Genomic DNA, 104,960 nt, shown 5'->3' with positions numbered 1-104,960 from the left:
TATTTTAATTATGGGAAAATAAAGGTAATTTACTATATGACTTGGTGTTAATTTAAAGGAAACACTAATATGGAGCTTGAAGCTGACCGAAATAGCTAAAGTAGAATTGTGTAATTTTTTTGTTATATACAGCCGCAACAGTATTTGGACACTTAAGATATACTTACAATTGTATGAATTTCAGCATCAACCAAGTGGCTTTAATTTTAAAGAAAACTTCCTGACCACATATTAAACCATATACCAAAAACATTAAAAATGGGTGTGTTCATAATAATAATAATAGTTGATATACTGGCTAAGTAGACAAAAATATCTAGAAGGTCTTTAAATTCAAGACAACCTAAGGAGTATTTTTATGTACGAGTATGAGTACTTTATAAAATTATTTGTCTAAATTCTAAAGATGTTATTTCTAGAGTGATTTCTACACTTTTCCTCCTGATAAGAGTAAATATTTATTTTCCTTAAATACTTATTATAAAGAATACTTCTTTACATCTGGACAAAACTGAAAACACACACACACACACACACACACACACACACACACACACACACCCCCACACACACACACACATCACCATCCTAAAGCATTTTAGTGAGTACATATCTTATTGAGTGTTGTGACAAATACACTGACAGTCAAAAAAAAAAAATCTTAAATATTACATTCAGCTGCCTTTAGATTTGACAATGTGGTTTTGACAATTCATGTGTGAAAATGATTCTTCATGCTCCCAGAATATGGAATATGCCTGTACCATCAGGGAAGAAAAACTCATTTTAAACTAAAAAAAATAAAATAAAATTAAACTTAGTTTTTCAAACTAATTTTAATACTTGCTTGATGTAGGCTAATAATTTGACCCTCACACAACACAAGCTGGGCTGCTTTTGCATGCACTGTTATTTTTCCTGTAGGTTTGCCTTTGATACTCCTGTCTCCATAACAAAGACTTGTGTATGAAGATTGCTTCATTTTGATCTAATTTCTGGTTTGCCCATTATTCCACAATCACACTACTTAAGATTACTCAAGCTACTGTTTGCAGTGTGCCCTAACGGTTGCTTAGATAAGCTTAGTAGAAACAAAAGTGACAATGAGGATAACAGGATGGATACACCAGTCTTGATGCACATTATGTTGAAATGTATAGGGTTTTGCAGAGAAACGCTTGTGAAAAGCAGGCAATCTGGAGTGATTTAAGTCCAAACTCTCAGGCCTTAGCAAGTAGGGGTGATTGTGTCAACAATCAGTGTCAACTGACTGCAAATTTTCAGGGTGTTGGAAAAGTCAAGCAAAGATTACTATTAATCTTGCAGCCTTGATTGGGATCACTAGGTGGCAGCATAATTGTTGATTACAGAATCCTCACTTCAAAACAGGGTGGGTATGTAAGAGTGAAAATAGTCTGTGCATAAACACTAGGAAATAGCATAAATAAATAAGTGCAAAAACCATGGATAAGTCTCCAATCAACAGGTGAATAAAAATACAACATTATAGTAGATTACAGTTGCCTTCTCATAAGAAGATTCTTAATACATCTGTTATTGTGTGTGTTAATAATCTTAAATGCAAATAAATAGTTTTAATTCTCATTGTATCTGTACATATTGGAACATCTGTTTTGTATACACTTTGCATTAAAGATTATTTGACAACTTACTGAGTGATAATGGTTTCAGCTACATAAGCAAGATTTCTTTGTTTCAGCATGGATCGATTGGATGCCCATGGGGCTGACATAATGTAACTCGGGTATAACTGTGAGAACAGTTCAGTCATCCAGTTCCTTGGAAAATAGTTCAAAATTGTCAGTATTTGTAGTGGAACATAGGATAAGTGAATAACTACATTCATTTGATTCATTTAAACACTTTTATTCAACTTGTAAGTGAGGCAGGGTAACTGTGTTTGAATTAATTGTCCAACATTTATGAAAAAGTTCTGATGTTTAAAAGATAAGAGATTTGGGTGTGCGCTATCTGTCTCTATCATTTGGATAAGTGTGCTTGAAAGCTCTTAATGGTAAAGGTTTTTTTGTGCCTTCCTTCATCATACAGTGTTCAAGAATTAAAAAAAAAGATGACCCATGCTTCAGTAGAAATGACTAGAAGATTATGTGCAAATTAAGCTAATGAGGATAAATATTCAGTGGGTAGGCTATTGCAAATTGAGATGTAGCAATTGAAAGTGAAAGCAGTGCAAAAAGTGAGTGGTGCAACACTGAGGTATTCAAAGCCTTGGCAGATTTGAGTACTTGAGGAAATAAATATGACTGTGAGCAGTGAGTCTGTTGAGAAAGGAGAGCTGCATGTATACCTGAGAATGACGAGCAGCAGAGGGACCATCATGATTATTAATCCCAATCACGTCCCCTCACAGGGCTGCTCTGTGACAGACGTCTGCCACTGAACAGCCTCTTCTGCTTGGCAAGTTTCTCATCTCCGTGGTCTTAGAGGTGTTCAGCTGGAGATGATTTGACCTACACCAGTTCACGAAATCCTCCTCAAGGCACATATCCTTCTTCCTACTTCTGTCCATTACTGATACACTTCACAATGACAATGTCATCAAAGAACTTCTGCATGTTCACTCTAAGCTGTACTTTAAGTAAGAAGTAGAGAGGAAGGGGGAAAGTACAGTCCTCTGAGAAGTCCTCTGTCTTTTATCCTGAAATATTATGGTCTCCCGGTAGCATAACCTTTAATACAGGTCAAATCAAAGAATTTGATTCTCACAGCACCTTTTCCTTTGTTTTGGTGGGAGTAGGCCTGATGAAGCAGGTATGGGATAGCATTGTCAATACCATCCTTCTCCCTGCAGGGGAACCAGAGCAGATCTGAGGTCTGAAGAGATTGAGAATCAGTCACTCAAAGGTTTTCATAATGTGAGAAGTCAACGCCACTGGCCTGAAATCATTAGCAGCTTTTCTTAGGGACATGGATGAAAATAAAATGTATTTTTCAGTGGTCAGGAACCTTTCCTTCCTGCAAACTCACGTTAAAAATGTGCTGAAAGGGCTCACCTGGTTCTTTAGGACAGCTCTCAGCATTCTTGGGAAGACCTTATCCGGGCCAACTGCTTTGCTGGAATAGTGCCCTTCTCAGTCATTTGCCCTGATCAGCAGTACTGGTGAGGGGAGGAGGGGGCATGGTGCATGCTGTGAGGGATAGAGACTGTGTGTGAGCAAAGCAGGTGTGACAAAAGTTAACAGGAGGTGCTCATATTCTCCAGCACACTCAATAAAACCTACAGCTGTTTTACTTATAGAACTGCACAAATCATTATCTAACTCTACTGATCATTTTCAAGCAGAGTTTTTACTACTCTTTATAGAAGTTTATTTTATGTAGAAATGATTTTAAAAGCATCTTTGCTTATGACATTTTTGTTTTGTAAGTAAAACAGCTGTTGGGTTTTACTGAGTATACTGGAGAATGAGAGTTTTTCTGGTAATGTTTTTCTTCCTATTTATTTGCATATGACTATGCCTAGAGCACAGAGCTTCACATCTCTATTTAAAACACGCTGCTGCTTTCCACACTTATTCAAGTGGATAATGTTAGTACAGTAAGTAAACTGAAGGCTTTTAATCAGAACACATTTTGCATTAACTCCACACCTTCTACATTGGAAAAAGAAGAAAATGATTGTGTATTTGTATGAATTCAGTAGTGTTATGGATAATTAGCATTTGCTGTTATTGATTTTATTGTAAACAGGAGAGACACACACACAAAGTGCAGGATTGTTTAAAGTGCAAGGTCAACTCTTTGACAGTTTTCAACCAGCTCTTTTCTCTACTGCATCTGTGTAATAAAATCAATGGGCAGTTGTGGAATTAAAAATTTAATTGTATGCATAGTTTTATTCATCCTTCCAGCAATACGGTATTGAACTGTTAATAGCCTATATGTTGCCTTAAAAATTAAGTTAATAGTTTATAGCATACTATTGACAAGTATGATATACTTTCATGTCTATTTTGTTGAAGTTGTGTTGTTATTAATTTTGTCCTAAAAAATAAAAATCGATGGTCTTGAGCTACTCTTGCTGATGTGTCAAATTGTTGCCTGGAACCTCACTAATACGCTGAAAAGAAAAATCCATCTTGCTCTCAGAGTAATATTTCCACAAGCTCTGTTTTTATACTAAGATCTGCATGTGTGCAGTAGGAGATGTTATTACTGCTTCCGATCTCATGCAGGCAACATACCAAAGAAAATACCTAAAGGCATTCAAGCATAAACACAAAGTGCAAAAATTGTTTAAAGTCATAAGATACCTTTCATAGAGGGGAAAAAAAACACTGATTTGCACCCTGTAATTGTATACATTATGGCTGAATTAATAAGGGATTAAAACGGTAAAAGATATTAAAACAGAAGCATCTATTTTGCATAATAAAAACAGCTTATATGTCCACCTACGTGAGAAGTACACTAGGTTAATACTTTCAGGAACGATTACTCTCTGTGACTCTGTCACAACTCTTAGCAGTCCTCTTTCTCTATCCATATTCTCTTATAGCCCATCTGTTTAATGTCTTTATGTTTCTCTCTTGCTCTTATCTTCCATGAATACAGTTTGTTTTGTGAAAAAGTATGGAAACCATTTTCAAAACATTCTGTGATAAACTAACTGCCATGTATGCAGTTATATAGTATGTGTCAGTTTTTTTTACATACACACATATAAATCACACCACTCTCGGATGGCTTTAGGGTAAAAAAAATCTCCTCTAATTTCCTTCCCTGAGTTTCTGTCTGTAAATTGGTAAATACTGCCATGTGACGCAGACATTAAGGCGGTCTGCCTTTAAACCTGAAATGTGCAAGCATTTTCCAAATTTTTTTCCTTTCTTTAACCTTTTTCATCCTTTTAAACCTGCAGATTTCTGTGCATTCAAGCAGTTTTAGTGTGTGGAGTGTGTAGATAGAAGTCAGAAGTATTTTATACATTACCATCACTGTAAGTAGAACTGTGATTTGAGGTCATGGCACATCACACAAGGGCTCTCTACTCTCAGTCTGCTTTTAAGTGAATGTAGGTGGTTGTGAGTGCTTAGGTACAAAAACAACTTTCAAGTTATAAACTGAGTGTAACTAATTTCCTACTCAACAAACAGCTGCATTCAAACCTCATATCAGGCGCACAGCTGATAAATATTCTATAAAATGCCATCTGAAAATCAATGACGTAAAAAAAAAGTAGGAATCAAAGCTTCATATCAAAGATTCTGCAACCATACATCGAGTCTTGCCAATTTACTATCATCAGTTCTTTATCATTTCACCTTTTCTTTTGCTTCCTTCCTCTATACCCCATCAGTCTCTCCCCCGCTTCTCTTGCCACTTCTGTGTCCCCTGGATCTGTAGAATTACATCTCATACCCTCCCACTCTTCCCTTCTTCTCTCTCCCTCCCTTCCTCTCTTATACCTTCTGCCAAGACTTACTGCTGTATGCTACCTGCAGCACAAACTCTCACACAACACACTCTGCTTGAGCCATGGCCCGGGTGCACATAGTTCTGCTTGGCCTGCTCCCCATCGTCCTCATCCTAACTGGTGAGTGCCTTATTCAAAGTTTATTCATATAGCACCTGAGCATTTAAAATGTTTGTGTGTGTGTGTGTGTATATATGAACATTTAAAATGTTTATAAAGAGGTCAATATTTATATAATTATTAGATGATAATCAAAAAATATATTCATAGCATAAATAAGACTAATAATAAAATAAATGCAGTCAGAAATGTACTTTTAAACATTTTTAAAAAGGTACTGCTTGAACGTAATTCTTGCAAGGCAAGTATTTTCTTTTTCCTTTGCCCCTAATGTCTTATTCCAGAGACTTCTAAATATGATGGAGTGCATGCTCTCACTTTGAAGTGTGCACAGGTCTTAGATTATTAAGTAGACGATTAAACAGTGTATTAAATATGAAGAATCTACAATAAACAGTAGTTAGTGAGATGGTGTAAAAACATGACTATCCTAATTATTTAATTAATTAAGTTGGTGGTTGCTACATTTGCTCATTTTGATTAAAAGCTTTTTCTTTCAAATCTCATTTAAACATGCAACATGTACAGTAAAATATGGGTTTATAGTGCACATTTGTAGAGAACCCTATAAAGGTTTTAAAATAGTTGCCTGAAATTCTGCTGATGGCTGATTTCCATTTTCTCCACAAAAACTAAGATCAATATTTTTACTAAACTCTTCTCTTATTAAAACTATTTCCGTCCCTCCTCCCTCCTGCTAGTGCTGCCTGAGGTAGAAAGTGCAGCAATGAAGGATGGAAAAGAAAAAGACGCTGAAAGTCAGGGTGAGTTCAGCACACACACACACACACACACACACACACACACAAATATTTGTCCTACTATTTAACCACTTATTTATATATTTAAAAACAAAACTTGTTAAATTATTAAAATTAACTTTTAAAACATTTTCCTTGTGGTAACAAGTTGAATGTCTGTCCCTACCAATATATACTATATGGTCACCTAACCATCAAACCCAATTGTGGGTCTTCCTCAAACTGCTGCTACAAATTTAAAAGCATGTTATGTTGTATAATATAGCATCAAGATTTTATTTTACTAGAACCAAAAAGCTCAGACATTACAATGCCCCCGTGTACAAGGCATACTCCATGAAGACATGATTTGCCAAGATTGGAATGGAAGAACTTGAGTTTTCTAATATTACTGCCACTGAACACTGTTGGAGTGAACTGAGGGACTCCAGATCTTCTCGCCCAACATCCGTCTCAGACCTCACTACTGCTCTTGCAGCTGAATGAAAACAATGGAGGAGGAGCCCAAACGCTGCATGACATTATCATATAAAAGCACTATAGTGACAATGTCCCGAAATGCCCCAAAATACATAATCAGGACAGCATTGTTTTTGAAAATTAGAATGACTTTTATAAAATGATTTGGAGAAGTCCCGGCTGAGGAAGGGGACGAACCCAACAGATTCCTGCACACAGCGCATGTATCTCATGTCTCTTGTACACAAGGCATTTGTGTGTCTTATCTGTTTTTCCAGTACTACTGACATCAGCAAGAAGTAAATGACAAGTATGAATTAGGAACTGTATAATAATAATTAATATATATATATATATATATATATATAGGGGTCCAGCATTATATTATCAACTTTTCAATACTATCCAAAACCATCTGCTGGAAACACTCCACAGCTACGCTCCAAAATCTAGTGGAAAGCCTTCCCAGAAGAGTGGCGGTTATTATACAAGCACTGGGAGATAAATCCTGAATGTAATATTCAACAAATAAAAACTGTATGGTATGTGATTGTTCAGGGGTCCACAGAATTCTGGTAAAATAGTGTATTAAAACATTAACAGAGGAAAAGAAAAAAAAGAGCTCTCAAGAAAAAAAAAAACTGCATGTGATCTGTTTAATCTTTCTTTAATCATTCTATCCTGTAGGACCTAAGAAGGTTTTTGTTCCACCATCAGATGCATCAAACTTTTTCAAGCGCCGAAGCCGCAGGTCCCCAAAATTATACGCAGAGTATGTAGGTGAGTTTCATTGTGATCTGTCCCTTCTTAACCAAGACGTGTCAGATGTATAACATATTTTTAAGCATTAAATCACAGGGGTGATTCCTTTACTTATTTATATGAAATAGATACAATAGCTGGAGGCTACTGATCTTAAGTGAGGGAAGCATTTAAGGTAACTTTATTAATCAGTTGGGAGGTATGACGGGTAGAGAACACTTGTAGTGTCAAAGTGTGGGAATGGTTGTGAGTATTGCAAAAGAAAGAGGAAAGTTGGCCAAGAGGATCACCAGGACAGTGTGGAATTGCTTAGCCATGAGGAGCAAGGTAGCCGGCACACACACACACATGCACATATGTATACACACGCACACACGTATAAACACACGCACACACTTTTTATTTTCAAGCTAGTATGTGGGTGTGTGTGAGGATGCTGCAGAATGCAGACTGGAGAAAAAGAAGCAGCTGGAGCTGAGAGTGGAATGTGCGAATACAGGACAGAGAGAAAATAGAAGCCAGATTAATACTGTCCTTAATGATCGGGCCAGATTTTAAAGTTCTCTTTGTATTCTGGCAGCTGTCAGAATGAAGCAGTCCCATCTCCCACTCATCCGAAAAAGCAAAGATAAAAAATAAATTTAATCTTTGTGTGTGTGCAAAAAAAAAAGAAAGAAAAAAAAGACACTCCTACAGAAGGCCAAACCGTTCCTTTACTGCCTCAAACATACGCATCTCCCCTATTTTACAAATTGTAAATTAGCTGAATTAATAACACTAATATTTTTTGCTAACTGATCCAGCTTCTGGCTACCTACGAGTTACCTACCTACAAGCCTCTGATTTGTAGTTAAGCTACAATGGATCAATTTTCACCCATATTTTTTTTTTCAAAACTAGCAAGTAAATGTTTTTTATTACATTTATTTTATTTTAAAATGATTAAAGTGACCTAACCAAAACTTTAAGTGAAACCTAGTGAATTTCCTCAAACATAATTGTCTACAACCAAGCATTAAGAACAGAAAAGAATCTCCAATTTAAAAAGCTTCTAAGAAGACATGCAGATGTCCAGCATAGCCATGGAGTTTTGAGGGCATGGTTTTCAAAGTAACACTAAAAGCTTGGGATTATCTGTTGTAATTTTGTGTTGTAAAAAGTTTTATATAAACTTAACCTAAATCACTGACTAAACCAGGGGTGTCCGAAGTCAAACCTAAGCCCATGGCTTCTTTCTCAGAATGTATAGTTCCTCATCCTTATTTGGGTGGTATCAGTTAGAAGTATCAGGAATTGATTTGAATGATATTTAGTCTTGTCTACAAACATAAAATTTTAACATTGAGATGGTGCGATTTCAAAAGAGGATAAATTAAAAGAATATTAAAATCAAGAATACCTTTACATTGAAAGCCATAGCAAACATGTATGCCTGTTATGTCACAAAACTGTTGTGGTAGTAAAGGAATTTTAACTTCATGCAAGTAATGGTAACAACTTCATTCCAAACTTCTAAAATGTTAGCGGTAAGCTAAGTGCTTATCCTACTATTGACATCACTTCCATTAAAGTTGCAGCAATTTTCTTGTGCACCATATTAAACAGTAATTTCTAACCAAAATAATTAATTCTGTTGGTCAACATGTGGTAAGATTAAGATCATTATAATAATTACCACTAACCAAAAAGGGGCCGGCACAATGAATCATTTTGCTTCAACCAGTGCATTGTTTTGAAATGTAAAATACTGGCATTATCAAATGGAATCAGAAGCAGCTTTTAACCTAAGCAAACATGGCACAGAACACTACTAGAGGTATTAAATGGCAATGCTTCCAACCACTAAGCACTGGAAACCTTTCAGAAATTCCTAAAAAAGTAAACAAAAATGATCACATCAATTACCCTGAAAAATTAAAGTGTCACAACTATAGCTGTCAGATTATACCCTGCTTCAGTTATGCAACCAAGTGTAAATTTACATTGGAGCTCTAAAATAATGTATTGGTGTCTGGCCCTCAAGTACTTGTTGTGACTTGGGAACTACACCCAAAAGGTTCACTTACTTCACTGAGTATTGCATACACCTTACTCCAGTTATGTGTAAAATTAAGTGCCATTTATATGTATGTGGTATTTTTACATATGAGCTGTATTGAGTGTATCAAAGTGGATGCTGTGTGTAGCCAAGTGACTAGAAAATGCCTGAACTGAATGCCGTGCTTGGCTTCAGGTTGCCCACAGTAGGCAAATCAACCCAAATGGACATTTGTGTATAATTCTACAATTCTTTATTCAATTAATGAGCCATAGTAATTGTTCTGTTTGTTATAATAGTTTATGGAGGCAATTTAGACTGTGCCATTTCAGTTTACCTTCAACTCATCAGCCACTTAAAAAAAAACATCAAATCAAATTAAAGTCAGCTTCAGTGTTTACCTAACAAGTCAAAATAATGCTTTCTTTCCCTGCAGCGGAGCATAAGTTGCAGTTGGCTGCCTCTGAGCGCAGGAGGGAGTACTATGATGAACAGAGCGATGAGTACGAGAACCATCTGGAGGAAACCCGAAATGGTGAGACGTGGCTCTTGCTCTGATTAGTTTGGCTCCAAAGTCCTAAGGAAAAAAAAAAATCCCACAGGCCCATTAATAAGCTTCTGCTGTCTAGAGGAGTAATCAGCATCTGATGAGTGAAATAGCACACTAAACCACACAATCAGAACCTGCTGTTTTACACATGGCAGTGTAGAACTTGAAAAGTAACACAAGCTGCAATACCAAAGCTTATAGTAAAATAAATAAACATACAAATGTAGTTGTCCCTTTGGAATTACAAGGGTTTTTAAAAGTTACTCAGATTTCCTTATTCTGTAAAAACATAAACATAATGGGTGTTTTTATTGCTATCCATTTTTGGGAAAAAAAATGCACTGGTTTGTTCTATATACTGCAAAAACTTGAAAATAGAATATAAATGAAAAAAATTGGTAATGTCTTTATAATCAGCCACAAATAAAGGAAACCAAGAACTACAATTAGTCCATGGTAAAAAAATTGAATAAGTGAACTCTTGATGTATGAAATGAGATTGGATGCGAGTAATTTTCAAAAATATCAGGATGCCTACTCACCTGAGTACAATATGAAAAATGTGCTGGAGGTAATCCATTCAAAGCTTTTAATGTCACAGAGTTTATGGAACGTGGAGGTCATTAGGTAGCCAATCTAGATTGCAAAAACATGCCTCTGAAAAGCATACTGAATGAGGCATTCTGGTATAGTTAAATCATGCACCAGGTCTTGTAAATGCATTAAATAATAACATTCAATTTACAAACCAGTTTTAGTCAAGTTACATTATATCTAGAACATAACAACCTGTCAATGAAGTCATGTCTTGTACCATTTCTTACGATTTTCAGAGCAATTTGAAAGAAACCGGGAGAATACAGAGCAATGGAGGGAGTATCACTACGATGGGCTCTACCCACAGTACCCACATCACCGCCCTTATTACTGAGTGTCTTATATAATCTTGCATGCCTGAGTGGCACACAGAACTATAGCAACAATCACAGGGCTGGGTGCCTTTGTTTCTGTTTCTTAAAATGTATTTAATCTGCACTTTATATTTATCTTGTAAGTGCAATCAAAATTCAAAACATGTTGAATATACAGTATAATGCTTGTAGTCTGATCTAATTATATTCTCTCCTAATTTACATCAGTTACTTATTTTATTTGTAGAAATTTTCTAGCATTTTGTATCATTTATATGGTTATAATAAAAGTACACCTTAGATAAGAATCTTGAATACCATTTTGCTAAATAGATTTTTCTAAGATCAAGTAGTACATCATTTTAAAAGGGTATGGTTTACACATTTAACATTTTAATACTATATCTTGTCTAGGAGAAAACCAATAAATACTACAAAATGTGTATTCATATGTGTTGTATCACTAAACCTTTGAACCAAAATATAAAAATATAAAGTACAACAATAAAAACACTATTTAAAAAAAGGAGTCTTTTCATTCTCCATTATTTTCTTTTATCAGTTTTGCACTTACATCACTCACCAGATATTACATTTCTGCAAAGGCAGCAGTACTTAATCATCAGGGATTAATGCTGCAAATAAAAGACAAAGTTTGGAAACAAAAATATTATCCCATATAAGCTTTCCATACTTCTTAAGGCTTGAAAAGTGTCAGAGTATTCTTCCATGCTTTCCATTCCTGAATAGGAACTGTCCTACTTTCTCCAGCAAAAGCCAGATCTTGGCTTCAATCCGCACTTGCATAAAAAAATAAAAAATAAAAAAAAGACTACTGCACTTTAAGACTTAGCAAATAAATAAATAGTAGTCTTACTCCTTAAAAGGTTGACTTAAACCTCAAAAAGTAAATGAATAAACCGAAAAAAAAAAAAAGTATTTAAAGCATGAGGAGCTTACTTGATGCAACATTGTACCAGACAGCAGACCTGCTGGGAGCAGAATCAAGCCTTAAAGCATTCCAGAGTTGAAAGCCCAGACAATGAAATGGACCATTTTGCTGACAGATTTACTGAAGTGCAGCACTTCTGCCCATCATTCCCTAACAACCACCTGGATGACAGGAGAAAAAAAAAAAACTAATTGCTTCTGATCACTTAAGCTGAGACATGCACTGACGGTAAAAGCTCACTTGGACACAGAAGAAATACTCTGGCTGTCATGGTTCGTCCACACCAATGCAAAAATCAATCTTCTTGATTGTGAGGGTTATAATGGTAATAGAAAAAGAATTACAGAAACTTACTTGAGGACTCAAGCTAGTTTAATTTAAGCACTATATCACATTAACACATAATTAAAAAGTAAACTCAGAAAAAGCTTTAAAAAATATATCATATTATAAAATACATAAGACACACACACACACACACACACACACACACACACACACACACAAAGGCCAAGACATATGGTGGTTGGTATTATCCAACTTTATCCAAATTAGAGCTGCATATCTATCGCAATAATTTACATTAGTACTGCATTCACGCCTTATGTGCTGATATGAAAAGCTCTAAATTAACAGCCTTTCAGTCTCGGCCAGGCTCAGGGAAAAATGAGAGGCTTCTAGTTTCATCACTGTCATAAAAAGACTCCCTGAGTAGTGTGTGAGAGGAGGAGGGCTGGGGGACTGAGGCAGATAGCAGGAAACAAAGACTACTGGCTTTATTTCAGACTGTTGAGGAATTTGGAGTGTTCTTCACCACGCGGCAGCAGCAGCTCGCCTCCAATTTTGGGTCCATTCTTTTCCTAAAGAAACAAAAAACAGATAATAAAGAAACAATTCAACTTGAAGAGACTAGGCTCATAATTGGCTGATCTTGGGCTCCGCCTTATTATGCTGACCCTTTAAAGGCTGTTTTGTGACTGTTGCTATTCAGCATAGCATCAGTCAGGTTTTAGAGCTCTTTAGATTTCACAGTGTGACTCTTAGACATATTTTAAATTTAAGCTCTACAATACGAGTTAAAAAATGCATAATACAGCTGGATTGTTTTTGGGATGTAGTAGAAAAGCTTCAGATTTTTAGATCACAATGAAGTGGGTCTAATAATTAAAAAAAAATAATGATAATATTCTGTCCAATCCACTCATCCATCTAGGAACCTTTGTAATCCAACTAGGAACCATGGAGGCAAATGGTGACCATTTTATTTAGTTCAACTTAACATTACATTTATTACACATTCACATCAACACAATAAATTTGGGAATGCCGGTTAGCACATGTGTGTGTGTGTGTGTGTGGGGGGGGGTACTCTACTCATTTAGAGTAATTAAAACTATTGGGTAGAATGGTAATTGCACATCTGCCATTATATTGCAAATAGACAGTAGCAGCAATAGAATAACATCTATAATAATAATAATAATCTGCATGCCTTTGGACTGTGGGAAGTAACTGGAGTACCTAGAGAAAACCCATTAAGCATCGGGAAACCATGCAAACTCCACGCACACAGACCCGACACGGTAATCGACCCCTGGAACCTGGAGGTTTAAAGCGGCTGTGCTAACCATTAAGCCACTGCGCTATGAGCATATTATGCTATTGTAAAAGAATACTATTGTAAAACTTATCTTTGAAACTTCTTACTGAATTGAAATGGGTGTTGATGTAAACTGTTAAGCACATTTCTCATCTAATTTCACCACATTCCCATGTACTGAGATCATCTTGACAAGGCATCCTTTTTTAAAATTCCACCTAAAGCCTTTTTGTTTCCCAAAACTGATCGTTCTATTTAACTCTGTTACCAAACAGCAACAAAGAAAATTAGCAAAATAGCAATAAACCGGTGGAGCTTAAGATCAGTCACTTTAAACAAAACAAAAAACATTTTTCCTAAACAAGGAGGCATTACTGGTTTCCATCAAAAGTATTAAGAATTTCATGGTACCTTCAACATGCCGTCTCTCTCCCATTTAAACACACCACAGTTGCTGAAATAGAGGATACAAATGTCATTAAAAAAAAAGAAATTATATATAAAACATAAAAAGTATATATATCAAGTTGCAGCTTCTTCTACTGTTTACCTGCAGGCTGTAGTGGGAAAGCGGCTCAGGCTGATCTTCCTCTGGCCACAAGGGCATTTAAAGAAACGTTTAATGGCATCATGCCAGTGGTAATCGTGTTTCTCCTCTACACAGCGCTCAGCTGGTTTGAAGTGTGTGTACTTACACTGCAGAACAGAAAGGCTCATTAATGTATTATTCCCTCACAATCTTAACCTCATCATTCTCAATTTCATGTATGCATTTATCCAGTCAGACACTTCTGTGGCAGCAGCACGGTGCATAAAAGCATACAGTTACAGGTCAAGTGCTTTAGTTATTATTCACAAGAAAGAAAAAAAATCTAAGCCTATTATGGACATGGACTTGCCCAAACTGAAAAGGTAAAGACTCGAAAAGCTCATGATCATGACAGACATTGGCTGACAGAAATAAAACCTAACATGGTCTTCTGCTATTATAGCTTGTCCACCTTAAGGTTTTAATGTTTTATGCAAGTCAAGATGCATTTATGATCATCATTCTTGTAACAAGTAATTACACAAGTTATTATATTCGTCCTGGAAGTTCAAACCAATGTGTTCATTTTCCTTTGACCTCTCTTATCTGAATTTCCATTCTGTGTGACCTCTAAAAACTCGTGTGAAAAGGGCAGGAGATTTCCCAATTATTCTATGAAAAACAACCATGTCACAGAGACCACACTTCTTTTTATGTTACGTTTGGTGTCAACATTAACTGATGCTCTTGAACGATCTGCAAGATTTCATAAAGTGTGCTGCTGCCACATAATAAACAAGTGGTCCATAAGTGTATAAATTTATATAACTGTATGTATAACTTTATATAATACTTTTTATTGTTTTGCTTTAGGTTCACTCTGGATCTTTATTGTTAGACTGTAATAGCTGTGACTTATTAGATAAGATAAAAATTTATTGTCACAGCACATGTATGGTACAAGGCAACGAAACACAGTTAACATCTAACCAGAAGTGCATATTGTCCCTGTGCAAAATAGTTTGCATACTGTATGTAAACAGTGAAGGAGTTATATACAATGGATGCAAATGATTATAGGTAGGTGCAATGAAGAAAGATATTTTACACCATGGTTATGATATTCATGATTTGAGAAGGTTATATACATGTTTGCAAATTGTTATGGAGAGTGTAATGAGGGAGGTTATTATACATATGTGCAACAGTTATGAATAGTGCAATCTTGAGTGCTGACAGTTAATGCACAGTAGTAAGTTATGAGCAGCAATTATGGGTAGTGCATTTCTATTTATAGTGCCTGTATCGTAGCACGTTATAAGCAGTGCACAGTATGCAATATAGAAATGCTGAGTTGGAAGTCACATAAAAATTCTCATCTGTCGCATTTTACAGATGTTGAGAGTAGTGATTAGGTTGAAAACCACTAGAGAATTTGTTTAGTCAGAAAATGTTCCCTCGTCCACACTTAACATTTTACCCGATGAAAGAATTATGGTTAACATGTGCCCCTCTGATGGGCTTTAATCATCATTATGTTGGCTTTGTGTACACAGACTTTGACTAAGCAGCCATAGCAGTGTAATGATGCAGGACCAATGATTCAGAAGTATTTGATGAGAATTAGCAAGAGCCAGGCAGATAAATATGCACTGAGCCACAGACTTTTAATCGCTCTAGAGAGTTTTTTCAAGTTAACAAACAGTTTAGAAAGTATTCAACAGTTCTAGAACGGTTGCCTGATAATAGGGTCAAAGACTGTTACTCCTAAGAGACAGAAATAATATACAACTCACAGTTTTACAGGTGACTGCTCGACATTTCATTTCTCTTATGCTTTTCATCTTCTCTTCCAACTTCTCTTTTTGTACCAGTGGTTCAAAGTAATCCTGCATGGCCTTCTCTTCCACCTAACCACAGATAAATGAAAAACAGATAAATAATTAAAAAAAGGAACAAAGCTTCAAATGTGTTGAATTACCTAGTTTAAAAAAAAGGAAAGAAAAAAAAGATATACATTTCCTATGCTTTACAAGATGCACATAGCTTCAGCTCACTTTCACACAATAAAAACATTATTAATAATAATATTCTTAAATTTTAATTCCCTTATTTAGTCATGGCAGTTCCCAGGAGGAAGCCTAAGACACTTAGAGGAGAGCATAATTTGCCCAAATCTGCCCACAATTGCTTATGGACACCCATGAATAGTTAGTTAGTGCTGTTGTGATTTATAGAGCAGAGAGAGTATGTGCTGATCGATGTATATTCGTTATTTCTATGGCTATTCAAGAGACCTATAAATAAGACTACAGATTTAATGATTAATATCCATAAACCAAAATATACATATTTTTTTAAATCAAGATTAAGACATTGGTGTCATGTCTACCAAGCTTGCCAAGTCCTGCACTTAGAAGTTTGTGATAAACAGCATCAGAAGCTTGCCATAAATTCAGACTTAAAATAATATAAAATAAGCTTTTCTTGTCTGTCTTTATTTTAAGTATAGCCATCTACTTGTAAAGCAAATTACTAACAGACTTAACGGTAACTATTCCACACACATGCACACACCCACCTCGCCCATAATCCAGGAGTTGGCAGACTTGGCGTTCAGAATGCGCTGAAACTCCTCAGACTGGATATAATCTAGCTGCTCACGCCTCTTCTTCTGAGCTGGCTCCTCTGCTTCCTGTTCTGCTCTATTTTCCCCTGAAATCAAAAAGGGACATTAAGTTCAGTGCGAGCTTAGGATTTAGCTGTATACTGTACAAGGCAAAGGGGTCATACTGTCAACTGAGGACCAGACCTTCAGGTGAGACTAGGCTGCGCTCCACTCGGGCTGTGATGTCACTGGTGCTGGGTCGCTTGCGTTTCACAGCATTAGGGTCATCTTTAACAAGGGCCACTCCTTTTGCGTGAAGCTTCTTGACTGCAGCCAACTGTAGGAGGAGACAAACAGGAACTAGTCAACAGTACTGACTCTATTAACGACCCTGCCCGTTTTTTAAGACAAAACAAATAAAACAAAAACAAATATATAACTGCAAATGATTAAAAATAAAATTTGTGATTGATAAAGGCTATGTAGATACATATGTCACTCAATCAGCTGCCAAAGTGAAGTGGATAAAACTGACAACCAGCACCATCCCGATATTTTCCCAGATTTAAGCATGGCAAAATACTTCTCTTCTTCTAAACTACATACTGTATAAGCTTTACAATACCACTTTAAACAAGCAAATATGCTGAATCAAAATAAAACTGTAAAGTAAAACCAGTAAAAAAACAACAACAACATTTTGTTTCTCCCATCATCTTGCCTGGCTAATCTTGCTTTTTGTGATTAAGGAAACACATACTTTTGCAGCGGAGATGCTTTTTTTGCATGGAGGAGGTGAAATATCCAGAAGAATATCCTCTCCCTCTGTGAAGCCTCGTCCTAAGGTGGGTATAGGAGGGGTGGACAGGGCAGGTTTAGGTGGCGAGAAGCCTTTGGGAACCTCTGATGCTGCTTTAGGTAACGCCCCATTTATGGAAGGTCTAACTGGAATCACAGCACCTCCTGTGTTTTGCAGCACCCTGAGGAAAACGTACAAAGTCAGTTCAATAATTTAACACATTTCATTTGCTCCATTGTTAATTTTTTTAAATACACACAAGCACACACCTCTTCTGGATTTCCTCTGCCCTCTTCTGCCTGGCCTGAAACCTTTGCTGGTGAAGTGCTTTCTGTTGCTTGAGCAGCTCAGCAGCAGAAATGGACTGTACCGATGATCCGGCAAGGTCTGCGTTAAACACAAAGCAGAAAAGAGCCGTGAGCACTAACATTAACCCACTCACAAGACATGATGTATTTAAGTAATAACACTTGTGCTGGAAAGAGATGTGTCCCACAGGCAACTGTTTTTGGTTAGTGCACAGAATCAAAACGCTTAAATGCTGCTCTGGTAGAGCAGGGAGAGGGGGGTGAGTCATACACACACAGGGTTCTCATTCTTTAAACTGAATCGTTTTCCAGAGTATTTTCCATGACTTATATACATCACAGTGTGGAAATCTCATAATGACACACATCTGCTGACATACTTACAAATACACTTCCTACTGACCTCTTAATTATCATTTAACCACAAATGCTACTGAAACAGTAGAAGTAAACCAACTTACTGACTAAGAGACCAGGGACTGGTTAGGTTAAAACGTCTTAATCCATTCAAAAGCTTTAAATGGGTGCCTAGGCACACTGCTGCGTGCTTGGATATAGATGTGTGAGACATCAGATGAGAAGACAAAATGCTAAATAACTGCAGTAACTTAATATCCTAGCGTAACACTTAACTTTTCAAGTTCTTGCTACAGTAATACTTTAAGGTCATTCTTTTTTTCTTAGTGTCTACGTGTTTTCAATGACCTGGAACCTGTTAATAAAAGATCAGGTTTTGCGAGAATGTGCTGTCTGATTTATTTATTTTTTTTAAACTACATAATTATAGACGATTTTTCTTAATTGGTTTTGTAAAACAAATGAAGTCAAGTACCTTTTGTCTTAGGTTGCCCTAGATGCCTTTTTATATTTAGAGCTCCTGGTGTAGGCATGGTCATTAGGCTTCGGAAGTCATCCGAACATCCTGTCACCTCACCTGAATTAATGGCTAGAAATGACAAAGAAAATCAACACAAACAAGCATGTCATCACTTAATCATTTAACTGATATAAAGATTTGTTGTTATTATTATTGTTATTATAGTAATAACATCGCTGTTGATTTTCATAAATAATTAGATACTGCCTGTAGCTCATCTGTAAAATGGACGTAGGTAAAAACCATACCCTGTTTAGTTAATCAGCTACTATTCTCAGTTTCACAGCTACTGTTTGACAGTCTTGAGTGTAATGGTCATAAACTTACCAAGGTTCTTGTTAGGGATCGAAGCCAAAACTGCCTGAATTGAAGGCTGTTTTTTAGGCTGTGGGGCAGTCCTTCAGACAAAAGATGTTAAAGTGGTTTTAGAAAACTGACCCCGTTCAAATAATTTCCTTTCTAAGAGAAGAATAACTTACGTTGATGGTGCACATGCAAGAGATGACAGACCACCGTAGTGAAAGTCACTTTGGCACAGACGTTCTCGTAAACTTCCTCTGCCTCTTCCTTTACGAGGGGCAGTGCCAGAGTAACTGGACTGGAGATCAGCCCTCTTTGAGCTCATTTTCTTGTACTGTGCTTTAACGTGGTACTGACAGTACTGGCATTCATACTATTGACAGAGAGATGAAAATAAACACAAATCCAACAGAAATGAAAACATGGGTTTCGTAAAAGAGGTAGTCTCACCAAGTTAACTAGCTGTGTGCAGGAATCTCCGTTTTTCTTTTTGGCCTTGCAAGTACCAAAATCCATGGCTTCTCCCAGAATCAGGACCTTCTGTGGATGGTCAACTGTGAGGCAAAGCTGTAGAAAGAAATTTGACTGCATCAGGTCTGAATATAAAAACAAGTTTAAAAAAAAAAGCATCTCGATGTAATGGAAAACATCAGACTATTTATTGAGTTTGTCCAATTTATTGCAGATATTTAAACAGCACATACATATTGCGTATTTTACAACAGTTAGTTCCGACTGAGTAACCTCATTGGATGAGAGGCATTCCATGAGTAGTAATAACAGAGCATAACAACACTGGAACATCCAACTACACGCATTACTCTGCATCACAGGTGTTCTAGATATCATTAATTACACTAATTGCCAGTCACTAACTAAGTTCCTGCTTGAGCATGAAAGTAGGTCAGTACCATCTGCCATAATGAGGAGAGATCTGATAATGTTAGCTTATCTTGAACAACACCTTGCCTACTTAGTAGTTGCTTCAAAGTCGTTCCAAATTGTCCCTGAACCGTCCATGCTGTTTTGTTTTAAAACAAGACAGAATTGAAAATCCCCCTGTAACCCCTAAACAAGAGCAATACTTGATGTGTGGTACAAGGGATTGCAAAAAGCACACTAACATCCCATTTACCATTATTTGTGATTCAACACCAGAAGTTAGCTGATTTCCTAAAGTGAAATAAGAGAAAATATAAAGTAAGTCTTAGTTTTAAAAAAGTTGAACCCAAGTTATGTCTAGTTATAGATATCTCCGGCATTCAGACTGCACCCGTGTGCCTACAACTGCATAAGCTGACTTTTCAACAGCGTTCGTATGAACTATAAGCTTCCTTTCCATTCAGTATAGACAGACTGAAAATACTTTATCAATTCCAAAGGGAAACTGTAACGTTATAGCAGCCACTGCAAACCAGAAAAAAAGCAGCTCCTAAAGATGAAGAAATGGTTTCCTGAGATAATTGGGGAGAAAATTTTTTCTACCAATTTTAAATTCTCCCAGCTTTTCCATGTTAATAACTTAATAGTATTCTTGTTTTCAGGGAGCCTGTTATTTTCCTCACAAGGGCCATGTTTATTATTATTATAACTAATACCACAAACAGAAGCGATCCTTATTAATAACTGATAAACCAGTAACACTAGATTAGGTGTAAATAAATAGTATCAGGACCACGTGAAAAGATGCAGTATAGATTCCTCTCTACAGTTTACCAGCTGGTGTCTCCACCTAGTGCTCAACATGGTGGAAAATCTTTAAATAAAAATAATAATCACTCAGTGCTTCATCAGCTAAATTAAAAAGCATAAACTGCATTTAATGCAATAAATGATGCATGTTATCTTGTACACAAACTCTTTAAATTTTATGGTAGTAAAAGGATGATATCTCACCTCACTGGAGCCATCTTTGTTCTTCATTTGATTAGGGTTGAGTATACCAATCACTGTTCCAGTGTCAGTCTTCCACAGGTCTGTGTGAACAGTCCCAAAGAGGAACAGTGATACTGTCACATCAAGGTCATGAAGGTCATTCAGCTTCCAGATACTAAAGGTTTTCCCCTACAAAAAACAAAACAAATCGGATTAAAACATTTGTTCAGCCGTTAAATCTATAAATGGGTAATTTAACTGCTTGCCAAATGTCAATATATATGAATGCGGAATGCTGAACCTGGTCAGATTAGTTTTTTTTCTGCTTACATTATTCTTGCTTTGTGGGGTGATTTTATTTATCACAACAGCGAACGTGACCCAGTCACTGTTCTCTAAATTTTCTCGAGCCAGTCGATCAGGCAACTGTGAAAGCCGGATCATTCTGCGGTTTGACATTTTGTGTTCGATTTCGACAGAAGACAGCCGAGGTCTCCTAAAACGGAAGAACAAGGGGTGAAGACCATGACACACCTCTAATAAGAGTAAAAACCAATCAAATCAATGGCAACGTATGACACAATGTCAGTTCTTAATCACTATCATTTAGCAATTAGTTCTTCAAGTAAATATTTTTATATTAGCTTTACAAACAGACTAACACATTTTAACAAAATGACATCAAGTCAATGTCAGATCAGGTAAATAGATTTTCCATCTAATGCAAAATTTATAAAAGACAAAATACACACCTAAGCCTGAGACCTGAGAATTTCTCCACAGTGACATCCTGAGTGACAGATGCTCGGGGTGTAGTCTGTTTTGCAACGGGAGGGGCCACATCAGCACTCTTGCTTGCTGGTGGTGACTTCATTGTGTTGTGGACTGTACTGCTACTTCTCACTGGTTGCGAAATCTTGTCACCCACACCCTGACCCAAAAAATTCTTGTTTTCTGAAGAAACTGTAAAAAAAAAATGTCATCAGCTTTACTTCACTTACTATGTATTATCTTTAGTTTTTACTAATCTTAAGGCAAAAGATAATATTAACAGAAATCATATTCGGAAAAGTCTTACATAAGTACATTATAAATGTCTACCTGCTTTGAGCTGGTGTGCGGCCCTCTGCTTGTTCAGCATTTTCCCAAACAGCTCTGCAGCTGAAGATTTGGGTGAGGAAATCACTGCAGTTGATTTCTGGGGTGTACTGCTGCTCTGATTTGCTTTGATTTGTCTGCTGCTCTGCTGAGGTGAAGTCAGAGTCTTGCTGCCCTTCTGGGCTCCTGGTGAACTATTGATGCTTGTTTGCCTTTGTGAGGAAACGTTATCATCTGTATGTTTGGTTCGGGAGACTTGATCCGCACACCTTTGTGACACCTCCAGCTGCTGCTGTAGCTTTTGCATCTTCTCTTGCATGCTTCTTAACTCAGCTGTTGTTAAAAATGGCATCATCAATGCAACACATGTATGGCATAATACAATTAAGACATATAGAGAGACATTTGTATCTGATTTTCTGCTGCTACAAAAAAAATATACACTTATCAGCCACTTTATTGGGTACTGTTCAACTGCAAGTTAACACAAATTTCTAATCAGCCAGTCACATGGCAGCATACTGACCATGTCCATCCCTTTATGACCAAAGGATAAAGTGCCATGTCTCAAAGCTAAAACATTGAACATGACAATCAGTTCACTGTGCTCATAGCGACTTTACAGTTACCACACCTCAATTACAGCACTTTTGGTATGTCAAGGAACTGGAGATTTTCATCATGGATGTACAGCTGACAAACCTGCAGCAAGTGTGTGATGTAATCATGTCAGTATGGACCAAAATATTTAAGGAATGTTTCCAGCAACTTGTTGCAACACCTAAGTATAGTTTGTATTTACGATCCACTGGACACTAAAATGCACTAATTTCAGAACGCAGCACGCAAGACTGAAAGATGTTCTCTGAAGGTTGTGAGATGTTAACTAGTCATGGGGATAATTAAAAATGAAACAAAAATTTCTGTGGCTGCCTCTCAAGGTAGCATTCCATCATGCACAGAGCATACTATGTGTATTCTACTACATTTTATAATACCTTACGTAGTAGGGCTGGGAATATCAAACAAGCTAACAACATGATATTAGCACGATACCTTGGGGCCCATTCGATTTATCTTTGCAATTCGAAATAAAAAATTTTCTGATTTCGTTACAATTCTAAATTTCAAACTTTGCAAATGATTCACCTCTACCACACGAGATGCTGTACTGGCGGCCAAGGTGTGAATAGTTTAGAGCATGCCAGCTGTACAATTATAGAGAGACAGTGACATTTAGCCACCGTAAACAACGAAATAAAAATTTAATAAAAAAAAACAAACACAAAAAAAAAACTAAAATTTAATCCTCGAGTCAACGTGGCAATCACTCAGGTATTGTCTGCTAAATCAGCCAATGTTGAAAAAGACAGTGCAAGTCACCAAATAACTGCTGAAGATTCCTTGGCCATGTTGTTAGAAACAAGTTCATTTTAGCCACAGATATAATTTTATGTAAACATTTAACTCCTGAAATTCATAAAAAGATAGAAATGAGCTTTTCAGGAAACAAAGGTTTTGATTCCAGTCCCTGTGAAGTATGTCTCCTACTTAAAGAACTTCATTAAAGACATATAGGACAGTAACAGCACGGTCCACTTCATACAATGCTTTTTTTTTTTTTATCTAGTAATTACCCTATATACTGTATTAGACCAAGTGGGACGCAATAGCCACGTCCAGAAATGTAACTCATTTTACCTTCCAAGTCCTCTTTGGATCTGTTGTGCTCCTTTTCTGCATCTGTGCTGGACTTCTCCAACGTCAAATCCTCCTCCTCCTCCGGCTCAACATAACCTTCACCGTCTTCAACATCGTCTTCATCAAACAGATCATCCAGGTTATCTTCTCTTTCATTGGAAGAGGAATTTTCTGGATCATCACCCTGACTCTCCTCAAATAAGGAAAGCAGCATGTCCAGGTTTTTGTCCTCAGCTTTTGTCAGAAAGACAGCTAGAATTACAGTCTGGTCATTTATGCATGTTATAACAGTTATGTATTAAAGAAAGCATTCGTATTTGTCCTGTACAACATGGATACAGTGGAAACAATAACAACAGAGAAGGAAAAAAGAGTAAGAAATGCAAGTATTAATGGACACAGCAGCATCACTGGTTATAAGTCGTGCATTTCAGAACCGTTAACCCTTAAATTGTTAAAGATACGTGCTAAGATGATTTATTATCCAAACATACAATAAGCAACTCACCAGTCATTACACCAAACTTCTGTACCAGTCACTAAAGAACGGCTTTGCTTTCTTGCTTTTTTTCAGCAGCTAGTCAGGGGTTTAGTTAACTACAGTAAACAGACTAACCAGTAAATACTAGTTAGGGTAACTAAGACAAACCTGTACAATATAATATATAACAATAATATAAGCTGACATCGATTATATAAACATCTTTCTACACTTCATAGCAAAAATACCTTTCCTAATGTACATATTCACTAAATATATACATATTTATTTCCTAAAAGTATTAAATACAAAGCAGAGAAGTTAGAAAACTCTCTACTCAGCGCTATTCTTTAGTGGCGCCAAAACATTAAAAATACAAGGACCCCTAGCGTATAGAGAGTGCCAGAAGTTTCGCCTGATTAAAAAAATAAATAAAAATAAAAAACAGCGCTATCTCATGTCTTATCGCTCAAAGCACCATATCACAACTTTAACAAAATTCTCTTAATACATCTGTTTCTGTATTAGACATTATATATCTATAATTCTAATTCAGTTATAGAAATACAATGCTCAGGCGAATACCCAGAGCATGCGCTGACCTTTATATCATCGCAACCAAGAAGTACCCCCTGTTAGATGTTGTGTAGATCATTGAAAAACGCCTTTATGGGGCATGTGACTGATTGCAAAAACAGAAGAGAAGGAACATGTATTCCACATAAGCCTGAGCACATATTCACACTTTTCTTTTTTTTTTCGTAAAAGCATCATTTTTATTTAAGATAGCATGGATATACAAATTTGTTTTGGTTTTCCAGATTCTAGACTTAATCCAACTGTTAAAATAGGTGTTTTAATATAGAACTACTTTGTTAGACCACATTAATCACATACGAACACAAACATTTTTTATTTGTACATAAGAACTTAAAGAATTATAAACAATTTTCTTACAATAAGTGCTTATAGTGTAGTGTACCTGCTGTCATAGTTAGATTAGTAATATTTTCTAGCGTAAATCCGACTCTGATTGTCCCTGAGTACAAGTACAGTATAACCATTCCTGATGCATTAAATAATAATAAAGACTCACATAATTGGGGTAATTACTAAAGACAACGTAAATTATCATATTATGCTATTACACAAACTTATATCAGTCAATTTAATCATAAAATAATCCTCTTTATCTAACAACACAGGTTTCTCATTTTCAAAAATAAATAACATCCTTTGATAATAACAGCTGGAGTGCTATACACTGTGTACATTTTATTACAAAACTACTGTACATGTTTCTTTATGAGGTATAGGTCCATGATGAGGCTGTATGAGTAGGCTGGACTCTAGCATGGCATAAAAATCACCCTTTATATTCAGAACAGAGTTATGAGTTTTCCATGTGGCACAAATTGCTTTCTAAATTATTAAATAACTGTTCCGACAGTTTGATTTTACAGATCTATACCTTCTGTTATGTAATAGTAGGAAAGTTTGCATTCATGAGGTAAAAATTACACAAAGATTTTTGGCATGTTGACCTCTAAACATGATCTAAAAAGATCTTGAGGACTTTTTAAGAATGGTCAGATATGGCAAGCACAATGGGCAAATCTGCGCCTAGATTGTGCCAATAATAAAACCGAGCTGATCCAAAAGCTGTTCAAAAGGCTATGAAGGAGGTGGGAGGCAATTATGAAGCCAAGCGTTTGTCTTACGAGTCAATTAATTAATGTAAGACACATTTTTCTTTTTGTTGTTTTCATAATTTAGACATTTTGGTTAATAGACAAATTTCCATTGAATCTGATACATGTTTAGCTACTATTAAAATTCAAAGGCATGCAAACTTTTGCACTGAGCTTTATTAGTCCCTGTATTGAATCCACAACTCGTGGAGTAAAAGGCCATACAACTACATCTACAAGCTCACATCATTGGACCACTGTGGTTGTATATTAGTGTACAACCAGAGCAAGTAAATCTGTTAATCCATTAGCAGGTTAATCTGTTAATCCTGTTGTTGAAGTCCTGAAGACGGGGCATTACATAGGCTACTTCACATCCAGCTATGCCACGATCTCCAGCCTGTAGTTCAATGTTCAATACATATCCTTATAAATTTCCTGAAGCAGTGGATGAAGAGAAGTGTCCTGTGTTTCTTTTATGTCCTGGACCAACCGAGCATGCTCCGTTACGAGCTGCCGGAGATCAGCTAGTTTCTGCAGAAGTTTGGGGAACAGTAAGATGTCGTCGGCGTGGTTGGTCTGCAGGTGGAGCCGCAGAGCATGAATGATACTTTCCTGAATACGTTCGACATGTGACACGTTTCCCAACCCTGGTCGGTCTAAAAGAGTTGGGGGTGGGGGAAGTGGATATTGTGGGTAACAAAAAAAATAAAAAAAAAATAAAAATAAAAATAGAGTAACAAAAACACACACTGCATGCAATTTTTCTAAACAAATCAATAACCACATATAAAGTGTATAGCATATGCCATGTTAAACAGGGATCATGTAAAAGAAACAGTGAACATGTAAAAGGCTGTAGTTAAATTCTCAGGTCGTACAGAACCCTGTGGGCAGCAGCTGGAGGAAACACTCTTAGAAGCTGTGGATATTTTTGCTGAAGGAGGAAAAATCACCAAAGACACTCTGAGCCTGACTATTATTATGTAACCTTGTTTAAACACCCACTCAGTATTGAAGATGAAAAAAGCAGAGAAGGAAAGCCCTCACACACAGCTATTACTTGCAAGATATGTCAAGAAGATATGTATCATATGTACAATAAGCAAGCAAAATAAAACATTTTGACAGAACATCTGCCAGCACTACAAATTTATAAAAGTAACTGTTTTTTAAACTAGATTCCACATTTCTGAGCCACTTAAAAACAGTAGTCTGGGGTTCACTTTGAGTAATCTCAGGCTCTGCCACGCCTAGAGAGGTGGTCTTGTTTGTTATGGTATGTCATTTTACTATATAGCAAAAAAACACAGGTTGTTACCAGTAGATGAGAAATAACTACAGTTCAAAAAATAGATTATTTTTGTAAATAAGTAAGCAGCTTAAATATGTTAAATATATATCAATAGAATAATTTGTAATAAATATTACTAAAAAACTAAATAATGTTTAACTGTATGCCATGGAAGGGCTTCAGATGGTGACTGAAATGGTTGCCAATGTGCCCAATGTTTTTAATTTGCGACTAGTTTTATTCACACAGACAACCGTCCCCCACAAAAAAAGCAAGCATCATTAATCCTGTAATATACTCTTTCTCCTCAGCTGTGGCATGAGAGTACAGGAGCACGTGTGATAGTACAATGGAGATGCGTTCATTAACTAGAGCGCTCCAGAACTTAAGACAGTTCATCAGACCGTTCGATTGTCATACTCTCGCGAACACATTGCAAGCGCTGTTTTTGAACTCTCATGCTCTGTCCACAGTGAATGTAATTGGATGCATGTGCCAACAAGCAGTTGGTGAAGTAAACTGCAAAACAACAGAAGAGATTAATTTAACACCTAATTTGGTAGAATGTTCTCATCTGTGTTAATTTGATTTGAATGACATTACCAATTTCTTTTTTCTTTTCTTATTTTCAGTACTGTAGCTTTTGAAGCCCAACAAATGATGTGCTAACTAATAGGCGTAACACAACTTAGCTGGCTAGCTAGCCAAAGTTTAGTAACATTAGTCAAGTAACATCAACAACTGACAAGAAAACATTAAATGGCCAAAAAAAAAATTTCTCTGTGATGAAAAATATTAAATTTTGGTACCTAAAATTATGTTGGGCTCCTAAATATTTTGGGTTGAGCTAAAGGCTCCTAAAGATTTATGACTAATTTGGGCACCCCAGGCCAATTGACATTTCATTACTTAAGAAAATACTACATTGCCAGTAAAGTGTTAACATTTTTAGTAAATATTTATGCTTAAGTACTTCAGTATTCAACATAAATATCATAAATTTAATGAGCGTAATAATTATGGGGAAAAAACTAATTGCAAACATAACGGCTTGAAAACACTTTGTGGGTTCTGTCTATTTTTGATAAATAAATGTTTTATTTAATTTTTATTTAATCAATATATTTGTATATTCCTGGGTCATCTCTTATATACAGCATGTTTAAGATCTACCCAGATATAAAAACAAAAACATGTCACGGAACTTGTGAGATTGAGCTCATATTTTGATACACCGTAATGTAGTAGTTTGTGGTGGATTTTGTGATACTGTATACTTTGTATCATTGACTATTTGTAAAAGCCTGCATCTTTTCAGCTTCAGGTAATTAGGTTTTTTACACTTACTTCCAGAATTTGCCAATATTTACTGGAAATAATTCCTTCATCTAGCTGTGCATTGTATTAAGTGCCACTGGATACCGCACATCCCCAAAGCATTATGGATCTATCCTCATGCTTAACAGTTGCCCAGGTGTTCCTCCTTTTTTTTCCCTCAAACATACCTGGGACAAATAAGTTAAGTTTAGTCAGCAGCATTATTTTTTTGTTTTTGCCCTCGTTAAAGCCTTTTTCTTATCTACATATTGTTTTGCATACATCAGTCATTTACTTTTGATAATGAGATTGCAGGTAATGTTTCTTTCTGATTACTCTTCTATGCAAATCAGTGTTGTGTAAGCGACTGTGGAGAGCAGAACAAAGCATTGCGAGTCCTATGTCAGTGAAATCTTTCTGCAGGCCCATAGTGTTATATGGGGATTTTGCTTTGTATTTCTTGCCAGGATATGGGTCATACTTTTTTTCTTGGTCCTCTTGCCTTGATTTCTACAGTTCCCCTTGGAACTGCAATTCCTTAATGGTACAGTACTTCAGACAGTGGAAATTGTGAGCTGGAAATGCTTTGATATCTTTTGATAGCTTTCTTCTGCTTTGTAGGCATAAATTAACCTAAAGGAACCCAAGGTTGCTGATCACAAAGTTTAAAGAGTAATTTCTTTTTTTGTCTGGAATTATCTTTTAATTTTATCAAATGTAAAGTAACTTATTTTTTTATGCTAAACTTCATAATATTTGCTGTAGAGATTGTGCTTGCTGCTCTTCACTATACGCACAAAAGTCAAAAACTTTTCTCGGCCCAATTGTATATACTGTATCCAGATTTTCTCACACATATCACATCAAATTATCAATTGTGTCCAATCACTATTATAATTTGAAAGGGATTTGTTTGTGCAAACTCAATCATGAAAATGCTGTAGAACAGATGAACAGACTATGAACAGAATTATCATTTCACCACATATAAAGCGCTCACTCCGAGACTTACCTCCACAGCAGATAATAGCAGCCACAAACAGTGCCAGGTCACTGTCGTCCAGCTCCAGAGCATTGAACCGCATGGCGAACTGAAACTTGGACTCTATCATAACACTGAAAGGCTTGCGAAGGCTCTTAAGGAACTCACGGGTAATAAAACCGCGGCCCCGTGCCACCAGCATCCCGTCCTTGTTCATGCATGAGGCTAGCAGGGCAAAGAAAGCTTCATGCACGCCGTACTTCAACAGTGTCACCTGGTCATTGATGTCGAGGCTTGGGAAGCCAGGCACAGCCTTGGCAAACTCTGTAAGCTGCGTGACCGTTTCAACTGAGACATACTGACAGCAGTGGAAGAGACGATCCTCAGCCTCCTGCCCCTGAACAATAAGTGCAAAATCCTTCATTCCCTCGCTCAGCATCTGGGTGACCAGAGCAGGCTGTGCCTGCTGTAGTGTGTCCAAGTCATGAATGACAAAAGGCTGGTGAAAGCATTGCAGGGGTGAAAAAAAACATGAAAGGGTAATCACTACTAGCAGTAATGTAACAGCTGGAGAATTAAGCAGCAACTATACAAGCTTAGGATGCAGGGATGCAAATATTATGTTTACCCTTATATTACTATAGCTGTTGAATAATTCATAATAGTTGCACAGTAATATGTTTTAAGATGAAAAAGTAAATAATGACCTAGAGGTTTAGAGAGTTTAAGTCACATAATAATGGAAAGCCTGTTGTCATATATCAAAACAGAAATTTTCTCTTTTTAAATTTAAACCTAACTTTATTTATATTTTAGGCAGCACTGTGTTGTAGTGGGTAGAATTGCTCTCGCACAACGACAAGCTCCCTCATTTAAAAAAGGGCCCATATTGACTAAACGTCTCAGAGTAAGAAATTGCTCCTAAGTGGACAAAAATTCTCAAAGGGACGCAGAGCAATTCATCAACATTCTTTAAATAGGAAATCACTCCTACCTCTACCAACATGTAGGAGAGCTCCGGAGGTGTCCATGCAAGGAAATGGTGTTCAGGCAGAGATGCGGACAGTTGAGAGACCTCGCACCTCATGTGAAGATTTATACATGCCATACAGTGTGAAATCAACGAAAAACAAGCTGCATTCATGGAGTTGTGGGCATTATTCACTTTTAAATAATTGTATTTATATATACATATTTATATACACAGCTGTTTTTTTTTTCTTTTTAAGATTCTCTGTTATAAGCAGTACTTCATTAACATGGCGCACCCCATTTTTTACCCTTCATGGGGGTACCTGCGCCAAACAGCAGGGGCCTTGATGGTTTCACAAATTGCCTTCCACTTACTTTTAGCCTTAGGGCAGAATTTTTGCGTTATGTATTTTACTGCCTCCTCCACACGTCCACGCATCTATACATTTGGCCTGTGTGCAAAAAGCTTTTACACAACTGCTGCTGATTTCATCATATTGCTTTTCCACAGTTTAAAACTACAAGAAAACTGTCAAAACACTCAGTATAATGTGTAGCCTACTATGTGACTCTCAGTGTCATAAAAATGACATCACACACTTTCCTTATCGCAGTCCTACTCCACGCTCAAAAAAGTGTAGGAAGCTTTCTAAATAACATTGATGTTGATGAACTTTGAGCCCAATTCCTAGGAGTGATTCTGAGATGCTTTGTCAATACTGGCCCTGAGTTCCGTTGAATTAGTAAGCTAGGTAGTTTCTTTTATCCTTTTTATTTTAAAAGCTGAACATGGAACAAAGGCTACAAAGTGGCTTAAGGTGCAATAAATATTAAATATATGACATTTTGATAAAGTATTGTATCTTATTACAGTTATTCATCCATGTACAAGTACTTAAACATATTGTTAAGAAGTAAAACAGAATTAGAAATACATTTACTTAAGTAAGTGAATGCAAGTCTGAACGGTTTGGCAGGAAAAAAATACTAAGCGAGACTGAATGTCTGCTCTGTTCCTGTTCAGTTTTCAAACAACAACAGGATGATAACTAGTAAAGTTCCAAAGACAGGATAAAGCAATTGTACAGCCAGTTTTTAGAATGCCACAAAAAGTTTGCTGCTTCAGTGTTTTTAGATCTTGTCTAATGTTACTAATTACAAATATTTTATAAGTGTCAATGGTTTTTATTGACAATTACGTTAAGTTTATGCAAACAGTCAATATTTGCAGTGTTGACCCAAACTTTGAATATTTTGTGTATTTGAGCCACTTAGGTGCTAAAATAATGGTACAAGATGCTCGATAATGTACTGGCTGTTACCGAACTTGTGTTCTTGAAAGGTAGGAAGACGTTACTATCAGAGGATGTTTTTGTACCATTCTTTATTCATGGCTGTGTTCTTAGGACAATCTTTGAGTGAGCTCACTTCCTTTGCTGAGAAGCAAGCCCACACATGAATGGTCTCAGGATGCATTACTGTTGGCATGACACACAGGATTTACTGTATGGTCGTGCTGTCAATAAAAACCTTTGACACTTGGGAAATGTTTGGTACCATAGTATACCATAGTAACATCTCACACAAAAAATCTAAAAACACTGAAGCAGTAGACTTTATAACAGAATTAATATTTGTGTCATTCTTGAAACCTTTGGCCATGGCTTTACTATTTACACACAGCGTTAGAACCATGAACTGGTGTAAATGGTTAAAACAACAAAAAACAATACAGTGGAACCTTGGATTGCGAACAACTTGGTATGCGAGTGTGTTGCAGGACGAGATCAATTTTAACTTGTTAAACAAGCAAGGTCTTGATTTTCAAGTACTGTAGTATGTATACACTTTGTTTGCTGAGTGTCACCTGATCACAACTGAGCCAATGGTTCTTCACGCTGTGGGGTGGTGGGTAATCATCACTCATACTCATATAGTCAATATCTGTGTATGCGTTTACTGTTTACTATAACATTGTGACCATGTGTTTGTGAGCATAAAGCCTTTTTAAAAATGTTGTGTCCAAGTGTAGTTACTGTTCTTTGGTAACTGTACTGCAACAACGGCCAAAGTTTAACAGATTGTAGCAGTGTGAAATATGATTCTGTTTAAATTCGCTTCAGGAAATTCGCTTTGATATACGAGTAATTTGTTATACAAGCACGCTTTATAATGCATTATGTTCGCAATCCAAGGTTTAACTCTAATGAGCAAATTAACAAACTTTTATTGATTACCGGCATGTTGGTCTTGCCAGTAAGAAAGCCTCGTGCTTTAGCCTTGTTCAGATAAAACTGTTTAAGATAGGACTCATGGATTTGGCTGGCCAGAGTCTTCCAATCATCCAGCTGTGCCTTGCTCTCCTCTTTCTCAGGGATTTGCAGCTCAGCTCTGAGCTTCTGCTTCTCTGACTGAGGCATCCTCCCGAAGCGAATCGCTATGACAAAGATAAACACTATAGATGTGATTTCCTCCAAGAAACACTAACTCACATAAACAAAGGTAAGTGCATACACACACACACACACACACACACACACACACACAAATTTAGACAGCATACACATATACAGCAACACAAGCACCCTTAGAGAAATGCACCATGTCACCGTTGCTTAGAATGGTACGAGTTGGAAACTAATTGAGTTCACATGAACCTGAATCAACTCGACTGAGGAAGTGAACACTAAGGAAAATCCCAAACCACTCAAGGGACCACACATGTCTGTATGTAAAATCTATATGCTCATGTACTGGTCAGGACAGACTAGATTCAATAATGTATGCATGAGGCTTTGTCATAAAATATTTTCCCACACAACCAGACTGCTTTGTCCTTGATGAGATGATGAGATCAAAGTCTTGTGGCTAAAGTGGCAAGTGTATCTCTCATCCAGGTGAAAAATGCTTAAAAAAAAAAAAACCTTTTGTTTTTCGCTGGCCCAAATTTAAGAGCCACAGCATTCTACATATCTACAGTACACAAAATCCAACTTAGAGAAATGCCAATGCCATGCTTATACTGCACATAACAATATCAAATGTATAAAATGTAAAAGAACAAAGGAAAAAATATAGTATTTAAAATATACTGTATAATTATTTTTAATAATATTTATTATGTTTATTTTATTTTAGCAAACAAAACTGATAGGGCATTTTGTTTATGTTTTAATGGAAAGTGATTCTGTGGGTGGGATTACACTGTGATTATCTACAAAGTGACTTGGGAAACTCAACAATATATAACAACCAATAAAGTAATCATGGCTATCTAATTAGTATAAAACATAAACCTATAAAAACATAATGCTCCCTTTAAAGTCGGAGCCAAGTGTGTACACAGAGCACTTACCGTTGTGGGACATGCCTACAGCGAGGCACTTGTGGAAACGACAGTACTGGCACTTGTTCCGGTTCTTTTTCTGGATTTTACAGTTGCGCACGCACTTGTCATACTCCAGCTTTAGGCGTATGGTCCTCCTGAAGAAACCCTGCAGGGGATTTATACAGGTTGGGCATTTAAAGTGTTAAGGATGGCTTTACTTCATTTGATTATATAATCTGAGAGTATAATCACAACACACACCATGTGTAATGAACTGGCATGATATCACATGTTAGATTGCTCTTGTGATAAGACATATTGTGCCATATGCGATTCAATGATTACAAGAGAATTGTCTTTATAAACACTCTCTCTTAGCAATAAATAAATTTCAAAGAAAAACGGAAGTGCTCGCCCACAAACTGCCATGTTTAATTTCAAAGTCCAGTCAATGATAGTTGATACAGTGATCACACTGCCAGTAAAAATTACTCACTGTAATTTCCAGAATTGTTATATTAAACCGTACAGCTCAATATACAAACTGCTTTGCCGCTTCACTCAGCTCCCCAAATTTTACTCACCTTTCACTTTTTAATCATCCTGTGTAAAATAATTGGAACAATAACTGGATGTCAGAAAAAATGGAAGTGATTACATGGAAATCAATCAAATATATAGGGGACTGATTGCCTCGTTACATGTCTGTTGTACATTACTTAGTATGTGTGTATGAAGCACGGCTAATGATCGCATAATAGAACTGGAACAGTTTTATGGACAATGGCCAGGACTTTACTTTAATGCTCTTGCCAACTGTGTCTAAGGTCAGACAATTGGGAAAGTTTGAAACAAGGTCAGGAAGAGAACAGTCAAACATATAAGAAATTAAAAATGTGCACGTAAAACCAACTGCACTTTAGCCTCTATTCTATTACTGTACCTAAAAGTTGTTTGAACATACAGGCTATGGTTTTTATGTATGTGTAAGTATGTGTGTAAGTCCAGTGACACTCACACCAGACAAATATTCACTATCACATATCTAGTCATGAGATCTACATTTTTAAATAATCCATTTCAGCTGCCTAGGTACCACGTCATGGTTAAAAAAACAGACACCTCTGCATCATAGCCATAAGTCAAAAACACGTGAAAGACCATGGGAACTATCATTCGTGCCACTGTACAGTGGACATCAGGCTATAAAGAGCTTGTCTACTACACAGTGATCATACCAGTAGCCAAACTAAGCTGTATACAGGGGTGTCAGCATGAACATTTCACACATACCAGTCCTTAAAGACCAGCCAAGAACACAGCGTCTGGAAAACCTTGACTGTTTGTTGTGCTTGTGACTTTTTCAGTTGTATCAATTTACCTTGTGCTATTCATGCTTATATAATAATAGTATAATATAATTATTATATAATATTTACCCAAGCCTGCTCCTTTTAATTATTTTGTTAACAATGCCAATATCAGAACAACAACTATGAAATCAAATCTTTCTGCAAGTGAAAGATTCTTTTTTTTTTAAAGCTAGCAATACCAAACCAGAAGACTAGAGATGGAGGAAATACAGGAAGTTGGAACATGTTACGGTCATTGCGAAGTTCGCCATCTGTAAGCCTATAGCACTGCACAGGGAATGTGCTGAGATTTGAAGTGAGACTTGTAAACCCTTGTGCCAAATCTATTCCTCTGAGATGAGGAGTAGATTTGTAAAAGAGTCCTTTTTTTGTGGAAGGGTCTTTTTCAAATAACGAGCATAAGATGCGCAAAAAATGAAAATAAATAAATTAATTAATTTATAATTCCAAGTCGAAGTATAAAGACATGCTGACTGCAATCTAGAGATATATGGGAGTTTGAAAACTGCTTTGCATGACAGTCCCGTGTGAATAAAGTTCTGTTAAATCTCAGCAACCTGGGTTTTGCTGACTCACTGTAATCAGAGTTTAATCAAGTGTTTAAAGAACAAAGTTATTCCATGGCCAAGTCTCTGTGACCTAAAATGTACATGGTATGCTTTCTTCTGGTCAGTCAGGTGACACTAGGCTTGCTGTAATATAACAACTGAGATGAGTTAATAACCAAATAGTTTTATTGAAACTGAGTTGTTTATGGTGAAGTTATATATTTATCATAAAACCAACAGTAAACAGAATTTGCATTTGTACATGAGACTGTATTTCAGAACATTTAAAGACTGATCCTTAGTTATAGTAATTAAGTGATTTAAATTAATGTGAGCTTGTGAATCAATACACAACTTTTAACCATTACTGTTGCTAAGCCCACAGATATCATAGTCATTTATGTTTAATTAATCAACCGTTAGTTTGGGTCCTCTAATCTGAATGGTCAAGTGGTGTTTAGAGAGTGCTTACATCTAGTATAATCACACATGGATGTTCCACTGTGTATATTCTGCTGCTCTTCTGTATTTGCCACATTAAATTAAAGTTCTAAGTTTTAAATGGTTCCTACAGTACAGTTAGTGACATGGCTAATATGTGTGACTCAATCTGTCAAAACACTGCTTTTTTGTGATTCCCTATTTTCTAAAAAAAAAACATATATACAGTATAGATTGTTTTTATGTATTAAACTGTATAAAAAGGAAAATCACAACAAGAAAAAAAATTCCTTTAGCTGTGTTTTCACAGATGGGTGACAAATACTATGTATTGTTAAATGAAGCTGAAAAAAAAGAACGCATGAAAATTTCACCAGCAGTGTACAAAACAATGCTAGCTAGTAAGTTAGCTCTTAGGATATAAAGTAAACAGGGATTCTTCCTAAATGTAACACGTCAGTTAAGCGATAGGAATTGTTTTTCTAACCACTGTAAAAAAAAAAAAAAATCCCTATACTGAATCACAGCCGTGCTGATCTTCAGTATATCTGCACACTTACACTTGCAATATTGCTGAATTACTTGAGGAAGTCAAAAATCATAATCATAAGTACATGCATGTGATTGCCCTACTGAAGAATTATTTAAGACGTGTTCTTCTAATAGAATCCTAACATAAGATTCATATTATCATATTAGAGTCATGCTGTTTAGAAACAAAGCGGCATGGTGGTGTAGTGGTTTGCACTGTCGCCTTGCACCTCCAGTGTCCAGGTTCGATTCCCGGCCAGGCTTGATTCTCGGCCAGGCTCGATTCCTGTCTCTGTGTACATGGAGTTTGCATGTTCTCCCTGTGCTTGGTGGGTTTCCTCCGGGTACTCCGGTTTCCTCCCACAGTCCAAAGATATGCAGATTAGGCTAATTGGCGTTACCAAATTGCTCGTAGTGTGTGAATCGATGTGTGTATATGTGTGAGTGCCCTGCGATGGATTGGCACTCTGTCCAGGGTGTACCCTGCCTCGTGCCCTAAGTTGGATAGGCTCCAGGTCCCCGTGACCCTGAATACAGGATAAAGCGGTATAGAAGATGAGTGAGTGAGTGAGTGTTTAGAAACATTTACTTTACGCTGCACTTACCTTACAAGAATAGACATGAGAGAAGACCTTAAGTTATATACAGTATTAACAGAATTGTTGCACACCACATACAGTATCTTGAAGGCTGTGTGTGTATGTGTGTGTGTGCGCAAATGGGTTGAGGGTGAATGAGCATGTTAGAGCATCTATTTTTAGGCTATATCTTGTTGTCTTGTTTGTTTATACAGTGGGGCAAAAAAAGTATTTAGTCAGCCACCAGTTGTGCAAGTTCTCCCACTTAAAAGGATGAAAGAGGCCTGTAATTTTGATCATAGGTATACCTCAACTATGAGAGACAAAATATTTTTAAAAAATCCAAAAAACTCACACCGTAGGATTTTAAAAGAATTTTGTTTCAAATTATGGTGGAAAATAAGTAATTGGTCAATAACAAAATTTCATCTCAGTACTTTGTTATAAACCCTTTGTAGGCAATATTAGAGGTAAAATGTTTTCACAAGTTTTTCCACACACTGTTGCTGGTATTTTGGCCCATTCCTCCATGCAAATCTCCTCTAGAGCAGTGATGTTTTGGGGCTGTCCCTAGACAACACAGACTTTCATTTCCCTCCAAAGATTTTCTATGGGTTAAGATCTAAAGACTAGCTAGGCCACTCCAGGACCTTGAAATGCTTCTTACTAAGCCACTCCCTCGTTGCCGGGCGGTGTGTTTGGAATCATTTTCATGCTGAAAGACCCAGCCCAGTTTAATATTCAATGCCCTTGCTGATTTTTTTACTCACCATGTATTGTGAGATCTTGAGGTTTTCACTCATTTTGAGGTTTCAAAATTGCAGAAAAACAGTCCCAAAGCATAATGTTTCCACCCCCATGCTTCACAGTAGGTACGGTGTTCTTTGGACGCAACTCGGCATTCTTTCTCCTCCAAACACTTCAAGTGTTTGGTGACAAACCACGACAAGTGGTTTCATCTGACCATATGACATTCTCAGAATCCTCTTTTGGATCATCCAAGTGCTTTCTAGCAAACTTTCGACGGGCCTGGACATGTACTGGCTTAAGCAGGGGGACACGTCTGGCACTGCAGGATTTGAGTCCCTGGCAGCGCAGTGTGTTACTGATGGTAGCCTTTGTTACTTTGGTCCCAGCTCTCTGCAGGTCATTCACAAGGTAGTTCCCCCCGTGTAGTTCTTAGATTTTTGCTTACAGTTCTTGTGATTACCCAGGGGATGAGATCTTGCGTGGAGCCCCAGATCGAGGGAGATTATCAGAGGTCTTGTATGTCTTCCATTTTCTAATAATTGATCCCACAGTTGATTTCTTCCCATCCTGGTGCAGGTCTACAATTTTGTTTCTGGTGTCTTTGACAGCTTTTTAGTCTTGGCCATAGTGGAGTTTGGAGTGTGACTGTTTGAGGTTGTGGACAGGTGTCTTTTATACTGATAATGAGTTCAAACAGATGCCATTAATACAGGTAACTAGTGGAGGACAGAGGAGCCTCTCAAAGAAGAAGTTACAGGTCTGTGAGAGCCAGAAATCTTGCTTGTTTGTAGGTGACAAAATACTTATTTTACAGAGGAATTTACTAATAAATTCATTAAAAATCCTACAATGTGATTTTTTTTTCTTATTTTGTTCCTATAGTTGAGGTATACCTATAATAAAAATGACAGGCCTCTCTCATCTTTTTAAGTAGGAGAACTTGCACAATTAGTGGCTGACTAAATACTCCTTTGCCCCACTGTATGTGTGTATGTGTGTGAGTGTGCATCTGCTAACCTTACACCCCTCACAGGCATGCACTCCATAGTGGAAGCCTGAGGCACGATCGGCACATACGCGGCACTCAAGGTTTAAGGGGCTGGCGTTGATCTCATCCTGCCCTGTGATGGCTCCAAAGGCTGCTGGGGACGGGCTAGAGGCTGGGCTTAAAACGTCTAAGGACACACACACATGCATGCAGACATGCACAGAGAAAACTGCTTTGACCACTGTTATTGTAAAAAACAGTCTTAATATTATAAATTACTGCTCTAAATAATCTTAGTTTAAATGCTCATTTAAGTATGTTCCCCTATGCTGAACATGAAATCATGTATTTCAAGAAATGTACCTGGTCTTTGTTTCAGTCAAAATCCTAATGCATAATAACAAAATTTTTTGGAATGAGAGTTTCTTAAATGTACATTAAGGCTGAAATCCTTTTATGGTCTGTTCAACTAGTCTCCAAATACATGATCTTCAGTAACCACTATTGAACTCCTTGCCAATAGGTCCCAGCAGTTACAGGGATTGTCAAATGGCATGTCAAATACTATACGGTAGAGATGTATTAATAAAAATAAAAGTTTAAATTTTGAATTTCTAATTACAAATTAAAATTACAAAGTATATATACCTAAATCAACTCTTAAAAGACTTTAAACTTACAACATAGCAACACTTAAAACTTACAACATAGTTAGAGATTATATGCTCATATGTGCAGTGTTCGGATGTGTGTTATACATATAATTACCGAGAGTAGCAGAACTGTTGGAGCTAGTGCTTGATTCCTGAAAGTCAGGCAGATGCAGCAAGTCGAAGGTGTCATCGTTGAAGGATCGAGAGATATCCTCAAGCTCCTCCATTTCCTTGATTAGCTCCCCACAAAGAGGGCTATCTAACACTACTTCTCCCGCTGAGGTTAATGGGTTGAATAGATTGGGCATATCTACCATGGTGCTGAACCACGGTACTGCAAGGACTGGATCACTCATTGGACTGTAGAGAGAAAAAGAAAAACAAGTTCAGAATACAAGGTTAATAAATAACAGTATAAACATCACATTTTGATTTGTCATGCCAAATGGCACACACACCAGAAAGGTTCAACAACCGCACAGTCAACCACCCAAGACATGGCAATCACAACCAGCCGTAGTCTTAGCTACAGTTAGGATATTTTTAAGGAGACTTTGGCATATTTGCTTTGAGTTGTATCTTGTTCTTACAGGAAAAAAAAAAACAAAGGAGTGACAGCATCTTATCTCAAACATTGACCAAAGGTAAAGAGCGTCATGGGTTAAGACCTAATGGAGATACAACAAACGAGAGATAACAAAAATAATATAACAAAACAGATTTATTATTCAAAAGAAAAGACACAAAATTTCGATTCAGAGAAATTGTGAAATTAGTTGCAAGTGAAGTGATCCCCCTATAGATTGTCGTGTACTACTGATTATTGCTATGCAATACCTTTACACACATGCACCAAAACACAAATAAATGCATTAACACATTTTATATTGAAAAATAATTGGTGGGGTTATTATAAAAGAAATCAAAGTGTTTAGATAACAATATATTGTTATGTTTATGAATACTTGTTTTTTTCTAGAAGTAATGTAATCTTCATCGCTCAACATTTGAATGATTTTTTGAGGTGGCTATACCATGCTAATAGAACAGTGTTTTACAGAATAACCAAGGCACTTCAATAAAAAAAAACTTTATTTTGTAGAAAAATCAATGATCAAAATTAGAGAACAGCAATCACTGTACCACAGAGAAAAATAACAACAAAAATTTCTAAAGGTTACAACAGTCAACAATTAGTAGAAAGTGTGCAGGCCCTTGCTTTAAATGACTTCAGCACATCTGCAGCCACAGGACATCACTAGTCTCTTACACTTCTCTGGGGTGAATTTGGTCCACTCTTCTTCCAATGTCTTCCACAGTTCGGTAACTGTAATGGATATCTTGGTCATAACTTTGTCAGAATCATAAAAGATTTTCCAGAGGTTTTTTATTGGGTTTAGATCAGGAATCTGTGCTGGCCAGTTCATTATCACAATGTTTTCAGCTTCAAGGAACTGCTTTACCCGTTTTGCTGTGTGACAGGTGGCATTGTTGTGCATGAAAATGGCTGGCTCATTCGATGATAAATGCAGGGAAGGAACTGCAAGAAAAAAACATCCCCCAAACCATGATGCTTCCCCCTCCACCTCTCACTCACTTCTTTACACACTTTGTGTTCAGTCTTTTTCTAGTTTGTCGACGAACATAATGTTTCCCATCGGACCTAAATAAATTAAACTTGCTTTCATCACTAAAGTGAACTTTGGACCAGTTCTACTCTGTTCACACAGCATGCTCCTCAGCAACGGTTTAGTCTAGCCTTTTGATTCTTTCTGCTAATGAGAGGTTTGGTCACTGCAGAGTGGGCTTTCAGTTCAAATTCTCTTATCACTCTGTATGACGAGACAGATCCTTACTCTGTTCAGTGCTAAACTGGCGAGCCATTCCAGCTGCAGGGATAAATAGTTTGCCCATTCTCAGCATTATCTTGTCCTCTCTTGCATTTGTCTTTTATGGACAACCAGGCTTCTTGGTGGACTTAAATTAGTTTTTGACATTGTAAATATTAAATATTTTAGAAATCACATATTTGAAACAAACAACTACTTTTGCTATGGCTGGAAGGGTCATCCCTTTTGCTTTCATCTGGACAACCTTTTGCCTGAGAAGTCACTTCAGTCACTATAGAACAGCTCATCATCTTGCAAAGCCAGTGAAAACTGGAAAGTTAGGCTGCAAGTTGAATAAGGTTTGTCAGATAATGAAATAAATTAACCAGATTAACACCAAGAACAGGGAGGTATCTAAAAGTGTTCTCTATTTTTGATCTTTTTCAAATCTCATTGAGTTTTTTTTTTATTCTGTGCTTTAATATATATGTAACACGTTATATATTCTTAAAAAGACTGCTCTTTCACTCCTCTTTAGATTTATTCAAATAGAACTAAGCAGCCTTGACCTTGAAATTTAGGAAATTGTATGTTGTTCTCTAATTCTTATTATACATATATACATATATATATAGCAACATGTCCATCCTACAGCCAGTAAAAGAAGAACAGAATTACATGAATAGTGCTCAATGTAACTGGGTCACAGCTTGATGGAAAAGCTACCCTGATAAGACTGACAATAAATATCCAACATAAAACACGAAAAGCGTCCTTCTGCTGCATCATCTGACTGAAAGCCTTGGGTTCTGCTCCTGTGTTTCCACAGCTCTGTCCAGCCATGGAAAACCATCTGCAAGGGGTTCCAAAGTCCTGTCTGCTCACTGCTCTGTACAATTCATATCATGTGACACTAGAAATCCTACCCAGCTGCTACAGCTGTTAGGGCAATCTAAGAGAAGAGTTAAAGTGATTGTTCTCAGAACAGACGACTCTGAAGCTTCCACAAACGCTAGCATATATTCCCTGAGCCTGGCTGTGTCAAACATGCACAGACAAGTGTTGCCACATGCATGCTCACAGGGGAGCCACATAGGCAGACTTCAGTTTTAGGAATGTAGGTCAGTGACTAGGGAGTTGTGGGTGTGTGAATTGTGTGCAGACTCTTAAATGAATTTCAAAATCTTTGCAAGTGAACCATGCTTGAGGAAGGATGGATGGATGGTAGGAGAAGGGAAGGGAGAGAGATCGAGGAAGGAAGGAAGGAAAACATGTTGAGACATTGTGGTAACCTTTAGTTTGTTTTGCATAGATAAATCGATTATTTGATAAAAGAAAGAAAGAAAGTAACTTTTATTATAATATATCTTATTTCCAGTAAATACCACAGTACAAATACAACATACAACCACCTTTTCCCTTTCTTCTTTGTTGGACCACATGTACACCATATGGATCTATCGGTTTAGCAGCTTGTTTGCATGGTCGAAGCTACAACTTTTCTACCTCGATAAAAGTCTGTGGCATCCATTAGCTTTAGGTTGCTTTCCCTTGGTAGTATTGCTGGGCCACTTGATAATGGTTGTTCTACTAAGAACCCATGTTATTGCATTAACTGTGGCATACACTTATATTATTTGCCTTATTTTAGGCAGTATTTTAGCCTTAATACTTTTAGAACGTAATTTTTTTAAATAAAAGTTTCTCTCTCACACCATCTTTCAAAGCAGTGAAACAATTTAACCAGGCTATGGGATGTATTACTAGTCTATGGACACTAAAAAGTGGAGTAAGCGCAATCCATTCTTCTCGATGTCTGCAGTTCAACTCCCACTGTTCACTTCAAAGGTGGGGAGTGTGGTGACTATGGGAATGCCAGCTGGAATCAGCTTTTTCTTACTAGTTCTGATTGCAGCAGACACACTGTCAAGAAAGCATAGTTGAAAGAGTGGCATTCTGCACACAACATAGAAATCCATCAAAGGTTTGATAAGGTGCAGATGATTCTTTTTGCCCTTGCCAGGTCAACGAGGCCAAAGTCAACAAGGCTAATGGAACACCCGGATGTCTTCCTCCCAAAAGAGGTTTACTGTTCCCCAACCAGATCACCTGTGTCAGTCACTGGACAATGTACTTTATGTAAGTACATCACTGGCTTGATTCACCACGTTGCCTAATTTCCAATATTTAAATCTTCGAAGACTAGTAGAAAGTGGTAAGTAGAAGGTGGTGACGCATCTCCAGCTGCCATCGAAATATATTTAAAAAATCTGCTATGTTACCTTCTACTTTTCAAGCCCTACCTAAAAAGTTAAATACATGATGCCAAACTAAAATAGGTGTCTCTGCACACTGCTTTTTGTAGTCAAAGATTTGTTTTAGAAGAAGAGAACGAGAACTTCATGCTCTGGCAATAAGCAGCATGCGTTGGTGGTCAGATGACTTTAGGGGTGGTCTTGTGGTTAAGCTATTAATTTCTGCCTGAGGTTGTATCAGCCAATTTTGTAAATTAACTGACCTTGCAGTGGCTCATGATGGCAAACAGATGTTCAGGGTGCCTTAGTGAGAATGTTTCAGGGAAAAAAAAAAAACTATGACAGAAATATTAATTGCAATTTTGTTGGAAGATCTCAGCATACAGACAAATGGGCACAAGCAATCTAGACATCTTAATCTCACCAGTTTTCAGCCAGGTTTCATAGAACCAGAGATATATGCATAACCAATGTTTTGTCTGACAGAAGGAAAGAATAAAAGAAAGAAAGGAAAACTTATGTACATGTCATTTGGCTGGTACCACAGAGAGACAGAACTAGAGTCTAACGTGCCAGATGATCATACTTTGTGTCCACACGTGACACCTACCTTATGACCCAACACTGTAGCCAAGTACTGGGAGGTCACTAGCAGTGGAGAAGCATGCCCTTGTAGTCAGTACACAAACAAAACTCCATTATTCAACAGTATACTTTAAATAACCTCCCGGCAACATATATCTACATTCACATAACCTAAACACACATCCACACCTTCTAACACTTAATCATTAGCAATTAAATACTTTACTGCAACTGCAACACATACTGTATTAGCCAATAATCACAGTATCAGCAGTGTGTGTAAGACAGCTGTTTAAGGCTCCTGTTTCACACTTAAGTAAGAGGAAGGAGAACTGACCCACAACACACACACACACACACACACACACACACACACACACACACACACACACACGTGGTATTCCCAATGTGCAGCCAGCACAGGCTACGTGCTGAAAAGGAAGAAGGCTGTGGAGGGTTAGAGTTGAGACAACTGGGAAAGTAATAAAGTTCCATTAAGACCTTCTCCTCTCATTGTCCTTCCACGGCACGTTCTTTTGCCTGAACAATAGCTACGAAATATTTTTAGGACCAGAGCAACAGGAAGACAATGAATGTCTCTGCAGTAAAAAAAAAAAAAAAAGGAACAACAACAACAAAAACGACATGCAGGCTCCAACTTTAAGATGACACTTCTCATTGATACAGGATGCTCTTTGATGCTGGAATATCAGCTGGAAATTATCTAGAAACAAACTAAAAAAAAAAAGAACGATACAACACAGAGGCTATAACCAAAAGGAGACTGACTATTACCAAAGCTGATGGCTACAAAACAGACTCAAAACCACAACACAAGGACCATGGACACATGGACCTTAAACACACTGTTCTGGTTCCTAAACACTCTGTTCTGCTTTCTACAGGAAACAAAAAAATTAGATTTTTTCAGGCAAACCTGTATTATGGTCAGTGTCTCACAGATGGATGCAACACAAGACAGACAAGTGGAAGCTAGTCAGAGATTGGTATAAAAGATAAAAAAGGCAAGAATATTTAATGCCAGAAATGAAAGCAATCATTGTTCACATGCAAATAGGCTTTTATGAGTGAAATCTCACTTTTACTGAAGATCACTGCATGATAATGGAATAAATGTAATACCCATGGGTATCCCTCACCACCAGGAGAGAGCAGAAGGAAATCAATGCTTACCAGATCACTCCACACGAGTTTGTTTGAGCAGCAACAGCCAATAAATATGCTCTGGCCCCAGATGGGGCTAAAGTCCAAACCTCACTTACTGCTCTCCTGCCTCTCTCTCTGTGGAGCAGATTTCCTGGCGCCTTACCAACCCAAGAGGGCAAGCAAGGAGCATTCACATCTGATAAGATGGACTTAATCTCGATATGTAAGAAGTGATAAACAAAGTGCGTGTCAACAACGAGGGAGGCTTGTCCTTAAACACCCCCTAATACATATCCTTAAAGCTCTATTCTAAACTACTCTACCTGATACTCAGCATTCTTAGGTTCAGCAACCTCAGAAGTGCCAGAAAAGGCCAAACACCTCTTAAGTGGTTGTTAAAAAAAAAGGAAAAAGAAAAGAAAAGAAAAAAAAAGAAAAGATAATCAATTTGTAAAGCGTGCACAAATAGAAGTGTGGCAAACTTTATGAATATTTGCACACCTCAGCCATTTTTACATTACTTATGGACAAATTTCTATTTTCTTCTTTTATATTTCTATATTATATATTTTTGTTCTTATTTGTACAGTATATTTTATTCTTATTTTATCTTAGGTAGCACAGTATATTTTTACTTTTACTAGTTAATTTCATTTTCCTGCAATATTTCTTTTACTGCAATATGTCTTTATTTTTACTTGTACAGTATATTTTACCAGTTAACTTTATTTTCTACCGTATTACCTTTTATTTATATTTATTCTTATGTTTAAGTTTTATTTTAAGGTCACTGGTAGTCGAAAAAGCATTTCACTGCATATCGTACTGTGTATGACTGTGTACGTGACAAATAAATTTGAATTTGAATTTGAATTTGACATGGTGAGTGTAACATGCTTCTGTCTCACTTTGATTCAGGGTCACTGGATCATCCACTGTGCAAGATTTATTTGATTTTTGTTAGGTAATGTTATTTCTTTTAAATACCTTTTTTTCCAGTATGTAAAAATAAAATAAGTGAACTGCATTGATTCTAAAACATAAAAATACATTTTAAAAAGAGATTACGTAGTTGTAAAACAGAATAAATGAGGTGAGATGTAGAGTTTGATTAAGGGACATACTGTAAATTGTACAGATGGATAAAAAATGTGGTCCAATCCATAAATTTGGCAGAAAGAATCATCATACCAGTAAGTGTGTATAAAGTTAAAAGTTAGAAAAGAACCAAGATCCAGGATCATCCGACAGCTAAAAGTGATTCTAATGACCACAGGGAGATAAAAGATGTGTTTTAATACTGCAATTCTTAATAAAATTAAGCAATAAAGATATTTATAACCTGTAAAGTTCAAATGGCACAGATCTGTGCAGGCAACACAGCATAGGTCAAAAATGATTTTAAAAATATGTATGTGCTTATATGGAAGCCTTGGCAGGTTCAGACATCAAACACCAAACTGTGTATTTGGGTTTTCGAATGTGTCAGGTAGAACGAAAGTTCAATCAATACTTTTATAACGTGCTAATTTTACCACTGCCAAAATCATGTGTATCTGTACTATTTCTTTGCCTATGTGAGAGATTGTTTTTGTTTTAGCTCAGTCATTTTGTATAATTGGTTAAAATGAAAAATAAAAAAATCATATTGCCTAGATTGTGTGAAAAAAATAATATTACTCTATAATGCATAATGCTGACCATTATATATGTTTAAAAAAAGATCTACATCATTAAAAAGATCTACATCATTATTACTAGCAATAATAATAATAGCCAATATAATTAGATAAGTACTGTACAGTTATGTACTGTTTATACTACTTATATAAAATGTAAAAGATAGACAAAGACCTTACCAAGAACAGTCTACATTATACTACTGACTGTAACCTAATAATGAAGTTAAATCCCTTTTAATTGGTTACTGACTGATGTGTATTTATACAAATTACTATTTATTTCTAATCAGAGATCAGTAGTGCAGTCTATTTATCCATCCATGAGAGATCCATACCCACAGCATGCAAGGCAATAATGCGCTACAATGTAACCGTATAGAAAGAAGGGGCTGGTATTTAATTGCTGTCACACAGAATGGACATTCATATGCAAACTTCCTCTGAAATACAAACAAATACATATATTAAATTAACTGAGAAAAGCCTCATTTCTCAAAAAAAAAGTATCGAACAAACAACAAAATCTAAAAAAGAAAAAAAAAAAAACAATGCAAAGTTTAGCTGTCTTTTGTCCATTTAGAACCGGATTGTACCTATAGAACTAAGTAGAACTATAACAAGATTTCTTACAAACTATATACTACACAGACATACACACACACACACACACACACACAGGCTCATTGCTGACCAAAATGTCCCACTACCTCAGTGTAGTTCATTTCGCCCAATCCGAAGTCGCCATACACCAGCTCCTCCAAACTGCCCCTCAGAGCTCTTATTTCCACAACCGTCGTCAGCGCTCCACTTCCGGTCAAACGCATCAGCGCAGTGCAATAAGCGAAGGACAGCCGAGTCGTTGCTATGCGACGCCAACGACCCTTGGAATATGTGTTTGACGAGGGGGCTATGTGGCATTCAGGGTTTCAGCCTGACAACAAGAAGTCAAAGCATTGAAAGAACTATTACGAAAACAACGTAACTAAGTTAAAATTTTCAATTATGAACGAAATGGTAAAGTCTTAGTTATTTCAAAGCCAGTTGCTCTGCCTATCTTCCCAGTCTGACCACTAATACAGCCACCTGTTAAAGTTGTTAAGGGAAAACCTGATCAGTGCTGCCACCTGCTGACGAGTTCTCAATACCTAGCGCAACTTTCACCAACCTAATTTTCATTCAATAGACGTTAGGAAAATGTATTAATTTATGCTGTGCAAATAGATTGTCCTGTGCTTTTTAATTCCTTAATCTTCATTCACTTAAATATATAATTGAATAAAGTTGTACTAAGTTAATATCCTGAAACAATGGGTAAGGTCATCAATTTGGTCATTTTCAAAAACCATTATATCAAAAAGACTTTCTCAAAAAAAAAAAAAAAAATGTTGATAAACGTGGGATTAGATTAGATTTTACACTTGTATTACATATGAATAATTGAATGATATTAAATTTTAATAATATTTTTAAAGATATTGAGAAAGTAATAGAATAAAGAAATACGTAGAAATAGCAATAAATAGAATCAAGTATGTATTTTATTTTATGTGATTTTCTTCCTAGTTGAACTAATACCTCCTAATTTTTGTAAAAGTATTTCTTTTAAGATCATCTGCATACTAAAATGAATATTCAATTTTAATTATATTCGGAGATTTTGACTGATTTTGACCTTACTGTGTGTATTGTTCTTCAGCTAGCTAACTTTGCTAAACAACAGATCATTGTAATGAATAAAAAAGACATTTTTGCATATATATATATATATATATATATATATATATATATATATGACACCTGAAATACATTATATATATATATATATATATATATATATATATATATACTGTATATATACTGTATATATATATAATGAATTTCAGGTGTCATTGCAAGTTTATCCCAGATTAACCTCTGAAGATGCATAAATTATTTCTATAAAAGTATAATAACATACAATTTAGTTAAACATTTTAGCAGGCAGTAGTACGTAGTTGGGATGAATACTGATATCAGTCTAAAATTCCCATCGTGCAATACCATGGCAACAAGGTTACCATGGTCCCATGTCAGTGCCTTCACTTCCTGTCTGCCCCTCCGTCTGTTCTCTTGTGTGTGCCAGTCTCTGCGTGTCCCCCTAGGTGCCCGCCAGCATCCATAAATTCTGTACCAGTCAAAGGCTGGCGAGCCTGCAGCCATGTAACTGCTCTCTTAACATTGGATAATGGCTTTAGTTACAGAACCAGCTGCTCCAGGGCTACACACATGAGTGTTTTGGGGAAACAGAGTCAGATATTTTGCTAATGTCCTGGTCCCATAGGTTATAGCAAGAATAGCAATTTCCTTAAAGAACAACAGTAATACAAAAACTTAGACAAGAAATTTGTATTAAAAATTCAACATAACAAAACATGCAGTGACATATTTATCTTTATTATTGCCCTTCTGTTCACACTGAAACATTTGACAGTCATACAAGAGGAAAAAAAAAAACACTAGCTTGGCACCATCTTGTCGTTGGCATCCAGTGACGTATTGCTGCCCTTCAGGGAAGGCAGTAGGTTGTATAGTTATCTCCTGATGGGGCAAAATCACGACCCTGAAACCACACAACCTACTACCTCACCCTGTACGAACATCACTGAAACATTTATCCAGGGTACAGATATCTTGTTTGGGCTCACAGATGATCAACCATCAGTGTAACCCAAAGAAGAGCTGCATGTCTCTTGTCTGTCTCTTTGGTACTTTTTAGTACAGTTTACTATACTTTAGATTTGCCATTGCTTAAATAAATGAAGACATTAAATTTATAGCAGCCAGCCTATATGTTTCAGGTATGACAAAAAATACTTTATCATCATATGTCATTAAATGATCAAACATTAGAGAAGTTAATTTTTGCATCTCATTTTCTGAATGTTGCATGAAATATATCTAAAAACAGGTATGGTCATACTCTTCCTTAATTTTTTCAAATATATTTTTTTTTTCTGTTCATTTTGCCTCAAATACTGTATAAGATTATTTTCCTGTTTCTTAATACACCTGTGGTTTTAAAAAATTAACTTTATATTCATTTCTTTGCTTACTTTCCTCCATTTTTTCACCCAGAATCTCTAACTTTTACACACTTCCTTAGCACTGTAACTCCTTAAAAGCATCTGTGCTGATGTCCTTCACTGGTCGTGCAGTTCTTGATTGATGACATTACGGCCACTTCAGGAAAGACAGTAAGTTGTATAGTTATCTGACAGCAAGGGCTCAACCCTAAAACTATACAACCTACTACCTCACCCCAAAGGACAGTGTCTCTCTGCAACAGGCCTGATGATTCACGTAACCCCACTCAGAAAAATGAATTCCCGCAGTTAAATACAGAGTAATGATCAATGCATGATGATGATTAGCTATTCTTATACACATGTAGACAAGAAGTGTGCATTAAAACTAACACCTTAATACTCAGCACTGCTTCATGAGGAGTTCCATCTGTGGGAAAGAAAAAGAGAGAGAAAGACACAAAAAGAGATTGAATCGTCAGCATATTTATTTACATGTACCACAGTCAACGCAGCAGTGACACTTCTTTGTCTCACTGTGTCTTCAGCTGCACTGTGTGGTGTGATGTTTCTTGAGCTCCCTTCATTATTAATGGAAACCTTGTTTACAGTTGTGCATGCTGAGCCCGAGGAGGATCAGATCGCACCTCTGTCTTGCTTGAGTAAGCTCTGGCTTGGTGCATTGGTGCAGTTGTAGAGCCACATGTGCTGGCTATGAATGTATAGGTACGACTGCAGCATGCATAAGTGAGTGTCCCTATCTGAGTAATCGGGAGGTCTGTGGTAAAAGTAAGGAGGTAGTCATGTGTAGGAGTGACAGTGTGGGCTACATTGTGGTTTACCTCAGGCACACACACGCAGCTTACTCACACTACCACAGACCCCACAGTTACCGCAGCACTGACTCACACACGCTCACCATACACACATAATCGCACACAATGCACAAACACACTACCACTAACTAAAACTCTGATTCAAGTTCTTTTCAAAACAAAATAAACCTAAAATAAGTGTCTGTTTTTTAAGAGGCTTATATATCAGCGGGCAAATCAAATTTATTTCATGGATTAATATGGGTTTTGGGCTTATTCTTATGCAGTTTTTATTCCAGGACATTGTTAGAATTGTTTTTCAACAGGATGGACAGAAATTCAGCACACAAAAATTATAAATATATTAGTTCTAAAAAAATAATAATAATAAATCACATGAGGAATAAGTACTACCTGGATAACACATACTACTTGGATAACACTTAAAATCACAATGTTAAAATCTAACAGTATGAAAAAAAACTTTCTAAATTGTTTTATTTAGCTCCTGCGCTTTTCTTTGGCTTCCAGTTCAAACTATTCCTTTTTATATATTTTCAAAGTCAAAGTGCACCGTTTCATTTTCTTCATGTCTTTGAATGCTGTTTTACAAATGAATAATTTATAATGTCATTTCCATTACTCGTCAAAGACTTTCTCTTACTGAGGTTTTTCATTGGACAATGTGGGGTAGGAGTAACCTGCTCTGAATCATGCTCTATAAAAGAACACCTCCTCGGTGAAGGGCGTTTAAAAAATCAACAACCTCTACAATAAAGCGGGAGAATTAGCAACATCCCTCAAGCCAAACCATCCATCCACATCAAACTGCGGTGGGAGTAATTATAAGGCCTCGTCGGTGTCCTTGAAAGACCTGTTGGAGTGAGTAAAGTTAAATGCGGAGTCGAGCTCCACTCCCTGTCCGTGTGTCTAACAATGTTTGGCATGACAGGATCTGTTTGTGCTAGACTTTTAATAGATAAATGTGAAGGCTCCTTTTATCCCACACCTTCCACTTTCCTCCCAGATCCATCACGTCACTGCAACATTATATGGCGTGAGTGTGCCATTACGTGACCTGTGACCTAGATGCAAAACTAAAATATTTCAAAGGGAAAGGTTTATTCCCTGAGCATATAAGATAAAACCAGAGACAAAGACACAATGATGAGCCGTCATAATCATAAGCGTCTATAAGTCTAAGCTGTAATATGCTTTTCCCAGTCTGAAACTTGCACGAACCATACATTCACAACACACCCATTGTGTATTCATTTGTGTGAGATGTAATTTATCATTGTCTGTTGTTCGAATACTTTGCTCATATGACCCTATGGAGCCTGGTGGAGATGGTGGCAGGTCGGAGCAATTAACAGCCAGTAGGTGGCGCTGTACTCCTAAGGCTTGAGTTCTGCCTGTTCCTTGCTGTGAGAGTGAGAGAGCTGTGTTCTGTGACAATAGGGCTTTTATGCAGAGCAGGCCACTCTCTTCACTGCTCCAGAGTCCTGTTTCCCTTAATCCCCATTTGACCTTTGGGTGCTGGAGTCACTTTCACGTTTTCGTGTACCTGAATTCTGTTACCGAAGCTGCAGCGAGGACAACTTTTTACCCGGATTTGATTTGCTGTGGTGTGCGAGCTTCACTGACAGAGAGCAATGCATCCTGTCTGCTGTAATATTCCAGTGATAAATCAGTGCTGCAGGTATTTGAATATGTCTTCGCGCACCAAGTCATAATTCAACGAAATTAAAAATGAAGCTGCTGCCTGAGAACAAAAGATATTTCAACACTGATTGATCTGTTGAACATTTAAGACAGCCTAGCCAGATGAGCAAATAACACCAGGTCTTTAAAAGATTACACATCAGAGTTTTAAAATCAGAGACAGAGCATAAAAAAGGCAAATGACCAGCTAACAAATAAACTCTCTTAGTTATTAATAAGAAATAAAAGGAACAACACATTATAGATCGACAGGTATCCAAATACACTAAGCAGAACCAAACAGCTCGACGTCCGAATCAGGATGTTTTATAAAAACATATATTTTTTTGTTTCACTATTTTCACATCACTTTAAAAAAATCTGTCTAATTTGTTGCTTCTAGACTTAGCGTTATATTCAATCCTCTACTTTCCTGAATGTTTAGATATGATAAAAATAATAAAACGGTTTTAAAAATGAATATAAAAAACTGAAAAGACAAAAATTGGCTCCACAAAACATCACTCATAGACAATTCGTCATTCCTTTGTCATTATAAGATGTTGACTACCAATCGATGACAAGCCAAAACAGACATAACAAACTTTAAGCAAACAGGTTTGGTTCAACCACATCTGAGGGACCGAACTTTTAATCCACTGATGTCATATGAGTCATTAGGAGAATTTCTTAACGAATGTCAGTTCAATGGTAATTTGAAACCAAACAGTATACCTTTACTAAAGCAATTAAATCAATTAAATCTGCATTTTATTACAGTAAGGAATAAAAAAGAAGCACTAAGCACTTTTTATCTTTTAGTAATAAATTACAACCCATCTGATGCCGAAGTAATTGCAAGATCTTGCAAGTTATTTTTAATAGAATAAATCAATTATCCAATTGTGATAAAAGAAAAATCCAGATAAACTAAATGGCAAAAATGAGCTTCCTTTTTAAGATACTTCTAAACGGTGTTAACTGACTCTAAAATCAGACTTTCAGTTTTTTCCACTCGAAGTGCAGTTACAGAAATGAATATGCTTACACTCACACTAGTGCAATTTTAATTAAAACAATTACAAATTTTAAAATTATATAGGTAATAATAAAAGTCAGCATTTTGCACCACACACACACACACACACACATACGCACACACAGACACTTAGATTTACACAAGTCTATAAAGAACTATAAAGAACACTATAAATATGTTTTAGCACTGGTCAGAGATATTAAATTTAATAAAGATATTAATTTTTTTTTTTTAAAGTTACCCTCATCTACATAATTAATGTCTTTTTATAAACAACTCTTTTATTTTGTAATTATGCAATAATTAGTTAATTATAATTAGAAATAATTTTACATCTAAAAACAGAAAACGTGAACAGGTACTGCAAAAGTGCAAATATATTCATGTTTGAAAAGTGAATAAAAGATTTATGTATGAGATCTTATGCTACGCGTAATAACTACTTTACACAGCTCCAACTATTACATAACATCTTTAATTGTTACTGACATTTCTGCATAAAATATTTCTTTAAAAAAAAATTGTCACGGAATGTCTGTATTTAACATTTTAAAATATTTGCAAAGTAATTTTCCTTTTACAAACTTACCTTACACACACACACACACACACACACACACAAGTCGAAAAACTTTGGAAACAAAAAAGATACATGCAATTTATTATAATAATACTCAGTTATACTTTGATTTACCATAATCTTAACATACAGATAAAAATGATAAAACACGTATACCCATACGTGCGCACGTGCACACACACACACACACACACACACACACAAACATATGAAAATTGTTTCAACTTCCTGCAGCACACCTATTTATTTTCTTATTTATTAATTTCTTGTTGATTTATTAATTTATTAAAATATCAAACATACTTTTTAGGTGTCCTAATATTCCCGAAGCTTCAATTCTGTAACCCTACTTATGCTTGAAATACTTAACTAATCTGAAAAAGCAAGTAAATTTTTTCAGCATGTGTACAGGCTTTACATGTTTATGTTAACTTAACTTCACAAAGCACTAGATAAGTATCGTTTGTGTCGTTTGTACACTTGAGTTCCGAGCTGATCTTAAATCTTTAAATTCAACCTTTTTTTCTTCTTTCTGCATTGAACACAAGACATGTCTTCTGTCTAGACTGGATATGGATGAGTGTCTTTACGGGCGGGGTGGTGTGGGGTGGGGGTAGACCCTTTAGTCTCATATGCACACATTAAAGGCGTGGGAATTTCATTCAGGGCTGAACTAGAGTCCTCTTGTGGGGCACATGGCAAGTGTGTCTAGGTATATAACGAGTGTGTGTTGTGTGTCTTTATGCGAAAAAGATGGAGTGTGTTTTGAAAATTTTGGAAATATGCACACCTTTTAACCAGAACTTACCATACACTCACACACATTTTTTTTTAAATAAAATAAAAATTTTAATTCAAAGCATAGATCAAAAGACGCACATTTCAGTATCTCAGAATTCGATCAAGTAATAAGGGTTTAAACTCATGTCCCAACCATTCTACTATTTACATTATGCCACCTGCAATGTGCTTACACCATACACCTTCTCTGGAACACTCCAACCATTACAGAAAAAACAGACTAGATTGATAGATTAGGAAAGAATGGGTGGGGTGGGGTGTGTGTGGGGGTGGGTGGGGGGGTGGTGTTGTTCATTGCCAACTCAGTCTGACACTTATGTGCCAAAACACTTCAAAACCCCCTACTCAGAGTATAATCTGTCATTAGTCCAGCAGTAAACTACTGTATCTATTATAAACCAACTTAGGTGAAGCAGACCTGCTGAACTACTTTGCCTGTAAATTTTAATCGAATTGTATTTACAGAGAGAAACGTTGTACTCATACCTGCATCACCACTGAGACAATTGTGAACACGATTTCTGATTGTTTTGCTGAGTAAGCACATGGAACAAAGAATTATTAGATCTTAAAACGGCACTTGTCTCTCTGTGTGTATGTAAGTGTGGGTATGTGTGTGTATGTATGAGTGTAAGTGTGTGATTAAAGAGCTCTTTGGCCCATACTGAGATTATTTTTGTCTTATTACTGCTACCAAAATTAACCTACACATATAATATACACAACAACATTACAGACAATTTAAAATAAACAAAATAAAATATACAGAATAAAAACAAAGTCTGCAAAAGGTGATTTTTGGGCAATTCCAGGAAGAAAAAAAAAATCAAATACTTGTTTAATAAAATCACACGTTTTAATTTCTATGCAGCCTTTAGTGACGAATATTGATTATAATGTTATATTATGAAAAACGTTTTTTTTTTTCATTCTAACATTTCAAGTTATCGATTGCGATAGCAAAGCTGTAACAGTTGTATTTTTTTATTTTTGCCATATTTACAATTCTAAAGAATAAAATATTTTAAAGTATATATGGTATTATGTAAAACTACTACTAGTACATATATCGCAAAACGTTAATGCTACAATGATATTGGGAACATTAAGAAATAAAATCGATGTTATATTATTATACGCACTCGTAAAGACAGAATAATTCTTGTTTATTTTTTGTAAATATGAAATTTCTGTAAAGAAAATGTAAAAAATCGAATCGCAATACAGTTCCAGAAAATCATCAGGCTGAGCACATTTAGAGTCAGGCAGCATACGAGAAAGCAAATCCTGTACTCATGGCTTCCTTATTAAACGAAATGGATGCCTCTAGAAAATGTTGGGATGGTAGTAGGGTTTGGCCTGGCCTTACTGTCGTAATGAGTCTTTATAAGGACTCGCTTGAGAAGGACTCCCTTCTCAGCCTTATTTTTTACTGATCGGAAACAAAATAAGCCCAGGAAAGACACTGGATTCTTTGGTAAAGCAGGCAAGTTTTCGTATTCTAAACGCCTGAATATCTATGAGGTAGACAAACATTTTTTTCTTAAAAACCGCCTTCCGATTTGCCGCGTATTTCGTCGCAAAAGATTTAAATTTTATTTGTCCTGATACCGTGCAGAGTTGCATCTCGTTCATGGAATTGTTTATGAAAAACCCATTAGTAAAACCAAGATTAAAAAAAAATACAATGTTTTTATGTTATTTAACGTGCATCGCGAGATGTGCGTACAGACACACACATTCGAATTAAATATATACGAGCCAACATTCAATAACTATAACATACCTGAACTGTGCAAGTTAGGAATTAAATTACACACAAAACCTCACATAAAACTATTGCAAAAAAAAAAAACTTACCTTATAAAAGAGGAATATGTGGGCAGACAGAGGAGATTCAGTCTGGTCCTGAAGGCCTGTGTTCAGGAAGATACAGAGAGAGAGGGAGAGAGAGAGAGGAAGATAGAGAGAGAAAGGAGTGAGCTCTCTTAGAGGAGGCAGGCCTGAGGGGGCCAAGCCAGTCTTTCTACCCCAGCTGCAGCCCCCAGCGTTGGGCCACATGCCTGTCCACCACCGCTGGCATGGGACAAGCAGGCCCTAGCCACAATAGGAGGCCATGAGGCTCATCGGTGAGGCGCGTGGGTCGGCCCGTCTGCCAGTTAACAAGTCTTTGAATGAGGAATGTTAGCAAACAGGCAAATAGAATGTCCGTTGCATGCTAATGATCCAGCCAGTCCGCTTGCAGCATTGGCCCGGGCCTATGAATAATTCAGCAGGCTGAAACCGAGCTCCCTCCCCCTTTAACCCCCTCCCCTCCACACCCCATGCGTCTGAAATGCCTTTAGTGGATGGAGAGAGCGCACGAGGGGAGAGAGAGAGACGGCGAGAGCAGGCGAGACGGAGGAAAAGTATTCCAAATCTCAGCTCACTCACTAGCTCACTTCCTCTGCCGGTGCATGCTGAAGGTCCACTTTTACATCCAGCTGAATAAATACGCAATGTCACGCTCACATGTATGTACACACCCCGCTCCAAATCTGCTCTTTCGTTTCAACATGCAACTTATTGCTTGCGATGGAGGCATCTCTCACTCATTGCCTTTTTATGTCTTTTGTTTGGAATTGGCATTTGTCCCAGAAAAAGCTCCACCACTGCACCACCCTCCTGCTCTCCTTTCAGAGAGAGAGCGAGAGGAGTGTGAAAGAAGCACTGTATGTGTGCGCATGAGAGAGTGAGCAAAGGGAGGGTGAGAGAGAATGCAAGAGAGAGAGAAAGAGAGAGAGAGAGAGAGAGGGCGGTGCTTCAGGAATAGAGCTATTGGCACTTCCCTTCTCTGAGACATGCAACAAGCTGGAAGACCACAGCCATTTTCAAACCTCAGCATTACGAACGACCATCCGAGAAACTTGAGCAACAACCACAAACACCTGCACACCAGATCCAAACAAAACCAGCCAAGGGAGAAAAAGGAATCTTCTCTTGCCTAAAGCCGTAGAAGAGAAAGTCACTTCGTGCTTGTTTAAAAAAGAGACGGGAAAGCTGATACTACAGTTTATAACAGCTACAAATAGCGGTAGATGTGCAACAAAATCGTTAAAGATTGAAAGAGATAATTGACAGTTAAAAAAAAAAAAAAACAGCAACGACAAAAGCAGCAGCAAAAAAAAAAAAAAAAAGAAAAAGAAATTAGTCTTCACAACTGGTTGGAGACATAGGGTTAAAAATCCAGAGAGTTGTAAAAACCCTCCTTCTCTTGGCACAGACAGCCTGAAGGGGAGGATCTTACTGTAGAAATAGCAGCAGACGATTTTTTCTCTTTTTTAGCTGCGTGCTCTCTCTCCCTCTCTCTCTCTCTTGCTCTCTCCGTTCTACTACTCACATGCGGTCAAGTCTGGAAAAGGAAGGGGGGGGCAACTATGGTAGAGAGGAAGCGAGAGAGAGAGAGAGAGACAGAGAGAGAAGGAGAAGGGGATGATGAAATGAGGGAGTTGCAAAGAACACGGCCGAAGCAGCTTTTTATTCTTCACCACAGCCAGTGAGAAAAGCCACAGAAGAGAGCGACAGCATTGAGAGGGAGGGTCAAGAAAGAGTGGAGAAAAGGGTGACACAGCCTGTAGTTCTCATATGGCCTCGTCACACACTCCCACATAAAGTTAACTATTCAAACGCAGTTTTACCTTTCATCTGTTCTACATGTGAAATCGAACTTTTAATCATTTTGATATGGGTTCCCCCCCCCCCCCCCCCAATCTACATGCATTTACACACATTTCTAGAGGACTGGCCATTTTTCGTCAAGGGATGGTCGAATCCATCGGCATTTCAAAAGGGGGAAAATTTCGTGGTGCAAAGCTGTTAATATCGGGACGCTGGCTGTAACAATTCCAAAGCATAAGAGATGGATCCAGGATGGTGCCTGACAGCTTTCCCTGTTTGAGTTTGTGTTTGTGAGTAAGTTACTCATCAGTGTGTATGACTTTAGTACCTCAGAGCCCCCCCTCACACTGTACTTCCACCAATCAGAAGCTAAAAGAAAGGCTGCTTTGCTAGAGGTGAAACAGCTGCTGTCATTTGCAGAGAAAACTTCTAATGCAGGCCCCTCCACACCAGCACACACACACACACACACACACACACTTAACCAACACCACAGCTAAAGCACAGCCTACCTGAATCACTGCCCAAGGTTGAGAAGAGTTTCACAGAAGAAGACAGGGGGGGTTATGTGGCTGCAGTATTAACCAAATCACACCCGCCGCTGTGACATACTGTTCTTATTTGGATCACCAAAACTCAGACTTGAACCAAATTTAAATACCGTATTCAGACCTCTGAAGCACTTCTGGGTGTAATGCGCAAATAGCGCTTAATAATTCTTCTATGAATCACTTATCATTTAAGCACACATACACACGCACACCCAATTGTACTTGCGCAAACATATACATGCATCTTATATTGGACTTTTGTAGTTTGTTACTACAAGATGAAGAAGTCCTTAATATTCCCACGTCCTTCAAAAAATGGGAGTTTCACATGCTCGTAAACAGAGGAGCCTCGGGACAGAGAGGGCTGTCGGACACACAGTGATTCTGTTGCTTTTATTGCTTCATTGTGTTTAGCTGACTCTAATCACAGAAAAGTTATCAAAAGCCAGTGCAATGTCCACCTAGAATATGTACGCAAAGGGTCCCGTTGTTGCTCTTTGAGCACCCCAATCCTTCTCTCACACCGAATCTCACACTCTCTGGCAAGGAGGAGGGGACAGAAAGTGGCCGAACCACTTCGGATCTCTCTCTCGCTCTTTCCTTGCTTCATCCTATTCCACCTCTCCGAGATTTTCACCCTTGCATCTGCTGCTCGTGCTAACCGTTCACTTGAGACAGACTAACACACAATCAGTCAGTGCCAGACACACGCCACACCTTCAAACCAATAGCAAATCTGGCCCGTGGAGCACCACGTGAGAGCATGACGGGTAAAATGGAAAGTAAGCACTTCTAGTTTTCATGCGACAAAAGCAGATAGCGCCCTTACTTTGGCAAGGTCTAGAATTGTCTGACGTCACCTCGCGCCACGTCTCTTGTCCAATCGCAAAATAGGAAAAAAGGACCAGGCAGGTTTCACACGTGCAACAGCACTACAGTGGCTAAAGCAAAATGGAGACACATTTGAAATATTGTGACTAAGCAGCGGTGATTCTGTGCGACGCTGTTCTAATCTGCTGCTTGTTTACTATTTAACCTGTGTCTAAGGAGCTCGGGCTTGGCATGTGTGCAGTGTTGTACACTGCAGAGTTCACTTAAGGACACAATTTTGGTTTTGGGTTGACTGCCAACTCCCAAACAGTATGCTGCTCTATAAGGCATATCGTTCATAAGACCGGTGAACTCAGAGCACTACTGATCAAACGCCAATCATAACAAACTCTTTATGATACTTTTCATGGCACAACCTCAGGACTGTTTCATGCACCACCACAAAATTCATTTATGAAATGTTCAAGCAATCTAAAAACTCTTTTTTACCTGAAGGTCCAATCTCCTCGACTCTTACTGATAATGGCTAGTTTTTCAAATTTGTTGATTTCAAAATAAATTGACGTTGCTCACATTTTTTTAATAGGCATCAATATTAAAAAATAAGCTGATTATTTACAAGCCTACAAGCATTCAGTTAAGCACAAACCATTACATACAGTATGCAAAGATATATAATGACTGATGCTTTGGTTTATTGTTATCTTTAAAAATGAAAGTAATGCATTCAGTGCAATAATTGAGCAAAGCAAAGAGGTTCATCAGCAACAGGCTTGAATTTCCACTAATGTCACTGTAGCTAGGCAAATGTCCTTTCATTCACAAAACAAAATGGCTGATGCACTTCCAAAGACATTAAGGGACAAGCACAGAGTAGTCGTTTCAAATAATACACACATAAATAACATAGAAACCATACAAAATGATGTGCTCTTGGTGCAAAGGGACAAAATGAGGATGGGTTCTCTGTTGAGTCTGGTTCCTCTCATAGTTTTTTTCTTCATAATTTTCTAAGTATTTAAGTCTATACTTTTTTTCTGTACATGTTCTATTTTATTCCAATAAATTTTTAATTGAAATTCTGTAAAGCTGCTTTGCGACAAGGCAAAAGCGATATAAAAATAAAACTGCATTTCTTTTTTCTTTAGATCATTCAGGCAGGAATTATGAGACTTTGGGGCAGTGGGTGCACCAACAAACATTTATTCCGTTGGAAAAAATATATATATCCACAACCAAGCACTAAGAGTAAGTATAAAGGTTTGTTAAGAGTTCCAGGCCAGCTGTGTAGTATATTGTCTGTTTCAACTGGGAGGATTAACGGAAACCAAAAGTTCTAGGCAAGTTTACTTCCAGATCTGGCAGACAAATAAGCACATGATTAAACAAATTTGTTACACAGATAAAAGTACTTGAACTTTTATTGTTGGCACAAAGTGATCCTCTAAATTTCTGGTTCTAGTTCAGAAATCTGGAATAAAAGAGGAGCATAAAGCATGAATCCACAAATCAGTGGCCAGAGTATTATTAAGCCCGTAACACTACCTGTCCTGCTATGTTCAAATTCCAATATTAAATTTTAATTTAATATTGAACATCATGGAAAATGAAAACTTTGGAAACAAATATGGATACAGACATATATCAAGGACCATTAAGGGCAATAAAATTTTTAAATGCCATTCATTAAACTTGAACTAACTTTTTATTCAACACTCAATGCTCAGTAACAAGTTGCAACTTCTTATCAATAATTTGCGCTAGAAAGTACTTTGTATAATTAGATTTTTAAAAAGGTGGGGAAAAAATACACCTTTTACACTCACCTTTCACTCCCCGGCTCTGCTGCAGTGGTAGTCTCTCCTGGGGCCCCACGCACACGTGTCTGCAAGACTTCTCAATTACAGCTGTGAACTTTAGGGTCAGCCTCTGTAGAGAGAGAAACAAAGGGCATGACCCTGGGGTCAGAAGTGTTACACTAGGAGCAGGTCGGCCCCCATTCAAGCAGAGTGTACTGTTTGCTTTGTGAAGGTAAAGACCACTAAAACACTGAGTAATAGGGATTAGGAAGTGATCCCCTTAGGGCTGTCACTCAGAGCCTACACATGACCTGACAGCTCCCATTAGGAGCCGTAAAGCCAAGCACTTTCACCCTTCTGTCTCACAAAGCTGATGAGGGCATTCAACACCACTCACACAAGCACCTATTTAATATAGAAGAACTTAATAATAATAATAATAATAATAATAATAATTATTATTATTATTATACCATCACATTTGTAAAAACACCTAATTTCTTTTTACTAAAACAATCCTAAAAAGAGAAATGCAAGAATTAATATATATTAAATTATTACACATAAAAATTACATTATATAAAAAATAAAAAATAATTTATTATCAAAATATAAATCAGAAAAGGTTATATAGTGCCATCAAAGAACCATACTCAATACATATGTTCTTTAAAATAAATTTGCTAATTTACTATATTCTGTAATTATATAAAAATACATACAAATATTAAGATGTTGCACATTAACAGAAAAATCCCAAAATTCTTAAACAATCAAATTTTGATGTAACATAAATGAAAAAAGAAAGGGAAAAAAATTAAGATGCTTTAATTGTACATAAGCACTGCTGTAGAGCTGTTATATCAAATGTTCATCCTATTTTATTAACTACTTAAAAAAATAAATTTAAATAAATTATTTTATAAGGTAATATTATAAAAAAAATAAATCAATAGCATTTTCCACCTCAACACCTTGTCAATTTGTCAGTCAGACAATGAGAAAACTAAAAATATTTAAAGATATAAATACCTATACATTTCTTTAAAACTACTACCAGTAATAATAATAATAATAATAGTAATGCTAATAATAATGTACTTATTAAAATAAGAAAGAGATGGCATAAAACTGTGATTTGGGTGAAGTAAAATGACAGTACAATGATTTAAAATAAAAATTATTGGACTAATACAACTTTAGCACTGTCGCCTTGCACCTCCAGGGTTCGGGTTCGATTCCCGCCCATACTCGATTCCTGCCTCTGTGTGTATGGAGTTTGCATGTTCTCCCCGTGCTTGGTGGGTTTTCTCCGGGTACTCCGGTTTCCTCCCACAGTACAAAGATATGCAGGTTAGGCGAATTGGTGTTCTCAAATTGCCCGTAGTGTATGAATGAGAGTGTGAGTGTGTGTATGTGTGTGTGTGCCCTGTGATGGATTGGCAACCTGTCCAGGGTGTACCCTGCCTCGTGCCCTAAGCCTCCTGGGATAGGCTCCATGTTCCTGCGACCCTGAATACAGGATAAAGCGGTATAGAAGATGAGTGACAGTGAGTAATACAACTTAAGAATATCTTGTTCTAAAAGATTTTTTATGTGTTTATCAAAGGAAAGTATTTAATATGAGAATAGATCAGTTTTACTTTGTACATTAAGAACCAATTGGCATTCAGACACAATTTTGAGAGGGTGGGGCAGGGCTGCAGTAGAACTCTGAAACAAAATGGAGCAGAGTGAGACAACATGGCGGATCCCCCCCCCCTTTTTTTTAAGTGCTTCTCGATCTATAAGCAAGCAGCATAAAAAATTACAAACAACATTATGAATTATTAATATATAAAAGGAAAAAAGTATGACAAGGGTAAAAAAAAAAAAAAAAAAAAAACTCCATTGCAAGATGAAGCAACATAATTGTTCACCACTCACAGCCAGAGTATGCACGAGCAAGCTCTGGTGCTTGCAGAGGGACGAAAAATGTTTCTGTTAACTATTAATAGGTCTCGTTGTTAGAGAATCTTCAGCATTTCTTTTTTAATTTATAAATTAATAGGCAATTAATTCATAATGAATATATAAAATAAAAGTTGTTAAAGTGCCACAAAAACCTTCTGAATTCCCAGGATTGGATTTCTTTTCCCCCACCAAAATACAAATGCATGTTTATATCAATAATTTGAGAGCTCTAATAATTTTAACAATTTTAGGCAAAAATTAAAACAAACAAATTATGTCCATGAATGACTTATTTTAATTGTAGAAAAATAAATCAGTCTTGTTTTATTATTTATAGTTATAATCAATTTTAAGGCAGAATAAAAAAACACACACATTAAATACAGTACACACAACTGTAACATCTTATATTAATCTGATAGAAAGTAGAAATTTTCCTTAACAGAGCAAGTGCAAAGACAAGTTATAATTTAATAAAGTTCGACATTTGTCACATGTTTTTGATTTTATTTCGTGCTAACCGAGGATATTAGAAATACATTTAAATGAATAAACTAAAATGTTTTTTAAGATGACTTTCCCTGTAAAAGATCTCTCTTAAAAAGCATAAAGTCTCTTGATAATAAACTCTGGTTGAAAGAGACTGAATGTGTTCTTTATTAAATCCAAACAAATCCATCAAAATGATCTTCCCCCTTTTTCCCACAGTGCAAAAATGCTTTAAGCTTCATGAAGTGCCTTTTATTCCTGATATTTTGTGGAAAAGATAATGTGTTCTCTTTTTCTCAAAAAAGTCCCTAGCGTGATCAGCAAAATAATTAAAAAAAAATTCTCATCATGGTATATGATTGTTTTGATTTAATATTACATTAATTAATTTAACTTAATTTTCCTTTGAAAACAGAATGTTTAGAAAAGGAATGTGAACACATCTTTAAAATGGATGTAAACTTTAATCAAAATTTAAAATTAAATCATTACTGTATATGTGTATGTTTTCAAAGCATGGTCATGTTTGTCACATGTTCAGAAGATCTCAAGATATCTTAAGAAAACTCACTTGCAGTTTTGTGCACAGTAACTACAATTCTCTGAATTTCTGTATTATTACTCCACAAAATACATCATTAAAACACACTTCAAATGCACATTTAAGTTTTATATGAAAATATTAAAATCTGTGCAGAATATAAATCTCAAAAAAGGTGAGAGCAAATTATTATTAAAGAATGAACCATAAATCGTAATGATGATTAAATGATTAAAATCCAAAGCAACAGCTTTTATTCGTTCGTGTCTCATTATTCGTTAACTGTACACAAACACACACACACACACACATATATATATATATATATATATATATATATATATATATATATATATATAAATAATTATTTTTTTAATTACAATTTATACAACTGTCTGACTTAACAACATGAGTGAAGAGCATGAAAAGCAGACTCTTCCAGAGGCGTGTCTTTGAGTCCTTACTTTGTATTTTTCAATCACTTTTAGAATTATCAAAGACTACCCTATGCTGCTATGTTTTTAAAGGGAGATTATACAATCTAAATGTTTTTTTGTAAGAATAAACTTACTTCAAATAAAGCTAAGATTGTTGTAACTCTCTCTCAAAAAAAGCTGTATATATATATATATATATATAATTAAATCCATAAATATTTAGCTATTTGTAGGGGGCACATATTTACTTTTGATTTATATTATCTTGGTATTTGTTTTAGGTCAGAAATAAATATACAGAACTCAATTCTCAGACAGACAAAATTCAGTTGTGCATACATGACATTGCATATGATTCCAAACACAGAAAATATCCATCTTATTTCTCTTATTTTAATTATTTTATTTATTTATTATTATTTTTTTTTTATTCTCTACATGCGTTACCTTAAAAGTTGAGATAACAGGCCAAAGGTTAAAAAGCTCAGATCTGAAGTAACGGTAAAAGCAAGTACATGCTAGTGCTAATTTGCGCTGAGAGCACGGCTCAGTGTCTAGAACCTTCTTTGGCGCACTAGGATTCAGGAGCAGAGCTGATTCTGGGCCATTATCCCAAACAGTCATTAACTCTGGCTCTTCCAAAAGCTCAGGAACAGGGGCAGTTAAATAAGTAAAAGAGGAAAGGTCACTTAAATTATAAAAAATAACAAATCTTCCTTGAAGAATATGTATACATATATAACGAATTACTGATAATACAGTATGTTTAAATAGTCCCAAAGAAATAATACAGAGGGAGCACACAGGCACAGTATTAACTAACTTCTAAAATTTCTATCACACATCATTATTTTAAGAAAAGATTGTGCAAATATTTTGTTTAGATCTTAAAACTCAACCCTACCGTTATATATAAAATCGTTTATGAACTTGCAAGTTCACTAACATTTCTAAAATATTTACCTTTTCTAAATATTAACATGCTCATATTTAAAAAAAATTCAAAAGAAGTGGAAATGTATGATTCTTCTTTTTTCTTCTCCTTAAATAAATTCCGATTATTTGTTATTCTGACAAACATTGTTCAGTCCCGTACAACTTGCAATATTTTTTTTTAACTAGAAACAAACAAACAAACAACAAAAAACACTCTAATAACAATTCCCTTATGGAAAAATGCACAATAATTATTAACGTTTCTCAAAGGTAGTGTGATGTTCAAAACCATTTACTCTTATATCTACCTGTTTTGCCAAAGCGCCTGTTCATCCTGGTCTGCTGGCGACAACTGCTATTTTACACGGAGCGTTTTTCATCTTTGTGCATGCAGGCCAGGTCTGGAGGTGTGTGTGTGTGTGTGTGTGTGTGTGTGTGTGTGTATGTGTGTGTGTGTGTGTATGTGTGTGTGGGAGAACAGTAACAGAACTGGCCCTTAAAAGGCTCCAGGCCTTTGTAGCTTGTCCTCACATGTGCCACGTCACAATCCAGTAATATGCACAGAGCGTCAAGGATTTGCCCCAGTCAAGCCCTCCACACCCAATCCCCAACTGCCCACGATATTATACCTACCCATGTGGAGCGGCACACAGGAAACGGACTCTTTTACAGGAAGATCAGACCTTCGCACCCACTTAGCTATCTGGTGCAATCCACCCATCAGATCGTTCAAAAAGTTCAATACGACAATGTTTGGGTACCAGAGATGAAACAGGCACATGTATAGGAAAGGCGATGTAAAGCCATACAAATAATGGTCCAATCCTTATACAAATTTCAAACAGGGAAGCACCCATATAACCCTTTTGATATATAGGTTCGCTCGTACATCAGACATCGTACAAGCATATTTAATAAATGTCTGCTCGTTTCACCATGCTAGGCAAGATGCAAATCTGATTATCACTTTTGCAAGTATGCTGCACTTGTCATTCTTTCTCAAGGGCATTAACCCCATTAAATATAATTTTAAAGGGACAATATAGGTCAGCAAAGGAGACTTGTAATTGCAAACACGTTATCCTTGTGTCGTCTTTTTTATTATTTTATTTTTAATTGTCTTTGTGGAAGCACTTTCCCGGTGGGAATTCGAACCTTTATTAGGATGAGGTAAGAATGGTGTAATACTAATCTGTTTCCTGTCCCTGTCTTCAATGTGCATTTGTCGTAGCCAAATTACAACAGGATACTGTGACCTTCATTTCAGCTCGTAGTGTCCAGATATTGTGTAATAAATATAACTGGTGTTGATATAAAAAGTATTTTAAATCATCAATATATATATATATATATATATATATATATATATATATATATCAATTTAAGGTATTTTGATTTCAGGACTAACTAGATTATAAAAGCCCAGTAGAATTAAAAAGGATTAAAAACCCAGACTCTAGACTCTACTGTGGTGTACACTGCAATTTCAGCTCACAGTTTCTTCTATTTGGGCCTTATTACTAAGTTATTCAATGTTTTCAAAAAGGCAAAGAATTTGGGAAAAGAATAAAACCTAAAAGTCATGAAATAGGGATCGTACATGGGTATGTATAGTTGGTAGAAATGTCAATGTCTGATCAACTATCTATCTATCGGACCACACCTACTGTTCCCTAAAACTCCCCAGCACTATATGAGTTCTGAAGCGTAAAACACTATATGCTGTGGTGTGCCTCGGGAAAGGGGTGGCCATGACGAAGGGTGCTATAGATGCCAATAGTCATGAGCATGCAGGCCGCAACAAAAGCAGCCTTTATGTTGCATGCATGCAGATAAAGGAGCCCCCCTTTTGTCCTGGGTTTCACACATCTGACCATAAGAGAACCGGACAGTGACAACCACGGGGTACTGCAGAAGCACAGGGACAGACACACACTGCCTTCCTGTGGCCATGTGAAATGCATATTGTATCTAAAAACAACCTTAATTTTTACCTTTATTTAGTAAAGGCAGAATAAAATCATAATCCAAATTGTTTTTAATTTTATACAAACTTTGAAATCCATTAGTGTATAAAACTGACTGCATACATATTAATGTGAAAAACTATATTACTTTATAATCCAGTGATCATCTAATTGCATATGGAATAATCATTACATAGACAGTGCCCCTTTAGGTAAATGATTACTAGGAAGTATGAGTAGGTTAAATGAGGCGAAGCTGTGATAAAGGACATATGGAGGGCACAGAGTGAATGCTCTAGGGACACAGTGTTCACAGTGGGATTAATTATGGGGACCTGAATCTTCAGGTTGTGTCTACGTCTGCGTATCTGAAAAGCTGTGTGTCAGCACTGCAGCCATTCAAACTGCTCACAAACACTTCTGAATAGAGTCCACTTAATCAGGTATGCTCCCTCCTTTCTCTCCCTCCCTCCTGCTTTCACGTTCTCTCAGTGCAGACATACAAACACGCATACATGCACACACATGAACAGCCCCTAATAGGCATGCTGAGGTGTGATAATCAAATTATTCTCAGCATTCGTTTGGGGTTACCAGGGGCCCCTTTCCAGCAACTTATCCCCGACGGGGAGTAAATCACTCTCTAGACATCTGAGGTGTTTCAGCACAAACACACATAAACACTTGCACATGCTCACACACACATGCACCAACGTGAAACGTTTTCCGTGAGGTGGAAGATGAATTGCTTAAAAGAAAGAGGAGTGAGTTCCTTTTCGCACGTTACTTCTTCTCGAGCCCATCTCTATTGACCTGTAAACCTTTGTGACTGGAACAAATGCAAATGGCGCTGACTTGCTCACACAAACTACTAAAGAGCTATTCAAATGAGCCCCTGCCAACAATGCGGCAGCGGCCGACCCAGGGAGCAGTGGCAGTCTGCAGGCTCGGAGGCCCAGTCTGGAACAGCCTGATCCATCACACAGTCAGACCCAGAGCAGCACACTCGCATTACTGTTAATCCTATACCTAAAGCCTCAAACAAACACTTCTCTATATGAACCAGCACTTTCTTTATGCTCGAGTAAAAAGCCTCTGTTGAGTGACAAACAGCTAATGATAACTTCTTTTACTGGTGAATTATATTAAATAAAGAAAGTATGCATTGCCTCAAACACAAACATAGTCACAGGTGCTTGAAGACGTTCATAAAATATTAAGTCATTATGCAAGCTTTGAAAGATATATACAATTATATTTTGCACTGCCTTGTGTGTCTATCAAAAAGAATCAAAGTTTTTTTTTATTTATTTATGAATGGATGCTTTTATAAAAGCATGTTTTCTGTATATTGCACCCAGCCTCAGGACCCACTCAACATTAAAAAAAATTCCAATAGTTGATATACCTGGCACTGGTGTCCATACTGTATACACACAGTATATGGAGTACTTGTATACCTACTTCAACCTAGATAACAAATATCAGATATGATACAAATCTTAATAAAAAATAAATAATATTTTTATTATACAGACTAGCACAAAATTTCGGATCTATAGGCATTTTTCCTTATAAAACTTTAGTTATTTGTCTTTTTATTTCAAACACATCATAGCCTCAAAACTAACAACAAAGAATCACATTGAACAAGACCAAACACCACACAAGGGTTTTTTTTTTTTGTCTCGTTTAAAGTCCCAGGACAGTCATGGCACTAACGAAGGAAACGATTTCTCCATGTACCATCATCAGTTCTGATACATTAAGAAATGTTTAACCTGTACTCAGTAGTGTATACTGTACACAAGTGTCGTGTAGTCAGAGCCCATCCATTTGAACAGTAATACAGTTATACTTTTAAACATATTTTTGCCTTTCGATCTCGCCCCTTTGGCCACTTTGTATATTTTTTTAAATAACTTTTTATTTAAAAAAGAAAAGAAACTTTATTTAGTTTGCATTTCAATAAATTTTTTAAATATGAGAAATAATATTAGAATAACAGATATGAAATAGGGGAATAAGCTGTATTTTCAGTTAAAATTTCTTTGTAAAAAGTACGATGGTATGTTTGGTTTCCTTCCTACTACATGATGGGCAGCCTTTCCACTGTGGGTAACAATATGAATAACCACAGGCATTATGTCTGTCTAGTGTGTTGAAAAACTGCTCTCTTTATATTGAGCCTTGAAAACCTTTAAAGCTTATCAAGGCACTGAGTCAGTGCTTTGGGTCAGTGGAATTTATGGCCACAAGTCTAATACAGGACGATAAGGGTCAAATGATGTCATTCAAATAGAATGTATAATCAGCCACAAAGCTAATGTTATGCTGATGGAGTGAACGCCACAGAAGTAATATAAGTCACAATTAAAATTGCCTGTAATAAATATTTAGTTATAATCTTTTTTCCCTTTTTTTATCATATTTCTTATATAACAGATTAGGCTATCTGCTGAGTGATCAAAAAATAGTCACTTGGAAAGTAAAATTTATTGCACAAAGCAATAAATACTCTGCTACAGTATACAACGGTAAAGTAAACAAAATTGAAATAATTTCTACACTAATTAAAAAAAAAAAACACACACATTTAAAATGCAACATTTAACTTCCAATGTCTATCTCTCTCTGTGAGAAGAGCACCAGCTGTGCGAGAAGCATCCCTATGTAAAAAACAACTCCCTTCCCCTTACAATACACATGGTTTTGCCATTATCAGAGCTCCTACCTATCTCCGCTTTATCCTAACATGAGACTGAACCCCAAGAGACAAATTATACGGAGTATAGCAACATCTGGGAGACACCTGCAAATGGCACCAGGCCTGAGGGTCATCTGCAGCACACAAGCTGATGGTCAGATGATGTGAAAGAGATGGCAAGATAATAGAGTGGTCTGCAAGGGTACGACCGAGACTCCACCTGTCTGGCATTGTCACCATGTCTGGCATTCTTGCCCTCCTCCTCTTTCAACCCTCTTGCACTCAGGAGAACTGTAGATGAAAAGTGCTGTGCTCTAGTTTGAAATTCATTTTGGGGTTCAGCTGCAAGCACATTACAGAACTGTGCCTGATAAAGCAATAATCTTGTTTGCCAAAAATAGGAGTGTTTTGAGGAAGCTATTTATAGGCTGGCAAGTTTAAAAGAAATATTATAAGGGTTTTGGATTACTTACATTAACCAGATAAGATCGTAAGAATAATATTGCTAATAAGCTTTAAAAGCATGTACAAACAAGGGACATAAAAGCGTGGTAGCTCTAAATTGTAATTAGATACCAGTAACTCGTTTGCAACAATGCCAGACTGCAATGTCTAATCATGCCAATTAATGGCATGCAGAAAATACACATATATTATAGAGTGATGCCGTGATTAGAGTAAAATGGCCGCTGCATACCAGATAGCATGTTTATGATAAAAAAAATAAATAATTGTTTGCACTACATTGCATTTAATAAGTCAGTAAAATCGAGTTTATCTTCATACAAATGGAATATTATGAAGTAAAGTTGACGCAAGCATAATTTTTTTGCACCGTTAACAGTAAAGTATTCTGATATTGCCTGTTTTCTTACTATTGATTGTCTCTTACCTGTATCGTGATGTCATAGATAAGCACCTCACCTAGCAAATCTTCCTGTCTGTGGACGATAAATAAAGACAGGACCATTATGCATCATTTAGACAAAGATTCCAACTATTTAAAGGAGAATCTACAAACAACTGGCTTACAGTGTGTTTACATATTACTATGTGATTTGTTCTTAATTTTTATCTCTCCGAGTCGTAAAACAGGATAAGTGCAGTTAGGAATGTAGAATGGAACGAGAAGGCGAGAACCTTCTAACAGGATTCATGAACTTTCTTTTAACTCTGGACTTCGGCTACTCACTGTAGCCTAAAAAATAGATGTTTTCTTGGCAGTGTGAAAAAACTGCAACTTCAGCCAAAATAGACAATAAAGCAGTATAGGGAGCTAAAACACATGCCAGATTGCAGAGGGGCGATTTAGAGAAGAGGCCCAGCCTCCTCCCCCCACAAACCCCCCTCCCCACCCAAAAAAAAAAAAAAAAAAAGATCCACAGTGGAAAGAAAAGCCTTCTCCCTGTCCTCAGATGAACTCGAACATGAGCTTCCTGTTAGACCCTGGGAGGAAACACCCAGCGCAGCAAACTCACACTCACAGAGGAAGGCCTTCACTGCTGAATTCTTTACTGCCTGCAAAATTAGGTCAAGCACTTAAGAACTCTTTGCTTAGAAACAAGTTCGACCTCACTCGTTTTTCTCTCTAGCAGATGCATATACATGTACAGACGCATATGCACACATGACACGCAGAAATCTCCCGCATGCAAACGCAGTATGTGATGCAATGTCATAGGTAAACCACATCTCACAGATAAGGAGAACATGCATCACACTCAGAATCTGAGTGGCTTATTTACTGTTCCCTTCCTTGTAATGCTTGGTAATGATCACCGCTGCCATCCAGCTCGATGTAGACATGTTCCTCCTGCAGTTGCAGTCCTGTTCATACTCATATCTTTACAATTCCCTCAGTGCAAGTGTCAGCCTATTATAGCCCCATGCACATATGACACTACTACTCACACACCCATAAGTGGGGCTGAGTGCAAATGTGACAGGTGAGCTGTCATCATCGTTTTATTTTTTTTATTCACAGCTAGATTTTAGACGTGGTAAGCCAAGGTAAACTGGATTGCAAAGAGGCCGATTGAGGTTTTGCAGACTTAGATCTAGAATTCTGTGTCAAACTATTATCCTGGAGGGCCCTGTTCCACATGTTCCTGATAACACTGTAAGCAGCAACCTTGAGCCATATCAAAGAAATCATCAGATTACAGCACCGAGGCCAGGTTATTTTGACACATTACATACTTGGCCTCCATTTTTTGGTGAGCAAGTTTTTTTTTTTTTTTTTAAGTGAACAGGAAGCAGTGTGACCAAGAGCAAAAGCAGGGGAGCAATACAGAGAAGGTCAGAGAGAAACAGAGAAAGAACACAGCAATAGCACGCCAATTTTCTGTCATCCGTTGCTACAGAGGAGAGTTTGGGGAGACATTCCTGTGGGATTGACAGTTTGGTATGGCCAGAGCTCCAGCAGCTAGTCGTGGAAAGACACTTCCAGTGCACACACAGCACAAATTCAGCCAGCTGTACTGCATGCTCGTTGGCCTCGGTCACTGTGTATCGCCCTCTCCAGAGTTCTCACACAGGTTCCTTCGCTCTGAACTGCCAGCATATATTAACATATGAAATGTAATAAACAATATCCAAGTTAAAAACTAATAAACTTAATCTGCGAGTCTTCTTAACAATATAAATGGAACCTGAAACAATGCATCTATGAAGGCAATCTGAGTAAAAATTTATCTCCATGCATTAAAATGCAATAAAATATTTTGGCAGCTCCTAGCATAGATTTTTTTTTAATATATCAAAGAGATTGTCATTGACAAAAGATGTAAACTGAAAGCTATTGTTTGGCAAACAGAGCGGAGCACTGACTGGCAACATTAATGTGAGTGAAAACCGATTGTAGATATGTCAAAGAGCATGTCATCTTGCTGGGCTGAAATTGCACTGCTGAAATCATCAGCGCTTTTGTGGTCAAGCCACTGGCTTGAAAGATAAATGGACAGAAAGCCATTTTTTTTTAAATGAGTCCTTAGTCTCTTTGTATAAAGTATTTGCATTAATTATATTAAATAATAGTCTTTTGCATTTTTACTAAAACAAAAAACTACATACCCAAGACTAGGATGTAGCTCAAAGTGTAACTTCAACACAAAAGGAAGGTCTTTTGGCTGCTTATGGACTATTTTGTTCACGTATTCCCCATGTAGCATTCCATATTACATGCCTTACGGAGTAAGCATATTGCTTAATATTTAATTAATGAAACAGTCTATATAACGTATCTCTACAATTCTAGTGATAAACCAGAGAGTTAAAAGTATGATTATTACATTGATAACCACAAAATTAAAAGCATTATTATTACATTGATAACCACAGAGTTAAAAGCATGATTATTACATTAGTAATCTCAGAGCAGCAGGGTAAGCCTCCACGTGGTACACAAGAATGATACAGGTTATAATATGTCTGCGTATTCAAAGCATTTTTTTTCTCTTTTGGAAGGTACACTTCCTTTGTATACAGTTAGTGTGTAACAAATAATAATAATAATTATTATTATTATAATTATAAAAATTAATTAAATAAATTGTTACTCGATAATAAAAGATTCTCCTTTATCTTGCACTTTTGTAAAAAAAAAATTGTTCATAACATATATAATATATAGGTAGACATTTTATCCAATGCTTTTCCTGTAATGTTTAAAAAAAGAAGAAGTGTTATCCATAATTTTTAGATAAACTTCATTTTAATAAGATTCTATCTGCTGGCCAATCATCGCCCAGAATAAACCTGTGACATAAGTGACTGTGGCCAATCAATGTCTGTGTCCTTTTAATGCTCCAACAGAACAACCAAAGAGAGCAGACTCAAGGTCCTAATACTGTAAGCACGAGGACAAAGAAACTTTTAGCTGTAGATGTTCTACTTTTGTTTTTGTTTTTTTTATTACAAAGTTTTTAGCAGTAACTGCCTTTAAAATTTTGGGCAATGATATTTTTTGTGCATCACTGTTTTCTACATGAAATCATTGTACATATTGTAGAAAAACAGTAAATTACAAAAAATGACTTTAGCTAGGATTTCACAGACAGGTCCAAAAATAATCAAATAAGCATTTGACAAATATTTTTGACGTGACTTTTGAGCGATACTCAAAATGCCTAATAAATTGAATCTTACAGTGTAACAAACTGAAAGTCAGCTAGTAGATTTTAAAAGTGTTTGTAGGGATTGTGTTGTGTTGCACAGAAATATGTAGTGTGCATAGTATTGTAAAATTTAATAATGTAAAATAAGTCAAATATATTGTTTAGGTACAAGTATTCAAAGTTTTACCTGGAAACAGCTTACAGTTCAGTTCTTAGGGAGTAAGTTAAAAATACTTATGCAGAAGTGTGTATGATCATAATATCTTCATAAAGGTCTTAAAAATGTCTCTTTCTGCTGAGTATTCCCGCTTATTAGTTATTTACTGAGATTCATAATAATTTTAATGAAAAACAGCCAGAAAGAATATTATAAAACAAAATGATACTTGAGCTTCCCAAGAGAAATACAGTATTATCGATATCTGGCCAATGTTCAAAATTCCACTTTTTACACTTCTCACAATTTTGATAATAAAAATTTTAATTAACCTCCAAATGTAGCCCTTGTTAAGCCAAAAATTTGAAGCTAAGGACTTCAGAGTTTTGCTGGCTGGAATGTAAAAACATGATAGCGTATCTTTATTTATTTGTTTGTTTGTTTATTTAAATATTTATAAATAAATAAATAAATGAATAAGGCCATTGAAATAGGATGGCAGATCTCCTTATTTTTATTGCTGTTGTGTTATTCACCTGAAGAGTTTTATAACACACACACACACACACAAACACACACACGCTAAGTAGTCTTCAGGGTCCACACTAATGCACGACTCCATAATAATCCATCCATGACCAAATAAGCCAGGACAAGCTCAGACAATCTCAAATACACTTTCACTGAGGCTCAATAACGCTCTTATAAAGCCCATGCAGGGTGTAGGACATTCGTAGCGAATGTAAAAAGAAGAGGATAGCATAGTCAGCCAGAACAAAAGAGGAAAAAACAGAATAAATTTATATCATCGTCAGAATGGTGCATGCGATGAATCTGCAAGCAACACCCAACAAAGGCCTAGAGAATGATAATGAACATACTGTAGTGCATGCACATGTGTACATATATTTGTGTGTTTGGATTTTTAGAAAACCTCTCTCAAACATTGATTTGTTAGTCGAATAGAAATAACCGTATAACACCCACGCATCACACCTGACTTATGAATAAATACCAAACGTTAACAATAAAAGAAAATATGTTGATTATTGATAGGAAACAAAAATGACTTGTTTTGTTCCTAACTCACAAGGAACATAGGAAATAGCTTTACTGCAATAAGCCTCCATAAAAATATTACGCTTATAACAAGAATGGATTAAAACCTTAATAAATTCCCAAACTCAAATTCACCTTACTAACATTAGTACTGAGTCGTGATTAGAGTAATACTCATGCTCATCTATTATACCTTATCAAATAATATTAGATTAAATGTTGATGTGTGCTACAAATAAAAGTTATAATTAATAAACAATCAGGAAAATCTTACCTGATCAAGAAGCTGGCGAACAGCAAAAGGGCTGCATGTACAAGGTTACGCCATTTTAAGAACCACTGTTAGACAGACACACACACACACCACAGATAAAAAAAAAAAAAAAAAAAAGATCGGTTCTTACTTACTACATGTGAACAAATCTACCACAGGAACTTCGCTAGAACCCAATGACGCTAGTTTAATTCCAAGATTATAATTATTGTCTACAAATTTTACCATGCAAGTTCAAAAGCAAAACCTGAGAAGTGCTGAGGTTCAAGCAACTTTTTTTTTACTTAATGACTGCAAAGAACAATCTGTAAACTAGTCTCCCTTAACAAGAAAACAATTCCTCGAGCAACCTCTTCTACCACAAAGCTGCAGGATAATTAGTCGCTGAAAAATACTAAAAAAGCCACCATGAATGTAGTCTTAGTAAAATAAATACAATGGCTTGTTGGGCTAGTAATAAAATATTGTGGCAGCTTGCAGCCTAGACTATTGAATGTCTCACATGCAATAGCTTATTTGGAAAGAAAACAGCTCCATTACAGCTTATAAGTACACTAATCAATTGCACACTGATGTATACCAGATTTAGACATCATTTGGTTAAGAAGATATGTGCCCTTAAACCTCTTTAGTACAGTTTGATTAGTCTAAAGAAACCAAGCTATGAGTCATTATGACTAAACACCAAACCAGGCCACAAGAATATGATCTTTTAGTTAATGCACACACACACACACACACACACACTCCATAAATCAATGTTTTTAGTTACAGAAATAGCCAAATCTACTAAATATACGTTATTTAATTTGATAAGATGTCCTTTTTTATTAGACTATGTGGCATGAAGCTGTACACTGGTACACTGGATAGAAGGTTAACAGCTTCTTTGCTTAAATAATATCACCTTTGTGGCTGATGGAAATCAACTTTGATTAGTTAATCGATGCACAATAAAATAAACATCACGGAACGCTGTAGCAATCTCTCTTTCTCTCTGAGCCTAAATAGGTAAGTTGGTCATGTATGTTATTACACAAAAATATATATAAATATGAAGAAAAAAAAATCAAACAAACAAACTTACACATAGGCGTTGTTTCGGCTCCGACGAGCCGGTTTTTGGAGTTCAAGTTCAAGTTGAAGAGCGAGGAGGAGAGACAGAGGTAGCTCGCAGTCTCCAGGCGGTGGAGAGCTGTCATTCTTCTCCATGGCGAATTCCCGTCGTCCCGGTTACTTTTGTTGAGCGCGAGCTCCTCGGCAACGACGGAGACGAGCGCGAGCGAAAAGCACAGCGATCCGCGATCTTAAAAAAAAAACAAAAAAAACACACACACAAAACAAAAAAACGCCTACGACATGACAGACGTCGAAAGATGGTCTCTTTTAAGGACTCTGGTGTAGGAAGAAAAAAAAACGCTAGCTCCGTTTTTCTTTTTCTTCTTCGTCTTGTTTACGTCCTCGCGGCACCCGCCAGACCGGCCTGACAGCGTGCATGTCGCTCGTGAACTAGATCACCCGAGTTCAACTGAGGTGAAGGGGGATTCACAGCGAGCCGTTACACAAGAGCGGGTATATAGATAGACATGCTATTTCCCGCAATAAAAACGCACACGCCGTGCTACAACCGCGAAGCTCGCGCACTGCGAGACTCTCTCAGTGTCACTGCCTCGCACCGAGAACACACTTCGGTGAATACACCGGGAATAAGGCGAAGAACCGGGCTCGCAGAGCAGCCTGTCGCCATTTGGTCTGCCTCTGGAAAAATCCAAACACGACGTTTCAGCTGAGCACCAAACACTCCAAATCCCCTCATATTAAAAAGCTGCGTTTCAGTCTGAGCTATTCCAGGAAGTTTGTGCTAAATCAAGACTGTGAAAGTTTCAATAGTGTGTGTGTGTGTGTGTGCTAGGCTCATTTATTCCATCGTGCGAACAAACAAACAAACAAACGTTTGCTAGCTAAATAGAAACTAAGTCAGAATTAGCCTGTTGAAATGTTAAGGTCTAATATAGCCAGGAATCCACTATAATGAATGTGGAGGGGGTGGTGGGGGGGACAGTTTTTTTTTTTTTTTTTTTGCTACGCCCCAAACAAGTTGCAGCTTTACTGTAGTCTAACACATGCCTGCCTCCTGAGAAATAAATAAGCTTCAACTCTGTGACTCATGCAACGACGCACAAAATATTAAAGGAATAATAAAAAAAGAGCAGGGCTCGGTTAGGATGAAATCTAATCTCGGCCGAGTCTCTCACTCTCTCTTACTCTCTCTCAACACCAATTAAGTGCGTCATCTAAATGAATGTACAGCTCCTTAGGTGGTTTGGCAAAAAAGCTTCTCCATCTCCTCTTTGTGCATCTTCCATACTCACCTCAGGGATTTTATTTACTGCCAAAAGAACAACGCAAGCCTATTATCCGTGTTGTAAACCGGTTTATAATGAGGCTTCTGTTTTGTTTGTTGCACAACCAAAACCTGAATGTTTTTATATACGTGTACTTTGTATTAAAACAATATAATATCAAAATCAAAGTTTTTTATTAAGTGAGGATTTGTTGTGTCATGTCTAATCGCTAACGTAATGTCATTAGCCTCATGTGACCTCGGATTCCTCTCCTAAATATGTGACGTAATATTTCCATAAGAGTTGTTCGCATAAAAAATATATGATAAAATTAGAATATATCAAGCCACCATGTGTACGCCTTTTGTACCCTACACATTATTGTATTTTTTTCACCTACAGGGTTAATTTAAAAGGTCCGATTATGTGCCCTAAATCTTATTTTTACGTACGGAGTGTGTTCGTTTGCAGAAGAAAGATTTAACATATGAAAGTAACAAAAGACAGCAACCTTCAGCAGGAGATTTTCCACTCCTTAACTCTATTCCTGCAACAAGTGTTAACTTTGAATCGAGTGTTTGGATTAAACGGGTAAAACAGAATTAATTATTTATCAAAGTAAAATAAAGTGATAATATCCTGCACAAAACAATATTGTTAGGATTTTTTTTCTTTAAAAATTACACCGATAATAAGAACAGTTTCAATCCAATGTTAGTCTGTACAGTGTAAGTTAACTCTAATTAAAATTAAAGTCTTCATACTATATTCTTTTTTTAACACATTTTTTTCAGATAGTGGTAATTGCCTAACAAGTAACTATTTACATTTTCATATTGTACATTTCTAAATTTTGTCATTTTTAAACCAAGTGTTTAACAATATATCAATATACTAATGAACATGTATTAATATACTGATAAACATGTAAAAGCTAAGATTAGACATTTATCTTCTTAATAATTACTTATTTAAAAAATATAATTTTCCAGGTTCGTTTTCTCTCTCTCTCTCTCTCTCTCTCTCTCTTTCTCTGTGAGTGTTTTAGTTAGAGCAGGGATTACAAGATTTTTAAAATTACAAATAAAAGCATTAAAGTTACAAAACAGTGGAAAAATCTGAATATATCATTTATTGCTTTTAAATGATCAAATATCCAAGAAACCATTTAAATCAAATAATCACATTACTGAAACATTTTATGCCCAGGTGGTAAATATTAACCCTCCGCCTAAGCAGGTTAGCACAGAGAAACTGCACCCCACTCTCATGACACGTGTCAATCACTACAAGAACCTGTCTCAGGAAGGGTTCTCGTGTCAAGCGGCCTCGTCTGCAGCGCTTAGAGGCTGTCTTTTGTCTTTAACTAATTACAGATTCAGACACAACATTGCTTGCATAATAAGCAACCCCCAATGGCACAGCCTCAACAGACTTAAACAAAAGAAAAGTCAAAGACAAGTTACAAACAACTTATGTTTCCACCTGGTCGAAATACTTGGGATTGGTCATCAGTGAAGGTGAAAGATGGAAATATGTTGAATGCCAAATTTGGTACCAGAACTTTATCCACTTCTCACCCCCAAAGAGTGAAAGCACAGGAGGGTGGGGGGCAGCGGGCCCTGGGCTGTGCTAATTTGCAATCAGACACTCTCTTTGAGTTCTCCTTCTTCTCCTTCTATGCCCCCAGACAGTGTAAATGGCAGCTGAGACAAAGCTCCCATTCTCTCCATGAGGGCCCTCTTAGTTTTATTTCAGGCCAGTGCTCTCAGACAGGGCATTCTGGGAAAACCAGGAGATGGCAGTGGCAAAGGGGGTGGGACCCAGAGAAAGAGAGAAAGAAAGCAAGATCTTGTGGCAGCACCCAACCCTAACAGCCAAGGGGCATGTCGCAGTGCCACACCCTAAACACTTAGTAATATTCAAATTATTCAATTTATATATAACCATTACCTGAACATTTATTTACAGTATTTTTTTTTTTCAAATTTATATAAGTTATTGTCATCCATCCAGACCTTTAATAAACTCTTGCAGTAATCAACTGAAACTCAAGTCCAGGACTCTAGATTGCAGTGTTTTTTAAGCTTGAAAAAAGTATTAAAATATATTCTAAGATTGGAAGTAATAATATAAAGGGTTATGTAAATATTTGATTTCATGTAGAAAACTTTTATTTGAATTTTCTTTGATGGAGAGGCACAGGAAAGAAACACTACAAAAACCCACACAAATAATCATAATTTAGTCAGGATGAAAGAAGACCCATGAGCCTTCCTTATAAAAACAGGAAAGGTTAAAAGATTGTTATTAAAAACAGCTTGAAGGCACACATGGAAACTTCTTTAAATGATATCTTAGTTACTGTATAACTATAGTTACTGTATAGTGCATAATTATTACTATTATTATATTTATTATTTTCACTACTCATAATATATTTCTTATATATATATTTTTAATCTAAAACATTACACAGCATTTATATCCCTCTAAGGCCTCAAATCAATTGTTAAATAACACTGACAATATCACAGACAGTAACTAGGTTACTGTGAATAAAATATCTTAAATGTGTTCTGTGCTAGTTCTATATCTTTGTACGTACTGTACTTGAGGGTCATTCAAGCCTTTTATTTCAGATAGCAAATTCCATCCTTTTCAGTTGTCGAGACAATGGTTGTCACACCAGTGTTACTCAAGGCCACTAGTAAATGATTACCCAGGCAGTCAGTGTCCTCATACAGAGGTCAGCATAGCTGCAGTGTGTGAGAATAACACAGTGCATGGCCCGGCTGACAGGAGGATCAAGTACATGTGGCAGCAGATGGCACCATTGGCCAAACAGGTTCTGCTTGTCTTCAATGCAATTTGGGGAATTCAGCACAGCCACTTTATGTTCAAAAAGAACCAGCTCTTTGTGTTTTGATATTCTGCCTGTTCACCTGATAAGTGTAAACCCTTCAGAAGTCCTTAAAGTAAGCCAATCCTTAAAGCAACACAGTCCTTCCACTGAAAGATTTTCTATCTGGTTTGTTTAATTACTGAACCATGTATGTTTAGAATAATAAGAATAGGGACATGGATGGTTTTGATGTGTTTGTTGAGTTAAAGCAGAGGATAAGCAAAATTTGATCTTTTATCGATAACGACTGGCACGATTGTTATTGTACACACACACACACACACACACACACACACACACACAGTTTTTGTATGCAGCAGAAAGCATTTTGACCTCTGCATAACCTTATTGAAGGCCAGGCAGGGAGAACTTCAATTGCTGTATATGATGCTCCCCCTCTTTGGCTCTGTGCAATCACAAACAGACATTGTCACTACATACCACAAGAACAATTGACTTCTTATGCCACTGAGAAAGAGAGAAAAAGAGTCAAGGGACAGAGGCAGAAAGTTTAGCATTGAAGTCACACACTCTGAGCTCTGGGAGCATGTCCTCACGACAGCCTGGGCTTTATGCAGCCTAAGTCCTGTGCAGTTTGAAAAAGAGAGAGAGAGAGACTTCTGGCTGGAAATCATTGCAACTCAGCAAAATGTGAACTCCATCTATGAGATCAGCACAGAGGTAAAAGCCTACTCACCATATGCTTTATTACTGCACACTCGTACAGATTTTTTATAGTTAATTTCTGGTTATATGGAACATTTTCCATATTTCAGATATTTTTTTCAGACTTTTCAGCACCTGCACATTGCAAAGCCATGTAATAACTGTGTTTCCAGCATCACACATCATTACACTATTAACTGTTAAATGCATCATGTTAGGTATTTATTATGCACTCCATGGGATGCAGGGTTTAGGAACTCCATCCACTCCCTGCTCCTCACCAACCGTTCTCCTACTCTTTTCTGTGCCAAGAGGAACGTTGCACAAGGATGCTGTCCACCCTCATGTCTCTCGCTCCTCCCTGCATCTCTCCACCCCTCCTCTGGCATGACATCATGCACATCTGTTGTCCCAACAGGGCGTCCGTCGCATGGACAACCTAATGACAAACTTCTCTTTTTCACCTCTTCTCCTGTTCTCCCTCCACACCCCACATTGTGTTTTTTCTTCGTGCGGCCCTTCAGCAAGCCTTTCTGAGAACCGTATTGAGAGAGAGAGAAGCTCCAAGAGAAGCGGCGTCTTGTTTCTGGCTTGGCTTGCATGCGTAGGCATGTATGTAATGACAATGCGAAATAGCATTCATTAAAAGCAAATTAGCCATTTAGTTGACCTCACAGTTCACCCATGTGATTATACGCAAACTCCAACAACTTGCTCAGCTCTATTACAGCACGGCTTCAGAGAACAGTCAGATAATTGTCGTATTGGCTTCATTAGAGGATGCCAGGTTTTATTCTCATGTTTCTTTTTCACTCAACATGTGTGTGTGTGTGTGTGTGTGTGTGTGTGTGATCAATAAATGTGTGTACAGTACAGAAAAACACAAGCTTGTAAAACAATTTTATGACTTTCGAGAGCAATAAACAATTCTTTTAATTAAAATTAAAAATATGTGCAATAATAATACTAATACTACTACTAATAATAATAATAAAGAAAAAGCAATTGGAAGAAGAACTGAAAGAACAATGAATGCTACTTAATTTATTTTAAATTATCATCACTATTTAAAATTTTTTTACAATTTTTTTGTTTGTAAAATTACATTCTGCATGATAACATCTATGAGATCAGCACATAACAACATATTGTTATTATTATTATTATTATTATTTAAAATATTAATAACTTACTTGATTATAATGATAATGAAAATTATTTTTTATTATTATTTATATTATTATTACTATGTACTTGCCTTTCCGTCTGTATGTGAGTTTATGATGCATCTCGGTTTAAATTATGGCGGGCTCTGGCACTGATCAAGAGCGGGAAACAAGATGGCGGGAACAGCGCGAGGCAACTCGGCGCTCGCGACGAACGGTAAGGGCGGCGGCACGTGGAGACACGTTGCTTAATGCGGTCCAGCAGCGACACTGTGTGGACTATGTGTGTAACTGCACCCATGAGAAAACGATTCACAAGACAGGCTGATTCACAAGATCAGTAAATCCACATAAACACGCTTGGTTCAATTACTGTGCTGTGCGGGTCTTATAAATTTCATGCCCAGCCAATTACTGTATAATAATAACTATATTAACAATAATTGTATTTAAAAGAAGACTAAACTACTGCACAATACTGTATTAAATAGTTTTGACCCACTATTATGTACTACACGAGTTGAGAATTATTTATTATTTAATTATAAATTATTTATAAATTATTATAATAGACTGTAAATATATGAATAGTGAAAATACAGGGGTTACCGAGTTCATTTTGGAGCACTGTTTGTAACTAGCTACACTTAGCCACCATAATACCAGCGTCCTGTCAAAGTAAAAGTCGTTGACGGAAAAACTAGTTACAGTACAGTGAAACATCGGTATACAAATTTAATCAGTTCCGGAGTCGAGCTCTTATCGTGGGTAGACTTTTTCGAAACAGCTTTCGCCGACTGGAAAATGTGTAAAGTTTGTAAACTGGCTGCATTTGGCTGCCCACGGATACAAAGAAGTTATATATATATATATTTTTTTTTGCCGCTGTTCGGTTCATTTGTTTGAATACCGATGCAAATAATAAAAAAAAAACATAAGGGAGCGCATTCATATGCAGAGCTTGTGCTGTGCACTATAAAAATTACAGCTATAATAACAATGTAATTTGTTCATATTTCACTGTTATATAAACTGTTATATTGCAGTAACTGTACAATTATTTTAATGGCTAAATAATGAAATATCTATTTAAAATTTTTAAACTATATAAAATCTATATAAAAATTATTTATTGAATTTATTTTTGGTTTTTCATAAAACATTTCTAAACATTTTTAAAAATGAGTGCTTAATCAGGTGTACTCAGTGGTTAGCACTGTCGCCTTGCACCTACAGGGTCCGAGTTCCGTTTCCGCGGCCAGACTTGATTTCCGTCTCTGTGTTCATGGAGTTTACATGTTCTCCCTGTGTTTGGTAGGTTTCCTCCGGGTACTCTGGTTTCCTCCCACAGTCCAAAGATATGCAGATTATTCTAATTGGTGTTCCCAAATGGCCCATAGTGTATGAATGTGAATGAGCTCCAGGTCCCTGCGACCCTGAATACAGGATGAAGCGATATGGAAGATGAGTGAGTGCTTAATCAAGTGACCATGGATCATTACCAAGTTCGAAGATGAAGCATGGCTGACACACAACTGATATTTATTTAAGTATAATCAGTACTCAATAATTCAGTTTTTAAACTTTTTTAAAGCAGTCAGTGCCAATATTAATCATAAATTAAGATTAAGTGTGGATTTAATGTGCATTTATTTAATATTTTACTTCATTTACATGTCTTTTCTAAATATTTTGATTTTTTTATACAAAAATATGACTATAGTGTTGGAACTTAGTAATACTGGTAATATTCTTGAGTGTGAAGTCGCTCCTCCAGCTCCAATTATTTGGCTTGAGGTTAACTGCAAGATCTGGGCATCTATGCTGATGTGCATGATGATGTTACCTACAGTACATCTGGCACAGAATGCCTGTAACAAAACCACCTGTCCAAACAAACAAACTGAATTTCTGTTTTATATAAAGTGTCATGGTGGTGTGATGGTTAGCACTGTTGCCTTGAACCTCCAGGGTCCAGATTCGATTCCCGGCCAGGCTCGATTCCTGTCTCTGTGTGCATGGAATTTGCATGTTGTCCCCGTGCTTGGTGGGTTTCCTTTGGGTACACCGGTTTCCTTTGCACAGTCCAAAGACTTGCAGATAAGGCTAACTGGCATTCCCAAACTGCCCATAGTGTGTATATGTGTGTGCCCTGTGATAGAACTGGCCTTAATTTGCAACATAAAATGACAACAATGAAGAATTCTGAATCACAAAATAATATTTAAATGTATTTTAATGAGTCTCCTATAATGGGTAAATGTTTTTCCTCTACTCCCACTAGGGGTCGCCAAAGCGGATCATTCGGTTTTCACACATGATTTTGACAAAGGCAAATGTTACCATGTAAGTACAGTATGGATATTATGCTTTATGGATACTGTATTTTATATGGATTTGTAGTTTTATCGACCCGCCATTATCTCTTTCTCTCTCTCTCTCTCTCTCTCACTCTCACTCACTTACTTACCAAAATTTACAGAAAGCTGGGGCTACATTTGTCCGGTTTATTATTTAATGGCATTAAAAAAATTTGTACTTCATCTACACACTTCTATTGTCAGTAGTTTACAAAATACCAAAATCATAAATTTTGGTATAAATCAAGCCTCTTCCTTAGTTGGGTCAAGTGTATTTAAGTAAGAAAATAAATGTCCTGCATTTGTATTATTATCAATGTGTAGTCATCCATAATGACAATATTTTACTATTTACATTTTTCATATGTCAAATGAATCATATTAAATTCCATCCAACATTTTAAAGCATTAAAACTGCTTTTCAAAAACTGTAACAAAAAGTCAAAACAAATTAATACATAAAATGTGATTAAATGCATTACATTTATTAAACGTGGCCAGGGGTAGCTCAGTGGTTAAGGCATTGGACTACAGTTCGGAAGATCCCAGGTTCAAACCCCACAACCACCAAGTTGCCACTGTTGGGCCCTTGAGCAAGGCCCTTAACCCTCAACTGCTCAGATGTGTAATTAGATAAAAAAAAAAGTAAGTCGCTCTGGATAAGAGCGTCTGCCAAATACCCAAATGTAATGTAAATGTAAACAGTAATAGTTAAAATAAACAGCATTCAAAGTATAAACAGTAAAAAGTACTTTGAATACGAATGAGTTAAAAAGCATGAATTACATAATATTAATATAAAATTCAATCCACTATTTTTAATATGTATTATATGATCATGTATAATATTCCAAATAAACTATTTCATCTATTTTTTCCTCCAATCTCTCTCTCTTCTTGTTTTAAGTTTTATTTAGTGGAGTTTGGCAAGAATAATTTTAGTCCGACAGAGACTATACATTCAACAATATCTACAGTCCATCCGAAAAGTATTCAGCGCATTACTTTTTCCACATTTTGTTATGTCACAGCCTTATTTTAAAATGGATAAAATTCAATTCACCAAGAACCCAAAGGTCTCTCTGTCAGAGCTCCAGAGGTCCTCTGTGGAGGGAGGAGAACCTTCCAAAAGGATAACCATCTCTGCAGACTGGCCAGAGAGTCTCATCAGACCAGAGAATTTTGTTTCTCGTGGTCTGAGAGTCCTTCAGGTGTCTTTTGGCAAACTCCAGGCGGGCTGCCATGTACCTTTTACTAAGGAGTGGCTGCCTTTTGGAAGATTCTTCTCTCTCCACAGAGGACCTTAGTTTAGATGGCTGGCCAGCTCTAGTAAGAGTCCTGGTGATTTTTAACTACTTCCACTTATGGATGATGCCTCCCACTGTGCTCATTGGGACCTTCAAAGCAGCAAAAAATTTTCTGTAACCTTTCCCAGATTTGTGCCTCGAGAGAATCCTGTCTCGCAGGTCTACAGACATTTCCTTTGACTTCATGCTTGGTTTGTTTTCTGACATGAACTGTCAACTGTGAGACCTTATATAGACAGGTGTGTGCCTTTCCAAATCATGTCCAATCAACTATATTTTTAACAGGTGGACTTCAATTAAGCTGCAGAAACATCTCAAGGATGATCAGGGGGAACAGGATGCGCCTGAGTTCAATTTTGCAAAGGCTGTGAATACATGTGCTTTCTCAATTTTATTATTATTATTTTTTTTTTATAAATTTGCAAAAATCTCAAGTAAACGTTTTTCATGTTGTCATTATGGGGTGTTGTGTGTAGAATTCTGAGGAAAAAAATTAATTTAATCCATTTTAGAATAAGGCTGTGACATAACAAAATGTGAAAAAAGTGACTGCAGTTATGCCCTCTACTTCTAGTAAGCGGACATTGCGATAAGTAAATCACCTGTTTGTGGTGATAATTGTAGATTACATTTATCCATGTTATTCAATTTATGATAGTTATGATATATTACTTAATAAAAATATTTTATTTAATTTAATGCATAAGGAAAACTTATAAGAAATAGGTGACAGAAACTGAACAACTGTGTTTTTTACACTAAGCTGAATGTCTACATGCTATGTGGGTTATTATAGCAAAAATGTTAAACCATGAATGTTTGTCATGAAATATCCTTTAATAAAGAAACAACAGAGATTCTCTTTTTTTTTAGCATTTTAATATGTGTATTATGATGAAGGACAAAATGATGATCTTGCTGATGCACATGCAGATATGTTCATGGTTTTGATAATAAAAGAGAAGGCTGAATAAAGTCCTCTGTGAAGGACACATAGCATACTAACATGCTGTTATTTAAACATAGCTGCAGTACAGAAATTCCAAAAAAGGGATGTTGTTTAGTTGCTGTTTCTCTTTCCTTTTTGTATACATATTGTATTATACATGTATTTTTAACTTATTATTAAATGCTTAATTTATTAGCTTTTACAGAGTGTTTATAGGTGTAAAAACATACACATTGAAGGTTCTAAAGGCCCAATGGATGAACAAGCTTTTTGATTTTCCTATACAGCCTTTTCTAATTGAGTAAGAGCAAATTTAAGAGGGAATTAAATAACCAGATGTACTTATGTTCCAGTATGAACTGGTTGTAATGTGGCTCTCTATGCATGTGGGAGTGTTCAGCAATCATTTACTGAACACACTGGCATGAAGGAGGGAGCAGATAACCACCATGTCAATAGTTTATTTTAACTTTTAACCATACCATAACTGCTCATATGTCACCAGATGTTTCTATTTCTTTGTTTGTGTCCTGGAGTCTGTTTCATGGGAACTTGAGCACTAAGCAAAAAAAAAAAAAAAAAAAAAAAAAATTCTGGCATGGATTATAAAGATCTGATTTGCACAGACATTTATATGCAACACATTGATAAAAATATGCTGCTTCCTTTTGATCTGAGCTGTTTATTACAAAGTCGCACGGCATTTTTGCGACTATTATAGCTTGAAACTGTAGTTGAGCCAATATGGTTGCAATTTCCTTTTGTCAGCTTGTAGAATTCCGTTAATATCAGGTCACAAGATTTGATGGGAATAATAATCATGACAAGACTTTCTTACTGGCTTTTGAGGTGATGGGCCATTGCTGAAATTCAACAAGACAAGACAATGTTCCTCCACACTCAGAATAAAAAAATGTCACTATTTTTCTTTTTCACCACAATCCTGAACAACTGAAAAGAAACAGATACCATTTATATAAACTTCCAAATAGTGACAGCACAGCTAAAGTGCACTTTTGGCTTTCAGACCTGTGGTCGAATACACCAGCTATGGTAGTTCATGGGATTTCTTTTCTCTGTCTAAGAAAATCTTCCAGAAATCTCCCCTGACTGCAACGTTTTATAGTGCCATGGAGTGACCTGCAGTCAGAGACATTACTCACAAGCACCTTGGCCCAGTCACTAAATATTATTCATCAGAGTTGCCTGATCTTAAATGGGGTTTAAGCTGGAGATTCTCTAATAAAGACATTGATGAGTTCAGCATTGCTGAGTGAGTGATGAAAGGTACACGGAGCCATTAGGTGCAACGTTTTGCATTCTTTCTGTGTACTGGAAACCCCTTATGATATGTGTAAGACCTCCAGTATTTAGTGCACTTTGATCTCAGTGTTAGAGTTAAAAAGCCTCATAAAAGTGTCCACTCTTTGAAGCTTTATAATATTCTACTAGGCCACCTCCACCTACAGTTCCCTCCAGACCCCTTTGTTTTAGAGCAAACAACTTTGTGTTTGCAAAGAGCATTTTTAAAAGAGATCTTAAATGCATTTCACTTTGATTCTTCAACCTTCACCCCACTTTGAAAAAATTATATTTGCTACAGTTTTCTTATGGACTCATTCTGAAACTTGAGTAAAACTGCTTTTTTTTATACTCTGATACTCTGACAATGAGTTCAGATCTGAAATTTTATGATATTGCAACGGCCATGTTGTGCCACCAGGGAGAGCAGTCTCATCTCACATACTGATTCAAGAGTTCAATAAGCAAATATTATCAGGAATACAGGGCCAACCTTTGTATAGTACAGTAGGTGTTTGTGATGATCTCTTTGCTTCTGTAACAGAGTAATGTTAACAAATAATTCGACAAAATACAGTGCTTACTGATTTATACTATATTATCCAGTATCGCGGGGGGCCTGGAGCCTATCCCTGGAGACTACGGGCAATTTGGAATGCCAATTAGCCTAAACTCCATGTTTTTGGACTGTGGGAGGAAACCTGACTACCCAGAGGAAACCCAGTAAGCATGGAGAGAACATGCAAACTCCATGCACACAGACATGAGAAGGGAACTGAACCCAGACCCTGGAGGTGCAAGGCAACAGTGTTAGCCACCAAGACATCATGATCCTGGAAAGAAAACATATATCCATGTGCAGGCTTCACATCATGGCATTACAAGTCAGTTGAATAGCATTATATTTAGAGAGACTGTTATATTTAATTGAATATAATCTATATAATAATTTAAGCTTGCAGCTTTGTGCACAGCAAAAATATGTTATTATTTACTGCTTCATGAATGTTTTCCATGTGATTATTCCCAAAAGCTTCAGTGCAACCAGCTGATATAAAAAAAAAATAGTAATGCACTACTGTACTTTTTTACCACACAGAGTATACAGTAACCAGTCCTAAGGTTGCATTGCAATGTTTCCCTCCCTTATATATAAGAACGAGCAAAAAAACAGTCTGTCCAGGGATTTGTCCTCCAGAGCAACTCATCGGGACAGCTAATAACCCGGGAAAGCTGTCCTTCATACAGATCGATATCAGTGTGCTGAGAGGGATAGAGGAGGAGGAGGAGGAGGAGAGTCATTCAGCTGTCTTGTGCACCACACAAAGTGGGCGAATGGAAGGGTCTCCCACCTCCTTGTCTGCCAATGGCAATGCGATGAAAGAAGACAGGGTTTTGCGTGCGTGATGTGCAGTCTGTAAACCGGAGATCCCCGGCAGCTCGCACTGAAACACGCACAGACGCGCGCGCGCGCACACACACACACACACGCGCACGAACGCACAGAAGCACACACACACACACACACACCGCTCCCGTAAGCAGGAGATGCAGGAGCGCGACGGACTGCTCTCCACCGACAAGGGCAACACCGAAGCGCATCTCGGCTCTCCGAAAGCTCCGGAAACCCGGGAAGGACCCCCGAGCGAAGCACGCGCCTCATCCTGCTGTCCCATGCCACCATGCGTGTGCTTTCGCCGCGCGCCGCTCTTCTGTCGGTCTCCTACGCTCAACTCTTCCTCATCCTCACCAGCGGCAGCTACCTGTGGGTTTCACATCCCTGCCTCCTCTCTTCTTTTCTTCTCCACTCCTGGTTACCTGCTCTGTGCGATGAACAAACGTGTGGATGTGTAGCGTTGTGGGAGACAGGTGTTTGCACGCGCGCTTCTGATTACGTTATTGTGAGCTTGAGTATGGGACGCTCCTGCATGAAGAAGGCGTTGGAACCTGTTGTTCCTGACCAAATATTTGATAAATTACGGTTTAATTGGGAATTACAATCGAGTGCAAAACTTTGCATAACTTTAGAACAAATAGTTTTTTTTTTAATATATCTACAAGGCATTAATTGTTAGATTTCATAGATGTCCTTTTTATTGGTTCATTCATTATAGACAATGGATAGATCAATAGCAAAGATATTACTAATGTAATAAAAACTAAATAATATTCATTCAAAAGAATGCAGAACCCTTTCTAAATGTGAGATTACTTTAATTTATTAGACCAACTTGTACATCCACACACCTGTAACTGTCTCCAGTCATTGAGACTTTTGAATCCTGTCAGGTGTATTATTTAACTCCTATTATTGTTCCTGAGATGCCTGCTCTAATTCTTCCGAATTTGAATTGCCACTCTTTTCTCTTAATATATGATATCTGTTACAAGTTAGACAGATTATACATTACGTTCAGCATGAATAATTATGACCAAGGCAGAACTTGGACTCTTTTCCAACAAATTTGGTTGATTAAAAAAGAAAAAAATGTAAAAAAATAAATAAATATTTTACATTTTGAAGATATTGAACCAATTTCTTTTTATTTTATTTTGTAAAATAATCTAAAATACATGGAAATTCAAACATTGGCACTAAATTGCAAAAATGCTTACTTACTGCAGCAATAATGAAAATTATAATCAGCATATTTTTCATTTTATACGATATTTTATGCACTGGCCCAGAACCAAATAGAGATGTAGAATCTTCGAAATTTAAACTGGCAAGCGGTGTACTTGACACTGGAAAATAGTAACCCCAAAGAGTTCTGTTTTTCCATTTGGCAATTAGTGGCTACTGTTCTATTTTCCTAATGGCATAACCAGCCTTGCTCAATGCCCAGTGCTTACGGCCAGTGCACTTCACAAAAGATCATCACATTATCTGTCAAACTGTTTCCATAAAGTAAGTGGGAGTAATGTATGCCCGCACTCTGCTCTGATCTCTGATGTTTTGGTCACAGAGTTTTAATACAGTCTGCCCACAAGGAAATTAAGAAGCCATACATAAAAAAAAAAAATCGACTAGACCACATACTTGAGGTTTAAATAAGATGAGAGTGCACAGATTCTGTTTCAGAAGTGGTCTTATTATGTTAAGATTCTAGCACCACATTATTAAATGATAGAACATTGTTTTCTTTACATTGTATTATGTACATTTACCACTGATGGCATACACTGCAAGCTGTGCTTTTTTTTGGTATAAGTACTTGCACCCATCATTGAATTAGAATTAAAATCTCAGTTATGGGAAGTACAGACAAGTAGCACATACAAGTAGCTTGGCAGATGTAGCTTGATGTGTTTGTACTGTTGACTGTTAAATCTTTACAGATCTGTGTGGGGAGATAAGATCCTCCATTGTTTGACAAGTGTATATAAAAGAAAAACATAGTAGGGGCTGGTGAATTTATTCTCTCCTTTTAAGAGGACATTTTAAATGTTGGAAACAGCTTTTTTACATGCACACACTGTGTATGGGGTGTTTTGTATGCTAACTGATATAGTGAATAAATTTCAGGCATGCATATACAGTACCTGGCCTTAGAAGGAACTTTTTCAAGAACAGTTTCAATTTAAGCAAGCTTGAATTACAAGAATAGTTCAAGTTTTATGTGTGGGCTGATGTTTTAATTGCCTCATATATTCTCTGGTCTTTTTTTTTTTTTTTTTAACATATTGTCCTGGTTCGTGGAATAGCATATATTGGCTTGCTAATTTGCTTGGACACTCTATGTGTTTTTGACTTCTAAATATGGGTCCTTGTCTGTACGAGAGACTTAGTTATGTATCTGTGATTATTATTATTTCGAGATTATTGTTATTATTATTATAAAAAGGTGTTGTTAATTTATGTGTGATCTGTTTTTTCTCCTACATAGGGCCCTATCCTCAGTGGTGGCACTGGGTGCCAATATTATCTGCAACAAAATCCCCGGACTGGCCCCCAGACAGCGCGCCATCTGTCAAAGCCGCCCGGATGCCATCATTGTTGTCGGTGAAGGTGCTCAGATGGGCATCAACGAGTGTCAGTACCAGTTTCGCTATGGTCGATGGAACTGCTCTGCCCTCGGTGAGAGGACCATCTTTGGCCAAGAGCTGCGAGTGGGTCAGTAGTTTAGCCTAACATGTTGGCTTTCAGTGACACATAAGGGTGTGTGTGTGTGTGTGTGTGTGTGTGCGTTTCACTGATTTCATTGTTGTAATTTTGTAAGCAGGGTTGAGTTCATCTGGCAAATGAACTCTTACTGTGGCAGTACAGTATATAAAACAAGAGAAGGGATGAAAGTTGGAGAATAGAGACAAGAAGTGTGTGTGTGTGGGTGTGTGGGGGTAGCCATTTCCAGAAATGTTGTGGGTGACTAAACTTGGACTTCGACTAAAAGCAACTTCCATTACTCGAACAGCAATGAAATTACTGTAATATGTTTCAGCATCTTAGACACTCACAAATACACAAGGAACACACAACTAAATAAACCGCAAACATAAGAAGTAGGCTATGGTTTCTAGGGTGCACATTTTCTGAATTTATTTCTGAGTAATGGGGTTTTAACTCTCGAGTGCTCATATAAATGGCCTCTCAGTTAAAAATGTTTTGTTTTGGTCAAAGTGTGGTTGGAAGCTGTGTCTAATCCAGTGGCCCTGGTAACAATAGCTTTTTTTTGGGGGGGGGGGGTATTGGTTCACTCAAAGCTGGCAGCTTTCTTTTCTTTTGTTCAATTAAATGTATCTGTTTCTCTGCTGTGGTATTTTCTGTGGTAGGCTTTCCTTTATCAGGACACACCCCTTTCTGTTATACTCTTGTGTTTGTCATCCCTGGTTCACAAATAATTACACATGATTGGACCAAAACATACTTTTCGAAATATTCTTTGCTCGCCATTGAGAATGAAAGCATAGTTGACTCTGTAGGGGTTTGAACACTGTAGGGGTTTGATCATCTCAGATAAACATCTTAATATCATAATTTTTATTTTGCTTTTGGCCAAAGCAACCCACATTCATTTGTGGAAGTAGGACTATGTTAAGTACTGGGATAAAATACATCAGATGCATTACTTAATGCCACCTAATGACGTAGTAAGCATTTATATTCAGTTGGAGCTCTCAGAAACTCTATTCTATATTCAATGAGCCAGTGAGTCTTCAGTGTGTTTATGTAAATAAGTTCTAAAAGGAGAAGACATCTATGCCAGACTAAAATATTCACATGACTTTGCATACATATGCTTGTAGGCCTCGATGTCATAGAAGTAAAGTTTTAGACCTCAATTGCCTCACGCCCAATTTCCCACCACCTCTATGCCTAGGAAAAAGTGGTAATGATGAATACAGGAACAAAAAAACTATTTACAGTTCATAATGACACCATCCAGTACTATGGGTAGAGTTATCTTTGACAGATACCTGCTAAGACAAGATCCCTCTTACCAACTTTCAAACAAACTTTCAGACCACATGTAGCCTTGTGGTTGATGGACCACCAGCAGGGGGCACTTCCAGCTCCCTGTTCCCCCTTGCAAATGCAAAGGACCTGACCAAGCACCACTCAAAATGATCACATCTCAGGTCAGATACTAAACTCTTTAGACCACTTTCGGATTTATGCTTAGGACACTTAATGTGTGTTCCATCAGAATGTCCATTTACAGCAACCTAATTAGCACTTATGTGTGCACATCTGCAAAAAAACTTTGAATGCTAAATAGATGGTAAACAGGCACCGCGAACACTTAAAAGAGTACCCAGACTTAGCAAAGATCATGTGTAAACCTTTTCTGTTTAAAATCTTTCTATATATGAGGTGGTCTGGAAGACACTTCAAATATATATGTGGATAAATTTAAAATACATTTTTCCTGTAATTAGTCTTATCGCATTGCACCTCCGGGGTTCACTTCTCGTCTTGGAGTTTGCATGTTCTCCCAGTGCTTGGTGGGTTTCCACCGAGTACTCCAGTGTCCTCACACTAAATGCCTGCAGATTAGGCTAATTGGCGTTCCCAAATTGCCCGTAGTGTGTGAATGAGTGTGTGAGTGTGTATGCCCTGTGATGCATTGGCACCCTGGGATAGGCTCCAGGCCCCCTTCGTCCCTGAATACAGGATAAAGTGGTACAGACGATGAGTGAATGAGCAATTTGCTTTGACATACACTATTTAAAAATATAATACTAAAACTAGTAAAACTTTTTCATTTTCCCTGAAAAGATCATATTTTGCACGGAACCAGTTTGATAAAACACAGTAGTAAATGCATTTAGTTTGTCTAAAGAGGGAAAAAATAACAGCTTTCCAGCTAAGACACCTTAATCAGTCTTCTTACAAAATTTTTTTATGTGATTTATCTGAGGTTATGAGACAGACTAATCTGGCTTCTTATATTAAAAGCAAGAACTAATTTGCCATTGCATAGCACTTCTTGTATAGCAGAATACGACAGGCATCTGTCTCTTTCCTCTCCCTAGGCAGCAAGGAGGCAGCGTTTACCTCCGCCATCACTGCAGCTGGAGTGGCCCATGCAGTCACAGCAGCCTGCAGTCAGGGCAACTTGAGCCACTGTGGCTGTGACAGGGAGAAACAGGGCTACCAGAACCAAGAGGAGGGTTGGAAATGGGGTGGATGTTCAGCGGACGTCAAGTATGGAGTTGAGTTCTCCCGTCGCTTTGTGGATGCTCGTGAGATAAAAAAAAACGCCCGCAGCCTCATGAACCTACACAACAACGAGGCAGGCAGAAAGGTAATAGATAGAAAGCTAATTTTAGTGGTATTGTTATCTAAAAAGGAGGACATACACATTGTTGTGAAAACATAGATTGTTTTGGGGCATTTGGGATGTAACATAACTTTCCAGATGGCTAATAAGTAAAATTATCGTCCTCTATTGTTTGACATAGGGGATATGGGCACAATGGTCCAGTCCACACTGATGCTGTTACTTTCTAATAAGGGAATAGAGGCGTATGACATTGAGAAATGATTATAACCTGCTTGGGACAAAAAGCAATGACTAATGCAAAAGATTTCTTTCAAAATGTAACACATTATGAAATATAATTCACAGGAGCACAGGTCTATTATATTTTCTGCAAAACATTCTGCAGTGTTCATTTTCCAGTGTCTCCAGGTACACATTTATAATTAAGGCAAGTTGGCACGCATTATGGAAATGTTCCATTTTACGATTAGCCTAGCATGACCTGAGCCGCGCTCTCTAGTTTCATTTGTCACTTCAGAGGCCGAGAAAAGGGGGCTGTTGGGCATACAAAGCCTGTCCATAAGTAGAATTACAGTGCCTAATGGAGTGGTTATGGAGTTGAGGCTTTCTTCGTGTGTGACAGGAATGCAAAGGCCAATTCAACCAGTGGCTGCCAACTGGAGGCCTGCCACAGCCCCTCAGTCCGTTCATTGAATTACAGAGCATTAAGTCAGGATACAGGATATTATTGCTAGTCTCACTCTCTTTATTCATACACAGCCAAATCACATCCTGCTCGGCTTTAACAACGCGCCATGACGAGGTGTAAGGAAAAGAAGACAAAACACAACAAAACAGTCTTATCAGCTGATTTTTACAGTGATAATATTACTATAATGAAATCCATGTTAGGTACTGGAAGCTCAAACTCCTATCAAAAACATTCAGTTAAATATAAAGTAATATGGTAATGTTATTTTAGTCCTAATGATGAAATGTCTTCCGTCCCTTTAATTCAGAGCTAATCTCAGCTATAAATGAAATGGTTCAAAGTCAACTGCCTGTAAAACATATCAGCAATATATATATATATATATATATATATATTTTTTAAATCCACTGTTAACTCAACGGTAACTGTATAAACAAATGGTTACTTGAGAGTCATGGACGATTTTCTTGCCTTCTGATGTGGCGGTTGGAAGGTAGGGAAAATTACAAGGTATGTTTTGGCAAAAAAACATTTTTTTCCTTCCAGATCTGACATATAGCTGGCAATACTTATTGGGGCATTGCGCAGAATTTATTGAATAATGGGGTTTGGTTTGATTTGCCGCAGCAAGTCAAAGCAGAATGTCAAGCATTTCCTTCATCGTTCAGCTGCATGAATTTGCTAATACCACAAATGTCAAACCTGACGCAATTTTAGTTTCAAGTCAAGTTCCTTGAGATTAATAATAATACCATTCATCTATACTAGTGTTTTTTTTATTCTAGATATAGATTCACTTTTTTTTATTTCAGTTCAAAAGTCTTATCAGCTGGGCTGATCATAAAATCAGTAAAGCACACACATTTTAAATGTTCAAAATGATACTATTTCTGCAACATTTTTATAACAGACATCTGAGTGAATAAACTTTTTTTGAGAAAAGTTTTTTCAGTAGCATTCTGTAGTAAATACTTGAAGGCCATAATCTAGCACATTTTGATATTTTTCCTGCTCTAAGAACTGCTGAAAAGTGTAATAACTAGCTAATAGGTAAAAATGAGTCTAATATGGTTGGGCATTCATGACTTTCATTCATCTGCCTTAGAGTTGCCCTACAATGATACATTTTGTCTACTCTCTCAGGTTCTGGAAGAGAGGATGAAGCTGGAGTGCAAGTGCCATGGCGTCTCAGGTTCCTGTACCACAAAGACATGCTGGACGACACTGCCCAAGTTTCGTGAGATTGGCTATGTGCTAAAAGAGCGGTATGGTGCTGCTGTTCAGGTGGAAGTAGTGCGAGCCACACGTCTGCGCCAGCCCTCTTTCCTACACCTAAAACAGTCACATGACTACATCAAGCCCACTGAAACGGACCTGGTGTATCTGGACCGCTCCCCCAATTACTGTGAGGAGGATGTGTTGACAGGTAGTACAGGAACCAGGGGCCGTCTCTGCAACCACAACTCACCCCACCCAGATGGCTGCAACCTTATGTGTTGCGGCCGTGGTCACGACACACACCAGTATACGCGAGTGTGGCAATGTAACTGCAAGTTCCAGTGGTGCTGCTTCGTCAAATGCAACACCTGTAGTGAAAAAACAGAGGTGTTCACTTGCAAATGAGAACAAGTACAAGAAGCACGGAGGGGCACAGAAGCAAAGAGGAAGTGAGAATAAGCTCAATTTGTCATAGCTTCGTGTTGCACATCAGGTACTCGTTTGCAGGGGAAGGAGACAAAAAACAGTGCACTGATTACAGTCTGACATATTGCATGAGTTCATGCAATGGGACGGACCACAGAATGAAAACATTTAATAGCTCAGAGTGATCTGATAGTGGCTGCGTTCGCGTGATTATGTCAGACAAATGAATTGACAAAGGGACAAAAGAAACAATTATAAAGACTGGAGCGGTTGGTTAAAACAGTGTCTGTAGATAGACTGGAGAAAAGACTTGTGTTCCTCAACAAAACATGCTGGATTACTTCAAATGTTCAGTACACACTGTATCTGTTTGAACACTGAAAAAGACTCATTTTCTCTTTATCCACTTTTGGAGAGAGAGAGAGAGGGAGAAAATTTAACTGCATAGTTCTTGTCCTAACTTTGTTAAGGCAAATGTTTATTTTACAACTCCGTAAAATGGTTGCTACTGATATGTTGTATTTCCATAGTTCATAATATTTTAGTACAATTGTGTAATAATAAGAACACACAAAAAAAGCAGGTGTCAGATTCAAAGTTGGCAGACGAGTATTTATTTTCCCTGCTTTTCTTTGCTGCTCACTGATAGAAAACAGGCCAGTTAAATCCCAGCCAACTGGACAAGATGTGATGGAGTCACTGAATGCGTTGCTGATTGCTGTGGTAAGACGTGTGATGTTCTGTTTTGTTGTGGGCCTCTCAAAAAATGCATACTTTTGTGAGAATAGTTAAAAAAAAGAAAAGAAAAAAGATATACTGAAACAAACCACCACAGTGTGGCAATAAGACATGCATTGTCTGTTCATCTCCGTCTTTTGTGCATGCACTAAAGTATAGGAGTGCAAGAGAGCTGGTAAAGTACTTCATGGAAATGCAATCGGGTGACCAAACTATGCACAGAATATTCTCACAAATGCCAGAGACATGGGATTCCACATCACTGGCCCAGTTTGCACAAACTCACCCCCCCCCAATATTCTGCCTGAGCCAATGGAATTTGCCTAACCATACAGCTGGGGGCTGAAAAGATTCATGGGTAGCAACATTCTTTTATTTCAAAATTGTTTATGCAAGGTTTAGGGCTGGCAAATTTAAGAAAGTATATTTTTTTACACAAAAATCTGGCACTTTATGTCATGTATATTCAGAAAAAGAGTAATTATTACTATTTTCCTTATTATATATGTTATAATTGTTTCTTTATGGATTGAACCATTAATTATGCTGAGATGTGTCCCAAATGAATTATGTGCACACTGTTAATTTCTTCTTTTTTTTTTTTACAGTAGCCCATTTTTTTCTTCGACATAAATCCATCTCCTTTTGTAGCCTGGTAATATGTATAGTATTGCAACAATGTTATTAGGCTAATAAATGACTTTATTTCAGTGAAAATTGATGTTTAAGACTATTCACTGTTGGGCTGAAAACAAAACCAGAAAAAATTGTGTTTAAATATAAAAAATTATTTAATTAAATCAACCTATGTCCACTTAGCAGTTTCCAAATTGAGAGCAGCTAAATGATGTGTGATTGTTGCTGGCGTGGCATGACCCTCCTCTCCGCCCAGTCCTGCCCAGCAAGCATTTGAATAGCTGTCCATGCCGTCTCATTCCCTCGCTCAGCGCTCTTTTCCTGTGTGAAAAGCATTACAGGCAGCCAGCGGAGCAGAAGTAAAGCAGTCATGTTTTGTTAGCTGTCTGAACCGCTGGCTACCGGAACAGCATAAGCTCCCAACACTATAGCCTGGATTGGGACAAAAGTCAACCTCAATTGTTTCAAACAAACATTTTGTCATTAAAAAATATGAGCAGTGCAAACAGGGCGAGTGGGACGAGGAGAGGCCTTTGCAGCCGGGTATTATGCAGGTGTCAGGAACATTCAGCTCATTCTGCCAGACTGAGTGGGAGATGAGGTGTCATGCCATCCTGCAGGATAATACCTTTACACTCAGTCCGAAACAACTCTTGGTGAGCGTCCGAGGGCATAATGGGTTAGCGGAGAAACTGAGATGATGAGATAGCTGATAAATCACAACGGATCTGAGTACTGCAAGAGAAGGATCTGGTGTTTTGTGTAAAAACTAATTTGTCTAAACCACGACTAGAGTGAAAGCCCATTCATCTGCAATAAACTCTACACAGCCAGATAAGTGAGTATTCATTTAACTGTGAAAGAGAAAACCAGTTAAGGGACTGTGTGGCCCTGTATATGTGACATTCCTAAAGCAGAAAACATAGCCAAAAAAACAACACATAACAAACCAACACAAAAAGTGGGGACCCAAGTCCCACGGCTATTGAGAGGAAACCCTTATGTGAACGGATCAAGGGGGCCCCAGGTCTTCATAAAACTCACTGGATTAAAGATTAACCTCTATTCCCCACTGGTCACTAGAGTTTCTTTGGTGGCTGAAAAGCCAGGAAGACATGGGTCTCCTTGTTTTAGAGGATTTGAATCCCATTCATCAGGAGTTGGAATCAAAGGCCACTAAATGCATCACAGGCATCAGCATGAGTCCCAGCAGAAAAGCCCCTTGGCGTTCCTCTTAGGCAAAGAGTACAAAGCAAAGTGCCCCCCCACCCTCCGCTTCCCTGCCCCCTTGTGTTCTTCATACTGATTGGATATTAAAATGCCCTCTGTGTTTTCTGTGTGCACAACGGTCTTAGTGGGTGTTTTAAGCTGTCTTCAGAATGTGATTTTGAGGGCAGAGGAGTGGAAGGGATGAGATGAGGGCTCCAGGTTTAGTGCTCTCTTTGCTCTCTCTCCTTTTTGAGAGGTCTGAGGAGCAGGTTGCCATCTCTCTCCTGCACACAGAAGCCCAACTCCTTGAGTATGGAGTCATCTGCCACCCCCTGCCTCCTTAAGCCTTGTACTAGTTTCTGGTTCTCCGCATTGTGTTCCAGAATGTTCCTGATGGCAAAAACAGCCCACTGGCTAATGACTGGAGCAATGGTTAAGGAGGATTATGTAATTTAACATAAACCATACATTTCTAGCTTTTATTTTAATAAAAAAAAACAACTTGGTATACATGTTGAAAGCAGGATTCTAAAATTCCCAATCCAAAAAGAACCCATAAAAGCTGGACAGATAAAAATAAAAATGCATAAAAATGTAACCTGGTCTTCTGCCCAGTTTTGGTAAGGCTGTTGCTCCACTGTTATTATCCTTATAACTATTACTATTATTATTATTATCAATATTGTGGCATCATTTATGAGGGCATAGCACTCAATCTGTATCATGCCAAGTGGCAAGAGCGCTAATATGAACCAGTAAGAGCTCACTAGCACAACTGAGCTACATCAGTGTGTCACATTCTCAGTGATGCTTTTAATGCTAAATTGGTTTGGCAGGCACCAAGTTGGTACCATAAAAATGCTAAATACAGTTAAACCTTGGATTGCGAGCATAATTAATTCTGGAAGCGTGCTAGTATGTCAATGCAATTTTTTGCACAGCCTTTTTAACCTTATTTTTCACCAGGCCGTTGTTGCAGTACAGTTACAAAAAAAAAACAGTCACTACACTTGGACACGCACACACAAAACAGACGTGGTCACAATGATATAATAAACACGGATGTTGACTATATAAGTGATGCACACAAACTGAGCATGGGAGATGATTATCCACAATCTAAAAGCGTGCAAGAGAGAAGAACCATTGGCCTAGTTGAGATCATGTGACGCTTGGCAGACAAAGTGCATGTGTACTACTTGTATGTCAAGACATTGCTCGTTTATCAAGTTAAAGTTTATTTAAAGATTTTGCTCGTCTTGCAAAACGCTCACAGACCAAGTTAGTGGCAATCCGAGGTTCCACTGTACTGTATTTAATAATTTGAGAGATTCAAGGATTTCAATCATAAACTGTTATACATAACAAAAACAGACTCTTTCTTAATACAAGATAATTATAAATATTCAGTAAAGAAATATAGCTACTAAAATGAACAAGGATACAGGGATTGTTACTGTCTATATTGCAGTTGTCTAGGATAAGGGCAATGCCGTCCAGTTCTCTGACCTATGGAGACAAATGAAAAACACAGTGAAAACATTCTACACCAGAAAACATAGCCCAAACGAAAACCAAACGGGATAAAACACACTGAATTTCTACTAAGTTAGCTGAACAATAAACACAACAAACAGAAGCATTCTATATATTTTTTTAATTTAATTAGATTTTATTTTTTGGGCTCTAAAAAAAAAACCTGGCTGATTTTAAGTCTTAATGCACAGTATCTGGTTAATTTATTTTATTTCATTATGGGTGGTCATAATTCAAAATTAATGACTAAAATAACATGTTTAACATGTTCAATGTCATTTACGGTGGAGAAAAAAAAATACAGAATAAGAAATTCAAACTCCACACCTGTTCATTTCGTGTAAAACAGAAAGCTAGGTGGGACAGTGGGGGAGGTAAACAATGTCCAAGAACAAAACTATAACAAGGCAATTAAGCTCGGTATGCCTTTGTGCTCGCACAGATGCTATATGCTTCAAGCAGGGAAACCCATGAGAATGCAGCAGTGAGTGGCAGCCTTAACAAGCAAAGGATTACACAGTTAATCAGTGAGACCACAATCTTGGGATGTTTCGCTATTGTTTTTTGGCCTTTGACCCTTTAGTTGTGTGCCTTGACCCCATTTAGCAAGACTGGTGCAAGTCTCTGCTCTTAGCTGCCTGAATGGGAGTGATTTTAAAGCTGCTATCACAGGAGGGTACTCCCAAAGGAATTCATTAAAAAGAGAGAGAGAGAGAGAGAGAAGAACAAAGTAAAATTCAGCTTGCAGAGGGGCAGAAGCGATGATACAAGCAAAGAGATTCAGATAGATTCTGGAGCTTTTATCAGTACATAATAATCCCTGGATTAATTTTCAAGGAGAAAGACTTCAGTGACTGAAAATCAGAACCCAAGTAGTTAATATTCAGTAAGAGGACAAACCACAAGAAGCAATTTAATCCAGATTGCTTTTTGTGCTAAATCTGTCATGAATACAAAGCCTCCGATAATTTTTCTGGTTCTTGGTCGACTGTTCCTTTTCAGAAAAAAATGACAATGTGTCTATAAGCCAGAGTGCTGTGAATAACATGGCTGTTCAAAAAAAACAAAAAACAAAAACTTTATAGATATTTTTGTTTAGAATCATCTAGTCTGTATGCTTCATTTGAAAAAAGAGCAATATATTTATTTAGATAAAGGAACACGTTTGATGATGCTACATAAAATAGATTTATGTGTATTGTAATGTTAACTACAGTAATGCTAGTTTTATTTACTGTTACAATACAATAATAATATTCTTGTTTTCATAAATTTGTGTGGTTTGCTTGTGATGTACCTGGTTCTGGTTGGCTGTGTGTCTGTGGCACAGGTTTCCAATCAGCCGGATGAGGTGTGCTTTAAAGCTGAGGGCAGGGTGTGTGCCCACTTTGTCTGATGATGTCAGAGAGAAATCCTGTGCTGCACTGAACACATTTTTACTGGCCTTCCCCAGAAAATGCACTTCCTTCAGGAGCTCTAATTCATACAAGATATTAAGATAGTAAAGTGAGGGCAAACAATAATATGTAGAAAAGTATGATGGAAAGGTCATTTTGTTTTTGTGTAGAAGAATGCCAGAAAACCAACTTAATACCACTTAAAGAAAAGTTTTATGAGATTAAGGCGATATGTTTAGGTGTTAAATATAAACACATTTAATGATGTAATCTTGTTGCAGCTTTAAGGATATGCTTAGTACCTGAGGTGCATTTTTTTATTCATGCAATGTCCTTGTGAAATATTCAACTGGAAAAATACCAAATGGCAGATTTACTAAAAAAGAAAAAAAAAAAGTAAAAAAAAAAAAAAACAGCAGACAGAGCAAATCCAGAGATAAATCATGTACTGTCGTCCCCTGTGTCTCTAACCATGGTACAATGTAGCGTGTAGCTGTAATGGAGTATGACCTAGTGGTGGAGTAAGTTCCCAGCAGTGGCATACAGAGAGATGACTGCTTTATGTGTTTTCTGAATGAGACAAACTGTCCAGAAATAGACTCTTTCCAGTTAGGGGCATTTGAATAACCACAGAATCTGACGAATAGCCCATTCAAATGCTTTACATCTAATGTGGGGCTTACTCTAGGATTTTATTTAATAATTTTGGAATCAAGATAATCGCTGAAACTTATCTGGTCTTGCGAGAGCGTAAACAAG

General features: G+C 37.0%; 6 protein-coding genes across 9 annotated transcripts in view; 3 read left to right on the top strand and 3 right to left on the bottom strand.

Moving 5' to 3' along the window:
* The window catches only part of phyh (phytanoyl-CoA 2-hydroxylase), a 7,603-nt gene extending 7,344 nt beyond the window's left edge, over positions 1-259 (top strand). Inside the window, exon 9 of the mRNA XM_053508843.1 lies at positions 1-259. This exon is cut by the window's left edge and continues 627 nt beyond it. The gene's annotated coding sequence lies outside the window, so the exon portion shown is untranslated.
* A 5,201-nt stretch (positions 260-5,460) lies between these two features.
* Positions 5,461-11,282, top strand: ucmaa (upper zone of growth plate and cartilage matrix associated a). The gene is made up of 5 exons (XM_053508116.1): positions 5,461-5,578; positions 6,280-6,342; positions 7,486-7,578; positions 10,035-10,133; positions 10,982-11,282. Exons 1-5 carry the CDS (start codon positions 5,521-5,523, stop codon positions 11,077-11,079), a joined length of 411 nt encoding a protein of 136 aa, XP_053364091.1. The 5' UTR covers positions 5,461-5,520; the 3' UTR covers positions 11,080-11,282.
* Positions 11,283-12,539: 1,257 nt separating this feature from the next.
* On the bottom strand, positions 12,540-24,533 carry mcm10 (minichromosome maintenance 10 replication initiation factor). Its single transcript, XM_053508115.1, has 18 exons — positions 24,215-24,533; positions 23,707-23,940; positions 22,009-22,338; positions 21,660-21,870; positions 21,238-21,403; positions 20,929-21,096; positions 19,483-19,599; positions 19,212-19,405; positions 19,060-19,130; positions 18,688-18,801; positions 17,817-17,934; positions 17,509-17,728; positions 16,953-17,085; positions 16,722-16,855; positions 15,937-16,050; positions 14,162-14,307; positions 14,023-14,065; positions 12,540-12,871 (listed from the first exon to the last, which is right to left on the bottom strand). The coding sequence occupies exons 1-18, from the start codon at positions 24,219-24,221 to the stop codon at positions 12,788-12,790; spliced, it is 2,604 nt and encodes an 867-aa protein (XP_053364090.1). The 5' UTR covers positions 24,222-24,533; the 3' UTR covers positions 12,540-12,787.
* A 413-nt stretch (positions 24,534-24,946) lies between these two features.
* On the bottom strand, positions 24,947-78,646 carry pparaa (peroxisome proliferator-activated receptor alpha a). 4 transcript variants are annotated; one of them, XM_053508189.1, is made up of 10 exons: positions 77,713-78,646; positions 76,626-76,690; positions 71,913-71,961; positions 62,018-62,120; positions 39,749-39,993; positions 39,010-39,167; positions 33,799-33,937; positions 32,681-32,880; positions 29,502-29,970; positions 24,947-26,537 (listed from the first exon to the last, which is right to left on the bottom strand). In XM_053508189.1, the coding sequence occupies exons 5-10, from the start codon at positions 39,987-39,989 to the stop codon at positions 26,293-26,295; spliced, it is 1,452 nt and encodes a 483-aa protein (XP_053364164.1). In that variant the 5' UTR covers positions 39,990-39,993; positions 62,018-62,120; positions 71,913-71,961; positions 76,626-76,690; positions 77,713-78,646; the 3' UTR covers positions 24,947-26,292. The 4 variants fall into 4 exon arrangements, with proteins under 4 accessions (XP_053364164.1, XP_053364165.1, XP_053364163.1 ...); XM_053508190.1 differs by lacking the exon at positions 71,913-71,961; XM_053508188.1 differs by lacking the exons at positions 62,018-62,120; positions 71,913-71,961; positions 76,626-76,690; positions 77,713-78,646 and adding an exon at positions 47,859-48,169.
* Positions 78,647-91,208: 12,562 nt separating this feature from the next.
* wnt7ba (wingless-type MMTV integration site family, member 7Ba) lies at positions 91,209-99,173 on the top strand. Its single transcript, XM_053508601.1, has 4 exons — positions 91,209-91,390; positions 93,513-93,739; positions 96,100-96,371; positions 98,185-99,173. The coding sequence occupies exons 1-4, from the start codon at positions 91,308-91,310 to the stop codon at positions 98,662-98,664; spliced, it is 1,062 nt and encodes a 353-aa protein (XP_053364576.1). The 5' UTR covers positions 91,209-91,307; the 3' UTR covers positions 98,665-99,173.
* A 103-nt stretch (positions 99,174-99,276) lies between these two features.
* atxn10 (ataxin 10) overlaps positions 99,277-104,960 on the bottom strand; it is a 21,793-nt gene continuing 16,109 nt past the window's right edge. The window contains exons 9-11 of the mRNA XM_053508600.1: positions 104,102-104,280; positions 102,714-102,777; positions 99,277-101,689 (exon numbers count right to left, since the gene is read on the bottom strand). Coding sequence (XP_053364575.1) covers positions 101,490-101,689; positions 102,714-102,777; positions 104,102-104,280 — 443 coding nt within the window. The 3' untranslated portion in view covers positions 99,277-101,489. The remainder of the gene's footprint in view (positions 101,690-102,713; positions 102,778-104,101; positions 104,281-104,960) is intronic.

This window comes from Clarias gariepinus, chromosome 12, assembly GCF_024256425.1.
Source record: "Clarias gariepinus isolate MV-2021 ecotype Netherlands chromosome 12, CGAR_prim_01v2, whole genome shotgun sequence".
NCBI classification, from domain to species: Eukaryota; Metazoa; Chordata; class Actinopteri; order Siluriformes; family Clariidae; genus Clarias; species Clarias gariepinus.
Note: the sequence above shows the minus strand (reverse complement) of the source record. Positions and strands in the feature narration are given on the sequence as shown.

What these genes read in the sequence shown, in the direction of transcription:
- wnt7ba (XM_053508601.1), top strand. Translation starts at nt 91,308, where the DNA reads ATGCGTGTGCTTTCGCCGCGCGCCGCTCTTCTGTCGGTCTCCTACGCT. An exon ending in CTCACCAGCGGCAGCTACCT is followed by an intron (nt 91,391 to 93,512) that starts GTGGGTTTCACA and finishes TCTCCTACATAG; the next exon opens with GGCCCTATCCTCAGTGGTGG. An exon ending in TGGCCAAGAGCTGCGAGTGG is followed by an intron (nt 93,740 to 96,099) that starts GTCAGTAGTTTA and finishes TCCTCTCCCTAG; the next exon opens with GCAGCAAGGAGGCAGCGTTT.
- mcm10 (XM_053508115.1), bottom strand. An exon ending in TTCTCAGGTCTCAGGCTTAG is followed by an intron (nt 21,404 to 21,659) that starts GTGTGTATTTTG and finishes CTTCCGTTTTAG; the next exon opens with GAGACCTCGGCTGTCTTCTG. An exon ending in CCCCACAAAGCAAGAATAAT is followed by an intron (nt 21,097 to 21,237) that starts GTAAGCAGAAAA and finishes TGTTTTTTGTAG; the next exon opens with GGGAAAACCTTTAGTATCTG.
- ucmaa (XM_053508116.1), top strand. Translation starts at nt 5,521, where the DNA reads ATGGCCCGGGTGCACATAGTTCTGCTTGGCCTGCTCCCCATCGTCCTC. An exon ending in AAAAGACGCTGAAAGTCAGG is followed by an intron (nt 6,343 to 7,485) that starts GTGAGTTCAGCA and finishes TCTATCCTGTAG; the next exon opens with GACCTAAGAAGGTTTTTGTT. An exon ending in ATTATACGCAGAGTATGTAG is followed by an intron (nt 7,579 to 10,034) that starts GTGAGTTTCATT and finishes CTTTCCCTGCAG; the next exon opens with CGGAGCATAAGTTGCAGTTG.
- pparaa (XM_053508189.1), bottom strand. Translation starts at nt 39,989, where the DNA reads ATGAGTGATCCAGTCCTTGCAGTACCGTGGTTCAGCACCATGGTAGAT. An exon ending in TGTAGGCATGTCCCACAACG is followed by an intron (nt 32,881 to 33,798) that starts GTAAGTGCTCTG and finishes TCTTTGTCATAG; the next exon opens with CGATTCGCTTCGGGAGGATG. An exon ending in TGCTATTATCTGCTGTGGAG is followed by an intron (nt 26,538 to 29,501) that starts GTAAGTCTCGGA and finishes CAACTCTTTTAG; the next exon opens with ACCGACCAGGGTTGGGAAAC.